General features: G+C 34.6%; 15 protein-coding genes across 18 annotated transcripts in view; 5 read left to right on the top strand and 10 right to left on the bottom strand.

The window, feature by feature from the left end:
• The first annotated feature begins 9,419 nt into the window (after positions 1 to 9,419).
• LOC145621460 (taxadiene 5-alpha hydroxylase-like) lies at positions 9,420 to 11,509 on the top strand. The gene is made up of 3 exons (XM_081676188.1): positions 9,420 to 10,413; positions 10,682 to 10,872; positions 11,213 to 11,509. The coding sequence occupies exons 1-3, from the start codon at positions 9,420 to 9,422 to the stop codon at positions 11,507 to 11,509; spliced, it is 1,482 nt and encodes a 493-aa protein (XP_081532314.1).
• Positions 11,510 to 20,647: 9,138 nt separating this feature from the next.
• LOC145621088 (uncharacterized) lies at positions 20,648 to 23,426 on the top strand. Its single transcript, XM_081675825.1, has 3 exons — positions 20,648 to 20,940; positions 21,852 to 22,389; positions 22,833 to 23,426. Exons 1-3 carry the CDS (start codon positions 20,760 to 20,762, stop codon positions 23,185 to 23,187), a joined length of 1,074 nt encoding a protein of 357 aa, XP_081531951.1. The 5' UTR covers positions 20,648 to 20,759; the 3' UTR covers positions 23,188 to 23,426.
• Positions 23,427 to 26,718: 3,292 nt separating this feature from the next.
• Positions 26,719 to 36,905, bottom strand: LOC145618974 (uncharacterized). Its single transcript, XM_081673579.1, has 18 exons — positions 36,757 to 36,905; positions 36,259 to 36,331; positions 34,328 to 34,371; positions 33,716 to 33,758; positions 33,385 to 33,603; positions 33,112 to 33,234; positions 31,392 to 31,463; positions 30,643 to 30,687; positions 30,484 to 30,563; positions 30,235 to 30,299; positions 30,083 to 30,149; positions 29,874 to 29,987; positions 29,683 to 29,762; positions 28,035 to 28,132; positions 27,897 to 27,953; positions 27,719 to 27,787; positions 27,585 to 27,638; positions 26,719 to 27,340 (listed from the first exon to the last, which is right to left on the bottom strand). The coding sequence occupies exons 1-18, from the start codon at positions 36,852 to 36,854 to the stop codon at positions 27,269 to 27,271; spliced, it is 1,473 nt and encodes a 490-aa protein (XP_081529705.1). The 5' UTR covers positions 36,855 to 36,905; the 3' UTR covers positions 26,719 to 27,268.
• Positions 36,906 to 42,226: 5,321 nt separating this feature from the next.
• On the top strand, positions 42,227 to 48,753 carry LOC145620421 (DEAD-box ATP-dependent RNA helicase 53, mitochondrial-like). Of its 2 annotated transcripts, XR_014108221.1 has the most exons (9): positions 42,227 to 42,713; positions 43,595 to 43,722; positions 43,830 to 44,238; positions 44,351 to 44,449; positions 44,550 to 44,777; positions 45,928 to 46,089; positions 46,782 to 47,277; positions 47,861 to 48,109; positions 48,310 to 48,753. XR_014108221.1 is itself a non-coding variant. In XM_081675095.1 (8 exons), exons 1-7 carry the CDS (start codon positions 42,303 to 42,305, stop codon positions 47,235 to 47,237), a joined length of 1,893 nt encoding a protein of 630 aa, XP_081531221.1. In that variant the 5' UTR covers positions 42,227 to 42,302; the 3' UTR covers positions 47,238 to 47,277; positions 48,310 to 48,753. The 2 variants fall into 2 exon arrangements, 1 of the variants encoding a protein (XP_081531221.1); XM_081675095.1 differs by lacking the exon at positions 47,861 to 48,109.
• Positions 48,754 to 49,897: 1,144 nt separating this feature from the next.
• Positions 49,898 to 53,376, top strand: LOC145621371 (uncharacterized). The gene is made up of 4 exons (XM_081676101.1): positions 49,898 to 50,582; positions 50,806 to 51,075; positions 51,226 to 51,290; positions 52,689 to 53,376. The coding sequence occupies exons 1-4, from the start codon at positions 50,366 to 50,368 to the stop codon at positions 53,265 to 53,267; spliced, it is 1,131 nt and encodes a 376-aa protein (XP_081532227.1). The 5' UTR covers positions 49,898 to 50,365; the 3' UTR covers positions 53,268 to 53,376.
• Positions 53,377 to 57,906: 4,530 nt separating this feature from the next.
• Positions 57,907 to 64,940, bottom strand: LOC145620433 (7-deoxyloganetic acid glucosyltransferase-like). The gene is made up of 2 exons (XM_081675110.1): positions 64,298 to 64,940; positions 57,907 to 59,120 (listed from the first exon to the last, which is right to left on the bottom strand). Exons 1-2 carry the CDS (start codon positions 64,839 to 64,841, stop codon positions 58,171 to 58,173), a joined length of 1,494 nt encoding a protein of 497 aa, XP_081531236.1. The 5' UTR covers positions 64,842 to 64,940; the 3' UTR covers positions 57,907 to 58,170.
• On the bottom strand, positions 61,566 to 62,328 carry LOC145620434 (7-deoxyloganetic acid glucosyltransferase-like). Its single transcript, XM_081675111.1, has one exon. The coding sequence runs from the start codon at positions 62,136 to 62,138 to the stop codon at positions 61,596 to 61,598; it is 543 nt and encodes a 180-aa protein (XP_081531237.1). The 5' UTR covers positions 62,139 to 62,328; the 3' UTR covers positions 61,566 to 61,595.
• Positions 64,941 to 65,726: 786 nt separating the features above from the next.
• Positions 65,727 to 67,118, bottom strand: LOC145621354 (uncharacterized). The gene has a single exon (XM_081676086.1). It carries the CDS (start codon positions 66,986 to 66,988, stop codon positions 65,915 to 65,917), a length of 1,074 nt encoding a protein of 357 aa, XP_081532212.1. The 5' UTR covers positions 66,989 to 67,118; the 3' UTR covers positions 65,727 to 65,914.
• Positions 67,119 to 67,553: 435 nt separating this feature from the next.
• Positions 67,554 to 71,814, bottom strand: LOC145620440 (uncharacterized). Its single transcript, XM_081675116.1, has 7 exons — positions 71,110 to 71,814; positions 70,235 to 70,321; positions 70,057 to 70,101; positions 69,867 to 69,962; positions 69,598 to 69,699; positions 68,006 to 68,160; positions 67,554 to 67,918 (listed from the first exon to the last, which is right to left on the bottom strand). Exons 1-7 carry the CDS (start codon positions 71,710 to 71,712, stop codon positions 67,837 to 67,839), a joined length of 1,170 nt encoding a protein of 389 aa, XP_081531242.1. The 5' UTR covers positions 71,713 to 71,814; the 3' UTR covers positions 67,554 to 67,836.
• A 2,874-nt stretch (positions 71,815 to 74,688) lies between these two features.
• Positions 74,689 to 78,462, bottom strand: LOC145620477 (large ribosomal subunit protein uL23c-like). The gene is made up of 3 exons (XM_081675162.1): positions 78,150 to 78,462; positions 75,266 to 75,593; positions 74,689 to 75,037 (listed from the first exon to the last, which is right to left on the bottom strand). Exons 1-3 carry the CDS (start codon positions 78,358 to 78,360, stop codon positions 74,941 to 74,943), a joined length of 636 nt encoding a protein of 211 aa, XP_081531288.1. The 5' UTR covers positions 78,361 to 78,462; the 3' UTR covers positions 74,689 to 74,940.
• A 6,153-nt stretch (positions 78,463 to 84,615) lies between these two features.
• Positions 84,616 to 92,212, bottom strand: LOC145621246 (uncharacterized). Of its 2 annotated transcripts, none has more exons than XM_081675985.1 (9): positions 91,972 to 92,212; positions 91,091 to 91,518; positions 89,887 to 89,986; positions 87,793 to 87,849; positions 87,212 to 87,335; positions 86,509 to 86,591; positions 86,010 to 86,080; positions 85,827 to 85,923; positions 84,616 to 85,294 (listed from the first exon to the last, which is right to left on the bottom strand). In XM_081675985.1, exons 2-9 carry the CDS (start codon positions 91,420 to 91,422, stop codon positions 85,238 to 85,240), a joined length of 921 nt encoding a protein of 306 aa, XP_081532111.1. In that variant the 5' UTR covers positions 91,423 to 91,518; positions 91,972 to 92,212; the 3' UTR covers positions 84,616 to 85,237. The 2 variants fall into 2 exon arrangements, with proteins under 2 accessions (XP_081532111.1, XP_081532112.1); XM_081675986.1 differs by having other exon boundaries at positions 84,616 to 85,297; positions 91,972 to 92,211.
• Positions 92,213 to 94,140: 1,928 nt separating this feature from the next.
• On the bottom strand, positions 94,141 to 100,285 carry LOC145621229 (uncharacterized). Of its 2 annotated transcripts, none has more exons than XM_081675968.1 (5): positions 99,854 to 100,285; positions 98,181 to 98,303; positions 97,480 to 97,579; positions 95,302 to 95,495; positions 94,141 to 94,939 (listed from the first exon to the last, which is right to left on the bottom strand). In XM_081675968.1, the coding sequence occupies exons 1-5, from the start codon at positions 100,208 to 100,210 to the stop codon at positions 94,589 to 94,591; spliced, it is 1,125 nt and encodes a 374-aa protein (XP_081532094.1). In that variant the 5' UTR covers positions 100,211 to 100,285; the 3' UTR covers positions 94,141 to 94,588. The 2 variants fall into 2 exon arrangements, with proteins under 2 accessions (XP_081532094.1, XP_081532095.1); XM_081675969.1 differs by having other exon boundaries at positions 94,147 to 94,936.
• Positions 100,286 to 101,307: 1,022 nt separating this feature from the next.
• LOC145620389 (protein CIA1-like) lies at positions 101,308 to 110,243 on the bottom strand. Its single transcript, XM_081675063.1, has 11 exons — positions 110,109 to 110,243; positions 109,217 to 109,519; positions 108,969 to 109,115; positions 108,283 to 108,501; positions 108,078 to 108,139; positions 106,215 to 106,280; positions 106,057 to 106,128; positions 105,434 to 105,496; positions 104,219 to 104,288; positions 102,749 to 102,832; positions 101,308 to 101,713 (listed from the first exon to the last, which is right to left on the bottom strand). Exons 2-11 carry the CDS (start codon positions 109,394 to 109,396, stop codon positions 101,642 to 101,644), a joined length of 1,035 nt encoding a protein of 344 aa, XP_081531189.1. The 5' UTR covers positions 109,397 to 109,519; positions 110,109 to 110,243; the 3' UTR covers positions 101,308 to 101,641.
• A 2,108-nt stretch (positions 110,244 to 112,351) lies between these two features.
• On the bottom strand, positions 112,352 to 117,446 carry LOC145619315 (reticulon-like protein B8). Its single transcript, XM_081673985.1, has 6 exons — positions 117,289 to 117,446; positions 115,549 to 115,749; positions 115,244 to 115,424; positions 115,011 to 115,152; positions 113,924 to 113,993; positions 112,352 to 112,832 (listed from the first exon to the last, which is right to left on the bottom strand). The coding sequence occupies exons 2-6, from the start codon at positions 115,742 to 115,744 to the stop codon at positions 112,663 to 112,665; spliced, it is 759 nt and encodes a 252-aa protein (XP_081530111.1). The 5' UTR covers positions 115,745 to 115,749; positions 117,289 to 117,446; the 3' UTR covers positions 112,352 to 112,662.
• A 9,220-nt stretch (positions 117,447 to 126,666) lies between these two features.
• LOC145620699 (UDP-glycosyltransferase TURAN-like) overlaps positions 126,667 to 138,828 on the top strand; it is a 21,694-nt gene continuing 9,532 nt past the window's right edge. Inside the window, exons 1-15 of the mRNA XM_081675407.1 lie at positions 126,667 to 126,862; positions 127,086 to 127,201; positions 127,523 to 127,556; positions 128,348 to 128,403; positions 128,483 to 128,623; positions 130,136 to 130,284; positions 130,378 to 130,467; positions 130,557 to 130,623; positions 130,711 to 130,774; positions 130,846 to 130,960; positions 133,786 to 133,952; positions 134,040 to 134,150; positions 134,270 to 134,331; positions 134,784 to 134,836; positions 134,935 to 135,010. Coding sequence (XP_081531533.1) covers positions 127,109 to 127,201; positions 127,523 to 127,556; positions 128,348 to 128,403; positions 128,483 to 128,623; positions 130,136 to 130,284; positions 130,378 to 130,467; positions 130,557 to 130,623; positions 130,711 to 130,774; positions 130,846 to 130,960; positions 133,786 to 133,952; positions 134,040 to 134,150; positions 134,270 to 134,331; positions 134,784 to 134,836; positions 134,935 to 135,010 — 1,278 coding nt within the window. The 5' untranslated portion in view covers positions 126,667 to 126,862; positions 127,086 to 127,108. The remainder of the gene's footprint in view (positions 126,863 to 127,085; positions 127,202 to 127,522; positions 127,557 to 128,347; positions 128,404 to 128,482; positions 128,624 to 130,135; positions 130,285 to 130,377; positions 130,468 to 130,556; positions 130,624 to 130,710; positions 130,775 to 130,845; positions 130,961 to 133,785; positions 133,953 to 134,039; positions 134,151 to 134,269; positions 134,332 to 134,783; positions 134,837 to 134,934; positions 135,011 to 138,828) is intronic.

The raw sequence follows: 138,828 nt of genomic DNA, 5'->3' as shown, positions 1-138,828 counted from the left end.
CAACTAAACTGCAAGCAAGCTGCATTCTAACAAACAAATATCTTTTATAAGTGTGTTGACATGGCCTTAATTTGAATGTATATAAAAACAGAAGGTTGATTTTCCCTTTTTGATTGGTTTAGATATTATTATTTTGTCTCCACTGCAACATTTCAAATTCTGTGTGGATATTAGTTTCAGAATTATGATTCAAATATTTGAACATTATTGGATAAGAGATGCTACACCTTATCTTAATCTGACAATAACTAATGATATTATTCTTGCTTATTTTGCAGCAATGGATGATCATATTATTTATGACGAGCCTATTATTTCACCAGAGGGTACAGAGGATGAGTGTACACCAGAGGAAGGAGCCAATGTTCGTACACAAGAGGAAGAAGACGGTGATCCTGAACTTACAGTTGAAAACAACAATGTGAGCACTATGGAATCTGGATTTCAAGCTGTAGAAAAGAAACGGAGTCTAGTTTGGCTGGAATTCCTCACGTTTGACAAGACGGAATCTAGTGATGGGAAACAGAGGTCAATTTGCAAACATTGCCAGAAAGCATCCTTCATAACCGACCCCCATTATGGAACCCAAAATATGCAAAGACATCTCAGAAAATGCAGTGCATATGAGAAATATATGAAAAACCAAGGAGGAAACGCTTCAAACAAAGGTAAAATCTTTAACCAAATTGTGTACAGAAATCTGGTAGCTAAAGCAATAATAAAACATGGGTATGCTTTCTCTTGGGTTGAGCATGATGGTAATAGAGAAATTCATGCATATTTAAGTGATGATGTAAAATTCATTTGTAGGAACACTGCTAAAGCTGATTGTTTAAAAATGCATAAAACTTTGAAGGCCCAGTTAAAGGAAACTCTAAGTAAAGTCTCTAGTCGTATCTCATTAACATGTGATATGTGGACCTCTTGTCAAACAGAGGGATATTTGTGTCTGACAGCTCACTATGTGGATGATAATTGGAAATTAATTAGTACAGTGCTTAACTTTAGTCATATTGATTCACCACACACTGGAAAGACCATGTATTCTGCTGTGTTGTCCATGCTTCAAGATTGGGGTATTGATGATAAGATTTTTTGCTTCACATTAGACAATGCCTCTAGTAATGATAGAATGCAAGACTATTTGAAGGAAACTCTACTTGCACGAGATGCTTTATTGTATAATGGTGAGTTTTTTCATGTACGATGTGCTGCACATGTATTAAATCTCATTGTTAAAGATGGACTTAAGGTCATTGAACATATAGTTGAGAAAGTAAGACATTGTGTGAAGAAGGTAAAATATTCTGAAACAAGAAAAAACACTTTTCGATCTTGTGTAAGTCTAGCTAAGATAAAAGAAACAAAATCATTGTGGCTTGATGTTCCTACGAGGTGGAATTCTACATACATGATGCTTGATAGGGCTATCTTATATCGTGAGGCTTTTAGGGAGATGTCTGAAGTTCAAAAATGGTGTCCTACCTCTGAAGAGTGGGATGTTCTTGAGAAGATTCGAGATGTTTTAGAACCCTTTTATGAGATAACTAAGATGTTTTCGGGAAGTGAGTATCCTACCTCAAATCTTTATTTTGGGAATGTTTGGAAGATTCTCATGCTTTTGATAGAGTTGGAGCACGATGATGATGATGTTTTGAGGACAATGGCAATAGAAATGAAGAGCAAGTTTGATAAGTATTGGTTTAACTCAGAACAAGATGATTATGGCATGTTATTTGCGTTTGCTATGATTCTTGATCCTCGTTGCAAATTATCAGTGCTAAAGTTTTGTTATGAAAACATATTTGGAGATGTTGAGGCTACCTTGAGAGTTAGTGATCTCCATCTTAAGTTGGAGAAATTTTATAAGCTATATGCCCAAACTGGAACATCATCAACATTGAACAACAACACTGATATGGCACATGCCTCACATTCCAGAGCCTCCATAAGCAGCACTTCAACTGGAAACCGCAAGCGAAAATTCGACTATTTTGCGGTAATTGTAATTGTTCTTCTGTTTTTTTAATCCTTTTGATTATCCTTCATTCTTAATCTATTGATTAGACTTTTTTTACATATTTGGATTCTGTTTTTCTTGTGTTTACTTTATTTAATCTGTCAATTATAATCCTTTTGATTATCCTTCATTCTTAATCTATTGATTAGACTGTTTTTTACATGTTTGCCTTCTGTTTTTCTTGTGTTTACTTTATTTTTTCTGTCAATTATAATCCTTTTGATTATCTTTCATTCTTAATCTATTGACTAGACTGTTTTTTTTTACATATTTGCCTTCTGTTTTTCTTGTGTTTACTTTATTTTTTCTGTCAATTACTGGTTTTTTTTAAGATTATAAGTTAAGTTTATGTTATAAGTTAAGTAGTTGTTATTAAGATTATAAGTTAAGTTTATGTTATAAGTTAAGTAGTTGTTATTAAGATTATAAGTTAAGTTTATGTTGTTTTGTTTGGTGATGTGTTTTATGGTTTGTCGTTGACTCGTTGTGTTGAATACAGGAATATGACGATAAAGAGGCCTCATCTTCTTTTGGTGAGAGGTCAATATTGGATGTTTACCTTGAGGACCCTAAACTAGATCGGAAAGCGGAGCTTGACATATTAGCTTTTTGGAAAGAAAATGAGCATCGATATAAAGGCCTTTCTCATTTGGCTAGAGATATTTTGGCCGTGCCCTTGACAACCGTCGCTTCCGAATCAACTTTCAGCATTGGGAGTCGAGTATTGAATAAATGGAAAAGTTCATCAATTCCTGAAAATGTGGAGGCTTTAATAACAACTCGTAGTTGGATGTACTCTTTTGAAAGTAAGTATTTTATTATATTTTTTTAAAATATGTATATTCATGTTCCTACATTTTTCAGAGTTGTACATTCTTGTTTCTTTATTTTTGCATTTATAGTGTATTACTGTATTTGCTTATATTATTGTTTTTATATTTATGTAGCAAATGAGGATGATGGATTTTTTGGTTCTTATGTGGATTGGGCGGCGACTCCAAGTGTTAAATGTCAACAATTTCAAGAGTCGAATATTGGAGTATAATTATTTAGAATATTTTGTAATTTCATTTGGTATTGAACATTATGTTATGTACGCATTATTATTGTACTATTTTTTTTCTCTAGACTGGTGAGAATTGTGACTTTTATTTCAAGCTTTAGTAAATTTTTTCTTAATTTTATGGACAAACTCCGTAGAATAGTCGTTAAATTTCAATCTTTTTACGAATTTTTAATAACTTATAAAGAGAATAGGCCGAAGAAATCGAGAAAAGTAATGCTCAAAATATGTAAATTACTTACACTGTTACACATTACAGATTAATAAAAAAAAATTAAGTCAGTTTAATTGCGGTTATTTTCTATTTCGGTTTGCTCAGGTCAAGTCTTTAGCTTAAATAGATTCTGGTCATTTCAGGTATAAGGTAATTTTAGTTAGGGTCACTTTGGGTTTCGAGTCTATTTGGGTCAATTAATTCAAGTTAAAGGTCGGGTCACTTTGGGTATCGGGTCAACTTCGGGTCGGGTCAACTTCGGGTCTCGGGTCACTTCGGGTCTCGGGTCAACTTCGGGTCGGGTTATTTCGGGTCTCGGGTCAACTTCGGGTCGGGTCATTTCGGGTCGGGTCGTTTCGGGTCGGGTCACTTCGGGTTTCGGGTCAAGGTCGGGTCAATTCCACTTCGGGTCGGGTATGGGTCGGGTCGGGTTGATTTCGGGTTTCGGGTCAATTTCGGGTCACTGTTTTCGGGTCGATTTCGGGTCATGGGTCGGGTCATTCGGGTCGGGTCATCGGGTCTGGGTCAGGATTGCCAGGTCTAGGCCCATACCCATACATAGTATTTGTAAGTTTAGGAAAAAAAAAGTGATTGCACAAAATTGAAGAGAAATGAGGTTTTGGAGACTTTGGTTAACAAAATACATAATCCAATGTCAACTAATTTCAATACTACATGATAATGGTCCACCAAATTATATATGATGCGTTCAATATATAGGAACTTATTTCACACCATATGTATATGAATTCTCACAATGCTCTCTCATTATTTTTACAATTTTCTAAGAAAAAAAATCTAGAGAAATTTTATTAATTAAACGTTACTAACATAAAAAAGGTCATAAAAATACAAAACAAAACGAGTGGTTGCCCACGAATCAAGGATTACCATAGACTTGCCAATAATAGAAGGAATTATAAGATTTAAGTTTACATTATTGTGGTTAAGCTAGTTGGCAGACAAGTCAACTATGATCAATTAATCTGTTCTTAAATTCCAAGGAAAGGGAATAGAATTGCTAATGTTTCTAGAAGATTAAAAAAAATTTCAAAAAAATATAACTAAAACCAACTAACTTCAACCATACATATATACATATAATTGACTATGTATTTTGTCATTTTTGTGTGGAAGAGGGAGAAGTGGGATCCCATCTTTAGCATGTGATTACGGATTGAAAATGTGAAGTTATCTCATGCGTTAAGCCACCTTAATTGCCATATGTTAAGGAATACTTAGCTTAGTACAATAATTTAATAACAAAAGGATTTTGATGGAACTATGTTAGTGTAGATGAACTACTACAAGAGGGGGGGTGAATGGTAGTAGGTTCCAATCGCGAAACTTAAGCGGAAATAAACAATTAAAACGTAAAGGAACTTAAAGCACACAGCAAGTTTTACGAGGAAACCATCCAGTGTCCAACTGGAAGTAAAACCTCGGCCCTATTGGGACTTATAAACAAATTCCACTATAATAGGCAACTCTCCTAGTACAACCTATTACACAGACATTTGCTTCGCAAGTTCCACCACGGACACTTGACTATATGATAGGACACCTCCTACCAGACCTAAGACACCTCTCAGGACCCTTTTTCTCCCTTAACCCAGGACACTTCCTAGGTGACCCAAGACACCTCTCAGGTTCCTTTCACTCACTGCGCACTCACAGCTACCACTCGAATTTTACGAGATTTCAAACTCATCACTTGCGTGAATTTAAGAGAATTCACAATCTCACCCCAAAATACAAAACACTCAAAACCCCTTTTCCCATTACAAGATCTCATTGAATATCCCTAAATACATATCTATGAATAAAGAGATAAAACTAATATGTTGGACACTCGAAATCTGTCTGGAACTCCCTGGACGTACTGTAACCAAAACCTGATAGGAACTTTGACCAGGAGAACTGACTTAGCTTCGTGGTGAAGGATAAAACCATTAAGCACGACCACTACACTTCATCAGCCTCAACTTTGAATGAATACATATGAGCATATTTATAGTACACTCGAATTATTCATTTCATCTTGAAAAAGATAGATTTTCTGAAAAGATAAGTTTAAAAGATATTTTCTAAAAACAAGTTTTCTGAAAATATATCTTTTTGTTAAGAATAAAATCTGTCAATAATAATAAGATAAATTTAACATAAAATCAGATTTTATTTCAATCTTATCTTTTAGTTTAAAAATACTTTTTAAACAAAATTTATCTTTTTCCAAAAGGGATTTATTAGAAGATAAATATCTTTATTCAGTAAAACCAAATCCCTAAAAGATATGCACGTATAAGGTAAATATATATATATATATATATATCATTAAAACCGACTTTTAACAACGTGCACACTTAAGTTCCTATTAGGTTCCTGAACTCTGACAGTCTCCGAGTTCCTGACAAGTCAGTTACTCTAATTTCATTGACTGTTTGGAGTTCACCTTGGTTCTATAAAGACTTGTTCCAGACCGACTTTTATGTCCAACATACTTACATGAATCCTAGAGCAATATACTTCTATTTCTCTGTCTTCATGTTGCTTCTCTGAAACTCTTGTTCTGGAATCCTGTAGTCTTGATATATTCTGGATCTTAGGGTTTGCCCCAGCATTACACCGGAACCAGGTCGTTACAACCCGTTTTGAAGTTCCTATTAAGAAACTTCTGGAAGTTCCATTTCTGGAACTCTTCTTCTAACTTTACTTGTATCCTCATGGATCTTCTAAAGTTCCTCTGTTTCAGTTCCTACTTCAGCCCTCAACGCTTACTGAACCTGCAAACATCACAACACTAGAAAATCCTTATTAAATGGAAGTTTGCTCAATTCTTAACATCATCATCAAAACCTCATAAGGGTCAACAAGTTGCCCCTTTTTAATGATGACAAACTGAGCAAACTTCTGAGGATAACAAAGTAACTCAGAAGGTTAGTTTTTTCATTTATAAAAACAATAAAGAAAACTAAACTAAATTAAAAGACTTCTACACATACATGACATATATATGTATAGGATACTTACCTCGTGAAGCTAACATATGTAAACACCTATTTACATAGTTACCTTCATGGTTCCTTAGCCATCATCATGCTTATCAACCGTAACACTTATCATTGTTCTTGTTCCTCTATTGTTTATCCTATATTGCTCAAGTTCCTTATATATATACTTGTCATTGCTCAGGTTCCTTGTATCCTGTTCCAAACATAACTTGCTCTTTCTATGCACAACTTAACATACACGTTAGATAGATAATCATCATTAGTTTATAATCATCAAAACCTAATTTCTCAACAAACTACAACTAATTAAGAGTACGTTATATTCACTTGATTGAATTTTCATTTATATGAATTTGTCTGTATAAAACTTGACTAAATATATCTGAACTTATTTAGCTATAAATTGAACTTGGATAACCCTTATTAATAGCCTTTATCAAAAGTTTGTTTTTTCATGAGTGTTAACTTATTCTGTTAAAACTTATTATTCCAAATATGGAAATGAGGTAGACATAATAGGACTTTAAGAGCAACTTTATGTGGAGAATAATCGTGGGATCCTTGCATGAAGGGTTACTTCGCTCACCAAGTCATATAGTGTGTATACATGGACTCACAAAGTCTCAAGTCACAGCTATGGACCCCCTTACATGACCTTTTGTATATCGCATTACTAGTGTGCTTAGAGGTTAATAATTAGGTGTTAGGGCCTGTTCACATTTACTTAATTTCAGTTCAGTTTAGCTCCAATAAGTTTAGTTCAGTTCAGTTCAGCTCCAATCAGTTCAGTTCAGTTCAGCTCCTAATAATTTCCTTCTCTCATAAAATATTCATTTCACCTCAGTTCAGTTCAGTTCAGTTCAGCTCCAATCAGTTCAGTTCAGTTCAGCTCAGTTCAGTAAATGTGAACAGACCCTTAATTCATATCACCTGGTCAAATTCGATAAAATCGGGTTGGGTCAATTTTAAATCATGCAAAATTATATTCCGTAGTATCTATACAAGTCGAAATCTTTTATCAGTTTAGATTGGGTCAATCAGATCAATTTTTGACACCTCTACATTACAAAGTGATAATATGACAACGTTAATCTAAGAAAAGAATAAAAGAGTCATTCATAGAAGTTGGAAGTAATTAAGGGAGAAGCGTAAGAGATCATCACTCTCAAACACCCACAAGCTCGAGAAGGAATGTGTTATATGGAATTTTCTAATGATTTAACATTTTGTAATTTTTTCCATGGTAAACAAGACAATTACAAAAGATACACTACTACTCCAACGAGTTTTAGGATAGGTTATTCTAATTATAACTGTGGAATATATTCTTAGTGACACAAACTTTATATTAATTGTGTTAATGGACCAACTCAACCAAAAGCTTAAGCTAATGGTTGAGGCCCAGGAATATGTTTTATACTCTATCACGCCCCCTCACACGAGAGCCCGTTGGGCTAGAAGTGTGGATGCAGCATGGACCCTCCTCATACCCTGCGCTTAATATTCCACTTGAAAGTGGGGGGTGGATGAGATTCGAACCCGTGACCTTTGTGTCACGATGGCTCTTGATACCATGTTAATGGACCAACTCAACCAAAAGCTTAAGCTAATGGTTGAGGCCCAGGAATATGTTTTATGGTATCATAACCCACAGGTCCCAAGAATATGTTTTATACTCTATCAAATTGCAATCACTAATAAATATTTGACTCTCTTACATACAAAACCACCTCGTTCAAACCTGGCAAATCTAGCTAGACAGCTAACAACACTTACAATGATCACTCGCAATAAATCGAATATTTAACAAGTGTAAAAAAGTGTTCAAAATGCCTTTTAGTTTAAATTTATAATTGAACTTTAATATGCTATATCTATGAATGATCTTTACATCACTTTCGCTTGATACATAATCATGAATTAGCTTATTGTCTATGACTAGTACTTAAGCAACAAATATGGTTTAATTTTACGATGAAACCTCACTTGACTTGCATTTGGTCGCCTTTAGAGGTGCCAAGTAGTGTTGTATACTTGTATAGTGTTCTATAAAGATGGGGTGACCCTAGTTAATTAAAGCAAAAAACATGTGATAGAGGAGTGGAGTTTACCACATATCCTTCTTGCAAGCAACGAAGCGAAAACATTTGTTTGTTGCTTAGCATGACTCGAAGACATGGTGCATTAACTAGATGTGAATGTATTGTGGTGGAAAGAAGTGTCTTGTGGTGGTGGAGGCCGTTGTCATGTAGAGTTGTTTCCCAGTACTATGATTTGCGACAAAAAAGCAAGCAAGCATGTATGATTAATGGGCTACATATACTCTTATTACCATATTATGTTAGGGCGAAACTTCACTTTACTTGTGCATTGATTGTCTAGATCTTGACAAACGCTAACGACATGTTTGATAAGCCATCATAAATTGCGAGAGTGAATAATAATTTACTTGTGATTTTACAAGGAAATTCCATATTCATTTTTAAGTTATTGAACACCATGTTTTAAAATGACACGACACAAGTGAACCAGGTCACATATGGACTCCATTTTACAATCGACATGACACAACTTTTTCTTGGGTCATTTCAAACACAACTCACTTGAGTGCAAGACCTACTGGCACGACACATTGGCTTAATTGCACAACCCGGCATGTGCCAAACTCCTAATAATCATAATGGACTAGGGAATATGAGCATTATTATCATTTTGAAAATGAAGTAGTAGTAATTAATTATAGATAGTTTAGTACAATTGTGCAAATGCATGTTTTGCAATGTCAAATAACGAACAACCAACTAGAATCAAGAAACTATATAAAAACTAAACACTACGTAATGCCTTACATCCTTAATACCGTTATTTTTCCTCTTTGATTCCTTTTGTTGGATCTTTGGTGAGCAATGTAGTGGCAACTCTAGTTGACTTCTTATCAAAGTGATTGATTTTACAAAGCTATATAAATTCCAGATCTCTGTTATCTAGCTGTATTTTTTATACTATAGTTTATATTACAGTATAATTAGTAACAAACAGCAGAAAACAGAACCTTATTAGATATACTCCTGAAATTCTTACAAACATAACATTGCACCACCTCCTGATTATATGGCTGACTATATCAATTTCGCAGTTATAAGCCTTCTGCATACATTTCTAGCATCATTGATTGGCATTCTTGTTCTGTTTATGCTACGAAAACATCGTAGGAAATCGAGGGCTTACGAAAAACTTATGCCTCCAGGGGAGATGGGGATCCCCTGGATCGGCGAGACTTTAGATTTCTACAGAGCCCTGCAGAAGAACAGCCTTTTCGAGGACTTTATTGCTCCGAGGATCAAAGCACACGGAAAAACCTTCAAGACGAGGTTAATGGGGAGTCCAACTGTCATAGTTAACGGAGCTGAAGCTAACAGATTTTTCCTGTCGAACGAGTTTAAACTCGTTGTCAGTTCTTGGCCTGCATCATCAGTACAGCTCATGGGAAAGAACTCGATCATGGAGAAGTCAGGAGAACAACACCGTGTTGTTCGATCGATTTTGACTAGTTGTCTAAGTAACAAGGGACTAGAAGGTTTAGTCCCTAAAATCTGTAAAGTTGTCAAGGCTCATTTGGTGAAGAATTGGGGTGATAAACCCCAAGAAGAAAGGATTATTTCATTGTACAAAACCGCGAAATTTTTGTCCTTCAGAATAATGTGTGAGTGTCAGTTGGAGATGGAGGCGGAGGAGGAGCTTTTCGAGTGCTTTGAAAAGGTTCTAGAAGGGATTTTCTCACCTCTAGTGAACCTTCCGGGAACGAGTTTTTGGAGGGCGAAACGAGCAAGGGCTGAGATTGAGAAGATATTGGTTAAATTAGTGAGGCAAAAGAGGAAAGTCATAGAAGAAGAACAAACAGCAGGAGCTGCTGCAGCTGAAGAAACACGAACGTTGCTGTCGAGACTAGTGAGTGCGATGATTCGAGGCGAAATCACAGAAGTTGAAGTTGTTGATAACATTGTTCTGCTCATCTTTGCTGCTCATGATACTTCCTCCTTTGCAATTGCTATGACTTTCAAGATGTTGGCTCAACACCAAAGTTGCTATTCCTCATTGCTTCAAGGTATGTCACTATATTAAATTATTGTATAACATAGCGAGTAAATAAGTGCATTGTATACAACATTTTTAATCACCCTGAATCACGTAAAAGTAAATATATTTATATAGCGGTTCAATCAATTTACATCATTGGTTATGTATTTATGTTTTTTTGTGCGCTTTATGATTTTTGTATATTGTATAACAATAAATTGTCGTATTGTCAAGAAGTATCATTACTCATCAAATGATTTAAGTTATTAACATTTTTGTATTCTTCTCAATGGCAGAGCATTCTAATATTAGCACCAATAAAACTAAGGATGGTGAAGATTTGACAATGGAGGATGTTATGAAGATGAATTATACATGGCAAGTAGCCCGTGAAAGTGTACGCCTTTTTCCTCCAATTTTCGGGTCTTTCAGAAGAGCCACTTCGGATATAGAGTTCGATGGATTCACAATTCCTCAAGGATGGAAGGTTTGTTCTTTCTAACCAAACAAAACAATGTATCCATTTACAATCGCGTATTAAGTGTGTATAACTTCATTTGAAATTTTAGGATCTTAAACACAATTTCGACTTGATTGACCCCAAAACAATTCATGTAACTAAAACTTAATTTGAGCCAAATAGGACCGAAAAATCGATCTATACCACATCCAATTTAAATATATCCCAATTAAGTCATCATAGATGTTAATACCAAGTATTGCAACAAAACTCTGACCCAATTTGGCTCGACCCACCTATTTGACATGTTTAATAAGTGTGAATTTGGAAATGTGAAACTAAAACTTCTCCTCTTGATTTAATGTAGGTATTATGGACAGCTTACGGGACGCATTTTAGTGAAGATTATTTTAGAGATCCAATGAAATTTGATCCAAACAGATTCGAAGAGCCCATATCACCTTATATATTTGTTGCATTTGGAGGAGGTCCAAGGGTGTGTGCGGGCTACCAATTGGCTAAGATGAATATTCTCATCTTCGTGCATTTGGCTGTGACAAATTATAATTGGTCTTTGGTTCAACCAAATGAACCTATTGTTATGGATCCGCTCCCACTCCCTTCTCAAGGAATGCCCTTACGAGTTTCTCCTAAAGTACAGTAGAATATATTATTTCTTGTTCAATTTTTTCTCGAGGTGGGTAAATTCGTATATATACCCGGATACATCGAGATATATGTGCACCCTTGAAGGGGGTGGTAAAATGGGCATGTCCATATGATACCAATACCTTGTAAACACAATTATTTGATTAATTAATGTAATTAGATATTTCACAAATCACAAAGACGTGTTTGTTGCATTCATTCAGGCAGAATTCAACGACTTCCAAATTTCCTATATTCCTTTTGTCGTTACCCCAGGAATTTAGGGTATGCATAATATACAATTGAATAAATTTCAATTATGTAGGTTATTAAGTCAACTAATACCCACATTTTTACTCTAATTAAGTTTGTAAATTGAAGCCGCAAGTTACTCATTTTTTCTAGTGATTGCTTGAAAAAAAAAACAATATCTTTAATTAAAAAAAAAATGATTTTTACTCATAATGTTGGAGTGTTTAGACAGTGATTACACATATAGTGTAAAACACACGTTTAGACACTAATCTATTAGTCTTATCACCACTTGGTACTAATAAAAAAGAAATTCAAGTCAATTAACCTAAGTAACTTCTCCTAAGATAGAGGTGGGTCCCTTAAATTGAAAATGAGTACTAGGTTTAGTAGTGGAAATCAAGTGGTGTCATGGTTATGTAAAGCAGCAAAATCATCTTTTTATATGGAGTATACATTTGGGTACACATAAAGGTAAGTGCATCTAAGGATATTTTTTACACAAAAATTATTAAATACGGAATAAGTAAAAATACCCTTAGGTGCACCATACACCCAGATATACATAAAAAATTTCAACGGAGGATCAAAAGGTCCCTAAAATATAAAGACCTTATATGAACTCATATACTTGTATAATCTTATAAAAACAAATAATAATAATAATAATTAAAAAAAAAAAAAAGGAAAAGTATTATGGCTAAGTGAAGAGGATTGAACATTGAAGGCCCATTTAATCAACACCAAATCCAATCAAGTCCAATCAACATATAGTTTGATCTGAATGCTCTGTATTACTTTCTAACTCTCTTTTTCATATACTCGTATCAAATTTTTGTCAGGTTAGATGTCATTAGATTGGTATTAATATCTTAACGATGTGGTTTTCAAATAAGAAATTTTCAGATCAAACTATATGTTGTTAGATTCACATTAATGTGTACTTATCAAATCAAATAACTTACATAACTTTTTTTTTTTTTTTTTTTTTATTACGGTAGGTTTCGTATGAAGTGCGCTTACTTTAACATACGTGAATATACTTGGCAAATGTCGGAAATTGGAATTGACATAATACTATAAGAGACAATAAAGTACGGAGCCACCAACAAGTTTTCAAGGAATTTGTAAACCGTTCATAGATCATTTGACCCATGGAGGTTACATTCCATTCATAATTCACGAGGTTGATAACTCCATATGATCACGAAATACGACTTGAGGGTGCGGGGATGGATGATGGTACAAAATTGAGTCCAGAAGACAATTTACCCATATTGGCATTTTACTAAATTCTTTTACCGACATGTATAATTGCAACCCAAAAGACGTACAAACAAAGGTTCAATTTGCTCCAAACTAATTATGCTAATAAGTCAGTTTAATAGTTATGCACACAAAATTTTTACTAAATCGTGATCACTTAAATTTAGCAAAAAGATTAGATTACTGGAATTCTAAATCCATCGTTTGTCCAAATTATCTTATTAAGCGTCATTTCAAGTACAAACCTTAATCAAAACATGCAATTGGTGATCATAATAACAAATAAACGTGCATAATGATATAGGAAGCAACTTAATAAGCAAAATAAAGCATCTTAAACATGATTCTACACAATTATTAATAAAATCTTAGGCATAATACTAATAAAATTAAGGAAAATTAATACAGCGCCTTGACATTAATAATTAAAACAAACCCTAAATATGATACTAAACATAATAATAGAACAATCAAACTAAATAAGCATAACTATTCTACTTACTTTGATTACGAAATGTTGTTACTACATCATGAATAGAGGGTTAGTAAACTTCAATAACAGTAATAAATCAAAGGAAAATAATTAAACTTCTAAGAAGGGTTGGACACTTGGACGTACATACCTCTCTTAACTAGACTAATTGACTATATAAGTTATGCAAGAACAATTTAAAATACCAACTAATTTAGAAGGTACACTGAGTAAGTAAATCACAACTGCCAGCTATCTTCATGTCTTCAAATAAGAGCTTTATGAGAAAATTTATAATATTTCCCAATTGATTATCAACATCCTTAAAAAAATATTAGGAGTAACAATTTCATAAAAGAATAAAATGACACAAGTTCGTAATATAATGCTAATTAATATCACAATAAGGTCTTAGCTGAATGATTAACATTGATAGTCTGTATACGATATGTCATAGGTCTAAAATCCCTTCAGGGACTCAGGGTCCATTCGTAAATCGTATTGATCTTGTATCTTAAAAAAAAAAAAAAAAAAAAAAAAAAAAAAAAAAAAAAAAAAACGAAGCATGTATAAATTAAAGTTGATGAGATCTAAAGACCATGCTGCAAAACCCAGTCTGTAACATTAAATAGTTTGACAAAAGTCCAAAGAAGAGTCAACATGAAAGCTGTACACATTTTCTCTGAGCCCTAATTTAAAGCACCAAAAATAATAATGCTAAGAGCTACAAGTATACAAGTACTCTTATTTTTCTTTCTTTCTTAACTTACATATATATATATGTATTGAGATATTATCGTATATTAGGAGATTTGATAGAATATTTCCTTATATTTATCTTTTATATTTTAGTTAATTCCTGATATCTTTGTAACTCTATATATTCCCAATGTTTTTCAATGAGAAGGCAAGCAATTCTATTCCAATTATTTTCTATTCTTCTCTATTTTCTCATGGTATCAAGAGCAGGTTAATTTTTTTTTTTTCCCTTCAAAATCACAACCATGGCCGGTGGTGAGACATCACCTTCGTCCCCTTTACCTATAATTGTGGGTAATGCAAATATTCATGAAAATCATCTATATCGTCAATTTGATGATACTTGTTGGATTATAGATACCGGAGCTACTCATCATGTTACCGGCAATAAATCTTGGTTATTTGACACTCGTTATATTGAATGTCCCGTTGGATTGCCGAATGGTGAAAGTGTTTTTGCTACTTTGGAAGGATCGGTCAAATTATCCGATCAAATAACTATCTCTGGAGTCCTTTTTGTGCCACATCTTAATTGCAATTTACTTTCCGTTACACAACTCAGTGATCAATTAAATGTTGTTGTTCAATTTAACTCATATATGTGTGCTATACAGGACCGACTGAAGCAGCTGATTGGAACGGGAATTAGGCGAGATGGACTATATTATTTCTTTGGCAAGTCGAATATGGTGCAACGGGTGTCTGTGGTTGAAGCAATGTCAGATTTGGAGCTTTGGCATAGAAGAATGGGGCATCCTTCGGAGAAAATAGTTAAGTTACTTCCGCACATTAGCAATAAAAGTAGTTTAAATAAAGGTTGTGAAGTATGTTTTCGTGCTAAGCATCCTAGAGACAAATTTCCCTTGAGTGAAAATAAAACATCTAGAATTTTTGAGAAAGTGCATTGTGATTTATGGGGTCCATATCGACATGTTTCTTCATGTGGGGCTCGTTATTTTTTAACTATTGTTGATGATTATTCAAGAGCTGTGTGGATTTATTTGTTGATTGATAAAACAGAAGTTTTTCAGATGTTTATGGCGTTTGTTGCTATGGTTGAAAGGCAATTTAATCAGACAATTAAAATTGTTCAGAGTGATAATGGAACCGAATTTAATTGCTTGATTGATTTTTTTATTGCTACTGGAATTATTTTCCAAACTTCTTGTGTGGGAACCCCTCAACAAAATGGGAGAGTTGAACGAAAACATAAACACATTCTTAATGTTGGGAGAGCCTTGAGATTTCAAGCAAAATTGCCTATTTATTTTTGGGGTGAATGTGTTTTGGCCGCCGCTCACTTAATAAACCGAACTCCAACCCCTATTCTTCAAAACAAAACCCCATTCGAAATTCTCTTTAATAAAACCCCTTCCTTTGATGCTATTCGTACCTTTGGATGCTTGTGTTTTGCTCATAATCAAAAGACTAAGGGGGATAAGTTTGCTAGTCGGAGTCGAAAGTGTGTATTTTTGGGGTATCCGTTTGGGAAGAAGGGATGGAGGTTATATGATCTTGAAACTAAAGAGTTCTTTGTGTCTCGTGATGTCAAATTTGTGGAAGAAATTTTTCCCTTTGGTTGTCCGGATGACATTAATATTGATGTGAGTATGCATGATATGTCGGTTGATGTTCATAGCGATTTTTCGGAAATTTTTGAGGATGTCGAAGCCTATGAATACAATGAGGCAGCCCACTCCGCAACCCCCTTGCGGCAAAATGTTGCTGGCCACAGGGGGGCCGCGGAGTCCACTGCCCAGCACAATGAACAGCAGCAGCAAGCTACTGTCGTGGCTACCCAACAGCAGCAGCAAGCCACTGCCGAGGCTGCTCAACAGCAGCAGCAAGCTGCTACTGCCGAGGCTGCAACACAGCAGCAAGCTGCCACTGCCGAGGCTGCAGCACAGCAGCAAGCTGCCACTGCCGAGGTTGCCCAGCAGCAGCACCATGCTGCGTCACAGCAGCAGCAGCTTGCTGGGGCACCGCAGCACACTCCAGCCACACAGCAGCCAGCCACTAGCACTATACCCGTAGCCCAACAGCCTGATATGGGTCGCGGTTTTCGAGAAAAATACCGGTCTGTTAAGCTTCGTGATTTTGTCACTCACTCGGTCTTTGCCAATAGTCCATCTCCGTCTTCCAATCAGTCTTCAGGTACTCCTTATCCTTTAGCACACTATATACATTGTGACAAATTTTCTGTGAATTATCGGAAGTTTATTTCAGCCGTTGTTCAAACTAAAGATCCGACAACTTTCAAAGAAGCTATGCAATATGAAGGATGGCGTAAGTCAATGAATGAAGAAATTCGAGCTTTAGAGAACAATGGTACTTGGACTTTGGAGCCTCTTCCCCCGGGTAAAAAGGCTCTAGGAAGTCAATGGGTCTATAAAACCAAGTTTCTTGCTAATGGTGAAGTTGAGCGTCTAAAATCTCGTTTGGTGGTATATGGGAACCATCAGAAAGAAGGTGTAGATTATGATGAGACATTTGCTCCGGTTGCTAAGATGACCACGGTTCGTACTGTTCTTGCTATTGCGGCCGCCAAGAATTGGGAAATTCACCAAATGGACGTTCATAATGCGTTTCTTCATGGTGACTTGGATGAAGAAGTTTACATGAAATTACCACCCGGTTTTCAGAGTTCGGATCCTTCTTTGGTTTGCAGATTGAAAAAGTCTCTTTATGGTTTGAAGCAAGCACCTCGATGTTGGTTTGCTAAACTCACCAAAGCCTTAAAACAGTATGGTTTCAAACAATCTTACTCTGATTATTCTTTATTCACTCATACTACTCGTGATACTCAGATTACAGTTTTAGTGTATGTTGATGATTTGATTATTTCTGGGAACGATTCCGCTGCATTGACTGTTTTTAAGGCCTACTTATGTGACTGTTTCAAGATGAAGGATCTAGGTCCTTTGAAATATTTTTTGGGGATTGAAGTGGCTCGTAGCTCTGCAGGTTTATTCTTGTGTCAGCGAAAATATACTCTGGATATTATTTCTGAGACGGGCTTGTTAGGAGCAAAGCCTAGTGGTTTTCCCATGGAGCAAAATCACAAATTGGGATTGGCCACCGGCGAATTTCTTTCTGATCCAGAGTCCTATAGACGGCTTGTTGGTCGATTGATTTATCTTACTGTCACACGCCCTGACTTGGCGTATTCAGTTCATATTTTGACTCAGTTTATGCAGCAACCTCGTAGTGAACACTGGGATGCTGCAATGAGGGTAGTTCGATACTTGAAAGGGACTCCTGGACAGGGTATTTTATTAAGCTCTGATTGTGATTTAACTCTGCAGGGTTGGTGTGATTCAGATTGGGCTGCTTGTCCTCTTACTCGACGTTCTTTATCTGGTTGGCTAGTTTTTCTTGGAAAATCTCCTATTTCATGGAAAACTAAGAAGCAACCAACAGTTTCTTTCTCTTCTTCGGAGGCCGAGTATAGGTCCATGTCTTCGTGTTCTAAAGAGCTAAAATGGGTGAAGGCTTTGTTATTGAGTCTTGGTGTGCAACATCCAAAGGCAATTAAGTTATTTTGTGATAATGAGGCAGCTCTGCACATTGCAAAGAATCCGGTTTTTCATGAACGTACAAAGCACATTGAGATCGATTGTCACTTTGTTCGTGATGCTATTACTGAGGGATGGCTATCTACTTCTCATGTTTCGACATCTTCACAGCTTGCTGACATTTTTACAAAGGCACTTGGGAAAGCACAATTTGATTATCTTCTCTCCAAGTTGGGCATTTTTTATCCCCATGCTCCAACTTGAGGGGGGGTATTGAGATATTATCGTATATTAGGAGATTTGATAGAATATTTCCTTATATTTATCTTTTATATTTTAGTTAATTCCTGATATCTTTGTAACTCTATATATTCCCAATGTTTTTCAATGAGAAGGCAAGCAATTCTATTCCAATTATTTTCTATTCTTCTCTATTTTCTCAATATGCAACCTGCAAGTATAGTAATCTTGGAAATAAATACTTGTATCAAAATAGGTAATAAGCTAGCTTAGGGTAGTCAATTTTTTGGACATTTTGTGAGAAACTACGTAATAAAGCCTAAATTTTGTGAGAAACTACCTAATAAAAAAAATGTTGTAAGAAACTACCTAATAAAGATAAAATGTTGTAATATACTACCTTTGACCGAAATTCCACCGTTGACTTAATTTTAGGATGTTGATCCACCTTAGAACACCCCCAAAACCACCGTTAGGGTTGGTTTTCAAGGTGGTAACGTTATTTTCGAGGTGGTTGGAGGATATTTTGAGTTGGTGAAGGTAGATAGTGCTTCGGGATGGTGGTTTTTAGGGTTAGAGGTGATGGTTTTGGGGTTGGAAGGTGCTTTAGATGTGGTGGAGACGATTTCAAACAAGTTGTCTTAGTTTTGGGAACGAAAGCGGTGGTTTTGGAGTGTTTTGAGGTCGATCAACGGTGAAAATTCGGTATAGATAGTATTTTACAACATTTTACCTTTTTTTAGGTAGTTTTTGCCATCATTTTACCTTCATTAGGTAGTTTATTACAACATTTTTTTTAATAGGTAGTTTCTCGCAAAATATTGGTTTTATTAGGTAGTTTTTTACAAAAAGCCCCAATTTTTTTTAATAGTAAAGCTAGGGTATTCAAATCTCCAATCTATTCGAATTTCTTTTATAATTATAAAGGACTCCATTCGTTTTTACAAGTCGATACTCCCTCCATCTCTAGATTAGTGTTGCAAATGTTTTTCTCAGTCAAATTCGACAATTTTTTTTTTTAATTACACATTTACACAACGTTTATTTATTAATAGAGGAAAGAAAAAATAGTGATGTGTTCTCTTGGTGAACTTATATTTTCTTCAAAAAAAAAAAATAAATAAATAAATAGAAGTTGTTTACATTTATCATATTAACTTTTTATAAAGTTTTCCAGCAGTATGCACTATTGCACTTTACGATGTTTGATGTAAAATTTATGTGTTGTAAACTTTGCAAAAGCTTTTTTTGGCAATTAATTTAGGGCTGCGGGAGTTCTAGCACCACACAGCTGCACCATGCACCGCATATGCATGACCCCTTTCTTTCTATACTTTACTGTTTAAGATACACAAAAATTGATTACAATAAATTTTAAAAATAGTACTCCCTCCGTCCCAAAAAGAACGACCCATTTGGGTTGATTACGCGGGTATTAAGGAAGTTAAGTAAAAAGAAGTAAAAGTATATTGGAAAGATAAATTTACATGGGGTTTGTAAAAAAAATAGAGAGAGAAAATAATAAAATAACATGGAAAATCAAATTTTTATATGGGGAAGCTAATTTTGCACAAATATTGTAACAAATTGGTGGGTATTTTAATGCAAATGGGTCATTCTTTTTGGGACAAAGTTTTGGCCAAATGGGTCGTTCTTTTTGGGACGGAGGGAGTAAATAAATAAGTGAAACACGTTGATATGGGTGTTAATTTTGGAACTTTTGTGAAATATATAAGTAGTGTTTTAAATAAATGAACTCGTGAGAATATCGGATTCCCTTTATAAAACATTTTTAGACAGGATTATCATCATAATTTTAATAATGCTCCCATCCAAAAATTATATATTTGCTCAAGTCAAAAAATAATAAATCCAATCCAACATATAGATGAATTGAAGGTAGATACTAGCTCATGCAAGAAATATAAAGTTACTAGGTTAGGTTCCGTGTCATGCACGGTTATTTTAATTACTCTACATTTACTTTATATAAGTTAATTTATGGCATACAAAATAAAAAGTTAATATCTTTGTAGAATAAATTATATTTCACATAAGAAAGGTAAGTATTATTTGTTGTTTATTTAGTTGACAAAAAGAAACTTTTTTTAAAATAACTTACTTAATAAATTTTTTTCATTAATAAAAAAAAAAAACAAAATACTAAGGACATACCAGGAGATGACACGTGTCATTGCTGGTGTGTCTTTTAGTATATAGTTATTGATTGATTGATTGATGATGATTGATGATTTATAACTTTGCATATCATAATCACACAATTAAAATAGAACATGTACAAATAAGTATGATGTGACAATTAAATTGGTACAGAGTGCGGAAGTGATCATACACGTTAAACCCTTGAGAGTTGAGATTATCGAATACCCATACCTATCACATAGACGAGGTTATCATCATAATTTCAATAATTCAATAATAATATATCTAAGATATATACATAAATTGAAGGTAGATAAAGATTGTATAAAATGCATGCAAAGATGAAAGAGAAATCAATAAATGAGAAATATAAATGCAACCTGCAACACATCAACTAACCATACATAATACTCACTCTTCTACCTGCTTGTATTTATTCACCTTAACCCTAGCTAGCTCAATGCACACCCCCTCCTTTTTTTTCTTTAAAATCTTCCACTTTTTCTCATTTCTTTCATTCAATTCACATCTTCTATACTTCTCAAAAATCTCCTCTCTTTTTTTAAAACTTTTTTTAGGGATAGAAAAAAAAAATTAAAATGATGGGGAGGAACAAAGAAAAAAGTATGATTTTGTGGGTGGTTTTGCTAATGGTTTCCACTAATAACCTAGTAATTCCTGTTTATTCAAGTATTATTAATAATAATGATAATAATTTTGGAAATGAAAAGAATTACTACACTCCTAATGACCCACATGTGCCAACAACCCCTTCTTCAGGTATCTCATTTTCTATATCATTCTTTTTAATTTAATTCTATATCTATCTAATGAATTATTATCTAGTGAATTATTTTAGTTCATGTATGTGGTATGTCTTTGCTATACTAGGTTTTATATGTGTATGTTTGATAGAGATGGGTGGTTTTAATTCAAGTGTTTTTAAGGTACTTGCATGTTTTGCTTTATTATAATTAAAATATATAATGGTATTACTTAGAGGTTGATATGACATACTAAGTAGTTGTTTACCAATTATAAGTTCTTATTTTGATTTTTTTTTTTTTTAAAAAAAAAATAATATTAAGACGGTCTGAAATAAGTATGTAGTTAATAAATCACTCAGTACTAGCTTAAATTACACTTGATGAATTCCGCTAGAGTATATGATTTCAAACACTTTTCTAAATGACTAGTCCAAACATTGGACCTCAGCTGAAAACGAAATTAACCAAAATAAAATAAATTAAAAGGGTTTGACTTTCATTTTTCATTTGTCCAAAAAAGTTAAGACTTGATTATTGTGCTACGTTTGGTTGGATTCCTAACAACATTTATTAAACTATCCATAATTTTAAAAAGGTTAGTTGCAAACTTCTTTCTAGAATCTCCCTTTGAAATGAAGCAATATATGTTGGTTGGCTTTTTGTAATAAAGTCATTTCTATACATAAATCTAGCTTAAAAATTAAGATACATGCATGCTTTGGTAATTAGTATTTTGATTCAATGCATGATTCATATGATTAACACTCTTTCTATGTTTGATCTAAAAGTTACGAAGTATTTTTATTTGGATGGTAAAAAGTCAAAACAGAAAGAAATTTTAGAAACAAAAACGAGCAACAATTATATTTGTACGTTTAAATGTGCAATTGATGGTATAACATTATTATTATTGTACATATGTAGGTGTTCATAGCAACCCTAGCCACCATGGATCATCCCACAATCACAAATCCCATGGATCACCCTCTTCCGGTAGTCAAAGCAACTGCCGTACACCACCATCACACGGTGGCAGCGGCAGTGGCGGAAGCGGTGGTTACTACCCATCACCAACACCAACAACACCACCAAGCAAAGGAGGAAGTGGAGGATCATACCATCCACCTAAACACACACCCTCTAACCCTCCTAGCGGAGGCGGGTGCGCATGTCCGTCACCACCGCCTACAAGCGGTGGTAGCGGAGGATACTACCCGCCAACTCCAACGACTCCGAGGACACCAACACCCATTATAGTCACACCGCCTTCGCCTTTGGTGCCTACTACACCTCCTAGAAGTGGTGGTAGTGGAAGTGGAGGGTATTATCCTCCAACAACTCCTAGCTCTCCTTTGGTGCCTTCGCCTCCGATAACGCCAATCGCTCCGACGCCACCTTATCTTCCTGATCCTAACACTCCTCCTATGCCTTTTGATCCTACCACACCACCCTTCCCATGCACGTAAGTCCCCCTTAACTTGACCTTATTAATTTGAACATTTTTGTATCAACTATCCCTTTTTAATTTTATTGCATTTTAATGAGGAAAGTTGTGATTTATTAATTAATGCCCTATATATTATACGGATCTTGTTAATATACAATTTAAATTCATTGACACGTACGTTATCAGTAAATCTTACCACGTAGATCTATTAGTTACCTATAGAAATGTTTGTACATAAAATTATATAGTGGACCATAAATAGTGATAGTCCTGCATTAATTAGTACAATATAATGGAGACACATAGTCATGCACGTGCCCACACTTAATAAGTGAGTTATATACAAAAGAAATTTATGTTTGTTGCAAACTTTTTTAATATGTAACATATTTCGTAATTACTTAAATATCTATGTAACATTACTTGTTGTTAATTAAAAAAGTGACGATGTTATGCAGTTATTGGGGAAGTCACCCAGGGTTGGTATTTGGGGTACTAGGATGGTGGGCAACAGTAGGTGGAGTATTTGGTGTGACAACATTACCAGGACTAAGCTCAGCAACAAGTCTTCAAGAAATGCTAAACAACCCTAGAAATGATGGGTATGGTTCCCTTTACAGGGAGGGCACTGCCTCCTTCCTCAACTCAATGGCGTCGAAAAATTTCGCCCTCTCCACCAAGCAAGTCAAGGACTCCTTCCTTGCTTCCCTTGCCTCCGATAAGGTTGCCGCCGCTCAAGCCAAGCTCTTCAAGCTTGCCAATGAGAAGAAGCTCAAGCCTACTACTACTACTACTACTAGTTCCAAACCTTGATTAAATTGTTGTTGCATGCAATGTATGTTCTATAATTAATCATATGATCGATGACATACTTTATTATTAATTACTCGCTAGTTATATATTATATCCATATCATCATTATGTTAAATTGTCATAGTTTTAATGAGTGATATGTAAGCATGTGTTGTTTTGTAATGTTGAGATTAATCAAAAGACTTGGTGTAACGTTGATTAGCACTATGAATGAATCTATGATGAGTTTGATGCTTCAATTTTGTTTTTTGGCTTATTATTTTGTTCTCTAGCTATTTCTACAATATTAATGTTTATTAATTTATTGTTTAGTTTCAACTATCAACAAACTTACAAAATTCCATTGCCATACTTTTGATTTAATAAATTTTTATAAAGTTTGAGGTTATACTTATGTTATATAATAGTGATTTAATATATTGAATCACATACTTAGTACATTTTATATTCTATATGTGACTATCATTTTCGAACGTTTAGAGAGTAAAGTGCAAATCATTTTCGAACGTTTAGAGAGTAAAGTGCAAATCATTCTATGTGTATATAGAATATAGATTAGTAATTAAGCTAAGACCGAACATGGTCAAATTAATAAGGATTGAATGTTGTCCTAGACTCCTAATGAGATGAAGATATTTTTACTCCCTCTATATTCATTTAGATATTGTCTTTTGTAAAATGAACATTGCGAGCTAAGATTAATTGTATACATTAAATTTTAGCCTTCAAATTAATTGCTCCGCTCTAAAAAACTTGTCATTTTTTCTTCAAACCATGTCCAATGTCCTTCAAGATTACTTAAGAAATTATAATGTAGCATTGAATTACCATAACCTAAGGTGATACTTGCATTGGTTAAAAAGGAGACAAAACAATAATCTCTTTTTAGTTATGCCATGTAATATAAACGATACAAATTGTTGCATATGACTGATATGGGGCTCGATTCAAAATTATACTTTAGCGTGGGATCATATTGATTATTAGATTTATTTTAGATCAGTTTAGTTTGGGTCATGTTGTATGTTCAAACCATTTATCAATCCGATTAGATAATCATGATATAATAATTAATCAAGTCAATATTATAATAAAGTTTAGTTCAGTTTTGCCTCGATCAATTTTAGTGAGTCAAATTTAGGTCTTGATCTATAATTTCAAACACATTCCACAAAGTCACTTAACCTTAATCGAGTAGTGCAAAGACAAAAATATGTACTAACTCCAAAAAAGACAAACAATTAAACAAAAGGGTGACATTGTGACAAGCTAGCAAGATCATGCAAATTTTACGAAAGAAACCAAGCAAAATCATGGTTAAAAGCATTAAATTCCCATAAATGAGTTAGGAACCATCTCTATTTATTACAAATGACATGTTTGAATTTCTGAGCATCAACGATCAACATTTATATGCACCAACTTCCCACCAAAATTAAATTCAATTTACATAATAAATGTGCTTCGAATATACAGCAGAGAAGACCTGCACATTCAACCACAACACATGCAGAGTGTGTAAATTAATGTAAATGCAATAATACTATACTTAATAATCCTTGCTTATTTGTAATTTGTGATGCCTTTGTGGTTGATTAGGATAAGAAATATATGGAGTACTGCGTATATATACTTCATTCGTTTCCAAAAGTTTAATTAACTTTTCGTCTTGGAGTATTTTAAAAAGTTAAAACTTAATTTTACTCGTACTTTGGTTATTGACAAATAACTTTTACTACCTACACCTCTTACCTCACTATTTCTTACTATGGACTTTGTGTTCTTGTTCCTCGCCATTTCTCAAAATTAAGAGATCAAATAAGGGTTGATAATAACTAATAAGTCTTTTTTTTTTTTTTTTTTGATTAACTAATAAGTCTTAATAAGATGAGTTCAGTTTAAAATAAATAAATAAATAAGCCCTAAATTTGTTTAAATAGATCAAATAAGTTCATATAAGTGAAAACATTGTGAATAGAATGCACTAAATCCACATGTAACATAAACCCACATTTTACATACATCCACTAATCCAACTACCTTTTACATTTTCTCTTATTCTATCAACTTTATGTTCCTAGCTACACATACTCACATTTTCCAAAATTTTCTAAAAGCATGAGTATACTTTTTAGTGAGTCAAATTTTTAGTAACAAAGGTAGCTAGTATGAATACAAATGCAAGAATAATAATTATATGACTTAATACTTCTTATTTAGTTAAGGAAATTGTTATACATAGCCCTTAGGGTTACATATAACTATATAAGAATTAAATACGCACTAGAAAATTATGTAAAGTTAGGAAATCATGAGAAAATAAACACTAATTACACTAATTTACGAGTGTTTATGTCATGAATCCCTAATTTTGTACAGTACCATTTTCAAGAGTGTATTAAATATTTATATATAACCCTTACGGTAACATATATCATTACCCATTAATTAATTAAGACATATTAAAGTCAGCAAAGAACGCCACATGACATTTTTTTTTTAAGAAAAAATATCCGATTCAGATTTCGAATAGTATAGACACAATAATTTTACATGCCTCAAATTCGAAAATAGATCCGACCCGATCCGATTTAACCTCATCGAATCTAACCCGAACACTCGAATCGACACCTTTAGTGCTTACTAGGAAAGAACCCAATCAACCCAAACCTTGGATTCCATATATGTCACAATTAATTACTCCAATTAATAATGTCGTACTACCACAGTTGTATACATTCATTAGATCTCTTACTCGACATTGCATTGCCAGATGAACATTGCTATCCCAAAACAATGAACAAAATAATCAATGACAATCATGAATTTAATAAGCATGCATTTATAATAACAAGTACACTCATATTATGCATCTATAATCTAAATCAATAAATATATTTATACAATAAAGTTTTGAAACAATTTTGATCAATAACCACTCCTTAGTTTGTTTTGGAATATGATATTCCTTCCAAATGTGTATATATTCATCCAACAACCACATTTTAATGCCAACAATGGGGTCACAGGGTTTAAGTGTAAACAATTTGTTTTCACTACACTAATTTATATATTCAACTGACACTATAGTTATTGAATGATTAAAAGTTTAAAACTGAATTTAAGTTTATTGTGTGAAATAAGTTATGCTTATAAAAACTGAATTTTATACATACTAGTGATTGTTCAAAATTAATTTTTACAATATTAGCTACAGAGTACAAATTTGTAAGTTGAAGTGAAGAGGGCTTACGTCTAAATTTTAATTTACTAATTTATAATTTATTTAATCATCAATCGTTAGGCTATTCACTCAGAAATTTACTGTGAACTAACGTTATTTAATTGATGATTTAATGTTAAAAAAAGCTCGAAATTCATATTTGATTAATTTTACATACAAAGTATCAATACAAGTAAAGGTATTGGAGGACATTCAAATATCAGACATTTAATACTCGAATTACTTTATAATATATGGAGTAGATCTGTAGATATAGAGAGGCAACTGCACAAGACAACTCCATAGAAAAAAAAAAAAAAAAAAAAAAAAAAAAAAAAAAAAAAAAAAAAAAAAAAAAGGTATATTTACAATCATTTTTTCCTCTTCTCTAGTACTCTTTCCATTATCATTAAGTTTAAACTTGCAGAATTTCACAAAAATTGTTTTTTTAAAAACAAAAAAAACAATAATTTAAAAAACAAATGATGATTGATGAACTAATAATAAGTGAACAACATTATAGTACAAAATAGTTAAAACTCTCATACAAAGCAAAAATTACTAGATATGCCATTGACACTCAGGAAGAAATGGAGCCTAAAACAGGGCCCATGAGATTAAAGCCTCGGGCCATTGGCCCTGGGCCACTGATCAACAATGTGAATCACTCGATCCACAAACAATAACTTCACAGCAATAAATAATAGATAAGTGAATTTAACATTTCAGCAAATTTTTCCATCTTTTAGAATGTGATGATGGAAATGATTTGCTGGGGACTAGGAGCCTGTTAGGCAATCGCGTTCTTTTTAAGCCCAGAAAAGCAGAACGCCGTTCTGGAACAATGTTGATCATTCATCAGTTGTCGCCGTCTGTAGACTTGTTTGCAGATTTCTTTCTCATGGTCCAGAATGCTGCAAAATACCGGTTCTGCCCAAAGTATAAGATTAGTTTAGTCTCCATACATTTGTACCCCTACACAGTCCACGGTTATGAAATGCAACAAATGTACCCCTTAAGGAGGAGTCGAAAAAAACGATATTTTTTTTTTACAAAAATGGGTATATTTAGTTTTGGATAAAGGAATTATTGACAATTTGATATTGCGCCAGCAGTTTCCTAACTGCTAGACAAATAACCGGACTTTATATATATCACACTGTAAATGTTTTACCTGCATCATAGACCGAGCATTTGTTGTATATGTCGTTGAGATAGTACTTTCCCTCTGTACATTTAAACACAGTCATTATGTTGCTAGATATTGATTGATGCATAACAGATAAGGAGAGCTTTTTTTAAGCTAACCTCTAATGTAAATCCATAATGGAAAGCCACCTTCTTCACGTCTTCTAAACTTAATTCAATGGACATCTCCTGGAGAAGGGAAAGATTGGGGAGATGGTGATTTATTTACGCATAAGATCATATTATATGCATGGGAGACAGGTACATATCAAAACAAGAATAGAATGTCAAAACTTACGTTTTGCCCATATGTATCCGCAAAATGATAAAGCAGCGGCCCAAGATTAATCCACACCTATTTCAGTATCAACTCAATCAAATGTGTTGGATAAGAAATATGAAATAAAAAGACAAAGGAAATTAGCTGAAGCCTCACCCCTCCATCTTTGAGGATTTTCCATATTATTTCAATGTACTCTACGATGTTATGAGCTGTGTCAATGAAAAAGCACGTAACTACAGCATCCCAGATTCCTGCAAAAAAAAAAAAAAAAAAAAGCAATCAACAGTCATGTATATGATATGGAATAGTTGATATTACCAAAGTGTTAAATGTCACATGGCTTAGTTTCTCAATCCTCAATTCAACTTTTTGTTTTTGGTGAAACAACCCCAATTCAGCTTGAGCTTATAAACAAGAGAAGGAATGTGAAATATTGTCCCCATAATATATGGAAATAAACAGATAAAAAGTTGAACGAAATTTCAGAAACTTTATTTACTCCTATTTATGTGGTTATATTTAAAGGTAGACAAGCAGGAACCGCTAGCCTGAGCCCTAAATTGTAATGCCAAGAAAAAACAGACGTACAGGCCATGCTCAAAGAATCCACAATCCCATTCCAACACAAAGTCCAATCATACCCACTACATTAGCACATACTATGCTTACTTGGACTCTTCAGTTACCTAAAATAACTAATTAAAACCCTAACACTCCGCGTGGGAATGGAAACGAAAAACTTTATTTGAGACCAAAAAGAAACGTCATTTTAGACCCAAAAACTTGGATTTGTCTTGGAAACTTTACAAAATATCTGGGTCAACACTTAGCCATGTACCATGTTTAACAAATATACTCTTCCATCCGTCCCTAAAAGACTTCCCCATTTCCCTCCTATTACTTAAGAGTTGTATTGAATTAGTAAGTAGTTCTGTCATTTAGCGGGGGTATGGAATAAAGTAGAGAAATTGTAGCAGCCATGGTAACTAAACAGAAAATGGGGCAATCTTTTAGGGACGTGAAAAGTAACAAAATATCAGTGTGCAGGGGGGAAACTGTTCAACTGAGCTACCCTTTCATTCCAACTATGTTCTGTATTTAAGACACAGTTGCAAGTAAGTTACATTAGATACGATCTTCAAAGACTATGGAAGTGGTGGCGACCAAAGAATGAATGGTGAGATTCAGGAAATTATTGCCTCTTACCAAAGTAGCTGATTGTGTCTAATTTGTCTAGTAAAGAGAAAATGAAGCTTTGTAGATGCAAAGAGTGCCTACTGTGGGGTTTGTTGCCGAGTATTTCAAGTATACAATATAAGGAGCTGGGAGTATTATTCCAAAGAAAACTTCAAGAAATGAAAAATATGATTAGACATTTCATAATCTGATAGTATGTATTTGGCATGATGAATAATGATAACTAGTGCTAGCGTAAGGGTCAATCAATTTTGTGGGAAGTATGGCAATCTTCCAGGGATTGAAGACCTGTTGTAACTTTGTATTTGGATTGGCATTCCCCTACGTTTAGGTTTGGGCTTGGCCTGAGCAAACATCCTGAGTCTAGCTCGTAGAACATCCAGCCTTTGGTTAAGGCGTTTTCCAGTAAAGAGGGTTATTCTTCAGAGTCTAGCTCATAGAACACCCAGCCTTTGGTATTGCTTATCACTTGATACATAGCGCGCAGTTCCAGTTTTCCAGTTTTGTATTTGGTGTGTAATGGCCCGGCATCCTTAGTCTTTTTGTAGTTCTTGATTCATAGACGAAAATATAATAGCAAAGCCTGGAAAAAATATTTAATAACTTTCTAAATACTGTGTAGAGTTGTTGACCACCAAAGAAAGGATCTTACTATCTGAGACAAATTTTACATTTACAACCAGCCTAATAGTGAATGTGATAGTCAACATGCATATAGAATCTTCATACCACAAGGTGCAGGATAGGGACATATGAGTATATATAGGACTTGTCATCAATATATCTAAACATTACCTAGAAGGAAGAATGTCTGGAATAGAAACAGGACGAAGTTGGTCCTCGTCTGAAATCGAATTGCAATTGCTATGGATCCAAGGGTATATAGTCCATTCACCAACAGATTGAGAGCTGAAATGAAGGCCACACATGATATATGTGTAATTAAATGTCAACCTGTGCCAAAGAAGCTGGAACAAAAAATTGAAAGTAAAATAAAAACTTACTGGTTGAGAATAAAGCTGGAGCATATCATCATGTAGTATGAAAATTCATTACCCTGGCATACAAAGCCTGTTACACATTCATCCAATCATGTCAGTGACAACTTTAAATATTACAAAATTGAGGAACTATAGAACATCTACAGAGTACAGACCAAGACGTGAAATGTCCAATGCCAATCTCCCAAGTCCAGCACCAGGAACTAGGCAGCAAGGAGGACTGTAAGGAGGCCAGTAATTAGGAAAAAGGTTAATGCCAAATACAACAAACAAATACATATGAACGTAAAGGATATGCAAAAATCTAGCAATTCTACATATAAGATAGTCCATATGAAAAACTAAATGTATAAAAAGTTGCAACTCATCAGCAAAAAATAGCTAATGCTGTAAGGAAAACTTACCTTTCCTTACTGCGATTGGGAAACCATCTCTCAAGCTCCTCAAGAATGGGCAGATAGCATTGATCACGCTCCACTTGCCCCTGTTGCACATGACAGGTTAGGGTACAGAGTGAAGCACCACAAAAAAGACAATGAAAGAATCAACAAAGGAGAACATACCTCTGCTCCCCAATCTCTGACTATATTTCTTATGACGCAGCGAACCTTTGAGAGAAAAATAAAAGTGAGATGATATTCATAAGAAATACAAGTAGCTTAATAAACTTAAAAGTAATCTCTAGGTACTTATAAAGTTATAATAGAAAATAGTAGGGCAGGAAGACTGTAATATAATAATGATATAACCCGCATTAAATAAAAAAGTAAAAGTACAAAAAATGGGGAAAGATATTAACATCAAAACAATATCCAGTAGCAACAGAATTCCGCTAGAGAGATTCAATTCAGAGGAAGCCCAGCAAAAAGGAAGGCAATCTTATTTGCAGCCTCCAACCAAACCAGTAGGCCAGGCCCGGGAAAAAGTTAAGTTTTGACCATGTGGTTGAACTACAGTCTATAAACTTCATTTTTCCAATCCCTCAAGCACAACACAAGTATTACGCATATTTTCTTTAATAGGAGCTATTTCCATTCTACAGGCTATAACTCATTTGATAACCAAAAAAGAAAACGGTAGTTTAGGTTGCAATATGATTGCTTATTGCTTTGACGCCAACTAAATGTAGATGGGAGGAAAGGCCTTATAGAATGGTCCCCAGCAGTTTAATCACTACTTTTGCTTCATAAATCCTAAGCCATATCAGAATACAGTATACTATTGTCTAAAGACACACGCAAACATTTAGCTTCAACTAACAAGGTTCACAACCATCTGGCATCAATATAATCAACCTTACTAATTAAAATACCTTGTCAACATCAACTAGTGGCACATTCAATTGCAACGATGAATTCAACCAATCACAAGAAGATGACGATGCCTGCAGAAAATTATAAAAATTGTCACCAGCATATAAGCAACAAAGAAATGCAAAAGGCAGAATAGTAAACCTGCAAGAAAGCAGCTTTGAAACAATATCTAGCTTATCAACAAATGCAGTAGAAAAAGTTGGCCTTGCAACTGTTGTAAGGCACCTTTTTAAAGTAAACAGAAAAAAGTTCAATATCGAAACTGAGAGAGAGATAATGAGCATATTTCTAATACATATTTGCCATGCTTTCAAGGGGGAGTAGTGACCATCTCCTTCCTGCATACCCTTCTCTTAGCATGCTGAACAACCCCTTTAAATAGACCCCATTTCTCGACACAGCTTGAGCAACTTGGTTGCAGTTAGAGGACATTCATTCAGTCCATTCCACCAAAATTCCAGAGGTTTTTGGTAGGAAGACGGCAAGACGCAGATAGGGAAAAAGGTTTCATGGAGATGTTTTCCTTTTGTCATCCCACGATATATTCCACAAAAGCTGAAGCTTCAGTTCTTGAAATTAAAATTCTCAGGCATTTCAGTTATTTCTGGGGTTTTTGTATGCTACATTGGTCTGTATAAATTCACTTTGGATCTTAGCTGACAATACGTTTCAAAAACTGTATACGACACACTCAGCAATGCTGGAATATATTATTATAGTAGTATAAGTTAATCTGACTTAATGCTTAATCATCTAAGAGCATCTTTGTTCTTGTGTTGCTTTCATTCTATAAGGTTCTCCTTTTCTCTCCAGAGAAAAAAAAAAAAAAAAAAAAAAAAAAAAAAAAAAAGAGAGACAAAAATGGACTCACTGAAAAAAAAGACAAAAATGGACTCACTGACAGTTGCCTGTTCTTTCCTATCCTATCCAAGACTAAATAATGAAATTGAGAAAAGAAAATGTTAAGCCTTGAACATATAGAGAGAGCGCAGGCAGTCTGCCAGAAGACGGAATAAAACACACGAAAGTGCAGCTACGGTCGCCTCTGCGGATACAGCATCATACCAGCCCACTATGTTTCAACACTTATATACTAGGGATTTTTTTGTTTTTTATTTTGTTCAAACCTGCGTCATCACCTTCGAAAATAAATTTGGGACTTTTTAATTTGATTTTATTTGGTTCCTGACACCTGTCAGAATTCAGAAACAATGGGATTGAAGAATGAAGGTCCAATGAGTTGTTGAGCCGCAGAACTAGCCACAATGCAAGATAAGTAAAAAGTGAAAATTAATGCCAAGAGATATTGCCAGGAAAAAAAAAAAGTCAAGGAAACCATGGAAAATTTTTGTATGTTGTGGATTTGGTTTCAGTATGAAAGAGAAATCGCAACTTAAAAGCTACAAAACACACCTAGCTCTCTGGTTTTAACCCTCATAAATGATGGCGCTTTACAAGTTGTGATGATAGTAACTACAAAGAGTTTATATCACCCACCATATATATAAACAATTTGCATATAATTGAAAAGAATAAACACGACACATAAAATGAAAGGGAAAACAGGAATGCAATGGAGAGGCTTGCTACCTTTTGTCACAAGGAAGACTTGACAGAGATTTCAAAGAGGTCACAAGAGTAAAAAGATAAACAACTTGAATAAATGTTCAAAATATTAAAAAATATATATTATGTAGACAGTAATTGGGTAAAACTTACATTGCCATTTGATTCAACCGGTCTAAGTTGTCCTTCGCCATCCTGACCACCAATGGCATTGCTAGCACCAAAAGCGGTTTCCCCAAGCTCCGGTTTACATTTCAGGGCTGGCAATCGCTCTCCCTGTTTGTTATCTACATGAAGTCATATTTCTAATAGTAACTCAAGGGCAACATGCTTTATTGAATACACATGAATGGAGAGAAAATCAAAATCAAGCCACATCTCCCATGGAACTTATCACTAACAGAGTAAGAGGGGCATTGAAATGACCTCGGTATCTGTGGTTCCTCTAGCTGATCTTGGCATGTGATCATTTTCTGTATTACAAACTACTGGGTCTTTTGCTGATCTCGCCATTCCAGTCGAGCTGTGATGACTGTCCAAGGAACTCCCATCATGACGATGATGGTGCTCATCTGCGCAACATTCAAGATGCTGATCTTCACATATATCTACATCCATGCTCATATCTAGTGGAGGCTCAAAGGCCTGCAATTAAGAAGTTACAGTAGATCAGCAATATATCAACAACTTCAAAAGAGAATAGAAAGTGCTGAGACAAAATGAAGCAAAGAGGGAAAGGGGTGAATATGCAAATTACCTGAAGCATGTTTAAAATAAAATACGTATTCACTGATATACACCTGCAACAAGGCAAATAGATTTATAACTGATGCACACAAGTGACGAAGTCTGAGAATATCACAAGAGCCACAAAAATGAAAAAATGACCAGAGACACAACGTGGCATGGCAAGCTCCTGTAATCAATCAATCAATCAATTAAAGCCTTAATCCCATAAGTGGGGTCGGCAAGCTCCTATAAAAGTGTCTAAATAACAATGCTGAAAAACTTGAAATCTTCAAACGTTCTCAGTCATCTCACTATAAACCCAAGGCATTTAATGCTCCCACTGTGAACATCATATGCAAGAACCATAGTTTCCCCAAATCCCCAGGCCACAAAATCAGCCTATAAGTTAACTTCATACAGCTAAAAGAAAGCTGGTTGATACATGGTGGCAAAATCTTTCTTCTTTTCCAGCCAAAGAGAGATGGGGTGAACAAAAGTAAATTCCAAGCATATATTTTACTAATGCTTCTGAAATTTAAGAAACCAAAAAATCATGACTACCAGAATCCTCAAAAGCTAGAGCAGCAACTCCTATTTTGTCCAAATGCATTTGGATGCTGGAAGAGGATGATGTCATTACCTTCTCAAACTCTGGAATTTCGATGGCAAGTGCGAAAGAAGAGACTGAAAAAAAGTATTAAATATTGGCAAAGTTAGAACCAGATAAATTTCAATATTTCTAGGATCATAAAATTACTCTTTTCATATTGTACTCCCTCCAATCCAAATTTTCGATTGAATTTGTGCATTAACAAACGTGACAAAAGAAATGTGTCAACTAATATGGAACAGGGGAAGTATTAGAACCTTTTTTTACAGAAAACGATTGTTTTATACATTTTGAAAGTGACTGAAAAAAGTAGTAAGAATTAACTATCATCACTTACTACTCACATTGCACCAAAAAAAATTCACTTATTACTCACAAAAGATGTCAAAAGAACACAGCTAAGTTGATCTAACACTTTCTGTAGGAAGGGATAGAGGATTGTCACATATCAAAAGTCCTAATCATAATAATACCCAGTCATATATAGAGTTGACTTCACAATAATCACTAGAATGTTCACATATCAAAAGTCTATAAACAGAATAACCTCTTGACAGATGTTTACACATATGTTTGCAAATGATTTTAAAATCCAGTTATGCTAGTTCATACAAGATTCACACTTTTTCCTGAAGGGAGGGAATGAGTGGTACATTGTACACTTACTATACTATACAACAAACTGGTAGGCCAAAATACATGTAAAAAAAATAAATTGAAAATTTTGCAGCCACTGTATTTTAGGAAATTAGGTGTCTTTTTTTCATTTAATCTAAGAAAGAGTGTAGAAGAGTTTGTTTTCAATCAATTATAAATCGCAGGAGAAACTATCTTGCTCCTGAATGTACTAGCCTTTTTACATATTCTGAATTAACTATGTTTCACCTTGATGTGCCAGGTAAATTAGTGTGAATTTGGACTCAGATACCCTATAAAATTTTCATCTTTAGCAAGAGACACATTTTAGACTTTCTCCTTGCTTATTTATGAGTTCTTTTAGCCTCAAACAAAGTGATTTTTGGACTCCGTGTCCAAGAAATCTCTGTAAACTTCAGATTAGCCAAACAGCACTTGATGCTAGCATGACAAATTACTCTCATTTGGCTTTGTCTATTAAGTACCCCTAGTACTACCTCACATAAGAATTCCTATGTGACAAAAAAGTTGTGTAGTCAAATGAGAAATGACAGACTATGTCCCAGTACTCCTGTTAGACAAAGAATGGAGGGATTATCTAGTGCAATGACATATTTTCCAGGGGGTGAGCTAGCCCTGACCCCTCGTACAAATCCATGAAGTTTTAGTAGCAAGGCAGTAGGCCCAAGCCAATAAAATCTATGTGACTCAGTACTGATTACGTCTCATGTACAATAATGTACATAGTATATTACATCCTAACTCTGCTATTTGCTGATCCAACCGCGTGGCCCACTACCTAACTACTTGCCAAATTTTGTCAAGAAATTGAGAAGTGCCCTAACCCTGCACGAGGCATTCCAGAGTAATTTATTCAGGTTAATATTTCTAGTTATACACTTGTACAATGAGTAACTCCCTTGGTTCATAAAGGTTTGCCCAGATTACAGTTTTCAAGGTCAAAGGGAAAACTTTGGTCTAGTTTTGTTGCTATTTTTGACTCAAAACCATGTAAGTTTTCAAAATTGTAAAGGTGTGCCACCTTGGAGATCTTTGCCATTATTTCCATTGGCTAACTATCAAAATTCAGATTAAAAAAGATAGTTGTCAACGAAGATGCACCAACCATGGACATAAGCCACTAGACAATCCAATTGATGAAAAATCTAATCTAAGGCCTACATTCTACAAGGGTTCTTTTGGGGATGTTTACGGGGAAAAAAACTGAAGGTGTACACGGAGTTCAGAATTTGAAACCAAGAAATCTTACACAAATAACCTCAATATGAAAATCAGCACTTCAAAATCTCAGATGAGTAGAATACCTTATGTGCAGGTGGAAGCTTTCTAAAAGAACTTTCACATCGCTTAATGTCATCCTCAGCTGCATCTGGATAGCTGTGTAAATGTCAGCAGCACGCTAAGTTAATTCAGAAGCTGTTTTCAGCTAAAACTAGGAGAAAAGAAGCACAACGAAGCCAACAAACAAGAGCCAAAGGAAGCCATAGACAAAGTTACCACTATCTAGCAAACAAACACCCACGCCACACCACACGTAAGTGACATAACCCTAGTACAATGATATCAAGATCAGTAATTAAGTACAAATTTGAGGATAAGACTTATAACTTTTCACCCTTTAATCAATTAACCAATTCAGTCATCAGCTTCTTCACCAAAACCATTGTACATCCTAAAAACCCCAAAATTTAAAGATACCAATGAATCAAATACTTCCCACTTATGACCTCATATTCAACATCCTCCTGCCTAAAAACCCCAAAATTGAATAAATGCTAATTCCAAAAAAGAAAAAAGAATACTTGAGATAAGCGCTGATAATTCGACGGAGAGATTTGACTTCAAGAGCTTCTTCCAATTTTCGACGCCGAAGTTGTAGTTGTTCTTCATTCAATTCCATATTTTCGACGTTTTTTTTTTTGTGAAAATTGGATTGGATTTGATTTTGAAATTGGAAGAAAGGTTTTTGGTTGAGGTTTGTGCGGTGTTTTGCTGACTTGGCAATTTCTATAATTTTTTTTTTTTTTTATTTTTTTTTTTCTTAAACTCAAAACAAAAATAGGAAAAAGCCGACATATGGTAAACAGTGAATAGTGAACTCCACCTTCTTCTAACCGTTTATGTTCCCGGTCACCTATCTCTAGGTTGTGGAAATGTGGAGTGTGGAAGTATATGGAGATAATGCTAAAGTAAATAATGCTAAATTACAAACTATTTTCCTACATTATACGAGTCGGTTTAAAACTATTTCACACAATACCGTACACGTAAGATCGGTACCAAGCACGATTCGGTATTTGACATTATAAACCACTCCAATGTTGGCGGATCTATATATAGATTCGTTAGTGGCATTAGAGTATCTATGGATGAAAACGCTAATACCACTTTTATATTAGCTTTGACTTCTACCTATGTTATTGGTGGGCTCTAAGTTGAACCTACCTCTTTGTATTAGCTTTCACTTCTGCCAAATTTTATAGAAACGCTAATGGTATTAAAGGTTCTATAGAAAAAATAATAATTTCAATAAAAATCAGTAACTTTAAAGTAAAAATATTAAAAATCAATACAATAATTTCAGCACAGTTTAGCAAAAATAAGGTGAAATGAATGAAAAAAAAAACCATGAGGAGAAGGAGATTCGATCACCCAACCTCTAATAAGAAGGGTGGTTATTTTACTAATTAAGCCAATTATCAACCATGTTATATATAAATATGAAAATAAATGTATATAATTATAAATCACAAGGTCTAATTGGAGAAAAAAAAAAAAAAAAAAAAAAAAAAAAAAAAAAAAAAACACATCATGAATATCAAATGCATATAATCACAATTTAATTAAAGTAGCAATCTGGTGCAACGCCCAGGCTACACACTAATTATGTTATTAATAAATAGTTTCATGGGTCAACGAACCACATTGGTATAATAAGTTAGCATTATGGTGATACATTGGTATTAAAATTAACACCCGTGACTATTTGGTAAAGAAGCTAACATGGTATATTGTTATATATAAAAATTAATAAATTGCGACAGTTAACCTTTTTTCATGAATTTTACATTTTATATCAAAGTACAAGAATTGTGAGTGGGTGGATGGTGTTATTTTATTATTAATGCAAAATAAGTCAATGAAAAATATGAATGGAAAAGCAATAAAGAAAATAAACAAAGAACACAAGGATTAACGTGGTTTATAATGGAGAAAGAACAAAAGACTAATATAATACAAGAAATCCTTAATCTTAATGGCTCAAAATGTGTGATGTAATTGGTTAAATAAAAGGTCCTTTTTAAAACACAACAAAACCATAATAAAGCCCCAGAGTACACCCAAAGTATAGCTCAAATAGTTGTCATAGAAAAAATATCATTCTAATTAACTCTTAAACCGGACTAAAAGTGCCCCACTCAACAAGGCACACACATATGCCCCTTTTGGCACGGATGTGCCAAGTCAAGCACTTCATCTGTGACGTTCTTGTTTAGCCAGTTCTTTGTAAAACAGCTATAATTTTCTCGTTTCTTATCGGAATTGGACATATAATCTATCGTGGGAAATCTTTTGAAACAAGTTATCACCTCCGACTTGAATTACCTCAAGATCACTTTCAATTTGAGAGATATCTACATTCGAAGTTAGTCCTACTAGATTGAATTATTTCAATTCACAAAAACATTCACAAATAATAAGTACATGAAAAAATATTAGAGTACATATACATGGGTTGCGCATAGAAATTTGGAGGAAATGTGAGTGTACTTTAGGTATTTGAGTGAATAAAAACAAAAAAACAAAAAAAACAAAAAAACAAAAAAAACGAGGATAATTTGGTCTTTTCATGTGTCCAACATGAAAAATATAAATTAGGAACAACATTTGGTATTTTGGGAAGCCTAAAAAAGAAATAGGGATGATCATTAGCAATGGAGGAAGTACAAAACATGACACTTTGGAAAAACCGACAGTTAATATTATCATTATTATTTTCAAAATAATCAAACACATGTTATTTTCAACTTGCTGAAACTTTCACTATAATATTGAGAATATAGAAAGTTCAAGATCGAATGTTATTAACCACAATTACACATGTGATGCACAACACTAACACATTACTCATGTTGTAGACATAACAAAATATTATTTCACATGAAGCTCAACAAGTAGTAAAAGAACTTAAACACGTATGTTGTATTTTTACTACATAATACTAATCAAACTCTTGTGCCACCTCATAGGCAATATTGAACTAATCAAACCTCATTACTTATCCTAGCTCTATCATGGAAACTTGCTACTCTCTTAAATTAATTCATTACTTAAATGACATAATATTCTTCTTCCGCGCTTGATGTAAAACTTAACACGAAAGAAAGATGATTCGATGCAAACAATGATCTAGTAAGACATACATTGTTCCCATAAAGACAAGAAAATCATAAACCTTTACTCGTAAATTAGACTTGAAGACTTCTTTAAGAAAAGGTTGTGAGACTCTGATTTAATAAGCAGTTAGACATTAACTACCTTATTGTAATTTGTAAATGGTTTCTTCCAAAATAAATGATCACGATAACTTACAAGTTAAGGCAATACTCTATAAACATATGGACACCGAAAATGTAAAATCAAATATAAGTATATAACCATCATCAACATAATTAGTCAATTCATGCTTTACATGAAATAAAAAATAAATCTAAAATTGAGCTTCTTATTCCTCTTTACAATCAAAAGAGTTACATAAGACGAGAATAATATAAAGCAATATAATCACAGACATAAGTAAAGGATAACGGTTAGAGTAGGGCATGGAATTAATCTAATACTCACGTGCAAATTAAAGTCCTGGAACATGAAGTCATTTGCTGAAAAGGAAAAACCAAAGAATACATAAGCCAAGGCTTTGAGTCCAATACTAATTCATTTTACATGTACTGTCTCTTACATTGGACAACAAAGGTCTCCTACTAAGTATTGAAATTAGAGACATTGTAAAACTCTCCAAAGTTCTTTATTTTTGTCTAGATATTTTTATTTTAATAAATTAAATATTAGCATATTTTTTTTTTTTCATATTAAGGCTTAGGTACTAAAATTAATCTTCACAACTCTAGTGTTTTTGCCAAGTTTTGAAACTTTCGTTGATGATTTTTATTGTTGTTATCTATACTAGGGTTGCGCCATAGCTAGCAATACTCAAGAGCTCTTTTGGTTCGGCCTTACTTTTCAACTTTAGTTATTAGTAGCATTAACGAGGGAAATTATATAAAAAAAATTAGGGGTATAAATGTCCACACACTATTCTTAAGAGTTTTAAAAAAGAGCTAAACAATATTAATGGGGGTAATTAACTAAATAAACATTTTAGGGGTATAAATGTCTGTACACTATTCTTAAGAGTTTAAAAAAAGAGTTAATCAACATTAATGGAGTCAATTAAGTAAATAAATATTTTAGAAGGTATAATTATCCAAGTACTGTTTACTTGAGTTATCTCATATTTTTTTAAAAGGTAGGGATAAGACATAATTTTTTTTTTTTTTAAAAAAAAAAACAAAGGAAAGAAATAATGCCACGTTGAAAGATAGAAGAAAGGGGCAGAAACATAAAATATGAGAGTTATAAAAGAATGCTTTGATTGTCTTAGAAACAATGACTATGGGCACCACCCGAGCCCTTGTTAAATGGACTAAATTAAATACTAAAGACCCTAAGCCTTGAGCTGAATCGAGCCAAGTCAAGCCATGAGCCGAACTGAGCCATGTTGAGCCGAGCTGTTAGAACTCTCAAGCCTTAAGGAGTATCATTATTGCGAGCTCGAGCATAGCCAAGCCTTAAGAAGTCTCGAGCTTGAGCCAAGCCTAATTTTTCGGTCTCTACTCGGCTCATTAAAATCCTAGTTACCACCTCAAAAATTTATACTTTGAAGGGGGACCCCCAACAAACCAAGTTAGGGGAAGTCAGTTGCTCTATGAGATTTCAACAGTTCTCCAAAAAGGATTTGTCCGAATCCTTGAATTGGAGCCACAAGAAGAAATTAATCAAGACTGGTATACATGAAATCCCAAGAGGTTGTTACTTATCAAAGTTATTGAGATTTTCACTATTTAGTTTGACAATCTAAGGGCGTGTTAGGCACTAGCTTTTGAGTAGATTTTAGGTAACTTTAAGTGATTTGACTTGGTCAAACTATTACTCAACAAAATATATGAGTGTTTGGCAAAATAGTGATTATGGTAGCTTTTAGTGGTTAAGGTAGATTTTTTGAAAAGTTAGAATTATGAGCTTTTTGGAGTAAGAGGTAACTTTTGAAGTAGCTGCTGAAATTTTAATATATAGTTTTAAAATAAAATATTGATTTTTGTATAAAATAGCTAGTCAACCGCTACTTTACCGAACACTCATGCTTAAATCATCTATCTTCACAGCTAACAACTTGTTGACAACTAATAGCTACCTATACAACAAACTGCTACTTTCACAACTAACGGCTACTTTCATAGCTATATTTTGCCGAACACGTTCTAAGTTTGAATATCATTTAAGTACACTCCAACCTTTATCAAAGTCCCAATGGGTTCTCTCCGTGATGAGTCACATGTTGTACATATCAATCAAATCTATACTTAGTCTATACTTAGCAAACCAAAAAAACATGTGTCATCATTTTATTACACTTCCCTATCTTCTTCTTCAACTCAACGTGCCACATGTCGTTTTACATTTTTTATTTTTGATCATACAATTTTTCTTAACTCTTTCATTAAACACTTCATCTTCATCTTCCCTCTTTAATTCACCTTTTTAATTACTCTCTTTGATTTTAGTCTCTCCATCTTCTTTCTATTAAGTCTCATTTTAAATTAAAGTCTCAAAATTTTTATTTCTTTAATTATGTTTTTATCTACATATTACACTCATAATTATTTATTGGTATTTTCTCACTCATCTCTCAATTCAATTTTCTATGAACAAGTTGTGCATTGCACGGGGCCAGAAGTCTAGTTACCAAAAAATATCTGCCGGTATAACACTTAAAAAAACACGGAAGGAATAATCTATTTACACCCGTTGTCTTTGAATAAAAAAATAAAAAATAAAAAAATAAAAGTGGTTAGATATTTCTTTACCAAATAAAAAAAAAAAAAAAAAGAAAAAAATTGATGGAGAAAAAAAAGGCATCAACCAAAAATATCTAACGTGCGGCTGCTCTTTAAACCCTCAGGGTTTAACTCCAACCCCTCTTTCTCATTTCTCCCAAAGTCCCCCATTTTCCCTAAAACCCTAATTCCTCCATTTAGGGTTTCTCTACTTTCTCTCTCTTCGACCAAAAATGGCGACTTCTATGCTTCTCAGAAGGCAATTCTCGCCTTCTTCTGCATCATCTCGCCGTGCTATTGCCGCATTCTCCACCCTCTTCAACTCGACCCACCCACTGACGGCATCTCCAGCTTCAACGGTCAACAATGGTGGTTCTCTGGGCAGTATCATCGATTCAACCCCTGTTTCTAACCCTAGCTTTGAAGGTTCTAGGAGTGTGTACTCGCGATCCGGTCGTCTGGAGTTTCGAGCGCCTTTTGCGTCGCAGGCGGCGGGTTTCGCAGTTGCTGATTACTCGGATGATGATAAGGTGCGAGCCGGTGGTTCGGGTGATGAGGGTTTAGAGATTTCTAAGCTTGGAATTCATCCTGAGGTCATTTCTTGTTTGGCTAAGAGAGGAATCACTAAGCTCTTTCCAATTCAGGTAATTTTTTTAATGCAATCTTTATGATTTTATGTTTATTATGTGAGTTATTTTGAACAGTATGATCCAAATGTTTGCCTGGTTTATTGGTATTTCAAATGTTGGAATTGATGTTTCTGGTTTATGTTGTGGATTGATCAAGGGATTTTATTGGGTGTATCTTATTGATCAGGGTTAGTTAGATTTAAAAGGATGCCGTACCCCTAATGTATTATCCATTATTAGTGTCCAATCCGGCATACACACGCGATTAGCGGAGACGATTTTTGTTATAAAGCTCCAGGCTTTATCATTATTTGCGGTTCAATGTATACAGGTGTTTTATGAGAAGAATCTGTATAGGGTATTGGATTTTTAACCCGCAATGTTTATGGAATACCGATTCAACATTTGTAGTTGGGGACTTAGGGTGCCTTGAATTTCTACTTTTTACTAAGCTAGGATAGCTGTTTTGTTACTTGAATATTCGACAAATAAGCTGAACTATTGCCAATTTGTTTGTCCTAAATTATCACGGTATAAACAAAATGTGAAATGAAAGACTTTCTATGAGGTTACCTTATTTCCGGTTAATTTGTATATTTATCAGGCGGTGAATTCACGGGAGAGATTTTGTTCGTTCTTAAATTATTATCTATCAATGTAATTCAGTTATTGCCAAATTGTTCTTTGCATGAGAAACAATGTTGTTTTATAAATTTGTTTCTCTTAAGGACTAAGGGTGCTAATGGATGTTACCAAGTTAATTATCCATAAACTGCTGCCATGTTAATTATTTATAAACTGTTACCGTGTTAGTTAATTATAAACTTCGTATTTGAAGTCAAAGTAGGTTTAAAGCAAGCGGAGGCTGATTTTTTAATTTTATTTTATTGGTGCAGAAAGCTGTTCTTGAACCTGCAATGCAAGGTCGTGACATGATTGGCCGTGCCAGAACAGGGACAGGGAAGACCCTTGCATTTGGGATTCCAATCTTGGATAAGATTACACGCTATAATGCAAAAAATGGGTATGCTTACTTGTTTAGTGATATATTTATTGATTTATTTATTGTTTCCGTACAGATTAGTCCACTCCCATTGCTGCCAGATCTGATTATATGTTTTGCTTTTGCAGGGCTGGGAGAGAACCTTTGGCCTTGGTTTTGGCCCCCACTAGAGAACTTGCACGGCAGGTGGAGAAGGAGTTCCATGAGTCTTCAAGGCTAGAAACTCTATGTGTATATGGAGGTACACCAATTGGTCGTCAAATGAGTGATCTTAGCCGTGGTGTTGATGTAGTTGCCGGTACACCTGGCCGGATTATTGATTTGTTGAAGAGAGGAGCATTAGATCTTTCTCGCGTTCAGTTTGTTGTACTGGATGAAGCTGATCAAATGCTTAATGTTGGATTTGAGGAAGATGTGGAGGTTATATTAGAGAAGCTGCCACAAAATCGTCAAACTTTGATGTTCTCTGCAACCATGCCAAATTGGATCCTGAAGTTGACTAGGAAGTATTTGAAAAATCCATTGACGGTTGATCTTGTAAGACTGAAAACACTCAGGGTTCAGTGCTGTCTGTTGTTTGGTTAGATGTCAGTAAACCTCCTTTTCTTAATCAATTTTGAGCCTTTTTTCTGTTGCTTTTCTTTTGTAGGTTGGTGATTCAGATCAGAAGCTGGCAGATGGAATTTCTTTGCATTCAGTAGTAGTGGAACATCGCACGAAAGCAGGTGTCATTGGACCTCTTGTAACGGTAAACTTGTGATACTTTTCTCCTCTGTTCATGGTCACATAGTTTTTCTTTGCACAGATTCTCCTGTCAATATATTTTCTGAGCTCTGCATTGCTTGCAGGAACATGCAAATGGAGGGAAATGCATTGTTTTCACTCAAACAAAACGTGATGCTGACAATTTATCTAATGCACTGGGAAGAAAAAATTACAAAGCTGAACCTTTACACGGGGATATTTCTCAAAACATGAGGGAAAGAACGCTTAAACGGTTTAGAGATGGGGACATCAACATTTTGGTTGCCACTGATGTGGCTGCTCGTGGTCTTGACATACCAAATGTTGACCTGGTAATTACAATTTTAATCCCTTCAATTCAAAATTTTGGTACTGCTGTTATTGTAGCTTTGAGTTTGTTTACCGTGCATAGTTCATAAAATTGTAGTTCTGTATTTGGAGTTTTTTTTCCTGGTTTCAAAATTTGGTATTGTGCACCCTTTCCCCCCCCCCCCCCCCCCCAAAAAAAAAAAAAAAAAAAAAAGGTAGATTTGTAGTTCATAATTTTTTTATTCACTGTCTGCCTTCTCTGTTTATCACGTTTGTTGTTTTTATATACAGTAAATTTTTTTTAATATGTTTTTCTAAAAGATTTGTAGTTACAAATTTACAGTTGTTTTATATCATAGTCTAACAATCTGAAACTTGCATGTTGGCTGTAATATGTGTGATATGTACTTGGCCTAATCATAATCAGATCTAACCATTTGACTGGTTCTTCCTAAAAGTTATAATAAACAGAAACAATTTCTCAGCATGCTTTTCATAATATAAACTCTTGTTTTGATGTATTTATCGAATAACAGTACCGAGGCTATTATTAAAACGAATCTTTGCCTTTAGCTTATGCAATGCCTTTATTGGAAATCTGATTTTTTTGGTTAAAAAAGGGAGAAGCCTGAAGAGTGATGAAGAACTTGTCTCAAAATGTTTAGGGAATTAAGTAGATTAATTGTTGGTTAGGCTTTGTTGTGTCAACCTTTCATATGTGATTAGCTGTGCCTAATTTTTGTTTTATGGGAAATTAGTAAGTGGTGCTGTGAGAGGAAAATAGCACAAATACACTGAGGGAACAAGTGAGGAGTATATCTTTATATGTAATCTTTTTCCCCCTTGTCATCCACTGAACTTGCGATCTCTGTGTGCGACTGTGTGCTACCTCTTTTCTATTTAAAGTATTGTGCCAATTTTGCTGTTGAGACCAATCATGTTAATCCAAAAGTATATGAATCTGTTCAGTGTTATGAAGTAAATATTGATGGTTAGCTTGATTATGTTTTCGATGTTGCTTGCAAGTTCAGCTCTTAAAAAAGCTTACGTTCTTGCCTGTCAATTAACTCAGTTTCATTGAATGTTGGAAGTGTTTGTATTATATTCCATTTATTTGGTTGACATATACCCTGAACATTTTCTTAATTTCTCATATGTTTTTTTTCTTCACAGATTATACATTATGAACTCCCTAACAATTCCGAGAGTTTCGTTCACCGGTCCGGTCGTACAGGTCGTGCTGGCAAAAAAGGAATTGCTATTCTCATGTATACAATGGATCAAACAAGGGCTGTTAAGGGTATTGAGCGTGATGTTGGATGCAAATTCAAAGAGGTTAATTTCTTACTAGTGTTATTTGCTACGTCTTCAAGTATATCTGCTTAGTGTATATATGTAAATGGCTTATTGAATTCCCTGCTATTTGATTACTAGTAATTAATATTTTTGTGGTGGTTGTATAGTCATTCAATATACTACGTATGTAAATTTTGCAGTAATTGCACATATAAGTCTGTGTACAATTCCATCCTATCCTTGCTAGTGTGGGATCTTTTTAGAGGAGTCGGTGTAATGTTGGCATCATTATGGTTGGTTGTTGACTTGTTGTTGGCTTGGGGTTCATGTCTGTTTATTTCCTCTGGCCTCTGTTCTTTTGGTGGTGTGCCTGATGTGCTCATGAGTTGATAACTTGATTAATCTAGTTTTTTTTTTTCCTCTATCTTGGGTGGTTTTGTGTTAATAATGGGCTGTAAAACAGGCTAAGAACAATTACATAGCTACGGCCTCAGGAGTTTACGTCTGATAAATTTGCAAGGATATTGCTTCCATTCAAATTAGATAAGCTCTAAAAATAATTTGTACAGATGCAAATTGTATGCAGTCAAGATGATATTCCTTGTAGGCATGCTAGTTGATTGAGTGATCTTTCTGTTATAAAGGTGTCTGCTATTGTTTATAATTTTAGTTTTTGCCCGCAATATACTGTTGGATCTAGGCTAAATTACTGACTTGTTTTTCTTCATCAGCTTTCTACAGTTGCAACTGATGGTGCAGAGATGGATATGAACATGGGTGGTGGAGGTCGTTATGGATCCGGAGATCGATTTGGGAACTCTGGCTTCAACCGTTCAGGAGGATATGGAAGCAGTTCTCGTTCTGGTGGTTATGGAGGAGATTCCTATTCTGGACGTTCTGGTGGTTATGGACGTTCTGGCGGATCCAGGGAATCTGGATCAGGTGGTTTTGGTTCTTATGGAAGTTCTAGGTCAGGTGGTGGTGGATATGGTGGTTCAGGCAGCTCTGATAGTTTTGGTAGGTCTGGTTTTAGTAAACCCAGTGGTGGTGGATTCGGTGACATGGGGAGAAGAGATAAATCCGGGGGTTTTGGCAGTTTCGGTTCAGGACGTTCTAACCAGAGCAGTGGAGGGTTTGGTAACGCTAATTCTAGTCGATTTGGCAGCTTTGGGGATGATAAATTTTAGATGGCAGCCTGTTTTGGCTGGGCGAACAATTTTTGAGCAGGTTGGTGTTTACCGCTATGCATAATGTTAGTATTTTTGCTGCTTGTTTTATTTTTTATCTTTTAAGAGCTGGGTATACATCTATCACTATGTGAAAAATTGCATTTCCCCTTAAATTTCCTCTCATCCTGAGTAAGAGGGAAAGAGGAAATCAAGTCTCTCATAATCTATAACTATTACTAAAACAAGCATTGTTCACATCATTGATGCATTTCCATTTTTGACTTGTCTTTTTCCCCCTATTTTGTCCTTGGTTCCAAGACTTGCAACTTTATTACATTAAAAAAAATGAAATTGATACAACACTTTTCACAAATAAAGAGCAGTGACTACCTCTTTCTTTAATAAAAAAATAAGTAAACTAATTACATTGTGCAATGCTTGGGACTAACCTTATTCATAACAGAGGGAGGGAAAAAGGTTGACTTGTACCCTGTTAGATTTCGTACTTGTTACACAGCTGTTCATATTTTCAACATGTTATTGCATATTCACCATTATCCTTATTTCTAATCTGTTTTCCTACTGCTACATCCTGTGGCATCTGCGAGTCCAAGTCTAATAATAATTTGTACCTCTGCCAGGGATCCCAAACCTCTATGGTTGCTGGAGTGGATTTGGGTTTACCTGGATTAGACTTGGGGCTCATTTTTCTACGGGCGTGCAGGTGGGTGAGCAAATCTGCTGCCTACCTGAAGCCATTAGGATGGCTCTCATCTCCAGTTTTAGCCTTTCAAATCCCTGTTTGTGGTTCAACTGGGTCACATTCCATACATGTGCCCAGTTGTTCTTCATGCTACTTTATGTTTTTAAAAGGTCAATGCATCATTCAGGTAATGCCGGGTGATGTTTTTGCTCATTTCCATGGTAGAAGCCAATAAATATGCTTGGAATATTTTGATAAATTTTGTTGATTTTAGTCGAGAGCTTTAGTTGCTGTTGTGGTTCACTGGTTTGGGGTTGTGTTGAATCATGCATATTTTCATAAGATCAATTAGACCAACTCCAGTTTCTGAGTTTCATTGATTTGCAGCTGCAGGCAAGGATATAATTGCTATATGGAAGGAACATGAGTAGCAATTTCTGGAACAATTATGGAGTGTGCATCAATTACAATTAATTCAGATCGTTGTTTCTTCTGAAACCGAAGTCATGGTGATAATCATAGAAGTGTTGGTGAAAAATATAGTTCTTTTTTTTTTTTAATGAACGTAATACCTTGTTTGTAGTATATAACCAGTTAGAGTAGGCACTACCTAATTATTTATGCTTATTGCTTAAGACTATTCTGGAATCTGGGCTCTGTCCTTATATATACGAAGTAGTAAATAAGGTATTTTGAAGAGCTTGTATGCCATTCAATTATGCGTTTATTTGTTTTTTGTTTTGAAGTTTTGGTGATGTACAGTACGATGTTCTCCAAGGTACCATATAAACTATCTTACCCAGCTATCCACAAATAAAGAGTTGAACTCTAGATCTTTTGTGGACTTTTTGTTTGTTTGAAATTGTTTCACTCGTAATACCGTTTCTTAAGAGGTTCGTCGTATAATTTTTATGCTTCATTGATTATGTTAAGCTAAACTTTTATGTGAAGTTTTAATTCTGTAAGGGTTCCGAAGAGTTGATCCGTATTACATATTTTGGTTGAGCCTATTAGTGATTTTGTTGTTATTTGTTGCCTTGTTGAGTTGCTAATTTGCACATAACACTTGATTAATGGGACTACAGAACTAAGATACGAAGTATATTTGAGTGGAGAATTTAAATGTTAACTAAGATAAGACTTCTAATCATAGAGATTAGTTTTGATGATAATGGTAGATATCATATGATTGTTATATTGTGAAATTTTTTCTCTAGTCATATAAAAACCTCCAATGAGCCTTTTATAGCACTTGAACAAGTAATGGCACAAGTAATTGAAGTCCAATTTAAGGTGTGCTTAGAAATACTTCGAGCTACTTAAATTCGATCCTTACAAATCTAGTAAGTTTATTTACATAATGTAAAGCAAATAAATTCAAATAATTACAATTTAGATATATACACACTTTTATTTGCCTAATAACATGTTGTAAGCTCATTTTATATAAGGTAAGGCGAATCTTTGATATCATTAAATGGGTGGAGCATTGTCAATTCAATGCATGTCTCATTTTATAATTTGTTTTCATTTTTAGTTATGACTTTTTTTCTAATAAAATGATGGAGCACGTGTCACCCATGTCTTTTATCAGACTCGTCTATGATACAAGATTTTTCCGTTACATTAGATTATTACAACCTTAATAAATTATTTACAAAAAGAAATTTGTGAAATATTTTTGGAGGAGAGAGAAAGCTAGGAGAGAAATAGACAAGAAGAAGGGGGCAGTTGGGATTTAGAATAAGTGTGAAAGTTACTAAACATGAGACCAACAATCAAATTAAATGCCTTTTTATGTAAGCCTAGTAACACTTTTTGTATATATTTGTATTTATTTTTATCATATTATATGAATCACTCACTTATTTATATTTGCATTTTTATGAAATGATGAGGCTTATCATAACCCTTCCCTCCTCCTCGTCACGTCCTTTTTATTTCCCTTCTCCCAATAACTTCAGAATTCCACGCCTTCATTTTTATTTTTATTTTTTTAATTATTTATTTATTTTTATTTTTATTTTTTTTTTGCCACTCTTAATTTGTCCTTTAATTTTTTTTTTTTAATTTTTGTCTTTTTCTTGGCTTTTTATTGCAGTCAACTTGGATTATTGTCTCTATATTCTTTAACCATTTTATTAAATTTTTTACCCTTTTATTCAAAACTCCCAAAACATACCCTTCCTCTTAATTCTAACCTTCTCTTTCTACTATTCATGTGATCCATCTCTTTCACTTACTCTTGCACAATTTTCCATTTTTATTCTAAATATTACTATTTTCATAAATATTTGCACCTTATTTATTACTTATTCTCTCTTTATAAGAGTATAAACAACTACTACTACTTATTAGGTTTTTTAGTTACAATACATTGTTGCATTGCATCATTTGCATTATATTTTCTACACAAAGTAATAAGTAAGCTAGAAGAAGAATTATGATGGGTTTTAATGAAGTTGCTAACCAAGATCTTAGCTTGGGAGATCCTTTCAAAGGCGGTCGTAAGCTTCGACCCCTCGTTCCTAGACCTTTTCTCTCATCTCCTACTCCTAATCACAATGTTAATACCACTTGTTTAACTGGTTTTCATAATAACCCTTCTAATCATCACCTTCTCTCCTTAAACACCACCACCCGCCACCAACACCACTATGGTAAGCATTTCATACTTTTTTTCGTACATAATATTTAGTAACGTTGATACTGTAAGTTAACTAGTAACGTTACAAGTTTGTAGTAGTTAGCAGTTATATAAACTATGTACATAATATTTATTTAGTCACGTTGATACTGTAATTTTTGACTAGTAACGTTACAACTTACAAGTTTGTAGTTGTTACTATTAAAATTTTAACATAATTTGTTTCACGTGATCAGAAGAAGGTAAGGAGGCTGTGGGAACACACCAAGTCATGGTGAGTTCAAGGTGGAACCCAACGCCGGAGCAGCTGAGGGCGTTGGAGGAGTTGTATAGGCGTGGAACTCGAACGCCTTCGGCCGAGCAAATTCAACACATCACTGCTCAACTTCGCCGTTATGGTAAGATAGAGGGCAAGAATGTTTTCTACTGGTTTCAAAATCATAAGGCCCGGGAACGCCAAAAACGACGTCGTCAACTTCAACTTCCTCTTCAACCACCTTCATATGGTATAGTATAGTAACCTAGCTAATGAATCTAATAACAAGTTTGTTCATTTTTATGTTCTATAACTTCTAAGTTATTTATTTATTTAATTTATGTATTTATGTTTTTCTAATTATATTTTGTTGATTTTATTTTTTTTTATTTTTTAAAAGGAAACAAGATAGGTTTTGAAGGTGAGCAAAAGAGTTGCAAATGGGCACAATCATCTACTAACAAGGTGTGAATCCCAATTTTCTTCTTTTCTTTTTTCTTTAACTACTTTTTTTATTTTATTTTTTTGAAAATATTTCCTTATTCAATGAGTAATCCCCTTTTCGAATCTTCCCCCCAAAAAGATGAATATACTCTTGAAAAATCTTTGCTATAGTCAAACTTTTAACTCACTTAATTAAAAACATATGGATTTCAGTAATCAACTAATTATTGGATTATCGAGTAAACTAATCAGTTAAAATAAGAACGTACAAAGTTTTTAATCTTTTATACTACTCCATAGAAAACATTTTACAATAAGTGATGATTAAGTATCTTAATTGTACGTTTATGTGTTGTTTAATGTTTAAATTCTTCAAATTTTGTAATTGATGTGATGGTAACATTATAGGACAATCTACCCATTATGATAATGTCATAATGTGCATGGTACATAAATATAGTCATGTCCAAGAATAGATGATAATCCATTATTTGATGATTAGATAATCATTATGATTCATATAATTAAAAACTTGTACGACCTTACATTGTATGATTAAGAAATAATGAAAAAACATAAAATTAAAAAAAAAATTAAAAAAAAAAAATTGGGGAATGAATGATAGAGAAAAAGCAAAATTTGTTGGGAAATGAAAAGAATCAAAAAGCTGCCTTCCTTCTTTCTGTCGGGGGACCTTTGCATGCCTTTTCCTTTTCTTCTTTCAATTCCTTCTGATTGTGTTTTTGTGTTTTCTGTTTTCAACTCCCTTCATTTCTTTTTTTTCAATTTCAATTTCAATTTTCACCCACACATTAAAATTATTAAAATTGAAACCCTACCTTTTTCATGATTTTTCACCTACTTAATTGACTCAATTACCCTCACTTTTTAAGCATGTGAAGGGAAAAAGGCTATAATAGGGTTAAATTCAGTGTTTTTTTTTGTTTGTAAGTTTGTAATTTTGTCAACAACTATAACTTGTAAAATATGTTCACAGTATTTATTGACTTGTTTTGGTGTGTGCTTTCACATCTTATAACACTTCATACAGATGGAGTATATCTTATCTTGCTAACTACCTCTTGTATATAACGGGTGTATCATATCTATATATATGCATTTAGTTATAACTCGCACACGTACATTATATGTATAATAATTTTATTGACAAAAGTTATCACTTGCACATGTACAATAAGTACCGTTATATTATTTAATGACTTGTTTGGTATATGTACGTGTTTTCCCGACGCACTCCAATTTTTGCTTTAGTGTTATCTTCGGCATTTATCTCATTTACAACATTATGGAGTACAAATTAAACTTGTTAAATTAAATTATATGGCTCATTTAAAATTTATAGAATTATATAATTGTATACGATCATTACTGAATAATTATATTTTGCATGGTGAACAGGAAGAATCTGATCCACCAATACAAATATCAGAAGAAGCAGCAAAACCTGATACCACGACAAATCCTATTTCTGATGGATGGATCCAATTCCATGAATTCCAACATAATCATAATACCAATAATAACACTAATAATTTCAATATTATTTCAAGTGAAAAAAATTTATTATTTGCAGGAGAAAGGAATTCCACGTGGCAAACTACTACTACTCCTACTCATAATAATATTATGACGGTCCAACCCTCATCTTGTTCTTGTTGTTTCCCTTCTTCTGTTCCGTTTTCTATCTCATCTAAACATAATTTTCCCTCCTTCATTACTTCTAAAGATATTAACTTGGGTGAAAGAAGGCCGTCGTCTCCTACATTACAACTATTTCCTGTTGTAAGGGACGAGGACCATGACAACAACGACGATGGTGATGGTGATGAGGATGAGAATGTTGAGAATAACTCGTGTCTTACGACGATTAATAACAATGAACATGAGAAAGGTGGTGGTAGTAGTAGTAGCATTCATGATATGCCTAAGTTGTTGGTGTGTAACAACAATCCTTTTCCTTATTATCAGTTTCTTTAAATGAGACTGTTTTTATTTAGAGTAAATGTATTTAAGTTTCTATTTTTAGTAGTTTACTTATTATTAAACTGTGGGAAAGTCACGTGATTGACTTCATTTTGGAGTGACAATTTTCAGATGTCTTTTTGTAGTAACTGATGTTTCATATCATAAATATTATGACTCATTTATAACTACTTTTAGTATTATTTTTTATTTTTTATAATAATTTTTATAAGTAGTTTTTAAAGTATGATAGTGTAATGTTGATTGTTTGATTGATGTTAAGATATCACAGAAAGACACAATCTTATAATGTAGGTATAGGGAAATGGAGAATTTCCTTATAGTGCACTTGGACAATGTCACATTTTTATACATTTACTGAATTTTAAGATCATATTTTATAATGCAATATTGAGTGGTATACTACCTCTATTTTTTTTTTAGCTGACACGTTTTGATTTTAGCACTATTCACACACCCACCTTTTAGCGTGTTTTGTGATTTATACGTAATGAATAACATATTCATGTGAGGTCTTGTTAAATTCGTCATGGTATATATATTTTCAGAATATTTAATTTTTGCTTATCAATGATTAAAGATTTTAACGTTTGAATTTGTGCATTGACAAACGTAACTAAAGAAACGTGTCAACTAAAAAGAAACAGAGTTGAAATGAACAAGATACGGATGGAGTATACAATTTTAGGGTATTATAAGCTTAAGTATATAATGAAAATTATCTTAAGCCTTGATGTGATTTATCACAAGAATACAATAACTATACATTAAATTACTTCAACTTACTGACTATTTAACACATATAAGATCCGAGGGTTACCTTCTAAAATGAATCTTCTTCAAACTCTAGGTTACAAGAAGAATTATACTTCGTATTCAAGATTATCCTACAAATCCTACTCCTTAATCATTGCTCTATATCCTTATTATTTTGAATTCATTTGATGGTTTTAACATCCCCAATTTTACTTTTATCATAGAATACTATCATAAAATACATAACAAACCCGACTAAAATCAAACCATGCTAGGGGGGTGTGGGAATTGAATAGAACAATGTGTACCTAAGTCAATGAGCCTAGTTGACCCTTTTTGTGGATAAGAAGATGTCCCTTACATGTAAATTAGCAAAGGTAAAATTACATGAGATCTCACTTGCTAGTTGCTAGGGAGGAAAATCAAACCCCTTCACAATTAAGGTTGGTAAGAATAATGCATCGGCCTCCATTTCGACTACACTGGACTTATTAATCTTAGGGCATGTTCTCCTTAGATTATTTTCAGTTCAGTTCAGCTCCAATAAGTTCAGTTCATTTCTAATCTTAGTAATTTCCTTCTCTCATAAAATATTCAGTTTAGTTTAGTTCAGTTCAATTCAGCTCCAATAAATTCAGTTCAGTTTAGTCAATCAGAACAGGCCCTTAGTTGATTCTCGCCTAACGAACCCTAAATTACACGTGGACAATATTATGGAGTACTCTTTCATATTGTCATAAAATGGTCACATATGTAGTACAAACTATGGATGAAATGAGAATTGAAATCAAGAAAAGACAAGGGAAGGGAGAAATGGAGAGAAGGTGAAAGAGATGTGTCTGGTCGCCTAAGTTGACGAGTCATATTTAATTTGGTTTACATTCTGAGGACCCTAAAAAGAGAATGTAAGAAAAGAGAGAGAGAAGATCCATGAATAGTGTGGCCTGCGTTATTTTTAATTTTCCAAGACAAAAATAATAAACAAGGCTAATTAAGAGTGTATGTGTATGACTTGTTATGCATTTGATGTTGACGTATGATTACAAAAGGAAACTCTAGAGTTTGAGATTTTTGTTATTTGCAATTGCATGCATGTCTCAACTTTCATGCCCGCCTAAAAGTGTTACATAAATCATCAAAATCATTATCCAAAGCTTCTACATTCTACTTTTACTTGCTTGTTTCTTCTTTATAGGTTTTCATCATTGTATTTGCATGTCAATGTGGAAGACTTTTTTATTTTTTGGTAAAATTTATACAATACACATTATCATTATTCGGACATTGTTGTTTCACACTATTAGGCATAGACTATGTCGACGTGTCTATGGTAGCGTACATGCTTAATAAATGGATAGGGATTAATTATATGTCATCGACTCCAATTGCTTATATGTTTTTTTTTTTTTTTTTTTTTTTTAATTTAATTTGAAATGGCTAGTGGGTCATTTGTTAATCTTATACTGAATTTGTAGACTAACATTTATATGTTCGGCTCACATACCTTTGAGTTTTGACATGGGTGGAACATAGGGGACCGATCAAAGTCTTGGTACCACCCCTAATTAATGTTTGATTTAAAAAAAAAAAAAAATAAGGTAGCAACATTAAATATATTATTAATTTTCAAAATAGGTTACGTTTTGAATCAAAGTGCTTCTCATGTCATGTTGAGACAAAAGTGAGCTTAATCCATCTTTAGGAGCCCAGATTCCACTTAGGGTCTGTTATCTTCAGATTATTTTCACTTCAATTCAGTTCTTAATTTCCTTCTCTCATAAAAAGTTCAGTTTAGTTCAGTTCATTTTAGTTTAGTTCAGCTCAATTCAGTCAATCAAAATATGCCCTTAGCCATGCTGATTTAACCTAGGGCCAACCGTATTACAGTAATTACTTTGAAATTCATGATCAATCAAGGGATAAAACTCACCATGTTTTTAATAGGTAAGAAAAAGAAAATAGTTGTAAATCTTTCTCACGAGAGAGTTCTTGACTTCTTGTGCATTTGAAAGTCCCAGTATGCTAATAAATAAATCATTCAATCTAGATATATCTTGAATTTGTGGATTAAACGATTAAACGAGGTTACTAGATATATCTTGGCCTCTTGGCGCGACATGAACTTTAAATGGGTGTGTAAGAAAATCAAATCAATAGGCATACCATCAACCATGATCAGTGGCGGATCCAGGATTTGGATAATGGGGGTACGAAATTAAGTTCAATAAAAAAAATTTTACAAAATACAAAGTAATATGTGGAGCACAATAATTTTTTCTTAACCAAATTATGAGTTAATAAATTATTTAACTATTGCATTAGTATTTGTGTGTATTATGCACCTTCTTCCGACAACAAGGCTTATAATTGAGTAACGAAATATCTTTTTAAAAAGAGATTGTCTAAGAAAATTGTTATGGTAACAATAGATCTCTTTGATCAAAAGTACAAGGTTGAAAAATAAACAATATCACCTAAGAGACCTGTTATTGTAATAACAGGTCTCTTTGTTTTTAAGACAACAATGGAATATATATCATCTAAGAGACCGCCTTAGACCAGTTTTAAAATAGGCGGTCTCTTAGAATTTAATACTTGTACAACAAAAAAGGCGCTGATTAGGCTGTTGTGGTAGGTCACAGTATCTAAGAGACCCCCTATTAGATACAGGCGGTCTCTTTTTGTATCAGTTTTTTTTTTTTTTTTTTTTTTTTTTTTTTTTTTTTTTTTTCAGCGGAATGGGGTACAGTTGTAACTCTATGTACCCCCCTAGATCCGCCACTGACCATGATGCATGCAATTGTTTTTTGGATTTGTGGATAATAACTTGCGGATGGCTTAAACCACGAAATAATCACCCTGTATAGATATACTATCTCCGTTTTATATTATTTGCTACGATTTAACATAAAGTAGAGAGAAAAAATATCTAATTATTGCGAATAATATGAAACGAAAGTAGTAACTTATCCTTTAACTTTACCTTTTACTCCGTAATTACATTGTAACATACGAGTATAACACTTTTTGTTTCACTAAGAATGGCATTTGACACATAAAGACATAATGATGACTGTAGTGAGAGCTAAAAAATAATTTGAATGGAAAAAAAAAATTCGCAAAACCGGAATAAATAAATGTGTATGGTTGTACACAAAAAAAGAGATGAGAAATAGATCAAATACAAATACATAAGAAATTTGTTAAAAAAAAAAAAATGTATAAAGACGAGCCAACAAATGGGCCTATTAAATGGGCCAATTGAAACTTATTGCATATTGTGTTAGGAGTTATGATAGAATTTGTATGTTGTGTTGTTTACAAAACTAGAGTTGTGTACTTGTATGAGTTATACTACTACTTCGTATGTCTTAGACTCTTAGTACATGTATTTTATAAGTAGTTTTCTACATAAACCCATGATGTATAATCAAATCAATATCCCTAGCTCGATAATATATAATCTCTTAGTACTCGTAACATTTATCATGGTATCAAGAGCTGGTTAAGATCTTGAATTTCCTTAAGCAGTTTCTTTCTCTTGTCGGTGGGTTTAAATTATATATCCATATAGGGATATTCACTGGTAATTGGATGGTGTAGTAGACATGAAATCATGAAATAATCACCATTTTGTACAGATATAGTTTGCCCCCATCTAATTTTGCCAACTTATGTTACATTGTAACATTTATATGATTTTTTTATTAATTAAAAATAGCATCTGACACACAATAATGACTGTAATTCGTTTGAGCTAAAAAATAATCTCAAAGGGTACAATATGCAATCTTAGAAAAATTGAAATAATTATGATAAATTTATCAAAAAGATGAGACGTAAATAAAAAAAAAATTTATTTAATTTATCAGCATACATTGCATGGTAACTTTGCCCCAGCCACCCTATTCCAACAAAAATATTGCCTTTATTATAACATCCATCCTAAATTATGAAGTTACAAGTAATATAAACTTGTGTATAATCATCTTGTAGACAAAAGTGAAAGTACATCATACATTAAAAGAAAGATTGAATGCATAAAAGCTAATTATGAAATAATGAGCAAATATTTAAGCAACTTCTACATTGATGAAGTTGCTTAATTAGTGTCCTATTATTAGTCTTGGAGATCATTGTTTTATATAGAAAATCTCATGAACACAATGTCATCAATTAAACGATTCAAACTATTATAGGAAGATCCATCTTTAGCCACAGCTTGGGCAGCTAACTTAGCCATTTCATCAGCCCTTTTCGAAAACTCGTGCCTACGAGTCTCCATAAGTTCTTTGATCAACTTCTCAACCAAAACTCTATCACAATTATCCTTATTCATGTCTAGTCCAATCTTCCAAACCTCGGTTACAACCCTACTATTTACTTGTTGATCGACGTTGAATGGCCAACAAATCATTGGCACACCCTCAACAATACTCTCTAAAGTCGAGTTCCATCCACAATGTGTCAAAAATCCACCAATTGCACCATGTGCTAAGACCTCTTCTTGTGGTGCCCAACTTACAATACACCCTCTATTCTTTGTACCCTCTACTAAATCTTCAGGAATAGTCCCTAAGTCGTGGCTCGTGTCTTCGTCCTTGTTGATTATTGAGCCAGGCCTTCTAACCCATAGAAATCTAGTCTTGCTATTAACCAAACCATGCCAAATCTCCATGAGTTGGTCCTTTGTCATGGATGCAAGGCTTCCAATGCTCACGAAAAGGACCGATTTAGGGGGTTGAGCATCAAGCCATGCTAAACAGCTTCTATCTTCTTGCCATAAACTATTCGAAATAGATGTGGTTGTTTGTTGTTGGATCCTAGACTTAAGGTTCAAGTGAAGAGGTCCATTGTTGTATAGATTAGGACATAATGCTCGAATGTGAGCAAAATAGTCGCCTTCAAGTTCATCAAAGGTGTTGAGTATATGCCCTTGAGCTTTTGGAAAATTCTCTGCTTCCTTGAGTACTAGTTGGATCACAGGATTGCTCGGATCATAAGCATGGCAGAAGCTAGGAAGATCGCGGCGCCTTAGGTAAGTTTCCATTCCTGGTACACTTGTTATTACTTCATCTAAGTCATCTTCTCCTACATACAAGTAAGTGAATCGAAAATGTGTAAGAAATGATTAATTTGACAAATAATTCATCTAAGGAAGAAAATAGTTTCATAAACCTAGTTTGTTATGTTGACTTTGAGTACATAACTTGTTTTACTTCGGAGAAGAGAATTCATGTGTTGTAACAACTATTTCACTTAGGATAAAGATGTTCTAATCGACTTATTTTATCTGAATTAACTGCATTTAGTTTAAAACAACCAAATTTATCTGAGCATACTTTACACCCTTTGTTTTTAATTATTCGTAACATGTTGGCTTTTAAATTTTAACATTGTTAGGTTTTAATTTTTTTAAAAAATTTATTAAAACTATGCGTTAACAAACATAAAAGTCAAAGTATTGCAATTAATCTGAAGGAAAGGAGTAAAAGTTAAAGTGAACAAACCTTGGAAAGGAAGGTCAACAACCTTAAGCAAGTTAGGAATACAAAAGTAAGTCCAAAGGCAACAAGGACTACTAGTATCAAAATAAACAAGGGGCACTCTCAACTCTTTAGCAACATCCACCATGCACCCATACAACCCTTCTGCTATAATACATGTCACCGGTTTCTTCATCTCATCTTCGGCCGATCCGAAAGCCAACACCTCCCTAAGCCGGCTACCCTCAGCTTGGGCTTGAGCCTCTAGGGACATAGTCAGCAAGGGAACTTTACGAGGGTTCTCATCCTGTCCGAACCCATCATGGACCGTCTCAAAACGAAAGCGAGGCCCATAGTGTACTACGAGGTTAGCAGCCGCGTTAGAGTTGAGTAGTAGGCGGCGGTGGATGAATTCGGTGGTGAGGAAGGTGACGGAGACGGTGGCGGGGGTTAGGGAGAGGATGAGATGGGCTAGTTTGAGCATACAGTTGACTGGACCTTGAATTGGTAAAGGGAAGATCACTACATGTGGTGATATTGTTGAGATATTATTACTAGTAGTAGTTATTTTTGTTAGATGATCTTCCATTTTAAGAAATTTATTAGTTGGTGTGTTGAATTTGAGTTTGATCTATAACTCTTTATATTGCCTAGCTACGTACCTAATTTAAGCAATAATGTGTTAGTTTGGTGAACTTTTAAAAAATAGTCGAGTGTAAAGCTGTGATTAATTAGAAAAAATCATAATTATTGTGTAATCTTGATTCTTGACTAAACATTATTGTTTATTGGAATACATTATCATGTTACTCCATGCATGACATAATGATGTGAAATGAAATGAAAACTATAATTTTTGTCGCTCTTCATACCTAAGCTAATGTAATTATTGTTGGACTCTATTAATTAATTTGTATGTTCTTCCTCAATCAAATCTATATGATCACTCTAATAACTACAAAAAAATTCGTTACACTATCAATTTACTCTTAACAGCGTACACAAGACGAGCTGTTGAGATACACAAAGTCTTATATGTGGCTGGTCACACCTTGTGACCAGCCACTATAGGGGTTACTTTGCTAGTGTAATGGGGGTTACTTGGTTAGTTTTAAAGGAGTTACTTCATTAGTGTTACAAGGGTTACTTGGTCAGTGTTATTGGGGTTATTTGGTTGGTATTATAGGGGTTACTAAATCAATGTTATAGGGGTTACTTTAAATGGTCACACGGTGTGGCCGGTCGCACACAAGACGAGCTGATTGCTATATCTAAATAAATAATCTTATCTTACAAGTGAACTTGAAAAAAAATATACTACTCATAAACTTTGGAAGTTTACTTTGAGATCATATTCTATGCCAACTATTGAGAATTGAGATATTAACAAAACACTGTGAAAAGTTACATAGTCGTCAAACCTAAATTAAATCGATCTTTTGCCATTGGTAACTAGGAATGTACTTCGTAGGAATTTGGAGTAAATTCCTTCAATGCATAAAGGACAAAAGACACCTCTTGACTCTTGAGACTTGAGACATTTAAAGTTTTAAGATGTGTTGTGTCCAACCAAAGAACACCAAAATTATATAGAGGTGGTGCGCATTGAATTGAAGGAGGATTGGAAGCTAATTAAATATTATGTGTTTTTAGGTAAATTTTTATAAACCCTGTGATCTAATCTAATCAAATCAACTAAAAACTGAAGTTGATGGTAAAAAATGCAAGGTATTAGTATAAACTAATGAAAGGTATAACAGAGAAAAATCACGAAAAATCACTTTTATGTACAAATCTAGTTTACCTATGATTTTATCGGGAAATGATTTTGGCACACCCCTGGTATTTAAAAATGGAGAGAGTAACACGCAATGATGACTCGATAAAAATCGGGAAATTCCCTGTTTCTCATGGTGAGAAACAAAATTTGTTTCTCATGGGGGCATTTTCGTGAATAAATCAACAATTGCACCAATATAATATGAATACGATTCACAATTCCGAAAAAATAAATGAAATACGCATGGTAATGCACCAAAGAGATAATACTATATTACTATGAGAAATAGATCAAATATTTCTAACCTTGGAAAGGAAGTTGAACAGCTTGAAACATGTTAGGAATACAAAAGAAAGTCCAAAGGCAACAAGGACTAATGGTCTCAAAATAAACAAGAGCCACTCTCAACTCCTTTGCAACATCCACCATGCACCCATAAAACGCTTCTGCTATTATACATGTAACCGGTTTCTTTAGTTCATCTTCGGCCGAGCCGAAAGCCAGCACCTCCCTGACCCGGCTACCCTCAGCCTGAGCCTGATCCTCTAGAGCAATGGTCAAGTCAGCAAGCCCACGGGGGTTCTCATCAGGTCCAAGTCCATCAGGGACTGTCTCGAATCGAAAGCGAGGCCCGTAGTGGTTTAGGCGGGAAGCAGCCGAAGAGTGGAGTACTAGGCGGCGGTGGGTGTAGTCGGTGGTGAGGAAGGTTACGGAGACGGTGGCGGGGGTTAGGGAGAGGATGAGATGGGCTAGTTTGAGCATACAATTTATTGGACCTTGGATTGGTAATGGGAAGATCACTACATGTGGTTGATGAGTATGTTTTGTTAGATGATCTTCCATTTCTAAGAAATGTAGTTGATGTTTACTTTGACTTTAGGTTGTCTCTAAATCTCTCAATCGAAGAAGTAATGAATGCATCTTTAGGTATTGTTCGCGAGATATAAAAAATTACTTTATACAATTAATAAGAAATAGAGGCAGTATATAGTTTTAGTCATTGATAATTTTAATAACGGTTGTTGACTTGTTATTGTTAACTTGTGTTTAGATGATAACATCATAGCCTACAAAGAAATATTGGTACTATAAATTGTAATTCTAAATTTTGCGTTTATTGGTATTTATAAAATTTTGGTGTTAGAATAATACGAAGTACTATTTGAGCATAATTTGATACCAGCGAATATTATTATAGTCATTCTTATTAGATACAGCTAAGGATGAGAAAGAGGGGATTAGATTATTTTATTTCTAGGCACACGAGTTAATGTTACTTTCTTGATAGTTCAGTGAGTTATTGGATCCATGTGCAGATAAACGAACTAAATGCTAAGAAATGTATGAATTTAACAAATTATGATAAGAAATCGCATTCATTGACTACATTTTTTTAAACACAAACTTTTAAAAAATCGGGTGTACAATAATTATTGTACATCTATTATAAAGATAGCCTAAAGTGATCAAAAGTTATCCTTGAAATGAATAAAAGTTACCCCAATATGCATAAAAGTAACCCAATACAAAGAAAATATATATACGCTTTAGGTAAAGTTTTGGGTGAGACGGACTCACGTGAGTCCACTATCATGTTTTTGGTGTTGCGGGCCTCGCGATCGGGTTTAGTTAGCCCGCACCTTTTTATTGGACTTTTGTTATTGAGCCCGGTCTCACGTGAGTCCAGTCTCACACAAAACCTTTTGTACGCTTTATTAGTGAAGAATCACATTTTAAATGACTTTAAATCAATTGTTAGTGATTGAATGTAATTAAATTACCTTTATAAAACTTTTCTTGTTGTCTATTTATATAAAAATTGTATTATGTTTAAAGTTACCCAAAATAAGGCAAAAAGTTACCCTAAAATTAGCTAAAAGTTACCCTTATACTGCTCGATGTACACTAATATTAGTATAAACCGGGTGTATACAAAAGTTTTTGTTTTTTAAAAGTGATAGGATCATCATACTAAATTAATGACAAGTTGATATAATTATTGAAGATACTCCTTAGTATTATTCAATTATTCGGCAAGTAACAAAATATTGAAAATCGGAAAGTTATTGTCTGTAGTGTAGATTGATATCTACACACTTTAGCTTTCTTCCATCGCCCAACTAAATATACTTATGGATGCGGTCCATCACACAATACACTTGATGATTTATTTATTACTATTTTTTTTTTTTTTTTTTTTTTATTATTTTTTATTTTATTTTATTTTTGTTGCAAATAATACACTTGATGATGAGCTAATTGTTCCTCTCTTTCAAAATTCGCATTCAATGTATCATTTTGACCTTTTACATGGTTTATACTAGTATGTGTAAAAAATAAATGTTATATTTTCAATGTATCAATTATATGTATAGTAAGAATTTTAGCATATAAATATATGTAATATAATAATACGATCTTCTTTTTCTAAGCTAGAATTTTTTGAGTTAAGGAAAATTTGCAAATTGCAGCCATTTAAAAAAAAATTGCAAATTACAGCCCAAAAGCTGTTATAAATTGTTAATTGCGGCCCAAATCAGTTTTTTCAGCGGTTTGCGTGTTGAAAAATGTTCGACTAAGGTTTTAGCGGCCATTTTATTTCTAAAGGAACCAAATTGAGCTCGAAATTGACAAAAAATTAACGTAAGTGCCTCGTTCTTACAAGAAAAATGTTGTTCAATACATTTCTGTTACGCAAAATGAGACACTTACGTTATATTTTTGCCAATTCCGAGCTCAATCCGGTCTCTTTAGGACTAAAATGGCCCCTTAAACCTTAAACAAACATTTTTCAACATTTTAACTAATGAAAAATTTGATTTAGGTTGCAATTTACAATTTATAATAACTTTTGGGCTGCAATTTACATTTTTTTTTTAAATAGCTGCAATTTGCAAAATATTAACTTCAAATGGCTGCAATTTGCAAATTTTCCTATAATCAAATAAAGACGGTAAATGAAGAAAATGAAATACTTTAGAGTAAAAGGTGGAAAAACTAACCTTGGAAAGGGAGGTCACTGGTTCGAACCATGTTAGGAACACAAAGATAAGTCCATAGACCACAAGGACTAATAGTTTCAAAATAAACAAGAGGCACCCTCAACTCTTTGGCTACATCCACCATGCACCCATAAAACCCATCCGCTATAACACACGTAACTGGTGTCTTCAACTCCGGTTCGGCCGAGCCGTAACACAACACCACCCTCAGCTTGCTCCCTTCCTCTTGTGCCTGCCTCTCTAACGCAATGGTCGATTCAACAAGCTTGAGTGCTCCTCGGGCATCCTCATCATGTTCCACCACCCCATCCGAAACCGTCTCGAACCGGAAGTTAGAGTAGGTGTGGACTAGACGGGCAGCCGCGCTTGAGTGGCGAACAAGGCGGTTGTGGATGGAGGTGGTGGTGAGGAAGGTGACCGAGACGGCGGCACGGCTTAAGGAGAGGATGAGGTCGGCTAGCTTAAGCATACAATTAACCGGGCCTTGGATTGGTAAGGGAAAGATCACTACATGGCAAGTCTTTTTTGTTAGAAAATCTTCCATTGTATGGTATTGATGTGTTTGTTTAGGCTATTATATGAATATCTTTAGATTATAATAACAATGTTTGCCTAATTAATTAGCTAAATATTTGATTAATGGAATGAGTTGAACATAATCTTCATAGGATTCGAGTCTTTTAATAGTATTTTAATTTTGATGGTTTAGGTTCATAGAAAAAGTGTTGCTAATCCGCATCTTTTGACTAATTACAATATTATAGGCATATCAAATAAGTTATGTGACATGTTAATACAAAGATTAATGTTTGGATGATGATAATTGGTTACCTATTAATATAGGAGAAATTGTTCTTATCTAACTAAAAAGTAATTTTGGAATATCCCCACCACAAATTAAAATAAATATTTCCACAATAAAATAAAAAAATAAAAAGAAAAAGAAAAAGAAAAATGGAAATCTTAAGGTCCCCCCAACTAACTAGAAAGGCAACAGCATTCCTTGAGACCAATTGCCAGTGTTTAAAGTTTAAACTGCTACTCCGTAACTCTGTTAGACTGTTACATATTACTCGGTAGTTAAAAATTTGAGGTATTATTTATGAGACAAAAAATTGAGTTGGACAACTTTTTAAAATTAGCCTATTAAACTTCAATTGATTATTTAAATGTATTTTTCAAACACCAGAAGTTGTAAATTTTGTGGTCAAACTAAAATTATATTAACCGTCAATTATTATGAAACAGAGGTAATAGAATTCATTTCTTGCACGTAACAAGTTCAATTCTTTCGTATGGATAGTTAGTTATTTTAGGAATACAAGAGCAATATTTTTATTTTTTGGTGTCATACTTCTACCCCTCTTCTCCTTTTAAGTAACTTAACTAGACGATTTATACATTACATTTACATAGTATGGGCATTAGATTGTACGTATAAAAGCGAGTATACAAATCATGAAAGAAGCTTCTGTATTATACTACGTATAAGATAGATGCAGTGTATACAACTGCATCTTTTATTCTTTTGATTTTGCTACAAAGTTATTCACTGAAAAGAAGTCAAAGTTTTTTCTGAATAATTAAACAACTATGAACACCCATTTCAAGTGATAATTAATCATCAAGTCGAACTTCTTCATGATCAATTGTTATAGACATCGGCTTGTTGTTTATAACAATGTGATCAGTATCATCAGTCTTTGGGAGAACCCAACTCGAAGTGTCAAATTCGTCTCCCTTCAAACAAAGATAATCATATACTTCCTTTAGCTCTTCTTCCATATGTTCGAGTTTTGTCTTGCAAGTGTTATACTGATGCTTCAACTCCTGCACATCGTTTTCAGACGATTTCAACAACATCTTGGTGGCTTGCAGCTCGTTGTTGGTTGCAGAGAGTTGCTCTTGTACCTTTTGTAACTCTTCTTCTGCATCTCTACTGTCGTTTTCATTGGTAAAAACTTGATCCTCAAGCTCTATTACCTTTCGAGTTGAGGATTCTAGTTCACTTCTAGTTGAGTCTAACTCGGTTTTCATAACATAAATTTCATCCTGTATCCTACGTATATCATTTACCATGTCCTCGTTTTCCTTCTTACAAGAGTAAATCTGAATCTCGAGTTGTTCTACCTTTTCATTCGAGGATTTCAGTTCATTCTTCGTAGACTGTAACTCTGACTCAAATTCTGTAATCTGAACCTGAACATTTTGATACTTTGTTTCCACAGCTTCATTTTCCTTCTTACAACTGCTAATTTCTTCCTCGAGCTCTGCTACCTTCTTCTTCGAAATCTCTAATTGATTTGTTGCAGACTGCAACTCTGAAGTCGTTGAAGAAAGCTGATCCTGTACTTTCCGCAATTCCACTTCTATGTTGTGGCTTTGATTGTTATAAGCGGAAAGTTGATCTTGAAGCTCGTTGAATTCTTTCTTAGACACTTCTAACTCAGCCTTGTTAGATTTTAATTCAGACTCAGTGAAAGAGAGTTGATCACATACCTTATGCAATTTCATCTCCATGTCTTTCTGAACTTTCTCACATGTCGAAAGCTGTTCTCTGAGTTCCTCTGCTTCCCTCTTCGAGGCATCCAAACTGGCGTTTGTGAAAGATGTCTCGATCTTAATACAAGAAATCTGTCTCTCAAGCTCGGTTATCCTTTCCTCGATTGCAGTAGATTGTTCAGCCCCCATGTTAAACTGTTGGAAAGTATTTTGGTGATAGAGATATGAAATAGATGTGCAGGAAGAACGAAGCGAAATGAATTTATTTATACATTGATGAACTCTTAATTAACAAACATAAATCATAGTACCAATTAGAGAAAACAGTTTACCCCCATAATAATCTATACCTCGCTTGTGCGTGCATAAATTCATTTATGTTTCTCATATAGAATATTCTTGACAAAAGCAAAGAATAAGTTTGAAGCTTCTGACAGAAAAAATAGTAGCAGGAAATGAAGAGAATAACTTGCGCTTCAGGTAGGATACTAGAATAACACACATAATCCATCCGTAATTAGTTGACACATAATTCCAACCTCTAATAATCGCCATCTTAATCATATTACATGATATTACATAATACAATTCCAAACAATAGTTGTGAGTCTTGCAACACTTGTAACATTACAACATAATTTAAGTAACAATGCGTTAGAAAATTAAATCACGAATCGTTACTATTTTTAGGAAAGGACAACTTTTTCCATAAATCATAAAATTATAAATAGAAGGCTGATTACAGGTACATTGATCAGAGGGAATGGTTTTCAATATACTAGAAATTGGGTAACCAATTATCCCGGTATATGATGTTACCTGATACTCTGGGTAAAAAAGAATAGATACAGGACACGAGACGCCTTATTTCACCTCAATAAGCCAAGTAATCCAATCAAGTACAGATCAGTATAATACAGGTTGCTAAATTGCAAAATTTTCTCGGAAAATTGGGGGCATCAAGCCGGCTGTTAGTAACCAAATATGCCCCAGCACAAAAAAAAAAAAAAATACAAAATCAGGAATTAGAAACAAATCTATAACAGCATCTCGGCAATCTGGACAGCATTAAGTGCTGCTCCCTTGCGTATTTGGTCACCACATACAAAAATGTCCAACCTGCAAACATCGCCACTCTTAGTATCTTTACTAAATTTAAAATGATGAATAGAAGGCTAAGGGTAGGTTAATAAGAGAGGCCCATACCCATTATCTCCATCAAGAGAGACATCACGCCTTATCCTACCAACAGCAACATCATCCTTGTTGGAAACTTCCAAGGGAGTGGGAAAGTGATTTGATGCACGATCATCTATTACCACCACACCAGGAGCAGACTCTAAAATATCTCTTGCTGTATCCTAAAAATTATTCAATGTAGGAACAGATCATTCAGAGGTCAGAAAACAGATTCATAAAATAAAATAAAAAAAGATAAACAAAGATCGTTGTAGATGTCCAAAACAAGAATAGTATACACTTTTTATTTCATAATAAAAATTCTTAATTTGTCAACAGTTGTATTTAATCATTTATCATTTACAAAATGCAGGGAGGTAGTCGAAACTCTAGCCTCAAAGATGTTCATCTGAATTTAACATTTCACGTCACAGTACGATGCGTACATAATATAAACCACAATTAAATAAGCACCATTCAAGTTTTAGAGGGAGACCAGGGAGGCAGGGACACCAGTGCTGCTATGCACAAGCTATTAGCACATCATCTTTGTAAGAGAAAAACAAGGCATAACCATTAACCTAGGGCATTTTTTTTGCAAGGGAACGATGAGCATGCCCTGAAAAATTTTAGTTTCATAATCCAAGAAATAAAAACACAATGGTTAACTAGCAGTAAACCTTGCGGGACATGAAAGCTTAAATGCAAATGGAAACATGGTGCTATTATTATGCTGAGTGCTCTTACATTGGTGTTCTTTTAATGGTAGATGTAAATCTTGCTTCTACATGATATGGTCAATTACTCACTTGGCATACCTTCCCTCTCCGTAAACAAATCCAAGGCCAAATCGGCTGACAGTGCAAACTCAACTACTTTGAGGATCGCATCATCCAAAAGGTTTCCACTGTAAGACATCTGGTGTGAAACTAACTGACTGTGAGAATAACTGATATCTATAGTCATTGATTGAAATTCTGAAGATAACCCTCCTCGAGATCCTTTTAGCAACTTGGCAGGTTATCTAAAGTTCTAAACCCCCCACCCAAAACATATTCCCTCAAAACAATTCCCTCAGAGGCCCATGTCAGTATGTAAGATATTTTTTTTCTTACACAGGTATTAGTTTTAACATAACTTCTCTATCAATATATAAAATATATCAACCATACATTTGTGATAACTTATTCATCATTTAGCATTAATCAATCTTAGGATCATGAACAAAGGGGTGAATAAAATAGTCTAACACAAATTCAAAAAACCTGAGCACAAACTGGATAGTGCGATCCATTTGGTGATGATATCCATGCATCACCAAGCAGGACCAAACAATCTTTCTGTAGCCAGAGGCCCAGAGTGCTCAGAATCCTATTTGTATGGGAACAGTAATTTATCAAGTCAGGGGCTATTAAAGAATCAATTTTCCCTGGCGGTAATTTCACTGCAAAGTTGTTACATCAACAAAACAGCTCTGAACATGCACATTTGAAATTATAACAAGATTTTTTCATAAATCTCATGGAGACTAGCAAGTAGCAAAAATATGTCATTGAAAATCTAAACAGAAAAGAGTGGGTCAGTGACGATCAGATCCTATAAAAAAATGAAGTTTGTACCTCATCAAGGGGGGTCTCAAATTGAAGGTTTACACTCTCGGCATGTGCACGCATAACAGGGACCCTAATACATGTAGCAGTAACCCTGACAGTAATATCATCCTACAGAAGAAAAAGAGCAAGGTTATAAAAATGTTTCACGGAGAAAAAAAAAAAAAAAAACTCAAAAACATCCGAATACAATGAAGAGCAATAAATCAAAACCACAACAACAAAAACCGACACCAAGGTAAGATAGTTAATCAATAGATAGCCCTTCATATCCTTACCCAAATTTTCCTGGTTTCCTTTACTAATTTCATCTCCTCTTCATTGTATCCATTTGAAAGAATTGGTGCATTGTGGGAGAACAAATTAAAAGCATACTGCATAGAAGAATATAACAAGAAGCATAACAAATGGTGAAAAGAGGAGGGAATAAAATGCATAATCAAGAAAGCCACACAGACAAATTTATACCTGCTGACTAAAGATGTTGCAAGTTGGAGGCTTGCCTTCCAAAACCTTCACAATGAACAATGTAATATTGGATAAATACATGGGTCAAAAGCCAAATTGCTTTCAATTCTAATGGATATATCATATAATACAGATACAGACAAAAATAATAAACATTGAGATATGAATTACGATAAACCTCACGAGTTTGCAGCTCAAGCTCTTCCATCGCAGCAGCACCAGCACCACTAGCAGCCTGGTATGTACTAACAACCATGCGAGTAACCTGCAAAATACACAACATAGATTGATTAATAAGATTAAATGGAAGTAAAGCAGAGAGGTAATAAAGCGATTCAGATGTGCATTATTAGAAACTTGAGTTGGAAACTAGTTATATAGGTATCTTAAAAATCAAGGTTCAAAGGCTCAATTAAGTAAAGCTGCTACCTGTCATACTAAGTTACTAGCCGCTACATTATTACTGCTAAATACTAACCCTTTTGTTAGATTTCCCCAAGTATCAAATTTAACCCAAACCTAAATTGCCAAATGGTTTTATTGCAATTAGCATACCACTTGGCACTTGCTTAGGCCCCTACATATTAGGAACCCTTTTCCCAAATCAACATTGCAAAACAAAGTTATATTACAATTAGCATAGCATTGCTAAGATCATGACACTTATCAATCCAGTAACATCCAAACAATCGAATATAATTGCAACCCTTTATGACAATGAACAGCTCTGCTCAACATTATAATAACCAATACAATAACATCAAAACAGAACACAAACAACAGTGTATCAATATATATACTAATTCCAAATTGTTCAAGCAGCATTATATCCAAATCCAACTTCAAAACAAAATTTAATCTTTCCTTTTCTTTTTCCCCCAATTGCTTTCTTAAACTTTGCCCATTTATAATTAATAATCAATCAATCAATCCAAAACAAACCCAATTCAACATTTACTTAGAAATGCAAACCCATTTAAGATCATCAACTATAAAACACAGAATTACAAGAAATCAATCAGATTAAAAAGAGAGTGACAGAGGATCATAAACCTTGGCACGGCGATGAAGAGGAGTAGCAGCCATCAAACAAATAATAGTAGAACAATTAGGATTAGCAATCAAAGCACCCTTTCCAGAACCAAGCTTAATATGAGCCATAGCTTGAGGATTAACTTCAGGAATGACAAGAGGAACATCGTCAACCATCCGAAAAGCGGAGCTATTATCAACAACAATGGTACCCTTTTCAACAGCCAAAGGTCCAAACTGTTTACTAATGGAACCACCAGCACTAAACAGGGCAATGTCAACCCCATCAAAGCTATCTTCATCGAGTTCCTCGACGATGTAAGTTCGGCCTTCGAAGGTCATCTCCTTGCCGGCGGAGCGTTTGCTGGCGAGGAGTTTGAGGGAGCGGTAAGGGAAGTCGCGGTCGGAGAGAACGGAGAGGAATTCTTGGCCGACGGCGCCGGTGACGCCGACGACGGCGAGGGAGGGGCCGTCGTCGCGGAGGGACATGCGGATGGGGGAGGAGGAAGGGGTGGTGGTGCGGGGGAGAGGGAGGAGAGTGCGGCGGAGAGAGGTGGTTGAGGTGGTGCCGGAGAGGAAGGGGGAGGGGAGTTTGCCGGCGGTGAGGTTCATGGCGGCGGACATTGTGAGAATGGCGGCGGAAGGTGGTGCGAGAGAGAAGGTGAAAGTGGAGTGGAGGAAGTGTTTAGGGCTTTTGAAAGGGAAAATGATGTGAAATTAAATGGGATTTTAAAATAGGAAAATATGGGTTATTTGTTTGTTTTGTCTTAATTTGGGAAAGGACATTGGACAATTGCTCAAAGCGGATTTGGAATTGTCTTTCATTCCAAGGTTTTGGAGGACGGGAGTTAGTTTGATTGTTGACTTAGGCCTTGTTTGACAATTGACCGTTTGTTGTTGGTTGGTAATTGGTTTGATTAGCTGATTTGACTGATTGTTTGTATTGGCTTTTTTGTTCGTTGTTTGACTTTTTATAAGTCTAAAAACATATTTGGTAAAATTGGTTGTTGGATGTTGTTAGTAACTTAGGTAGCCAAAAGTCAAAAGCTACTCCAAGTAGCTTTTTCATTTTGGCTTAAAGCCAAAAAGCCATTTACCAAACACAAATTTAGATGTTTCACCAAATAAAAAAGCCAAAAGCCAATAAAAAAGCCAATCAAAAGCCATTTACCAAACAATAGAAAAAATGAAAACAAATGTGGTTTTTTAGTATGGTGATGGGACAAGTTGAATAACTTGAATTATTACCATTGGAGTTGCAAGCAAGTTGCCAGACTCGAGTTTTAGTTTATTCATAAAATGTACTCGTATATGCCTATATGGTTGTAAACTTGTAAAGTTTGGCTTAGCTCGAACTTGTACGTGCTTGTGTGATTCTTGCTCAATATTGGCTTGTTAAAGCCTTGCTTGATGGCAATCGTTGGCTATTTGGCTTACCTATATTGCTAGCAAGCTAATTTGATAGGTTATGTTTGATGTTTTACTCATCATTATTTATGTACAAACATATTTTAATAAAGTTGATTATTGGATGTATTAGCAACTTAGGTATCCAAATGCCTAAAGTCAAAAGCTACTCCAAGCAGCTTTTTCATTTAGACTTTGACTTATAAAATTCATCTTTTCAACTAGCTTAAAAAGCCATTTACCAAAAAAAAAACAAAATGGATATTTGACCAGATGAAAAAGCAAAAAAACAAGTCCAAGGATATAACTTGTTCTTGGTTTATGAACTTAGGCCTGTTCTCTTCATATTATGTTCTCTTCAGTTCAGTTCCAATAAGTTAAGTTAAGTTAATTTAGTTCTTAATTTCCTCTTCTCATAAAATATTCAGTTCAGTTCAGCTCACATAAGTTCAATTCATATCAGTTCAGTCAATCAGAACAGGCCCTTAGTCATTTGCATTTATTTAATTTAAAATCTGCGCACCAAGCTTACATCGACCTTGATTAAATAAATGACCTTTGATGCCCACGAATTTATGAAAGCCAAATGGGCATGGAAGTGGAAAAAAAAAATACCTACAGGAAGGCATAAAAATAAAACAAATGGACATTGGCCAATTGCTCATGGTTTTGGAGGATGGGAGTTAGTTTGAATGTTGACTTAGGCCTTGTTTGGCAATTGACTGCTTGCTGTTGGCTGTCAGCTGGTTTGACTGGCTATTTGTATTGGTTTTTTTTTTTTTTTTTTTTTTTTTGAGAGAATTTGTATTGGCTTTATTGTTCGCTGTTTGAGTTTTTATTAGTCTAAAAACATATTTGGTAAGATTGGTTGTTGGATGTTATTAGTAACTTAGGTAGCCAAAAGTCAAAAGCTACTCCAAGTAACTTTTTCATTTTGGCTTAAAAGCCAGCTTTTCAGCTGGCTGAAAAAGCCATTTACCAAATACAAATTTTGGATGTTTGACCAAACGAAAAAGCCAAAAGCCAATCAAAATGAAAAGCCATATATCAAACAATAAAAAAAATGAAAACAAATGTGGTTTTTTAGTATGGTGATGGGACAAGTTGAATTATTATTATTGGAGTTTTAGTTGCCAGACTCGAGTTTTAGTTTGTTGAGTAAATTTTGATAAAATGTACTCGTATATGCCTCTATCGGCTATATGGTTGTAAACTTGTAAAGTTTGGCTTAGCTCGAACTTGTACGTGCTTGTGTGATTCTTGCTCAATATTGGCTTATTAAAGCCTTGCTTGATGGCAATCATTGGCTACTTGGCTTAGCTATATAGCAAGCTAATTGATTGGTTATGTTTGATGTCTTACTCGTTATTATTTATGTAAAAACATGTTTGGTAAAGTTGATTATTGGATGTATTAGCAACTTTGGTATTCAACTGTTTAAAGTTAAAAGCTACTTCAAGCAGCTTTTTCATTTTGACTTATAAAAGTCATCTTTTCAACTAGCTTAAAAAGCCATTTACCCAAAAAAAAAACAATATGAATATTTAACCAGATGAAAAAGCAAAAAACAAGTCAAAGGATATAACTTGTTCTTGGTTTATGAACTTAGGGTCTATTCTCTTCAGATTATGTTCAATTCAGTTCAGTTCCAATAAGTTAAGTTAATTTAGTTCTTAATTTCCTCCTCTCATAAAATATTCAGTTCAGTTCAGCTCAAATAAGTCCAGTTCATATCAGTTTAGTCAATCAGAACATGCCCTTAATCATCTGCATTTATTTAATTTTAAACCTGCAAACCAAGCTTACATCGACCTTGATTAAATAAATGACCTTTGATGCGTGCGAATTTGTGAAAGCCAAATGGGCATGGAAGTTGGAAAAAAAAAAAAATACCTACTGGAAGGCATAAAAATAAAATAAATTAAAAAACCAAAAAAAAAAAAAAAAAAAAAAAAAAAAAGAAAGAAAGAAAGAAAAGCTAGAAGGTGAATTCATTTGCAAAGAAGTACACTAGTACATCCAGTCCAAAAAAAAATTGATAGGAAGCATTGTTTGCTTCTACCCTGACCAATCTGATATGAACTCTTTCTACTCAGCTCTCATCCCCCGACTAAGACAGTAATTTACCTGCCTCGACCTTAATAATACAACAGTGTATGCAAAATACAAAAATACATAACAGAATACACCAGCTGGGGTGCTCAAGAAGAAAACAAAGAAATGACTAAAACTCGAGAAATATTAGTTACACACTTGATACACAATGGCCAAAAAAACATTCAACTTACAACAGCTGGAGACTTGAAAGGCAACCAGTGGAATACTTGATGATTGCAAATAGCTAGTGATTCTATTTCTAAACAAGGCTCCAAGCCTCCAACACAGCTGCCCTCGTCAAGAAAGGAGAAAGACGGCCACAACTATACATCTAATAAAACTTTAAAGTTAGCTACTGCTTGGGAAGATTCCTATCTTCTTCGCGAGATCAGAAGCATTGTACTCTTTACTTAGCATGACATATGCTTTCTTTGTTCCATCAGCTCTGCAAAACAACATAAAAATGTATAAATTAAGAATAAGCTGAAAACTCTACATCTTAGGGAATCCAATTGAAAGAAAATGAGTGATGATGCATTTGTTCAATATTATGGCATCAAAATGCGATCTGCAAGTAATAATACCCTATGAAAACTATGTATAGAATGCCTAGTTAGTCAAGGGATGATTCAGACAACAGGATAATGGGTGGTAAAAGATCTTAAAAGTTAACCTTATCAAAGTGTTTATTTTGCGAACTTTCACGCCAAAAAAGTTGCAGAAAGCATCTCTAATCATCTTTTTGTCAGCACGAACATCAACAGTGAACATCAGTGAGTTCTCATCAGCAATGTTCTTTATGGCAGCCTCAGTAATGATAGGGACTTGAAGAATCTGATACACATCAAGTACTCTCCGAGGATACTTCACTTTTTTATTCTTCTTTGAGGTTTTGGGTTGAGAAGCAGCTGCTTCCTCTGTGCTCGGTGCAACTGCTTCGGTGGCCTGGGCAACGATCAGATTCCTGCCAAAGCCAGGCTTCTTCATCAGAGAAACTGCATCTGGAAGTAATATTATGTTAGATTAGCGAAGTAAGGTGCGTTGCCCAAAAAAGTAAAAATTGAACATTTTGAAATACCCCAAAAACTGAGAGTAAGTTGAACTTTTCGAAACACCCCAAAACAGAAAGTCGAACTTTGATGTCACTCAATTTCCTAATTAAAACAATGATAACGCACTAGAAATTCCTTGAATGTAATTTAAAGGACAACTCAATTCAATTCCTAATAGTACCATCTAGCTCAGCATCATCTTTACAAGCATCAAAATCATAGAATATGAGGGGTATTAGGCATTCTCACTGATCACTAAAGCAATCTGACGGCAGATTAGAATGCATACCAGAGCCTGAGCACCATGGGATTGCCTGCTTCTAAGCACTAGAAGAAAGACCAACACATAGCTCAGACACACCCTAGTATGTTAGAAGCACTATAAGGTAGTATTTCCACAGAAGATCAACCTGATGTATACTCTGTAGACACTGAGCATGCCGAGAAGATTAGGTATGAGAGCTACAGAAGACCTTTAGTATTCAAATTGAATGCAGGAATATTTTTATTAACCTCAAGAAATGACATGGGATCTCAAACAAGAAATAATGAAGAAATTAAACATAGCACAATCATTTGAGAGAGTATTGTGCACACCTTTACTCTCACACACACACTCACTCAAAGCTATGAGGAGAAAAACAGAAGAAATTTACTCTTATGTGGCATGCTTTGACTACTTAGAAGCAAAAGGGTGCAGCTTAACCATAAGCTGATACACTTACTGAATCCTCCCTACTATTATAATTCTTAAGAACCGTAAACTTAAAGCTGCTAAGAGATTGAAAGAGTGCGGCACTGTTTTTACAAACTAATCATGACGGTGTAGAGCAGAATATAAGTTATCATGATTACAAATTAATCTTTTTTCACTAGACATGTCTTTGACCTAAGCATATGATTCAGGCTAGTTTGAGTAATACCAATGCTTTTTTGATGTCATGCCAAGAATATCTAGGATCTCTAAGAGGAAGATGCCAATGTTTTCAATACTACTAAGCCTCAGTAATAACATAATGCCAAAAGGGGAAAAACATCTATTGACAGAAAAAAACTTGTCCTAAATTCCTCCAAACCCATAATACCACCAATTGCTGAGGATAAGTCAGCAGAGAGCCTGAGATTCAACGTCACAGAATAATTAAAAATAAGCTATAGAATCATCATGGTACTATGGTAGACAAGTAAAACAACAGATTTGTCAATCACATTGCTTGTGAATGTAAACCACGAGCTAATAAGCCACTTACATTATATCAACGAAGTTGATCATCAGCCTATCACAGCTAGCTGAAAATTTCACTAGCAAAAGACACATTCAGTTTCTATAGAATTCTTTCCAGTTTCCATGACTCATGTGACCAAAATACAAACATCAAAAGAGCTAAGTTTTCACTCTCACCCTTTACCTAGTTTCTAACCCAGTTCCCACAAAGTAAACCGAGAATAAAATGTATCTTGCACTCTAATCAAGCGATACTCCAAAATGGTAAATGTCTTCACCAAAAGCTTCAAAGTAGCTATGGCCATTAAAAGGTCAATAATAAAGAAAACCAAGTCAAAAAGAGTATATTATACAATCACAATATTGACGTGCCATTTTCAATTCACATTAAAATAGTACCCCACCCAAAAGGATCTCTACAGTTGAAACTAAGACCCAAAAGCTTCAAAACCTATAATATAACTATAGCATCTACAGGCACGGCTTGTTACTTTTGAAATGACAACTTAAGGGGTTCAACAACTAGGCTGCATTCTCATGTATGCAAATCCTTCCTATAGTATCTTAGGTAATGCATCCTTTACACAACCAAAAATTCCTTCAAACGTTTAGTCAACCACTTATACTAACTGTCCATAGTGGCTCTACCATGCGGAACTATATTCCATTACATTCGGAAACACAATAAGTCATACTCAGGTAATTGTTTAGGCAAGCTCATAATCTTCCAAGTTTCATTGCAATAATTCATCACAGTTGCCACTAATTTACTCTCTTCTGCCAAAAAGACTGTCTGGGTGATCAAATACGTGAAAGAAATTCACCCTTCAGTTATATATTCCCACAAACAACTGATTTTTACAATAGAAGGTACGCTTAAGAATATGTGCTTTTCCTCAACCAACTGTTTTCAAATTGAACATCAATACCTTCAGACAAACATAGAAAAACCCAAACACAATTCTTCTTCACCTTAACACCATATACGCTTTTAAATTTACGGATACCAACTAGCTTAATTGATTATAGTCTCGGGTATCAAATCCATCTACTGCCTACAACATTGCTTACTAACTTTTTCTAACAAAAAAATGATTGTAACTCAACAATTCAACAGAAATTATATTCCAATTTGGAGCATAAATATCACCAATAATCATAAAATTCATGAAATTATTCCACCCACAACTATTCAACATGAAATTAAAAATAGCAATACCAATCAATGAAATTATTAACCATTCAAAATTAAACAAAGTCAAAGTTAACAAGGCACATACCAAGAACATTGAAACCCTTCTGGGTACAAGAAGCAGCAATGGTAAGGTGAGTTGGGTGAAGAAATGCTGGTTTTTTGGAGGAAAAGCAGGAAAATTGTGGGGTTTTTTTGGGAATTTGAAATGAGAAAGAAGTAGCAGAGACATTAGAGGAACGGTTAGAGAGTGTGAATGTTGAAGAGAGAGAATGAAGGTTTGGTGGTGTGGTAGCCATGACTGATAGCTTCAAACTCAAGAAGACGATGAGAGAGGGAGAAGAGGGTGGTAATCGGATAAGCCTCAGTTGCGCCTCTATGCAATTTTGAAACACCTTCCTATCTAAAGGAAGTCTATAAGGTGATTTAGCGGCCAATTGACCTGGTAAATAAAAAAGACTCATGATAATTTGGTAAAAAAAAAAAAAAATCTCCGGTAATTAATTGTTAAAAAAAATAACTCTGATGACAATTTGGTAAATAAAATTATCTCGGGCGACATTTAACACAAAAATACAAAAATTTCCTACAAATTACTTGCAAATACTTAATTTAGTTCGATTTTCGTAGTTTTTTACCAACCCTTTTTATGGAAATAACAATTTCAAAAAAAAAAAACATGTTAAGTATCAATTTTCACTTAAGTTTCATACCCCCTATTAACGAAATGTTTATAAAAAGGGGTAGAAAATAAATTTGGTATCGGGATTTAGCAAAATAAAAAGAGATGACATAAAAATTCAAAAAAATTTAAAAGGAAAAATAAATTTAAAAACACAAAAACAAATTAAATTATGATTTTTAAAGAGTTTGTCGGGAAAAAAAAAATTTGGTCTAAATGTCACTGGAGTTTATTGTTTTTACCAATTTATCGCATATGGTTAGGTTTTTTTTACCAAATTATCGTCAGGGGTCTTTTTTATTTACCAATCTGGTCCATTGGCCAAAATTTGTGACAATTTTTTTAAAAATAAAAAAATTCTGGAAAATTACTTTTTCACTTAAGTTTCATACCCCTTTAAACGAATTTTTTTTTAAAAGGGGTAGGAAATAAAGTTGGTGCCGGGATATAGCAAAATAAAAAGGGGATATTGTTGGAAATTCTTGATGAAAAAACAAGAAAAGAGTGGTATTAATGTGAGGTACATGTCCCACATTAAAAGAACCTAGACACTTGGTTGAAAGAACGTAGACACCTTTGTGTTTGTAACGTATCCAGTCACTTGGCTAAATGAACCTAGACACTTTTGTGTTTGTAATGTATCTAGTCATTTGGCTGAATGAACCTAGACACATTCGTATGATTACCATGAGTTGTTTTCCCCTATAAATACCCTTGCTCTTATCAGACATAAATACAACAACCATCACTTTCTCTCTTCTCAAAAATTGTAAAACACGAGTTTAATCATTTCTGTTTTCTGGGCAAGTATTCTGAGTTCCAGTCGGGTTTGTGAGTGCACACAAATTCCGGCGCCGTGCTTATCCTGGAGGGCGACCGCTAGATGTCTACTGCACCGGGGTAGCGCGGAATCGTCTTTTAGGTCAGTGGTTTACCACGACGCGGCAATTGTCTATTGGTCTACACAACATTAAGATAAGTATCTTCGCTTAATTTGCTTATCTACTAACAATCTAAAAGACGATTTATTGCTTCCAAATATTTGATATATCGTACTTGTTTTTTTTTATACAAAGATTTGTGAATGTTGCATATTATTTAAGTAGTATTTTGTTTGGGGGAAGCAATTTTATGTTGTGTATGTTGTTAGACCAATGAAGGGGTATCACTTACAGTAAGAAGGGCTAGAATGTATATGTGTTATGGAAAGGTTGAAATATTGCCGTTCTCGAGTATTTGTATTCTCCACTGTTCTAGTATTCCTAGTAATCGAAATCTAGTTTGGTTTATTGCTGGGACTTTTCTTGGGTAGTACCAATCATATGTTCTAATCTAATTATTCATGAATTTTTATGAAGTATTGTGATATATTATTGTTTTCATATGATTGGTTATGTGTCTTATAGGCTTTAGCTTATTTGTACATGGTTTTGCCTAATTTTAATTGTGGGTAATTTTGTGTTTTCAATAATTTATTGCATCTGTGCAATTCTTTAATTCTCAGATGTATGAGTTGGTTTTTCAATATTTGTATTGTCAAAAGAGAAATATTGTTATCATTAACTTGCTGTTTTATAGGCCAAATTTATTGAGTTTAATAATATTTTAGATTCTTTGTTTTTGTATTGGGTTTAATGTTCTCATATTTTGTATCTCTTAACTAATTAGATTGATTTTGTTTACATATGGTTATCGTGTATATCCTAAACTTTGATTTGCATATTGGTTTAGTCCAATTACGAAGAAAAATCTTCTTTGTAGTTAAAGTCGATATTTTCTAATACCTTTGCAATTTTTCTTGAGCTTTTAGAGCTTGTTATTCGCGGATTTCCGGGAGCAGTCCCAAAGTTGACCCCCGATCAAAGGTCATCCTTGGTCGGTGGGCTGAAATTTTGGGAGTATGTTTGGGACACATGAGGCTTATTTTTCAACGGTTGGATTCTCATTAGCTGCTCAAATTAGTGAGTTATGATGACATCTTGAGACTCATATTTACAACGAGGACGGTTGGGCATTTCATAGAGGTGTCACACATGTTACTTGATTTAATTCAAGGGAGGTTCATTCTAAACCAAGTCTCATGTTATTATGTTTATCATTTGGTTTAATTCCTAGTAATCATCTTAACAAATATATGCTTTTGTAAGTGTGGACAAAGAATGTTGAATTTGTCAATTAATTATTGGTTGAATGATTAATAGAAAGTAAAAGTTATAATGTTGATATTTTTTGAGTATGACATTATATTGCATATAATAAGTTTCCTTTAATTTGTCGGTTCTACATTTTGTGGATTAACTTGTTATTTAGTAGGATGCTTTAAGCAATGTTTTTTCAACATGTTTTTGAGGTGCATGTATGTACTCCGAGTACTACTTTTTGTCATGATTCATGTATGGTGTTGAGTATGGAGTTGAGATAGACTATGTCAATTGATTGAACCTATGATATGAAATACTCGTGTTGAGAAGCTTTGTTTATAACTCATTTGATTCATTACCGTTTTTTTTCGGTATTCCATTAACATGTGTAAAACTTATAATTCTTAAACTAGTTGAGTTTTGTAAAGGGAAATTAATTATGTGATAATTGTTATGTAAGGATATTATATGACTTTCTCTTTGGAGAATTTTCAAGTGAAGTATATTTTGGGAATTAGACTACAATTTTTATGATAATACATGTTACCGCCTATGACCCTTTATTGTGTTATAGTTCTTTATGAATAAAGCATGAGTAAATTGTAAATGTCTTGAATTTCATATATGGTGGCATGAGAATTAATATATGGAAGTGTTATTGAATTATTATTATTTTTTTTAATTAATTCAATGTTTCAAATAAAGATTTCTACTCTTGTCCACTTTATATGGTATTAGTTTATTACACCATGACACACTTATGAATTTTCTTCCCAACCATGCATTTGACTATGCTTTATTTTGAGATTTGGACCTTATGTTTTCATGTGGGGGTTATAAGTTTATGAACTTGTAAAATTTCTATAAAGGAATTTATGCTATTAATATAAAGACCCCATATGAATTTTTGAGGGAGTTTTATGTCTTGATATTTCATTCATTGAGAACGTGGGTTTTAGGCGTATTGCTAAGGGCTTTGAATCGGACTTTGTTGTCCAATGTGGGGGAAATAATAAAGTATTAGTGTTGGACTCAAAGTCTTGGCTCTATTTTCTCTCGAGTCTTTCTTAATTCTTGATTCTTTATTGAATAAAGTCTCTGCCTCTTTGGGCATATTTGTTCTATGCATGAAAGACATTAATGTTAGAATTTTCTATTGTTTAATGCGAAGCCTGAAAGTGATTAATTGAGCAATGATAATTTTTGATCGAGTTTTCCTGTTTTAGTATCTCTATGTCTTTAGAGTTCCAATTTTAAACTAGTGAAATGTCATGAGTGATTGTTTCCGTGGAAGAATTCGTTGACTATGAGTTAGGTTATGTCTAACTATGTGTAGAATTCTACAATCTTTTTCTTGGGATTGTAATGCTTGATATTTCTTCTATGGATTTTGTTGCGATTTTCACTGAGTTTTGTTGGAAGTCTTTACAGCTAAACTTGTGATGGATGAGTCGTTGCTACAATATAAGTTTTTGAATTTTCTTGATTATATGTGAGCATTTGTGTCTATTTGGTAATGCTATGTTTCTTGGGAGATATGCTTAGTCTGACATTGCTTATTATGTAAGTAGATTAAGCAAGTATACTCTTAACTTGAGCAATGATGATTAGATTTTTTTTGATGAGGAGTTTGCACTATTGCAAGTTTCCATGAGTTTTTAGAGTTCGACAATAAGTTCAAACATAAGTGGTTATGTCTGCACCACTACGGGGTGGAGCTATGTTTTGGAAATTGTGCAAAGCAACCTTGTTTATGTTTGTTTTGGAATAATCTAAATTTATTGCTCTTGAATTGACAGGTTATGAGACAAGATGGTCAAAAGTATATGGCTCTTATGAGCAAATGGTTTTGCAAATATCCCATTGAAGGGGAATTCCTTGTAATTTGCAAGTCGTGATTACTTTTGATTAAACCATGCCTATAATGGTTGATGTCAAAGATGATTTGGCGAATGGGGTGATATCACTAGACTACATAAAGTCTAAAAGAAATGTTACGGATCCGTTAACTAAAGGCCTTGTACAAAACTAGTATTGGTAACATCTGAGGGGATGGGACTAAAAGCCCAAAGTATGAATTATAAGTAATCAACTCCTACTCATTATGAGTTCAAAGGGGAACGTTATGAAATAATTCGGAAGCACAAAATTTAATTTTTGTCCATCCCTAGATGTTTGATGTGTGCTTGCTACAAATGGAAAGAGGTTGAGCATATGGCTCTTAATGAACCCATATCCATATTTTTGGTGGTGTGATGTAGCTCACACTTGATGGGATTCACCTACTTAGGTGTGGAAGTGTGGCCGCTTCCTATGAGTATTGGGTGGGCTAATACTCTAGAGCACCTATGAGCATCCAGGCTGGACGTATGGCCAGTATAATGCGTCACCTTTATTCTCGGGATTTCAGAATATTACACATGTTCAATTGTGTGGCTCAAAGTGACGGGTCCCTAACTCCCTATTAAGTTCAAGACGAAGGTCACTTGGTAGGTGAGGGATCATAGCTTGATGTCCACTATGTGTTAATTCAAGTCGCGAGACATTGACACTTATGCAATTGTTTTGTTTTGCCCAGAATTCATTTTTCTTCTTTTCTTTTTCCTCATCTTCGAATCTGTGGGGGATTGTTGGAAATTCTTGATGAAAAAACAAGAAAATAGTGGTATTAATGTGAGGTACATGTCCCACATTAAAAGAACCTAGACACTTGGTTGAAAGAACGTAGACACCTTTGTGTTTGTAACGTATCCAGTCACTTGGCTAAATGAACCTAGACACCTTTGTGTTTGTAATGTATCTAGTCATTTGGCTTAATGAACCTAGACACATTCGTATGATTACCATGAGTTGTTTTCCCCTATAAATACCCTTGCTCTTATCAGTCATAAATACAACAACCATCACTTTCTCTCTTCTCAAAAATTGTAAAACACGAGTTTAATCATTTCTGTTTTCTGGGCAAGTATTCTGAGTTCCAGTCGGGTTTGTGAGTGCACACAAATTCCGACGCCGTGCTTATCCTGGAGGGCGACCGCTAGATGTCTACTGCACCGGGGTAGCGCGGAATCGTCTTTTAGGTCAGTGGTTTACCACGACGCGGCAATTGTCTATTGGTCTACACAACATTAAGATAAGTATCTTCGCTTAATTTGCTTATCTACTAACAGATATCATATTATTTTAAAATTTTAAATGAGAAAATTAAATTTAAAAATACAAATCAAATTAAATTAGGATTTTTAAAGAGTTTATCGAAAAAAATTAGTTTTTTTTGGGCTAAATGTCGCCAGAGTTTATTGTTTTTACCACGTTGTCACATATGGACAATGTAGCCAATCAGTTTATAATCCCAAAACTAGTGTGTAGCCCAAGCATTACACCGGTTGCTACTTTAATTAAACCTTTTTTTTTTTTTTTTTTGAAACCACTTTAATTAAACCTTGTGATTATCAATTATATACATTTATTTTCATGTTATAACATAGTTTATGATTGGCTTAGATGGTTAAGTAACTATCTTTCTTATAAAAGCCCCCTCGTTAGTCGTACTTTATACGAAGTAATTCTTTCGAAATTAATTAACTGACAAGGGGAGTTTAAAATAAAATAAAAAAAAAAAAACAAGCAAATCTAGTCCTATAGTACAATTGTTCAAATAAATTAAGCAAAACTAATTGTTCTAATATCAACACTTCAACAGCAAATTGATAATTTTTTGGCCAATTCAGTGAGAAAATTAGATTACATGTAGATAAAAAAATAAAAATCAGATCAGTACAAGTTCTACAACAATACAAGTTATACAACAATGCCTTGTCTTTGGCAGCAGCACAAAGATGGAGAAATTAGTTCTACTCATCCACCATAATACACAATAAAATTAAAATAAAGCTTCTTAGGACGAAATGCTCAAACGAAAGCTACAGAATCATCCTTGTTCGAGTTCTAGCAACTACCATCACACTGGCCTATTGGGGGTAAGAACAGGGTTATAACTTATAAGTGTAAATGGCAACCCTAGCATGTTATTTTCTTTACTTAATACTTCAGTGACATCAACCTATACACAGTTTAGCTCAAGATCAAGAGACAATAGATGGCCAGATGCTCTGAGACACATGTTCTTCTTAAGTAGTCGGCAACCTCTGCATTTTCATGATGTGACGTGATGCCCAGATTCCCATTTTCTTCTGATGTCAACCGGCAGGTTCAAAATTGTGTTCTCTACACACAGACCCAATATATGCAACTGAATCGTACACAACATAAAGGAGGTCCTAAATAAATTTACAGCAAAAGCTTCTGTACTTGTAGTTCAGATCTTCACCCAATACTCCTGCGAATCCTCTATCAACATCTTGACTCCAGCTTGGGTTGCAATCCTCTATGCATTCCAAACATCATTGTCTACTGGAACGTCAATAAAAAATAATTGTTAGTTTGCATTAACATTATGTTTGCCACAGAATACAAACATAGGCATGATAGGTCATCTTTATTTCAAATTTTTGCCTTACAGGTTGAAATATGAAAGGAAAGAAGATTGCATGAGATCAGCATTAGATGACAGCATTCTTCACTACTACTGTAAGACAACGGAGAGGTAAGCGAATGAATCCATTTAGCAGATAAAAGTCGAAAATATTTACAGGTTGTTTCCCCTTCATACATAATGCAGGGGATAATCAGCAAATGAGAAGTTGAGAACGATGATTGTGGTGAAAAGGTGGAGGGGTAAAGGGGTGGAGAAAGAAATGAAGTGAGACAGGAGTCATGGGACAATGGAAGAGGAGAAAGAATGAATGTGATGGAGACTACTTTTCATATTTCAATCAATTTCTACAGAAACAATCTTCATAGCTAACTCCAAGCAATCCTTGGGACTATCTAAACGTACAAAACGACTGAAATAAGAATAAGACAAGACATAAGAAGCTACCGAATTATCACGTGGCAAGATACTATTTGCAAGATTCTGATCAATAGATATTGGAAGCTCTTGCATCTGGCCAAGTTTTCCTGAAAGCTCTTTCATGCTGCAGTAGATCAAAGTTTGCAATTACAAAACCAGAAGAAAACATGGCAATTTTACTTTAGTGATTAAGAAATAAGGAATTCATACTCATTCAGGATGGCAGTGATATTGTTAATGTTGTCTCTTGTACGACAAAAGAGATCAATGTTATCCTGCAACTGAACACAAATATTTGTTTAAAAAAAAAGATTACCAACCAAATCAAAAGAGGACAATATTGAGGACCTATATCAACTATTAAAAGAACCCAAAAGCAGTGTTCAGTTCACATGGAGGCTGACCAACGTACAATACCAGTGTACCACATTAATTATAAAAGTTATTCAGATTCAAATGGCAACACTCAAGACAACAAAAACACCTCAGGTATCTCATGAACATTATACAATATTACAAAGTGGCAAGTACAGGTAACAGTGTCTTTGAGGACTTTGACAACTAAAAGAGGAATTTTAATAAAATTTGATATCAATGCAGTTTGGCTAAATACACAAAATGCAAGACTTGAGAGAAATACGAAGTTGACAATCTTGCGCTATATAAAATAAAAACTTCCACATTTCCATTCCAGTCAGAAGAAGCTAACCTTCAGCAATGATATATTACTGTTAATATGATTTAAGGCTTGAATATTCTGCTCCAATAGATTCTTAGCTTTGCCGGTCAACACTGTTATCAATTAAAATCCAAAAAAAGATTAATAGGAGCAAAATGCGAATTGCATATAGTAAACAAGTGTGTACTTGGCCAACTGCCAAGACCTTTATCAAATTACAACTTAGACCGAATATAGGATATACATTGTCTAGATGAGTGTTTCAATTAATTTTGAGATTTATTTTTACAGCTTCAAACTGGCTTCTGGAAATGATCTACATGGAGATCTCATTTTACCTTTCGTTTTAGACTCCATTTCATAACAGAAAACTTAGAATTTTGCTACGTTTTGAGCAGAAAAAGTCCTTTAGATATGTAAATTGTTTTGCACAAAAGGCCACACATGAGAATACGATACATATTCGCATCAACATTTCAGAAAATTCCTTCAGACATGGACAAAATTTTCAAAGGTCCAAGATGACAGCCACTAAACTTGGAAAGAAATGTCAAAAGCTATGATGATAAAGTTGATGGAAAATTGTCATTTGTACATACATCAATGCAAACAGACATAGACAAACTTTCTCTAACATAATAAACATAGACAGACTTTCTTTCAAACAATATGCTTCGTAAAAAATAAGTGTTACACATCAGATGTCCAAATTTATAACTGTTGAAAGACAGACCTTGACATTTTACACGCTGATTATGATCCATCTGATTCGGCTGTAGAGAATATGGAGTCATGTTCATGTTAGATATTGAAGGTGATGGTAAATTAGTCTTTGAAGATGATTCCACAAATTTATCCTGGGAAAGTACAAAGAATATCATTAGATAACAAATCATTAACACAAAATTTCAAACTAGCAACAGAATTACCTAGGTAGGCATACAAGTTCACCAAGCATGATTTATACAGTACTAGCATACTGTCTCCTAAGAGGCAGATAAAATGCATGAAAGAAAATTCTACTCTGTAGTGCATTACTTGATAAGCAAGTCATTCTTACATTTCATTGGTTTTTAAAAGCTTCGGAAAAATAATCACCAACAGCATAGAGAAGTGAACCAAAAAAAAAAAAGAATGGAGGAAGTAACAAACACATTCACATTAAAGCATGAAGTGCACTTAATAAGTTTATTTATTGGAAAACCCATACAGACCTTAACCCACATGTCCACAACACTTATCAGCCTACTTCAAACAAGAGAATAGACCATGAAGAAAATGCATACAGCTTCATACAAACATCGTCAACCATACCTTTCTGTAATTTCCCTTCCTTCCCAAGTGCGATTCTTCTTGTTTTCTCCGCTTTCTCTGTGAAAACGCAAAGAATTTATTTGTCAGAACCAAATGCATATCTAGTTAAATAGTTTATATAAATAAGATAATTTACTAAATCCTACTATGAATAATTGTTTAGCAATCCATCAGCTGAAAGCACAATAAAATAACGATCTTCATAATGACAACTTGACAAGTAGATGTATTCCCCACAGGGATACAATTAGGGTTCTGGTTTCCCTTTAATTTTGAGGAATCCTAGTTAGTGACCTATGTTTTTGCTTCTTATATATGGTAGCCAGGTTTATGGAGAGGAGGGGATAAGAAAGAAAGAAGAATCTAGAGATTAGGGACACTAAGTGAGATATCCCATGCACAATGAAGGAGAATGAATTAAGGGGGTGCCAGTTGAAATTGGTTACACAGTATGGGCCTATGGCGACAGGGGCTCAAACAAATTCCATTTAAAAGTACAAAGAGCTTTAGGTGATATGAATCATTTTTTGACACTAGATCAAGGCAATGGCTGGAATCTTAAAGCTGGATTTACTTTTAAACTAATCTGTCCACCAACTTAGATATAGAGGTTTCCATCGATCTTTGGTATCGTACAAACAACTATAAATCTATGGGCACTCTTGTGAGTAGCTACCCTTTTTTTGGTTAAACTGCCTTCTGGAACAGTTTTGCACAAATCACTACCTCTGCTGTATTTTAGAGCACATTTGCATCAAACAAAGAGGCACGCCTTCAGTACTAAAGTGTCCCAATAAGATAATTGTTAGAAGAAATGAAAATGTATTTCTCACAAAAGTTCACATAAATAAGCACAGAGTTGAGGACCTGTGGAAAGAAGCATGAGCTGCTCCACTTTACCAGAGAAGCTGAAAGACCCCAATGGCATTTTAGCAAAAATGTTCTACGTCAGACCAAATTATATTATTTATGGAGAGCTCAGGAAAATAAAAATACCCAAAACTTTCCACCTGATTTAACATCATTTAAACATAATGCCTACCCACTGATGTGTGAAATAGGAAAGATGGTTGGAAATAGTGTTATACTTGATAATGACATCAAATTGGAGACATATCTAACGAGACACTTGCCTTTTGCAAACTAAATCAAAGGTGATACTGAAATCTCATTCTTCGAATATATGGTGTGGAATTTATCCTCGCATCACACATAATAAACATCCATATCCACCCAGAACAGTGGATTACCTTAATTGTGGTACCCTTCAATTACTCCCCAATATCTTCTCATTTGGGGCAAGGGATATCTCTGATATGATCTTCTGCATTTCACCACGGCCCTATGAAGTCTTGCATCAATAATTACAACAAATAAGGCCAGAAACGAAATTTTGTTATAAAACTATGGCACTAGAAGCCTTAATCAGCTAGGCTCTGTGAAGGAGCAAAAAAGTGGAGCCATTGACTTCTGTCCCTTATGTGCAGGTAAGGGAAAGTTTCCATTACAATATCATTTTACTTTTTAGATAAGTTTTTTCAGCACTTCAGCAGACTTCTAAAGGGGATATTCCTGATATGTAACAGCAGTAATTTAAGTAGAGAAATGTGTTATGAAATACTAGAGGAAAGAGCTGGTGGTAGCTATTGTAAAACAACCTATCATAATGAAGAAGGGATCATGGCAGTATCACAAGAGAGAAGAAGAGCAGGTTGTTCTACTTGGTTGTCGAAGTGAGAAAACTTCAGTCCTTGCATCTTTACTTTACAAGTCACAAAGATCTTCACTTGAAGATTTTTTGCTATGTATGAAACTAAGTCTATCCAAAGGTTGTCCTTTGCCCTATTCTTCCCCTATTATCCATTGATTCCATTCTAAAATAAACCATAAGTAAATGGAAAGAAAAAACACAATATTGACTACCAGTCCTCAGCTCAGATATTTAAGTGACAACCTATATCATATTCCCATTAAAGTTGATATTAGACAACCATCTATTGCTAAAAGAAGATAAAGCTCGTAGATTTCATTATTATGTAAACTTACAAGGATGGGAGAGAAGATAGTAGATTAAGCAAAAATTGAACAGCTTACCGTCATCCACCGACATCTGAGAGCAACATCACGTACAGTTTTGTCTCGCAAAAGAGCGGCAATTTTGATGTACTTCAAGATACTAGGCTCATCCTTATACCTGGCAATCACATATTAAAAGTAGGGCAGTAGGGTTAATATTAAATTTTTGGCAACTTAGAAAAAATGGGAAGTATTAGGGCATAGAATAGCAATAATAGGCTCATAGCATAAATGACTATATTGAGGGGATAACTTTGGAGATCACATTGCGGGGCCATATATAAGTAATGGAACGTACAGTTCAAAGGGGAATCAGGAAAGATAATAAAAAGGGATATCAACTAATGTAGTTATGTGGTTACTGGTTAGTTAAGAAATGAAAGCTTATTCCCTCTCAAGATGTTTGGTTCCTCGCCAAAAATGAAAATTACTACGTAAGTCATCTGCGGAATCTTCTACCCTTATAGTTATCATGGCCAATGTGAACGCTTCAATCCCCTCACAACCCCACTCCCACCTCATCTCACCTTCCCACAACGCTGGCATCCCTAGTTCTTCACTTTATACCTGAGAGTCTGAGACACATTTCCTCTAGCACCCAAAAAAAGATTCTCATGTAGATTGTAATGCCTAGGGGAGGGCAAGGGAATAAGAAAAACCTCCAATGATGAGTACACGGCTACATGCAGCATAATCAGCAAAAGGCATTACAACATCTCAACCAGATATATAGACTTAATTTAGTAATGAGAGTTCTGTTTCCGTTACTTAAGGACCCCCAGAAGAAATGGTCCCTATTCCCTAATATTCAAGTTTCCATAACAAACTCATTCTGAAAAGGAATAGACAAAGCAACACAATAAGGCTAACCTAAAGAACATTTGAGAAGTAATAAACATGAATAGATTTGTTAAAGACAATCAAGAAGTTGACAAACTTCGCCGATGATGTTAGGTATGCATGTCTTCACTAGCAATCTTCTACTTATATACTTCACAGCAAATGATCACTGTAGCAGGGCAACAGAAACTATTCTTTTCAACTAGCTAGAAGACATTATAGTTGACACTTCACTTCACACATTTCTAAAAATTTGGGAACATTAACATAGCACATATGTTTAAGTTGAGTCATAATCCACAAAAATACTTCGTATATATGTGAAAGTGTAGGTTTAAGGCCGTTTAACTACCAAACATAACCTAAAGAATAGAGTACTAACCTGACAAGGCCATCTTCCAATTTGTACTGCTCTTCCTCTGTCCACTCAACAGCGAGGCCAGCATCGTGCTTTAGCCCAGGCACCGAATCCAAAAGAAGAGTACCGGATGAACTGCCAACAGGAGTTGTGGTGGGACTGCTACTACTAATGATGCTAGAATTGTCACAAAACATTAGATATCCATTACTACTATTCATCCCATAATAGTTACCAATCGGGATAATCTCCGACGTGCTATTTACTGCCCCCGACTGAAACGATATAGCATGTCGATGCAAACTAGCAGCTAGGGCGTCTTCCTGATGAAAGCTTGTATTAGACTCTGCTGCCATCTTTACTGGCTCCAATCACAAAATTCACAAAGAACTACGCCCGCAAAAGAATCGTACTTTCAAATGTCACATACTCACATTGCGTGAACTCTACACCTAGAAATCAGAATCAAATCATAAAAAGCACTTTTAAGTCTATAACAACACATAAATAATTAAAGAAGCTCAAAGAGGAAAAAAACACATAAAATTCAGCTCAAAACTTCAAATAACCTCATCTAGAATCACTAAAGGAGCAAACTTTAACTAAACAAAAAATTAATTATAGCACAAAAATTAATTACCTTAACCTAATTAGTAATTAGATACCAAAAACAGCTAAAAATAAATCAAACTGAAAAATTACCAGAAACCCACAAAAATTAGGAAAGAAGAAGAGTTAATAATCAAAGCCCAGTAAAAATTAACAAATTCCCAGAAACCCCAGAAGCAGCTCAAAGTTGAAATCAAAGGGAAGCAAGAAAATCAAACAGAAAATTCAAAAAAAAAAATCCCAAAAGCAATAATTGAAAACCCTAATAAAGAATCAAAAGTAGAGAGAGAAGATACCTCTAAAATATTGAAAAATAGTAAAGGGTTTATGAGATTTCTTCTTTATCTTCCTGGAAAAATTTAAAAAAACCCACAAAACAAAACAAAAAACCCAAGAAGCACCAGCAACGCTACTACTTTAAAGTGTGTTGCTTTATTGTGAATTGAAGAGAGAGATTGAAGAAAGAAGGGGTATCTGCCAATGGGAAGGCGAAGAAGGGGGGGCAAAAAGGTGGGTGGGGGAAGAGAGAGAAAGAGAGAGTGAATGTATGCGTTGGTGTGTGAGAAAATTATGAATTTATTTTTCCAGGTTTTGTTGTAGTGTGTGTTGTTGCAGATCTTGGAATTCAGCAACAGTGAGAATCCCAATAAGGCAGCATTTGATGCCAATTATTGTGGAGCCTCACATCCCTTCGCCTTTTTCTCTCTCCTCCCTCCTTTACCTACGATACGATTGAACCAGCATCTTTCACAAGTATACGATACTATTGAACCCGGCATCTATTACGAGTGTACTAATTCAAGTCATAGTTTGGTCTCTTTGAAAAGAGAAATGCAATTTTCGTCCTCGAAAAAAATGAGCGATTTCTTTAAATAGTGCTAAAATATGTCAAAAAATTTAAAGTATGGAGTAGCATCCATGTTAGCAATCAATGGCAAACTAAATTAACGATTAGCATATCAAACTGCGCGCTAATTTAGCTGATGGTTAACTATTTAACTACCAACATGTGTCTTAAGTCTCACCTTTCACGCCATTTACATGAAAAAATCACTGATTAGGTTAGCTGTTTTGCCTTTCACTAAATTGTCAAATCAATTAGCGCTTTTATGATAAACCTAAAATTCTAAAGAAAATTATGTTAGTGTAGACAATATGTAGTGACATCTTTGTAAATGTAGTGTAGTTGAACCCTTTAAGCATTACTCAATATACAAATCGCTCTAAAAAAATAAGTCCTTATTAATTTAATTCATGACTTTGAGATCATAAGTGATATCTCTTATCACTAGACTAAGTATTACCCGATAATTAGGTATCTTACTCGTAAAATATTGAAATTGTGTTGGTGTGCTTTCTTTTATATTTTGTTTTGTGTTATGTTGTGTGCTTTTTTATTTTGCATTGTGTTTTTTACATGCTTTTTTTATAATATGTCCTTTCCACCCTTCTTTCCCAACCATTTTGCAACTTGCAAGGAAAAGAAGAAACAATGCTCAAAAAGAAATGAAAAGGAACAAAGAAAGTGCGCCAAAGAGGTGTGCATAAGCATAACTACTATTATATACACATGCACTCTACAATTTTTTATTTAGTTGTACATAGTAGAAATCCATTACTTTGTTCATATAAGTTCATAATTATATTTAACCTTTAGGCTATAAAATAAGGATTTATTGTACTTGATTGTATTAATTTTTGTTTTCTTTAGTTAGATGAAGCTGGAAATAAATATCTCTTGGGTTTAGTAAGACTCAATCTTATGTTTCCGCATGAAAGCTATAAGGATCTGTTCACTTCAGCTTAATTTTAGTTCCAATCAGTTCAGTTGAGCTCTTAACTTCCTTCTCCATAAAATATCCATTTCAGCTCAGTTCAATTCAATTCAGCTCACCACCAATCAGTTCAGTAAATGTGAACAGGCCCTAAGTTTAACTGACTATCCTAATCTCTTTTTTTTTGGGTGCAATGACTATTCTAATCTCTTCCTTCTTGTAGTTATTACATTGGTATTTAAAAGTGAAAAATAAAAATGCACTAATAAATTTATGCATAATGTGTGTTATGGTGCACCGAATAAAAAAGAGTTTATTTTTTATGGTCAAAGAATAAATAGCGGGTTAATATCTAAATGGAAGCGAACAATTTACTATACAAGTTAATATCTCATATTGCGTTAAAGCTCTTATATGACTATCACAAGATTTGTACCGTGATTGATAAACTTTGGTGGGAATGAAGATAATGACATATGAGTAGTTCATGCAGCTTCAAACCTAACTTTCAAAAGTTTAGCTAGAATATAAATTCTAAAAACAACAATTTGTACATTTAATATGTGTCACAAGCACATTGATTCAATGACAAAAACACTAGGATTATAATTAATTCTACAACTTGTTTGAACTCGATCAATAATTCTCACTCACTCCCCATCCTAAACTTGAGTGCAGTAATGATCAATTTCGCACTATTGTATCAATCATATCAAAACAATGTACTCTGGAAAAATAAAGTCCTATCTCTGATAACTCCATAATTTCCACAAGCACAAGTCTTTGCAGAAGAAAAAGAAAGAAGATCAGAGCATCACTTTATAAAACAAGAATTGACATATCTAAGAATGCTTCACATAATAGTATATAACATTCAACCCATTTTCGTCGGTTTTTATTGCTGTCACTTGTAGGCTTATAGCCCAATGTCAATCAGACATCCTTCCAGCTGCATAACCTTTGAACGGATAAAGCTATATGTTATAAATTCTATCAGCAAGCAAACAGAAGTGCAGCACAGAAGCACAACAGCAAATTTACAAGAAGCATATCAGAGAATTTACAGCCAATATAAGTCCTATTTTTTGCAGATGAAGTGAAAGAAAAGCCAAGAGCATGTCTACTACACCAAAAAAGGTCAAGAAGCTGCCAACAGCCGACTGCGAGCACGAGCTCTCTCAAGTGCCTGTTGTCTCTTGGCTTCCATTAGTGATTTTTGATCTTCTGTAATCTGAGTAGGGTTGGAGCTGCCAGCTCCTACACCAGATGATTGGTCTGAATTCTTCATTGATTTGTCACCCAGTGTAGCAGCTCTTTCAAGAGCCTTCAGTCTCTTGGCTTCCATCAGTGATTTTTGTTCTTCAGTGATCACTATAGGATTGGAATTTCCACCATCACCTAATGATTGATCTCTTTGTTCGATTGAACTGTCACTTGGTGGTAGATCAGCACTTGTGGTGTTAGATTTCCTAGATATGGATGTTTCCTGCTGCAAAACAAGCATCAGTAAGAAAAAATCTTAGGTACCCCAGCCAAAATAGATAAACAAAAAAAGTTGACACAGGTCTACTATTTATGATCAATTTATCAATTTATTGGCTTCAATCTATCCCTCGATTAATTTCCTTGAGCTCGACAATTATTCCATTCTACTGCTTGCATTTGATCTAGTTTTGACAAGTTCATTATGCCAACTAGTTCATTATAGAACTTGGTGGCAGATCAACTTGGGACGGCTATTTGGCATAATAACTTGTCAAAACTAGTAAACTAGTTCATTATGCTTTTCAGAAAACAAACAAAATAAACTCAACCAAGAATCTGAGACCCTGGTAGAGGTTTGGAACTTACTTCAACAGTCTTGTCATATATTTCATTGAGCATGTCTACATGCATGTCATCATCATCATTCCCATTGAAAGGCATGTCATGCATCTCATCAGCATTAGTCCCATTATAAGTCAAGTCATGCATCTCATCAGCATCATTTCCATTTAAAGGTAAGTCCTCTTGGTCATGAGTAGGCTTGTCCACATTTAAAACATCTGAAAGAATTGGATGGAAACAATCATGTGAACAACTGAAATCCATATAGAAAACTTTAAGTGCAGATGTACATAAATGTCACTGATTGAGTATGAGTTAAACATTCGACTTCAAATGTTATGTATAGCTGCCTTGAGTTGATTTCTCTTGGAACCTAAAAAACTGTAACTCAAGTCCTACTTCAGCAGTGAGGGGGTTTCCTTTTGACTTCAGCTAAGACAGATATACATCTCAGAGAACATAATAAATATGTGATCAAAGTTCATCTTTATGGCAAAAGGGTCCTCAGCCCATTGTTAAGGAAAAAAATTCCTACATATTCCCTAACATCACACATCAAAAGGTTTCTTGTGAAAAAAACCAAATAACAGATACTTCCTCCGTTTTCTTTTAGATGCAACACACACTTTTTCACGGTATTTAAGAAATGTGGGGTTCACATGATATAATACACTTTTAAATGGGATGAGTGGTTGTTAGGAGTGTAATTTAGTGGGTCATGTGCTTTAAATAAGGGAAATAGTATAGTTTTTCCCTAAAATAACTTTCCTTTTATAGTGTGTTGCAAGTATTGTGACATTTCCTTTTTAGGGAAGTGTTGCAAGTAAAAGAAAACGGAGGAAGTATATGATGTTACAGCTAAATGCTTTTGAAAATAGCCAAACCTGAACAGACTAGCTAACAAGGGTAGCCTCAACCCCTTCAGCTATGTTTGGATTAGAGAACTTGAATGGAGGGGAGGGAGAGTGACGTATTAATTTTCTTATGAAAAGAGTTTAGAATCAAATTTTTTTTTCCAAAGAAGGAAAGACTTGGAGGGAAACCCAAGCCTACTTCTCACTTCCCCCCTCTCCTCCCTTTCCCATCCCCTCCCACCATTGCTATGAACTCCAGAGTTCCAGACACACCTAATCTCATCATGTCAATCAATCATACTTGTATTAGAAGGAAAAAAGTTCAAAATGTTTATGTTGTGATTTCAAGAAAGCCAAGTAGAATAGGGCCCTAGCATGATGACCTTTCATATCACAATTGAAAAGGCCAATAAGTTTAATCAGGCAGTCAATTTCTTTACCATCTTTGGATGGGCAGGACATGAACCTGCCAGTTAACAAAACTATTGCTCAGTGCTCACAATAATATCCCTTCCCATCACTTTTATTAAAATTTTAGGGGTTGGAAGTACATCAGAAAGAAAACTAAGGCCATGATTTTAGAGAAAGGCTTCCGATTACTTTCATGCTTCAATCCCTTAAGCAATCCCAAATTTTCAATTATTTAACAACCATGTTAGGCCAAATTTTGAAAATGCAGCCCAGGCTTGGCCCATGGCCAAGGTAGCTTTGTGTAGGGCCAGGTCTTCCTGCTTACTAACCTGAGTCGCTGCTCACTCTAACCATGTTAAGATTCATCCTTTATTCAGAATTTCATCTAAGTCATATTGGTCATCATTGTCTGTGGGTAAAAAAGATAATAATAAGCAAAGGCTCAAGAGCTCTCAAATTCTAAGCCAAGTTGATGGGACAAACAGAGATTGAAAAGCATAAAGACGAACCTAAGATGGACCGAAAAATAATGTTAAACCTTAGATCATCATAATTAAAGTGGATCTGATTAACATTGGGTTTCCGTCTCTCAAAAGATCAGGGCAGAAACCAGACTATAGAATTAAATCATGTCATTTATCCATTCAAGACCATTGCAAAACCAACTTAATATGACTGATAGCAACATATAAAGAAAATACAAAATAATAAAGTGTTCTTTTCTGGCACATGATAACCTCATCGAACCTCTTATTTGTTTTCTTCAACATGTCCACATTTTCTACCAATAAATAATAATTATAATTCTCCTTGTAAGCATTAATGAATAAGATTAACAGTAGCTCAATCTTCAAAACAGTGTCAAGTTAACACATAAGACAAGTATATCAATTATCAAGTATATTACTCTGTATATATGCATAGCAAAGTAGAATACCTTCTTTATCATACGAGATATCATTTTTCGTAATTGTCTCGTTCAGCTTCGTGGGATCCCCTCCATTAGCAACTCTTTCTTTTAACTCGGCAATGCATGTCTAGGAACATTATATCGAGAGATCAGTATCAAAAAGTAGACAAAGAAAAGGAGAAGTCACTCTAGTACCCTGAGATTTTCCCATTTACACAATGATAACATAATTTAAATCACAAAGTAGATTAGAATGATGACAGACAAGAGGCAAAAAATTATAGTGAGTGCCAGGGTGTTATCACTTATTCATGCTCCCTATATGAATTCAGGGGAAAAAAAATGACTCAGCTTTTGCTTATTTGAAAACAATGGTCCGAACTCCTAATCCCCTTTAAAATATTACAAAGAGAAAAATCACAGAATCATATTGAAATTCAAATAGTCAAGTCACATTCACCAAATCACCACTCTAGATCAGGCAGCTTGGTGATAAGGAACACCAACAAAACTAATTATATTTTTAAGCAGCACTGCTATTGTTGACTAAAAGTACAAATCTGGGAATTTGAATTGAGGAAACTTAAGATCATATTTTAAAAAGTAGTAATAATAATAATAATATTAAGAAAAAACACTTGCCAAAAGAAGAGTCAAACTACATAGAGAGATAACAGCAAGCATTTAAGAATTCTAGGAGAATTAATCATACGAAAAGAAAAATCTACCTTCACACGTTTTGAAGATCCAGCTTCCTCTACCTTGTGTATGAACTGATCAAATGGAAAGTATGGAAGCAATTGCGCATGCCATTCAGCATACATACGAAGTAGATTCCTTAAATCATTAACCTGTAGTAGATAAAATTAACAATGATCACAAATTCACAATACATCAAACGGATAATAATCATGTTCATCCATTATTTTGTACTACATATGTAAATAAAGATTGTAAAGTTTATTTGAGCATTAACAAAAAAAAAAAAAAAAAAAAAAAGAAGGCTCATTTGAGCAGTTTTATACTTCAATTGAATCAAATGACTTCTATAAAGTTCTGACTGTACATTATATTCAACTTTTGAATATAAGTTAAAAGCTTCTTACTCGGGTGCTTATGGCTTGGACACAGGTACATATCAAACTTGGCAATTTTGGGGGGGAAAAAAAAAAAAAAAAAAAAAAACCATGCATTTTACTTAAAATTAAGGGTCTATGTACCCATGGAATGTCAAGGATCCAACATGGGTACTCAATGTGAAATGAAAATTTTGAGTAAAATAAATTATAAAAGAGCTTAATGTTAACAACACATGGAACAACTAGATGAGATAATGACATATATTATTTCTTATAACCAATGTTCCTTCAACACAAGTATAGGTACAAGTATCTGGTATGGATACCTATCCAGGTGTCATTTCCAGACACAAGGACTCTAAAATGACTTGTGTGGGACACAACTTTCATGCAATACATACTTGTGAAAGTTGTGATTCTAAAAGACAATTACATGCCTTTTATAATTACAAATCACATGAAACAGACAAGCAGCAAGACTGCATGGGCACAGCACATATACATAACTTAAATTCAACTATTAACATATCATCAAAACACATGAGTGCTAGACCCAATAGTTATAATAAGCTCAACCACAACTCAGTGTCACTTGAACTATTAATTGAGTGCAAAAAGGAAAAATATGGACAACCCAATACTTGACTATAGCTGGAGGACCTAAGTGGGACTAAGGAAAGCAATGAACTTTGATCAATTTTGACTTGGTGAAAAAAAGATGCATCAGCAATTCAGCATAGATCAGCATCAACACTAACTCAAATGACTCTATCGAGAATATTGCAATCATAAATGCATATCCTTACCCCTACAGCAAAAACCATATTTTCACACTGATACATAACTTAAGAGAAAGAGGCACATCTATATTAGATCCAATTGTTTTCAAAGAAGCGTCATAAGGTTTGCTTCTTTGTGGGATACATTAAGATATCTTAGTACTAAAACCTTCTTTCCACTCTACCATTGACATGTTTCAAATGTCAATTACTGAAACTCTGATCACTTTTTTTAGCCTGCGAAAGCCGTGCACACAGCCATATATGAATAAGTGGAATCACACCAATCCAATAGTAGATTTTACAGCATGTTCAGTACCCACATCCCAATCCACAACGCGGCTCGAACCTTGATCTTACACCATAACAACTAACAAGCACCATTCTAACATAATTTACGATCTCCACCCTTCACTTAAAGGGCGTTTTCAATTTGCTAAAAAAGCGCAACTAATTCTCAAATGAACAAATACACCATTTTCCCAAATTCGTCCTCAATTCAATCAAACAATTAACAGAAAACAAAAAGAATCAAATCTTTACCTCATGACCACGGCCTCTGTACTTAAAATTACGAGGAAAATAGCGGAGAATGTACCCAAGACCTTGCTCAGAAAGCAGCAACTCCGGGGTAAGCTTAGGCCGAGTTCGAGGCGCTTTCTTGGGCTTCGAAGCAGAAGCAGTAGGCTTCAATTGGAAGCTACTGCTGTTGCCATTTCCACCATTGCCGAACTTTGAGAAATTGTTGGATGATTTTGGGTAAGAAGAAGTTGAATTGACATTAGGGTTAGGGTTAGAATTAGGGTTAGGGTTAGAAGGACAGTCGCGAGACCAGTGGCCAGGTCGGCCGCACTTGTAGCATCCCGTCGGAGCTGCGCCACCGTTTCCGGCGTCGCTCATGATCGTAGATTGATGTTGAAATTGCAGAGGATCAGATTTCTGAGATTGGGGATTTGAGTGAAGAAGAGGAACAACTTATTCTTCTGCTATCTATCATTCTATATGAAGGTTCCTCGTTTTGGCGGGTAAAATGGGAGGGAAAAATTTTATTTTCGTTTCGAGTCAAATACGTAGTATTGACTTGAAGCTACGAGTACGGAATAAGGGTCTGTTCTCATTGACTGAACTCAGCTGAACTGAACTGAGGTGAACTGAAATGAATATTTTATAAGAGAAGGAAATTAGGAGCTGAACAGAACTGAATTTCAATGTATGAGAACAGGCCCTAAGGCTTTGTTCTTTTCGCTTGAAATAATGTGTTTTTGCATTTCGAATTTTGTGAAGTCTGGTTTGGCTTGATTTGGTCCGAATTTTTCTATATGGTCTGATTTCACCGAATTATCAGATTTGATTGAATTTTAAACTTACTTGATTTAGATAAAAGTATAAGGAACAAGAAAAAAAAATATCAGATGAGCTCTTGTGCGACGTCTCAACGTGTATTTTTTAAATATTGTGTTTTTATAAATTTGAAATTAAAGACAGCAATAAGCAAACAAAATAAGAAGATATGATCTGGTCTGATATAAAATCTCCTAGTATGATTTAGTTTGATCTTAACAAGAATAAGAATAAGTCCATTTGCAATCAAACATGAGTATTATTTTGCCTAATAGATTATCTAATTTTATTTCTTGAATGATCTATTTTGTACCAATAGACATATGCAATAGTAATATTGCTCTAATTATAACTAGATCTAATTTTATACTAGTACTTTTTTTGTCCAATAAGGTATGCTTAAATAAAGCATCTTTTTTTTTCCTATAACTTGAATTTAACCATGTATTTGAGGATTTTTCTATTTTTTTTTTGAGATATATGCATAACAGCATAACATTTCAATCAACATTAATTTCAAATGATTTTTTATTTATTTATAAAGTATATTGGTTCACTATTGGTAGAATTACCTTACATTAATTGCAAGGACTCTCACTAGTTGGTTTATTAGAAATGATATAAAGTATTCAACATACAGTACAAATATTCATAAGTCAGATAATGATAAACTCATAAATCCCCAACCAAATAACATTACTAAATCGCTAGGAAACATTTCTTAGCACTTCACTAATTCTCAAACATAGAACCTGATAAGATTTACATATCTTCACCTAAATCCTAATGGTTCTGTTACACACCAACAATTTTTGGTATAGACAGTATATATATCTATTTTAACTTTGGAATTGAGTTTACATAGGAATACATGTAGCTTAGCTACGACTCCAACTTGCAAGGACAGAAAAGACGGCCACATCAATTCGACAGATAGAGCACAGAATGAGGAAACAAGGCAAAACAGGCTCTTGATCTGGAGAAGCAGAATCATGGTGTAGATGCACACTCCCATATCTTAATTGTTCCTTCATCGCTTGCTGAGGCAAGCAACGGTTTTTCCTGCATGACAATAGTGCATCAATCCATGTCAAGAAGACAAGAATATCAATAGTTGGGCATGTAAATTATACTTTATTGCCCGCCCATCAGATGGGGGTCTCATAACTCCAAAGAAAATTATTAACAAAGAGCATGCAATAGCAGCAGCCAATCAACTATGATGATGTCGCACCATCTGAAACCTACACTCTTATCCCCCCCCCCCCCCCCCTCTTTTCATGACCGATCATGGAAATCCCACAAACTATAGAAATTAAGCATACAGGATCACAAAGATGGTAATAGGGATGGCAAGGCTACGCTCTTACATCCACAAGAATCAACCTTAAGCCAGCCATGAAAATTGAGAAGTGGACAAAATTACACACTTTAGCAAGCCATGAAAAGTGGCTGGGGCATTACAGCCATACTAACCCAAACAATAACAAAGTGCAACGAACCCAGAAGCTCAGCCACGTGGCATAATTACATATGTGAGGAAGGGCAAGAAAGGACACAGAGACCTGTTAAGCGAAGCGGAGGTAGTGGAGCAGCAACAATTTCAGTGAGCAGCAACAACAGCAAATGACTGCAGTAGGGGGGTAGGCGTATCCTTGGCAGCTTTCGTCAGATTGTAATTTTGGCTGTTTATGTATTTATAAAAAAGGGAAAGGTAGGGCTGAGTAGCTTGTTGGATGCATTGGTATTGTGAGACTAGTGACCTAAAGTCACCCTTTTGAGTGTAGTGGCCTTAAGTCACCACCATTGTAAGAAAGTTATGATCTTTGAATGAATGAAATAGTCTCCTTGCTTCCCTCAGCTTGATTTCTTTATAATTTAACTCAATCTTTTAGCTTGATTCTGTAGTTTGTTAAACAAAGTACACAGCATATACCTAACATCTGTTCCCACCTCAACAGTCAAACCACCCAACACCCCCCCCCCCCCCCCCAAACACCGCTCCTCCATAAAAATAGGGAAACCCAACCCCACCTAATCAGTTTGCCAAATTTGCACTAACATGTTAGCATTTAATAGTAAAACAAAGTTTTTTACCGTAGGACTCCATTGCACAGAATTCACATCCATTTCATGAGCCTTTTCTTTCTTTGACAGTAGTTTGTACATGGGGCCATCTACCTGAGAAGTACAAGAACAGAGCAAATCACCACCTTAACTTAAAGCGTAAACCACACAATTGAAAAGATAGCTTGCAGTGTGTATGCAAAATACATTTCATTTTCACGTTCAATTGAGAAAATGCCCAACAGAACAAGTGACAATTCACCATCTCAAACTCAAAGAAAAAGTTCACAAATCAAATTCACAGTTCAATCCAGCTTCTGCCAGAAGTAGCAAAGGATAATGAAATCCTCCGGAAACAAATTAATTTAAAAAAAAAGGCAACACAAACCACCTAATTAAAGCACAAATACCCTCATTATCTTTGTATTCGGTAAATTTTCATTTAAAGCAACTTAAGTACTTTAAAAATTAAGAAGGACGAAAGTAAGTTTTCCATCCATCGAAATATATCACTATCTGAGTATGAGGTCAATACGACTTATGTTCTCATGCTACTTCTCACTTCCATTTTCATGCCACTCTAATTGATGTCACCTCACACGATTGGTTACTGTTTTGTTTCCTTGTTACCTTTTTTACGCCTTCTCATTTCTCGTCCTCTTCCTCCTAATTAACCTTTGGAAAACAATGTGATTCGCTTCATAGGAAATTGATTAAAAAAAACTGCAAACAAAATTTCTTAAATTCTAACTCATTTGCAATATTAGTTCAATTTGAGATCTTAAACATTTTTGTTTTCCTCAAAGTAACAGTAAAATCCATGCAGAATAAATGTAAAATGTAAACACCTTGGCAATTGATAAAAGAAATCTGACCAATTTTTACTGTCTACACCAGCCACTTATTGTCATCAAACTACTTGTCATTGACATTATTGGCTTGTGAATCAATTAAAGCTACCCTCATAAGTGTAGTTGCAAGAGAGCAGTTGTTACAATGTTTGGATTCATCAATTAAAATGCCTGTCTAACATATCAATTTTAATTACTCATAACCCAGCCGGTCAATGTAAAAAAAAATATACAGGCAGACAGCAAGCTACTTGAAATGACAGTCTTCTTGCTTTCTCGTGTGTATCTAAAGAAAATGCGTTAGAAGCACATTGCTGGAACTAAATCTACCCAAACAACAGTCCAAGAGAAAGCCTCCAGCATCAAAGCGCACCTCTGTATCGACTGAATCACTCTAAGGGTCTAGTCGGTGGAACCGGCGAAATCGCCATTTCACGATTTTGAAGATACAAGAAAGAAGTCTGGAACCTCTGAGGCCCCCGAACTTTGTTTTAATGAATTAACTTCTAACACCGATGAAAGGTGGTATGAGAGACATTAAATCAAGTTCATGTTGTAGCCTCACTTGTATTGATAACTTGCTTCTATACCCATAGAGTCATAAATTAGTCACTAAAGTGTAAAGAGAAAGCAGGAGATAATAGCATACCTGCCCATCATTATCCTCAATAAACAAGCGTATAGCATTATCTGCAGCCCCAGTGGCAATTACACCATTCCTACAAAGCCATAAGTCCTTGATTAAAATTAAATAATAATGATGAAACAAAGGAGGAATAAGCAACAAAAATCTTACGCAAACATCAAGAGTTAGAGATGAATATAGAATACATATACTAGGCATGAATAAGCATCTTCCTAAGCACGGTGATTGAGCTTAATAGAGCCTCGTTGCATTTCTGTACAATAAACTCGGATCAATATGTTTGCATTCTTGTATTCTTAGTTACTCGTCATTGTGTATAGCATCAGTCTATCAATGATACAAGCACTTTTGAAAAATGCTGGTTGTTAAGTAATAAACAAGAATCTTTATTCTATGTTTTAATACAAAGCATTCAGAAAAATAAACAAATAAAACCGGACCAGCCAAACAAGTCATCAAATCAATCCTGTAAAAAATGTACTGCACACTTGCAGAGTTAGTGTCTAGTGTATTAAATCAACATCATAATATAATGTTTAGTTCTAATATGCTTTGTAGAGTTTCTACCAGAAGAACACATGCACATGTACAGTAATCCTTCGAAAAAAGCTATAAAAGAACAAACAGTATACTATGATGTTGCATTATATATTTATATTAGTCACAAACATTATTAGAATGTTGTTTTTGAAAATTCCATTAAGTGTATGCAACTGATCTATGCAAAAGAAAAAAGGATTACACATCCTTAAACTTTGAAGATCTACGAGACTGCATTAAGAATTTGCTTCAGGGTCACTTGCAAATATCAATACTATAAACCTTCTTTGTCCATTACATAAAACCCAGCAAACAGAAAGAAGTGTTCAATTTTAACGGTTTGGATAGCAAAGTGGAAGAGAAAGGGAAGGGAGGGATGAAGAAAGAAGCGGGAGGAATGGAAGGGGAGGGAGAAGGTAAGGCTATATTTTCCCTCCAAATCTTTCCAACATTGGGAGGATTTGGTTTATTAAAGAGGGAGGGAAAATAAATCCTTCCATTTCTCTTCCCTTCCCTCCTATCAAAAGGTATCCAAAGAAGGGAGGATAATCCCTTCTTTTCTCTTCTCTTCCTTTCCCTCCAATTCTCTCAATCCAAACAATGTGTAAATCACATAAACCCATAAAAGAATTAGCAAGACCACATAATAACAAAGATTCTAGCAAAATAGAATACAACCTTGACCAATGAACTGAAAAAATCGTGCGATCGTGATAGCCTGAGATAGTGCAAAGGTGTTTCCTGCAATAATATAACAAATTAACACAGAATGTCAAGATCTATACACCAAAAAAATGCTGCTGAACAAGGGTGACAATAGCAATAACTAATAAGTGAATACACTATTCACACACTGCCCTTCAACCATTCATTGTACTTTTGCACAAGGAAAAATAAACATGTGGGCCCTTTTAGATTTTTCTTGATGTATACTCTCAACAAATCAAATTTTAACAATTTAGTAAATTAGAAGTAAAAGTTGTGGGTTGAGATATGTTGCGGTAATAAAAGGACAAAAGATGCAAAATCTAACATTATATGTAGCCTCCCCTTGTTAGAATTTAAATCAGCTAACTTAATGGTAAATTAGAGCAAATCGAACATGATGACGTCATCTAAACCATACAACAGTTTGTAAATACCAGAAGCTCGATAGTAAATGAGCTAAAACCATTCTAACTAACTAGATACAGGCCTTCCTGAGTTCAGCATGGTATTGACCCTTGATAGAAACATACACACAAGCATCCATCTTTGTATCTCAAAGAAAGATGAACAAACATCAATTACAAATTTCTTACCAAGGTGCAAAGCCATCACCAGATTCTGCATGCAGGCTGTCAGTTCCCCACACTTTGATAGTAAGATCATCACTGGAGAAGGGGTTTAAACAACACATTAGCTACAGTTATATTAATGCTTGAGAAAAGATTGGTCAAGAGATAGGGTCACAGCGTACCTACAGGTTACCATTTTGTCACCACTAGCATTGAAAGACAAAGCCCATACTGTCGAAGTATGCCCACTGAAAATGCACAATAGAAGTTTAAATTATCTGAGAAGAATAGATTAGCTTAGGATGAAGGGGCACTTTAATGCAAATTAATTGTTTTTCTTATCTTGAAGAGGAAGACAGCTAGTAAGTTACAAGGTTTGAAAAAGAAGGGAAGTGAAAAGGCTATATTTAAAAGAGAGGGAAGGAACAGAAGGGAAGACAAAAAGTTGCGTAGAGTTGTTTTTCTTTATTTTGTTTAGCTTTAAACTGAAGTGTCCAGCCACTACAAGGACTGGGATCGTTAACACCACTGTTGATGATTAATTAGCATTAACATTACAATCATCTATCAAATTTCACCAAAATCTCATCCTCTTCCTCATTCCTATAATTTTGATTTTCCGTTCTATACAAAACATGTTTCCTTGAGGATACCTGTAATACCAACAGAAAGATAAATACATGCAAACATTAACGAGGCTTCCTATACAGATTCCAGATAAACAAAGGAATCATGAGAAGGCGGAAGGACAAGGGGAAATGACTAAAGTTTCATATCAAGCAGAAGTCGACCATCACAAATTTAGAACATAAAAAATTTGCTAAGCGACCAAATAAGAAAACACACCATGTCAATAAGTGCACAAGAAAAGTAGTATTAGCTGGTATATAATGATTAATAAGAAAACACAATTTTTCTCATAATTTAAGAATTTGATATGGTAACCACATATGCTCTTATCTATGATACAAATTCACTGATTTGCCATATACGAGTACTAGCCTAGCCAAATCAGACAGAAATTAAATACCACTAGGGATCTGCTATAGAAAGAGCTGAGCAGTCACTATAACATTGACAACATAAAAGCCTTAACAGTATCAAGGTGCAAGAGCTGACAGCATATGCCAAGACAAAAGCAGACACAGCTCAGAGGACAAGGTATAGGCATTGAACACATACTGAAAAGTCAGCACATTGCCACACGAGCTTTGGACAATTCAGTATAGATCAGAGCAAAATAGAAGGATGGAAAATGCACAACGTAACTCACAAACCTACTTAACCTGATTAAATTCATCTAATTCCTCATAAACACCCCTGAAACTGTTGTATCACAATTCTCAGGAAGAAACAACCTTAAATAACCCTAGGAGCTCTCAAGATTCAATTTTCCTGAGTTATAGCATATCAATTTTGCATATAAATCCTAACTAAAGCAAGCCCAACAATCCCTGGTCAACTCAGAGAATCCACTGGAATAATATGCATAATACAGGAGCAGACTGCATTTAAAACACAGAAACCAGAGAATCAACTTTAAGGCATTACACCACAATATCTTCATCTTGTTTTCCCTTCCTGAGCCCAGAAAGAAAACTTGCAGCAGATCCAAAACAGTACCCGGTATTCCCCATATACAGCAAATTGCCCCCCCTCCAGATATTAAATGCCAACTCACAAAGAAGAAAGACATGTGAATAAGACACGTTATTGGAATCACAAACATAGCCATTTTTGGTCTTTTCCTTCAAAGTATATCACTAGCGTTGAATTTGATCACCCAAAGCAAAAGGTTCACATAAAAGCTCTCACGTGAAATGTAAATGGCAGGAGTATGCTTTCCAAGAATTTGTGAATAATTAATTCAATGCTTAATGACATGAAATGATGGCAAAAATTATGCTCATGCTTAATTCAACATGTAATTGAACATACTACATTATGTCGCTGAAGTACGCTTTCCAAAAATTTGTGAATAATTTGTTGAGGAACACAAACTTTAACACAGAAGATAACACTAAAAATGACGCAAAGTCATATACCTGCTGGCCTCATTTAGTGTTTGAACACAATGCCAATCATCATCCCCATCTTCAGCCCATATCTGTCATAATGAAAGTAGACTATTATCATATGAATCAAATCCTAAGATTAATGCCTAAACTAAAATCATTACTTTGTGTAAGATATAAAACCATTGTTGATATGCATAAAAAGGCTTGCACATAACAAAGAAAGAGTTTGTACCTTGATACTATTATCATAGCTACAAGAAAACAAGACATCCACAGTAGGGTGCCACTGGACCATTTTGACATCCTGCGTATGACCTTGCAAAACTGACACACACTCAAATTCATTTCCAGGCTTAACCTCCCATATCCAAACAGATTTGTCTCGCCCACATGTAGCAATTAAAGACCCGGCTGCATTCCAAGATACACTTTTCACTTCATTTTCATGACCCTGAACAAATTACAAGCCAGCATAACTCTATTAAATACAGTCAGAACTGAAAGTAGGTATTAATAAAATAAAAAAATTTATATATAAATGAAAGAAAAAAATGGAATATAAAATTATGCAATTGAGCATTCAATTAAGTATAAATTTAACCATTTCAATAATTTACGCTCTGGAATTCAGGAACAGAAGTTTCTAGTCGATCATAAACCAATAACCACAAGTCCAAAAAAATAAGTCAAACATAATACAGTGTAAAAGTAAAATCAATGAATGCTCTAGAGAGTTAGCATTTCCTTATTCATATCCAAACATCATCAACAATTACAATCCCACCTACATGTCATAGCTTATACAATCCAAAGTAGCAATCTCACCATCACAGCTCTGTTTTATTCAAGTTACTTTTCCAACTTATCGTATCTGATTATTAAAAATTACTCCGTAATTATCTAAAAAGCAATGAATACCTCCAAAGTTGAGATGCATTCAAAATCACCCCCAACATTTTCCCAAATGGCAGTAGTAGCATCAAAACTCGCAGTAGCCAACATATTCCCTGAAGGTGACCAAGCACATGATCTGATAGTTCTCGTGTGTGTTTCCTCCAATACCGCCTGCATCATAACACAGCCCACATTGTTAACGATTAAGGGTCGACTAACATGATTTGCCATAAGGAAACATCTGCAGATAATGGAACAATAAATCTATTTACCTTGCAGTGGAAGGAAGCAGAGGATGGAGATTGTTCCCAGATACGAACAGTCTTATCACCGCTACAGGAGGCGAGAAGATTGGTGTTTGTGGGGTTCCATGCAAGGCCCCACACTCGATCTGTATGACCTTCAAGGGTTTGGACATGTCTCAGCTCACCCATTTCGTCAATGGAATTCATCTTCTATATTAACTTGTGATTGCTTGCTTAACTGTAAAAGGTTTTAATTTTCCAGTTTTGATTGATGATGATGGCGATGTAATTCCTATAGAAAATGTTCTCCTTTATAATACAACCTTGGATCTGTTATCACATAAATGCACATTAAAATTAATGTAGGATAGCTTAGTTTTATTCAAGTTTCATACTTGTAAAATTACTCCTATTTTAACATATATAACGTGCAACACCCAAACAAAATAACAAACTGTATATCATCCAACATTTTAACCCATAACAAGTTTACATTTTACAAACTATGGTAATAATCCGCATTTTTTCATAAACCCCATTAACAAGCTATGCCAATAATCTGCATTTAATATGTCATAAAATCTCTATAAACCCTAAATCACTAATTTAAAAACGTAAACCCCAGCAAGTAAAATCATCTTTGAACATCAAATTCAGAAAGTTTAATATCAAACCCCAGCAAGTAAAATCAAATTAAAAATCAATTGTTAATGGGTTTAAAAGTTTAATATCAAATTCAAAAAAATTAATAAACATCATGAGCTTCAACCTCCAAAATCAGCATTACTTGTAGAAAAAAGCAGATAAATAATTAAAAAAAAAAAATCAAATATTATTCATATGATAAGCTTATACTACGAGCATAATATAACAAGAAAAAAATAATAATTTTTGTAAAGATGGAAGAGTTAGAGCTTACTTTGAAATTGTGAATTGGGGATTTGAGAAAAGTGAGATTATGAGAGACTCTGAAATTGGCCCGTCTCCGATCGCCGGAGTACTGATCGTTTGCGTGGATGTCGTCAGTGGTTTGCTCAGGTTGGAAAAAAAAAAAAAAAAAAGTGTTAAGGTTGGGCTATGAGGTAAATTGAATTGGGCTTCTAATTCGTATGAGTAGAACCATGACTAATAATTATTCTCCTTTCCAGGGATGGCAATCCAACTAGATCCAACCTTACTCCGTTCTGAATCAGACCCGAACCCGACTGTGGATGATATACTCCAAATATACTCCAAATCGGAAAAAAGTAATCCGACTATGAGTCGGAAGAGGGTCAAAGTCGGATCTTACAAAAAATCTGAGAAAAAAATTCAACTCCGACAGATTATCCGACTTCGAGTCTGATATATCGTGAATTGGGTGTCGGTCGTGGTGGTAGTGAGTGTGGGTTGTAAGACCCAACCGAAATAATTCAGAGTTGGGTCAAATTGGAGTTGGAGGTTGGATATTGAAGTGGGATCAAAGTCGAAGTCGGATTCGCGGTTAGATTTTGCCCCTGACTTCCTGTAGGGTCAGAGTCGGAATTAGCATAATCCACTTCGAGTCCGACCCGTTGTCATCCCTACTCCTTCCTCCTCCTTTAAAAAAAAAGAACAAATTTATTATATTTCATTTGTTTTTTTTTTACAACATAATTTCAAAATATTTACTTGATATAAATATATAACTATCGTTAAAACAATTGCATAATGAACAATAATATATAATTATAAGAAGAGAAGAAGAAAGCTTAGGAAAACAAAAGGCAAAAAAAAATTACATAGTTAATGTGTATCCCCAAAAAAAAAAATTACACAGTTAATGATTGAAAATATAATTAAGGAAAGGAAAATGATAAACATAGCCATTAGAGCTATGTAAAAAAAAAATTGTTGAAGATAAATTAACATTAGTTATAGTGATCTACGAGTGAATTTGTCATAAATTCCCAACTTAATTTCATTTTAGGAAGTATATTTATTGCTTGTATATACCCCTAAGGGCTACATATATCATCCTCTATTAACAGCTTAACAAAAATTAATTTTCATGATAAAAAAAAATAAAATAAAAAAAAATCGTTTTTTTAAGGGCATAATAATATTTACAATTATTTAGGGATAGAAATTACATTGTATTAATAGAGAATCGAATATTCAAAGAGTTTCAATGGAGAAATTAGCAGGTGCAAATGTGCAATAGAGAAATCGAGCTCACAAACAGCGCATTAATTGAGGAAGACGAAAATTCTTAACCTTTGACGTTAATCATACCCCCCATTTTTCCATTTTTTTAGGGTTTTTTTTTAAAAAATTTGGTGGTGAAGCTGTTAAAATAAGGTAGTGACGATGGTGGGTGACGAGGAGGAAGCTTCAATTCAATGGATCCATTTCTATGGTGGAAGAAGTTTGAATGGGGGGCAAAAGCCACACACAGAGTTAAAAAAAACTTTAGTAATGAGTTAGTGTGCTTCCTTGTTCCTTACATTTTAGTAGAATTATTAGATAAACATGGATGTTCATCAAATTAATCAATTGGGTCACCTCGCAAATTGATAGAGTAATTTTGTACATTGAAAAAAAAGTTGTTTTCTCTCTTATAAAGATGTGAGGACAAGTAACAATTACGAAGATGTTACATGTAATTTGGGTATGTCAAATTTATTTTATAAGTGCAAGAAAATGTGAATACCAAAGTGTGAGACATTACAAAAGTACAGTGCTAAATAAAAACAACAGTAAGAACCAAGGGAAGTAGCAGTGCAACATTATGATATGGTATAATGACTATATAAAGGATAAATGAATAACCGAGTATATTGTACATATGATGTACTACTTGGGATAAAGACTACTAAGTACGAAGTACTTGTATATGTTACTTTATATGAAATATTCACTTATACATACCTTTAGGGTGGAACTGACGAACTGTCTTGTACGTTTAAAGCTAATAGAGGTAAAAACTGGCAAATTTAATCAAAACTATAATTCATAGTGAACAAATTTCTATTCAACATACTCTTATTATCATTGCACTTAAAAAAAAGGCAAAATTGGCCTCAACAGCATAAGATTTTAATAAGGTGCATGTAGCAATATGAACTTTGACTAGTAGTTGCATTAATTGTAGTTGCATTTATAAATTGGCGTCAACAAACTTCTTCTTTGATGCACAAAATATCATAAAATGAAACCCGAATGTAGTTGCATCAACTATAGTTGCATTTATAAATCTATTTGCATCAAATAAATTTACATCAGCAATAACATTACAGATTTGCATACAATAGAATGTAGTACCTGACTCCTTAGTCCTGAAAGAGATAGGCCAAACCGCCAAACCTTTTAGGAAGAGACTAATGTTTATCTAGCATGAATTTCCATGTACATAAATGAAAGCAGAAGATCCTGCTAACAACATATTACACTAGAAGATCTGACAAAGGAACAATTGACAAACAGCTTACGATGTACACCTGTATTCCTCTTTCTTACTCATGTTTCTTTCCCCAGTGTCTTCTAGAAGGAAGCCTACTGAGAACACGAGCATCAACCTTCTTGTAATGGTGAGTCATTTGATTGATGAGATTTTCCACAAAGCCATCAATTTGATCATCATATTTTTCATACAAAACTGGTAGTGTGTGTGCAGCAACGAAACCTGATGCCAAGGAAGATAAAGCCAGGACTATTCAATGAGTAACGATAATAGAAGCAAAACAATATTACCGCAGCTTTTGTCGTATAAGGCAATACAAATTCTACATAATAACTAGAAACGTTTCTAACAACTAATTAGAGTAAGAGCAAATGAGGATCCGTGGAACATTAAGATTTAAACATAAGAACAATATGACAGGAACTAACAGATAATATACATAATGTACAGAAAAAAAGAGGCTATATTATAAGTTCAACCATAGATATGAGGTATACGTACAACCAAAACATTTTTTTCAAGTGATCGAAGACATTTCAATGAAGTTAATGAGGGTTGTAGAAGAGAAAGATAGAGGAGGGTAAGGCAGAAGAGGCAAATTGAGTTTGAAAGATAGAGGAGGGTAAGGCAGAAGAGGCAAATTGAAATGAGATACAGGATATTTCACGCATGTCATCAACATCTAGTTGCACAAAAACCAGTGGAGTTGTATAGGCAGATTTCGAATTCAGGCATCAAATATCTAGTGAACATGCTTTTTATTTGGTAATATAAGTCATGTGGAATTTTGACAAAAATGAAAATTAATTAAATGATCCCTCGTGTTAAAGCAGAAAAATCACTGAGTATCACAATAGAGAAGATAAATGAGCAGATGACACAAACATGCTGATGTGGACTTTTTAAAATTATCCAAGACAGATGAGCGGAATGCAAATAAGGATATTAAGTCAGATTAGGTTACACTGGAATAGAATTAGATTCAGAAATAGACGGAGATAGAATTGCACCACTTACTGTGAGAAGACTGAGAACAAGAAAGAAAATATTTAGAAAGATATTGACTGGTACTGTGGGCAAGTGCAAATATTAATAGTGTTAATAAAAAAGTTCCTAATGTCCATAATAGAGCAATCATGTCAATATATAACCACAAATGTTCAGAGGCATCCAAAAAGCAAGGACTAATGGACATCTAATGTAGTCTGTTTTATGACCCGATTGACAAACAATCTAAACATTGCAATAAACTGAAGGCACTAAGGCAGTGATAACTAATACTAAGTACTACAAGAAGAGTCAACAACTCTTACCAATATAGATAACAGTTAGGAAATTGCACCAGCTCCCTATCATAGCAGCAGCCACCAATCCTGATACAACCTAAAGATGACCAAAGTCAAATATTCCATTTCTTTAACTAAAATTTTTCTGGTTGAGTAAGAAATAGATTCGAAAATAGGTAAAAGAAAAGGAAATTTAAGCATGTACAATGGGATAAGTAAGATATCCATCAATCCTCAATGAGTCAAAAAGAATGTAAATGCATATACAGAGGAAAAAAAAACCAAGAGATTGTACACTAATGTAAACTAGATTTCAGCACAGCACTCAGTTAATGTACACATTTAAATGAGACCAAGAAAGAAATTTTTTAACCAAATAACGGTTGTGTCCTAATGGGAGTCCTCCTAAAATTTGAAATCCTACTTTAGGATCTTCCGTAGAATTAAGATAGTAACATTCCCTATAGGAATTGTATCGTAGTAGGCTACTCATGCTGTATTCCCAGCTTAAAAGAGACCCTCATGTGAGGAACTGAGGACTGAGGATTAGTAAGAGTTCTCATTGATCACGAGTGGGGCTGTGGGAATTGAGAGTTCTGAAATGAGTGTTATTTTAGTGGTGATTATTTGTTGAAGATAAAATATATGAGTAGAATAAGAAAAATCTTCACCAAAATATAAACCTTTTGTTTGTATTACCATCGTTAATACTCTTGCCTTGTTGTCTAACAAGCAATAAGGCCATGAAGTAGGAATGACAAAATTAAATAGACCATAAAAACAAAACGCCAATGACAATAAATTCTATAGAAATAACAGACTAACAGAACTGAATCCTCACATGAGTCACATCACTACTAAAGAAAGGGACACATAAAACAGGCAAAGCAAGATTCAACATAAAATCTACAATTCAAATGAGCCTCAAAAAATTTCACATTCTTTTGGAATTACTTTCTACATCCACATATACAAACAGGCAGACCTTTCAGAGGTCTGCTCAAACCAGAAGTGTGAGCAAATTTGGGACAAAAGCTGAGGCAGTGGAGAAGTAAATTCACAACAGACATCAGGTGATTAGATAAAGGAAAAAAAAATCAGATATATTACACACCAGAGCAAATTGCTTTAGATTCCCACTGCAAGCAATATTTTGAAGATACATTAACACCCGGTTCACTTCTTTACCCACTACCCTGCCAATATCAGCAAACCACTCATCTGGCACTTGAATTCGTGGGACTTCAGACGGTGATCTGTAATAAAGAGTTACAGATTGCTTCAGACTTACTGGAAAACTCAACTAAAAATATTAACAAAGAAAAATAAAACTTGAGTCACAATAACCTGTTCAAGAAACCAGAGGCATTTGACCAAAGAAACTGAGCAAGCATGCCCAAAGCCACAGCAAAGCAAGCAAGGGACAGAAAATTGTAATTTAGCCATTCGAACATCACCCAAGTAGCAGTAGCACCAGCTAAAACACTGCCAGAGATTTTCTTGTTCCTCCATAGCAAGACATCAGCAGCTGCTCGTACAAACAACATAGAAAGTTAGACATATTTGATCATTCCTGACGTTGAAGGGATATAACTAACAACAGCTCAAGTAAGGAGACGAAAAAACAGGAAAAGAGACAAGAAGAGGCTTACATTTTCCGCCTCCCAAAACTTTATGCACAGGCTCCTGACGACCAAAAAGACGATTAAACTTAGACGCTACAGGATTGGATACTTCCTCCTCAAGAAAGGAGCCAGAGTTGTGGCCAGAGTTGTGTTTTTGAACACTATCAGAAAATGTATCCATTATATTGTTGAGAAGATTCTCAGGTGTAATGTTCTCAGGCATTTTCCCTGTAAATCAATACAACCAAAAATCTATTCAGTCATTCAGACCAATGTCCCATGGGGCTGCTTGCTCAGATTGTTTCCTTGAATTTCATTATAAAAAAAAAGTTCAGGAATAAAATGTGATTTCAAATTATTTCAGACAACTAATACAAACAAATCTAGTAAATCCTAAATCTGTATAAAGTCCAAATTTCCACTCAACTATTAAGAATACAAAGATACAATTTACTAAACCAAATGGTCTTGTAATGGTCTCCAAAGTCCCATAAAACAATTGCCCGACTAAGATTAGTCTTTCTTTTTTTTGGCCATGCTAATGTGTATTCAAAGTGTAGGTCACATACTGCGGAGACAAAGTGAGAATATTTTAGCAGCTTAAAAGCCAATGACAAGCCAATACATCCCCAGCTTAAATGACCAAAGCTCAAACTGAATCATCGACACCTAACCAATAGTCTCACTACTCCGCCAATTGTTTTTCAAAAACTAAGCATCAAAATACAAATGAATAGAATGAAATGTACTCCAAAGTAGGCAACTAAATAACCATTTTGCATTGTAAACCATTATTGATGCAGTCATCTAGTGCACTACAACAAGCTAGGCACAGTGAAACTGTGAAAGTGTGCCTATAATAAACTCGAGAGGATTAGCCTTCACACAATCACACCTAAAAGACACAAAATTTCCAACAATTCCTGAATTTAGTGAAAGCAACCACCTCCCCAACAAAAAAGGTCAGAACGGCAGTTTGGATAAATCTCTCAATCAATGACATCAGTTTTAAAGTGCTAAATGCTAGATATCATATCATCACATCAAATACTCCTAGAAAAGATTCATATATCAAAACTCGTAATGATGACTACTTTTACATTTTTTAAAAAAACAGTAGCCACTTTTTATCTTACAAGAACTGGCTATCTATCTACTGTATAAGAAAGCAAAAGAAAAAGGCACCCTATAAAGGCACATGTAAAAGAAGTCACTCAAAATCTCAAACCCAAATACAAAGGTTTTGAAAAATTGAAAAGTATGTGGGAAATAAAATTATAAAAATAATAATCTTTATTTTTTCTTTTGTGATCTGTTGTATTTTAATTAGAAAACTTGTTCTCAATAACTGCACATACTACGGAGTATCAAAGACAATGATAATGATTTTTTGCAAAATCCTTCAAATCCACTATTAAATTTGGGACAAACGAAGCAGTAAAAACCTCAAACCCCCTACATCAAATCACAAGAAATTCAACAACAAATACCCATTTCACAAGGAGGGTAAAACCCAGAATTGACCAAGCTGAACTTAAGAATTAAAAAAAGCATTAATTTTTATTATTTTTATTAAGAACCCCATTTCATAAACATTAAAAAAAAAAAAAAAATACAGTCAATACAATTGAACATAGAAGCATACAAGTTCTCAGGGTAGTACTTCTAGTGCATAGAATATAAACAAAATCTGAAACAAACCCAGTAAAGCAAATGAAGAAATCAATAAAAATACAGAAAATTAAAGAGAGAAAATGAAGAACAAACCAATGAAATTAAGAAGAAGGGTAGATGGGGAAGTGTTGGAGGTTAGTTGGTTTTGATGAAAGTGCGGTTAAAGTTTGAGTTTGGGAAATTTCTGAAAATTGTGGTTTGTATAATTGAATGATGACAGTGTTGTCAATATAAAACTAAGGAGATTGTTGGTTTTATGGAAAAGTATCTCACGTTTTTTAATCTCACGTTTTTAATCTCATGTTTTGGCGTCTTGATTTGGACCAATTATTCTGATTATGCTGCTATCCATAATAACCACGTGTGTGCCTCTTCTCCTCCTTGGAAATTTTTTTATTTTTTTTTTGTGCCTCGGCAGTTGGTCGTCAATCATATCTGTTTCGACTTTGGCTTTGATCTCTTCACTTTAAAAAAAAAAAAAACATTCGTTAATTAAATTGAGTCAAATTAATGGAGTATCACTATAGTTAAAAAAAATAATTTTAGTTCAACAAAATATATTCTCTTCACCTTAAAATATAATATTAAGTAAAAATAATTTCAATTCAGTAATAATAAGTTCAGTTCAGTAAAATTAAAGTCAGTTCAGTAAAAATAAGTTCAGTTCAGTAAAATTCAGTTTTCTTAAAGAAGAATTATAATAGAAAATCAGTAAAAATAATTTTAGTTCAGTAAAATTAATTTCAGTTCTGTAAAATTAATTTAAGTTCAGCAAATGTAAAATTGTTTTAGTAAAAAATAATTTCAGTTCAGCAAAAATAAGGTGAAGCGAACGAGGCCTTAATGTCATTTCAACAAAATTAATTTTAGTTCATTATAAATAATTTTAATTCAATAATCAAAGTACAAAAATTCTGAAAAAAATAATAATAAAACCAAATTTTGAAAAATATAGAGTAATACATTAGAATTATATGGAGTATTTTTTAAAAATATTTTTTGAATGGAATAGGGTAGGGTGATTTCATTAAATAATAATAGTCATTCGGTACTTACAATCATCCCTTAAGAGATCTAAATTCTCAATACAAGAATTAAACATCCCTAAGCTAGTGGCATTGCTTCCGAACTACTCCTGGATAATTTTAGATGTCTTTGCATCGTTCTTGATGAAGCTCCATTAGTGTATAGTCGCAAAAGTAACAAAACTTGATTGATCATCAAATTTGCAAAACGAATCTTCTAAATCTGCACCCCTATACCAACAAACCTGCAATTCCACAAATTTACAAAATGAATCTTCCAAATTAGTATCCGACAAAAAACAAACAAATAAACAATACTAAACCTAACATGGAGGGACGGACTAAACACTATATGGATGGACTGATGATGTGTCTATTTTATATTGTATTTTACCCCCGTCCCTTGGTCATAATTAGTAGTGTTTTTGGCTCTTTAGAGCCACTTTTATTACTAATTGGTGTTTTCTAGTGTTTTCGTAGATTTGGTTGACTTTTGCAGGGATTTATGCTTTTGGAGTATTTTCCCGAGATATTTAGGAGCAATCACGAGCACTGGAGAAGCACGACCAGATTTTATAGCCCAGGGCCGGTTGGAGCCATCGAACCGGTGATTAAGGGCTCGGTAGAGGTGATACCGGGGCGTTTGGACCGAGTATTCAAGACCCAAAGAGGAAACCTAGATTGGCCCGAAGAATTGGAGCCCAATCGAAGTCCAAATATTGGCCCAAATGATCCGCCCGGCCAAAAAGGCTGGCGCCCGGAGGCGCGCCCGGCCGGGCGGGAGGAGCGCCCGGTGACGCGCCCAGCCGGGCGCGAGATAGCTATTAAAGATAAAAAGGCGCGCCCGATCGGGCGGTGCCTCGCCCGATCGGGCGCGTGTTTATTTAGGAAACAATTAGAGTCGTATTAATTTGTTTTAGTTTAGGATTTTTGTACGGACTATAAATACTCCTCCGTAATACGTTTTTAGATCGTCTCTTCTTTTGGGGAGATCTTCTTCTTCTTCTCTTAATCTTTTCTCCTAGACTTTCTCTCTCTACTTAGTTTTCTCTCTCTTAATCTCTCTCTAAACTTTTGTTCTTATTTCTTTGATTAATTCCAGATTTACTTTGGTGACGATTTCTCTTCCCTTAATCTTAGTTATTTATTTTATTCCTTTGATCATGATTTATTTTATTGTTTTGCTTAGTCTATATTTAATAATGTGTGAGTAGTTTAATTTCTAGGGTTCATGGGGATCTAATAAATGATATGAAGGGGTAAATTATTGTTGTTGATTATTAATGCTAGATTAATTTCCTATTGATTGATTTAATGCTCTGTGACTAGATTAGGCCTATCTTTTATGCATGAGTTTGACAATATTGATTCAAGAATCGAGAGATGAGAATTAATGTTTAGGTCTAGTTTCAATAGGCAAGTTAATTTATAAATGGTTAAGTCAAGATTCGAGAGATGAGATTTAATACCGATAAATTAATCATGTGGTTGTAATAAGTAGCGAGAGCCCTTTACAATCTGGTTAATTGATGCATTGATGATTGACTATTATTGATTGTTGGTTTTGCATGATAATTTCTTATTGGATTGTTTTAATGTTTTACAATTGCGGCTTGTAAAAGTATAGCAATATTAAATTGATGAATCGAGCAGATGTTAATTTGATATTAAAAGCTATTTTCAATAAGAACTTAGATCTAGTAAATTGCGAGAGCCTGTTAGGTCTATGTTGGTTAATAAATTGCGAGAGCCTGTTAATCATGTTATTTGTGCAATGTCAATGATTGATTACCCTATTTTGCCCCAGAATATTATTTATTGGTGAACCTATACCCTAGATCCTTTTATATATTATTTTCTCCCTTTTCCTACTCTTTTTAGTTTAGTTTCATATTCAACTTTTAATATTGGTTACTTAAATAATTTAGATTATAATATTTAATTAGGAGTAAAAAGACTTGTTTCCCTGTGGAGATCGACCCTACTTCCCTATCTACTTTAGTTAGTGAATTAGGTAATTATTTTTGATTAAGGGATACGACTTTACCCTGTCAAAATTTGGCGCCGTTGCCGGGGAAACGGTTTTATTTTTATTTCTAGTTATTATTAGAGTCTAGATTATTTTTAATTTATTATTATTATTATTTTTTAATTTTTAATTTTTTTTTATGAGTTGAAAATATCCATGCTTATGTCACTACAAGAATTATATAATTTTTATGCAGCACCTAACTATTGTAGTTGTCAACGTCTTTGTCATGAAAATCCTGAATGCCCTTATAGTGAGTTTTTTGTGCGTGCTCCGGATGATTTTAGAGTCTTTCCATATACATATGATCATATTCGGAAACGATTAGTTGCTAATGAAAGTTATTGGAAAGCTCTTGATGAAAAAGTCTATGGACACTATAATAATATGAATGTTATTGAGGATGAAGAACCATCGGTTATAGAATTTGTGGTTGAAAAATCATTGGTTGACGAATCGGTGATTGAAAAATCATTAGCTGTAGAAACAGTGGTTGATAATTCCTTTGTTGATGATGAGGTTATTTGTGAGGGTAAAATTTTAAAGTCATTATTGGATGATAAAGACAATGACTACCTCCATGTTCGTTCTATTAATTCTAAATTTTTAGCGGAGGAAGTAGAAGGTTGTGGTATATTTTCATCTCCCTCTTTTGATTTTTCTTTCTACCTTGAGTTCTCTTTATGTACTCCTAACTTTTTCTTTGTAGGGATAAATGTGCTTGCTATTAAGCCCTATATAGTGCTTAATGAAATGTTTGCAGGAGCGTTTGATAAGTTACTCAAGGCATTGAATTCTTCCGATTGAGAGAAGGAGTATGGTCGAGCGGGACCTTGATAAACTAGCGCTTTGCGGGAGGCAACCCGTATTTTGTTGATTTTTATTTAGTTTTATTTATTTGTTTGTGTGTTTTCTTTTTGTTTTGTTTTAGAGAGGTAGAGGAGAGTATATCTTATATTTGTGGGAGTGTGATTTTGTGCACAGATACTAGAAAAGTTGAGAAAAGATCGAAGGGCTAAAGGAATCCCAGGGCAATTAGCAGCAGCAAGCTGCCCCGTCAAATCAGTAGCACGGGCCCGATCGGGCAGAGCTCGCCCGATCGGGCGCGCGTACGCGTCAGCAAACTACGTCAACTTCGACAGGCCATAACTTTTGCGTTTCTTATCCGATTTTTGCGTGTGACCTGTCGTTGGAAAGCTCTCCAAGTCTAGTTTCCAATGCAATTAGAATCACTGTATTATCATTTATACATCAAAAGTTATGATCAGAATAGTGCACCTGACTCAAATTTGAACTTTTTCCCACTAACACTTTGTTTCTTTCTTGCCCAATTTTGTTCCAAAGAGATGCATTGCAATCCTCGAGGCTTTGGTGACATTGATGTGGTGATGATGAAGAGTAGTCACCTTGACTACTAGCTTCCCTTTAAGACAATGAGGACATTGTCTGATTTAGCTTGGGGGGAGGTTCTCGTGTTCGTATGGTACATCTTTCACTCTCTCTTTTCTCTTTTTATTTTTATTTTTATTTTTCTTAGTATAGATTTTATTACTTTCTTAGGTTAGTTTTGTTCCAATGAATTATAAATCATGCTTCCCTGTGCCCCTTACTTGAGAAAAATTTGTTTTGATTGTTGGTATTTGATGATGAGCATTGTGGATTAGTTGATCATGATTTGATGTTTGATTGCCTTGAAACCTTTACATGCGTCAATTTTGTCCAACTACTTGTGAATATAGTGCTTGACTAGTTGATTTGGTTAGGAAATGTGTGATAGTTCCATTTTTCCTGGTATGTCAATGAATTTGAGTATTGGTTTGCAACTACTAGTAATGTTTATATGATTCATTATTATGCACATTGTGGAGGACGAAGGCATTTGTTCTTTTAGGTAGCCTCCAGATATTGTAGATACATTTGTTCCCTTCTTGCTATCCATGTTGTTGCCTTGACTTTTTATTGTTTATTAGCCACATTACAAGCCTATTTTGCCCCATTGGTTACTAGTCCCAAGCTTGGCTTGGGGGAGCTATTAGTGAGTGAGGTGAGGGAGTTTGTAGTGTGCTATTTATTTGCACAATTTGGGTGGAATTTTGAGAAGTAGTTTTGTTGATTGTTCATGTTTATTTTTGATGAATTCGAGAGTCATATTTTCTTGAAAAAAATAAAGCATGATATTATGAAAAAAAAAGAGAGAAGTTCAAAGAGAAAAAAAAATGTGAAAAAATAAGCGAACTTCAAAAGAAAAAAAAAATGTTCAAATGTTCTAGTTGGAGGTTTGTAAAGAATAATTTTGAGCCTCAATGGAAAAATTTCAAGTTTGGAAAATAAGTTTGTTTATTCACTCTATTACTCCATTATTATATCTTATGAGTGAAATTGTAAGAGTTGGGTTTATTTATTATGATTGGAGTATATTTGGTTGATGTTAGAGTTGGTTATGTGGGAGATGTTGATCATTATTTATTTTTGATCATGGGTTTTATTAGGATATTGCTCCCTTAAGCATAGCTTTTCTCTCACGTATTTCCAAATTTATCCTACCCTTTACCCTAGCCTTACATTACAAGCTTTAAAGACCTTCCGACCTTTGTGCATAGAATTGTATGAATGTGAAAGTGTTGCTTATCAATGCAAGTTATGATTTGGCATATTTCGAGTCGACTAGTAGGATTGAGCGTTCATTGTTTTTATACACACGAGAGTGTGAGTTGGGAGGGCATTGTTCACATTAGAGGGGTGGTTGGAGAGCGATCGAGTACATCTTTTACTCGCCACATAAATGAGAGTTGAGTGTGTGAGCACTAGTCTTGAATTCTATATGCTCTTGTGGTTTGCTATGTTTGACAATTGTTAGGGAAGAAAGGTAATTGGATGGATTTGATTGGTTGACTTTGAAGCATGTTTATTTGATTTACCCTGGATCGTTTGTGCTTGATTTTTACTTTTTGGGGTGAAGCATATTTATTGATTCATTGATGAGATCTTTGCTTAGGGACAAGCAAAGGTTTGGCTTGGGGGAGTTTGATGTGTCTATTTTATATTGTATTTTACCCCCGTCCCTTGGTCATAATTAGTAGTGTTTTTGGCTCTTTAGAGCCACTTTTATTACTAATTGGTGTTTTCTAGTGTTTTCGTAGATTTGGTTGACTTTTGCAGGGATTTATGCTTTTGGAGTATTTTCCCGAGATATTTAGGAGCAATCACGAGCACTGGAGAAGCACGACCAGATTTTATAGCCCAGGGCCGGTTGGAGCCATCGAACCGGTGATTAAGGGCTCGGTAGAGGTGATACCGGGGCGTTTGGACCGAGTATTCAAGACCCAAAGAGGAAACCTAGATTGGCCCGAAGAATTGGAGCCCAATCGAAGTCCAAATATTGGCCCAAATGATCCGCCCGGCCAAAAAGGCTGGCGCCCGGAGGCGCGCCCGGCCGGGCGGGAGGAGCGCCCGGTGACGCGCCCAGCCGGGCGCGAGATAGCTATTAAAGATAAAAAGGCGCGCCCGATCGGGCGGTGCCTCGCCCGATCGGGCGCGTGTTTATTTAGGAAACAATTAGAGTCGTATTAATTTGTTTTAGTTTAGGATTTTTGTACGGACTATAAATACTCCTCCGTAATACGTTTTTAGATCGTCTCTTCTTTTGGGGAGATCTTCTTCTTCTTCTCTTAATCTTTTCTCCTAGACTTTCTCTCTCTACTTAGTTTTCTCTCTCTTAATCTCTCTCTAAACTTTTGTTCTTATTTCTTTGATTAATTCCAGATTTACTTTGGTGACGATTTCTCTTCCCTTAATCTTAGTTATTTATTTTATTCCTTTGATCATGATTTATTTTATTGTTTTGCTTAGTCTATATTTAATAATGTGTGAGTAGTTTAATTTCTAGGGTTCATGGGGATCTAATAAATGATATGAAGGGGTAAATTATTGTTGTTGATTATTAATGCTAGATTAATTTCCTATTGATTGATTTAATGCTCTGTGACTAGATTAGGCCTATCTTTTATGCATGAGTTTGACAATATTGATTCAAGAATCGAGAGATGAGAATTAATGTTTAGGTCTAGTTTCAATAGGCAAGTTAATTTATAAATGGTTAAGTCAAGATTCGAGAGATGAGATTTAATACCGATAAATTAATCATGTGGTTGTAATAAGTAGCGAGAGCCCTTTACAATCTGGTTAATTGATGCATTGATGATTGACTATTATTGATTGTTGGTTTTGCATGATAATTTCTTATTGGATTGTTTTAATGTTTTACAATTGCGGCTTGTAAAAGTATAGCAATATTAAATTGATGAATCGAGCAGATGTTAATTTGATATTAAAAGCTATTTTCAATAAGAACTTAGATCTAGTAAATTGCGAGAGCCTGTTAGGTCTATGTTGGTTAATAAATTGCGAGAGCCTGTTAATCATGTTATTTGTGCAATGTCAATGATTGATTACCCTATTTTGCCCCAGAATATTATTTATTGGTGAACCTATACCCTAGATCCTTTTATATATTATTTTCTCCCTTTTCCTACTCTTTTTAGTTTAGTTTCATATTCAACTTTTAATATTGGTTACTTAAATAATTTAGATTATAATATTTAATTAGGAGTAAAAAGACTTGTTTCCCTGTGGAGATCGACCCTACTTCCCTATCTACTTTAGTTAGTGAATTAGGTAATTATTTTTGATTAAGGGATACGACTTTACCTTGTCAACTGACTATAATTATCACCATACTGTTGGTGATGATCTTTATTTGCTAAAACCATTAAATTAATTAGAAGAATATGGGGCTTATCATCGATAAAAATCAATGCCAGCCCATAAGTTTTACAATGATGGCTAGGTTTGAAGAGAGAGAGCATAGAAAATTTTAGGGTTTTTTCACAAGTTGTTGGACTAACTTTGGAGCAGTACAAAATATAGTTAGTGGAAAGTTTGGATTTCTAGTTAATCAGAACATATAAAATAAAAATAAATGTTGCAATTAATCAAGGGAGGTTACGATTTCAATCGGAGAAAAAGTGTCCATTTTAGTATTGCAAGTGCAACAGTTTGATTGACACAAAATTGTAGGAGTTTGAGTTAAATTTGTTAAAATTAATTAATAACACGAATTATCAAAGTGGCTGATTAAATTATCGAGAAAAGAAAATGAGATAATACTTTATTTTAAATTAAGGGTCAAGGTAAAAATAAAATGCACCGATATATAATTTCCATTATTTAAATGCTGCTTTAGTAAAAGGTCAAAATGTAAAATGCCTTATTCAAGGACCTAATTGTTAGCTAACTTAGATTTCATTTGTACCAAGTATATACTTGGTGTACTTCCTTTGTTTTATTTCATTTCATGTGTTTCACTAAAATGGGTCAAATACATTTATTATACATGTTTTAACACACCCTCTCGTCTATTAATAATTGGCTGTGTACTAGTAATAAAAAAATTATACTGTATAATGTAAGGCTCCGTTTACTTCACCTTATTTTTGCTGAACTGAAATTATTTTTGCTGGACTTAACTTATTTTTTCTGAATTAAAACGTAGTTTTACTGAACTTAAATTATTTTTGATGAACTGAAATTAATTTTACTGAACTGAAATTATTTTTGCTGAACTGAATTTATATATATTTTTTTCACTGATTTTCTATTATATTTCTTCTTTATAATTACTGAATTTTATTGAATTGACTTTTTTTTACCGAACTGAAATTATTTTTATTGAACTGAATTGAAATTATTTTTACAGAACTGAAATTTTTTTTTTTTAATATTATTCTTTTTAAGGTGAAGTGAACAGGTAGGACCTAACACTTATTGTTTTTTTTTCTTTTTATATCTTATGCCAAGTTATTAACATATAATTTTGACTACAAGTCTTTTAAATAATACGATAATTTTTTTAAAAAATAAAATAAAATGATAATTAAAATCTTAATAAAAAATCCGTATTATAAAATTATAACTAAGGCCCCGTTCTTTACCTTAAAAAAATAATATTAAGTAAACATAATTTCAATTCAATAAAAATAAGTTCAATTCAGCAAAAATAATTTCAGTTCGGTAAAAATAATTTAAGTTCAGTAAAAATCAGTAACTTCAAAGAAGAAATATAACATGGAATGAGTAAAAATAATTTTAGTTCAGCAAAAATAATTTCAATTCAATTAATTTCAGCTCAATAAAAACAATTTACGTTGAGCAAAAGTAATTTCAGTTTAGTAAAAATAATTTCACAGCAAAAATAAGGTGAAAAGAACAGGCCTAATTCCAACAAATTTTCTATTAGACCTAAAACAAATTAAACAAGGGATTAAATAGGGCGGGCTGATGAAGATGGTGAGTATTGACCTAAAATAATACTTTATCTAATTTTGTAATTAGAGTTAACACAACAAATTAAACAAGGGATCCCATTCAACAATTACTCGTAGTTTACAAATTACAACAGAGTACTCCATTGTTGCTCAAGTGTTTCCATCCTTCAAAGCTACGCTGCGAGTCTGCGACATTGCAATCCCCTCTCTCTCCTCCATTGAATTGTACTCTGAATTCTCCATTGGATCAGCTCCTGAGCTTTCTCTCTTCCATTTAAGCAGCTTCTGAGGTAACATGTCTTTTTTAATTTTAATCATCGATCAACATTAAACAATCTAGTGTTAATTGTCAATTCAATTCAATTCAATTTAGGGTTTTTCTAAACTCGATTAATTATTGATTTATATATTGTATTCCAAGCTTATGAAGGAGATTATCTTGTGGAAGAGTTCATTCTTCCGATTGGTATGAATGTATGATGCTTAATTTTTAAATTTATTTTAATTTGGTAGGAAAATAGGTTGAGGACAAGAAGATGGGTAAACGAGGTAGAGCAGCAGTTGTTGTACTGGGGGATATCGGCCGGAGTCCAAGAATGCAATATCATGCCCTCTCACTTGCTACCCAGGTAATCTCTTGAACGGGCTATATGCGATACATACTTGGTGTGTTGCAATCTACGCGAGTACTCGTAGAATTTTTTGATGGTGGAATCTCATCACTTGATTGCTGTTTTGTTTATTTTAATGTAGTCTCGATTTATTTACAGTATGAAGGATAGCTGTTTATGATCCAGATATTAAACAAAATCCTTAAAATTTGCCTGGGAGATAATGTTATTTTCTAGTTCTTCTTTATCAATTGGCTGAATCCTTACTTTTTTTTTTTTTTTTTCGTTCGATTTTGATTAAGATTTTATTTGCATGACTCAATTTTTTTTTTTTCTTAGGCATCTCTCGAGGTAGACATTATTGCATATGGAGGTATGTATGGCATTATGTTGCTTACTATGTGATTGTTTTTTTGGTGTGGTTATTGTTTGTTTGTGTCAGTTTGCATCTGATTTTTTGATAATATTTAAACTTTCTCGAAAACATAGAGTTCCAAACACGAAGTTTTGTCTGGAAAACCTTAGTCAGGTTGCTAATGGATTTGACCCACCGAACTCAAAATTGCTTGATCTAAAGCAAACTTGACTGACCTGTTTGACACATTTTGCTGCTTATGTTGGGAATTTTTCACCCAATTTTGAAGCTAGTAAGTTGGTATTCCTTTCTTATGTTTTTCAAAGACTAGGAATCCAGGATAGGTCTCAGAAGGTCCAATATATGGAAATGGGGTTCATTCGTGCAAGTATATAATTTAGGATAGGGAGCTACCATTTCATGGTGCATGGCCCTTGGGACTTTGTGGCATCATATTTTTATTGTTAATATTTTTTTGCTTTGCATTTTATTGTTAATCAGAATGCTATGTCTTTTCCGCTTTTATATGCTTAGGAGAAAGCTTGTTATCTGCCCTAGGAGAAGAAGAAGGAGGGCTCACCCTTCTTTATTCTTCTATTGGCAATATCAATGTGTAAAAAAGGGTAAACGTGGGATAGCAAATCTCTGCCGTTGGTTTTCTGATTCTCACAAGTTGTCTTAAGAAATTTTTTTAGTTTACCATAAAGTTTCTATTTGCCGTCAACTTTCTTCATCAAGAAGCTTCTTATTTTGTACAACACAATTGAGGATGTTATCGTACCTATCTAGCGACCTGTTTTTTTTTGTAGGTTCTGATCCACATGCTGCTCTTCTGAATCACCCTTCCATTTGTATACATCAAATGGTAACTGCTTTGGTTTATGCTTATCGCTGTATCATCCAATATCATTCCCCTTTTCCTTAATTTTTTCTTGATTTTGTAGGCACAATGGCCTAAATTTACACAAAAATTACCATGGGTACTTCGCTATTTTGTCCTTTTGCTCAAGCCATTATTTCAGCTCCTTGTACTCCTTTGGCATTTGTGCATTAAAGTACCAGCTCCAGATGTTTTCTTAGTTCAGGTGAGCAAGTACACGAAGTTATTTGTTCAAAATTGTTGGTTGAAGCAAATGAAATTACATTTTTTAGCTTATCACAGATCAAATTAGATAAATTTTGTGCTCTGTGGATCAATGTGGAGGGTTCGTTACTTACGGGTCTCTTTTTGACAGTTTGTGGGTTTAAAATATTCTTGTAACTTAACTCAAGGAACTTTGTTGAGTTGTGGTCATCAAGTTAATCCTTTTCGCGGATGATATTTGAAAAAAATCTTATAAGTATTTTGTTGGAGTTTCCATTTCAGGAGACACTTACAAGAGGTGGAGTTGGGGTAGGTGTTGGGTCTAGTTCTTAAATGATTTTGATAGAGGTTGTTTGGGTGGTTGTTGAGGTTTATTTTTTCCTCGTGGTACTCTCTTCATGCACTTTATAAAACCTCGCCTCTACTGTGTATAGAATTTGGATAAGGTTATCTTTTATTGCTGGGGGTGTGCTTTTGAGCATCTAGAGGGCGACTTTTCAGCAGCAAAGTGCTTTAATATTGAACATTCAATGATAATTTTATGTTTTTGGAATGTAGTCCTTATAGCGATATGCCTTGGATGCATCTTAGTCTCTTTAGACCCATATTGATTTTTTGTGGTATAGTCAGCTGAATAAAGGTGTTTTATTATATATTTTCCTACACTTAAAGCCTTGTAGTCACATAAATTATTATTTAAGAAACTAGTTTTGGAAAGATATGTACATGTCCGAGTGTCATACCCAAGACCGAGTGTCGAGGATCCGACACGGGTAAATGAGGTGAAATGGAGAGTCCGAGTAACATAGCTTAAGATTAAACTGTCTCTCCCTTTTTTATTTATAATTTCAAAATGATTTTGTGATAAATTATATGATTATATTTCCATACAGAAATTGCGTCCATGTCCTATATTTTGGAACTGTCATTTTCATGTCATTATTTTACCAGAATTAGCAATGTCTATTTGCATGCCACCTAGCCTTCAAGTGCTCTTAAAGAATAGGCAGGAAAACCCACCCTCTCTGAACCCCTCCACAAGTTTTTTTCAAAAATTAGTCTCCAGATTACGATGCAAGATTAAGTCATTTCTTGTTTTACCACTAACAAACACCAAACTTAGATACACGAGGAGACGATTATTTATTTATTGTCTGCACCTTCAATAATTTCAAGCATCAAAATTATATACATTTTATCAATACAGTGAATGACTCATTTGTAGTCTTTTAGTTTTGTATATCAATTTTTTTTTGTGAGAATAATACGGAGTAAGTTATTTGAAGAAAACTACTTTGGGATTCAAGTTTGATGCTCGTTCCCATTAATAGAAAAGAATAGTGAATTATTTAAACATGTATGATAGATATATAAATTGATAAGTAAATCTAGAAACCTAAATCCATACGAAATGAGGCCTACATGGCCACATTAGGATAGTGTGATTGTTACTTTGTCAGTACCTCTCATATCTGAAAATTCTTCATATATGTATTTTTTTGGTTTTGCAAAGAATCCGCCATCTGTACCAACCTTGGTGGCTGTGAAATGGGCAAGCTGGATCAGGCATTCAGCATTCATAGTGGATTGGCACAATTTTGGATACACTTTGCTTGGGCTATCTCTTGGTAGAGGAAGTCGCTTTGTTGCAGTATATCGTTGGTATCTTTCTGATTGGTTAGCTTTTCTTATGTATGCTCTTGCTATCATTGTATGCCATATGCTTATGATTTATTGGTTTTGTTTTGTATAAAGGTTTGAGAAGCATTATGGACAGCTGGCAGATGGCTCCCTTTGTGTAACAAAGGCCATGCAACATGAATTGGCTCAGAACTGGGGAATCAGGTGAGAGTTTTAGTTTTAATTTTGCAGCCTTCTTGCTGAAATGCTGGTATCCCCTCAGTGATGCTATATATAGCTTATATTGCATGTAGAGCCACTGTGCTGTATGATCAGCCTCCGGATTTTTTCCATCCTGCTTCAATAGAGGAGAAGCACAGGGTGAGCTACCTTGCCTGTTCAGTTCAGCTTTATGCTTTTGCTTCTACTTTTGAAGTTGAATTTTTTTTTTTTGTGAATCATCTACAGCTGTTTCTCAAATTGGATAAAGAGTTCAGACAATCCGAGGGAAATCGAGATTGTATCAACCATGGTAAGATGCAGACGATGTTTTTGAATAATTAAGGTGACATAAACAGCCTATTAAGCTTTCTACTTCTTCAGGAAGCAGACATATGAGGACAGATGAACCCTTTGATACTCTGTTTACTAACGTTTCTGGAGTTGGTGTCACTGAAAAGTCAACCCGGCCAGCACTTGTTGTTAGTAGTACGAGCTGGTGAGATCTGAATCTGCAAATTTGTAGTTGGTTGATGTGCTATATGCTTATACTACAACTAGACTTTATATTTCCCCCATGTTTACTGTTTGAAGTTAAATTATTATTTTTCTATATTCTGATGCCTTAGCCTGCTTAATTAAATAAAACTAGCCTTCTGCCCGTGCAATGCACGGGCTGTTCATAGAAAATTGCATTGAGAGATGATTGAGGAAATATCAATAAATCATTATGGGTGTAATGTGTAACCGAAAACATGATTAAAAAAAATTAAATTTTTAGGACTTTAATTCAAAATAAGGCTTGAAAAAAAAGTGGAGGGACTAAAATTAAAGAGAGAGAGAAAAAAAGGTTGAATTAAAGAGGGGAGATGAAGATGAAGTATTTAATGAAAGAGTTAAGAAAGATAGTGTAATAAGAAATAAAAAAAAGTAAGAAGACATGTGGCAGGTAAAGAAGATAGGGAAGTGTAATAGGATGGAGACATGTGTCTTTCCCAGTTTGAGTTTTTAAGTTCTAAGTATAGATAACCAACAATGGCAATAAGCTGCTGCTTTGTTTATCTGTTCATTTGTCCTTGGAGTGAGGAAGGGCATCCTATAGTGTTCCTCGTCATATCATATAGAAGTTAATAGTTTGATATGTGAGTGAATTATCAGGAAGTTTTTGTACAGCTTTGAATCTGATAGTCGTCTTAATGTAAATCATAATGTATGATCTCCAGAGAGTTTTTTGTATTTGAGCTGCTTTACGAACTCTTAAGTTGATTGCATGTATAATTTTGGAATTGTTAAACTCAAGTTCTATTATACTTATCCTTAATAACCAATGGCCTGTTTTTATACGAGTTTAAATATCTCTTGGGAATGTCAGAGCTTTTGATTCACGGAGTTCTGTTTTAGTAAACATTATGACCGGGTTTGGTGTGATTTCATTAGAGCTTTTGATGAGTTTTATGGAGGAACTGGGGATGATGTTGCAGCTGTGAGTTTTAGTAACATGGCTTTTGCTCCATCCATCCCCACTTCACTGGAATGGAGGAAATTTTTCGGGTAATCCTTTTGTTTTATGAGATTTTTTTTTGAAGCATTTTATGAGATTATCTAGATAACTGTAATTTGAGTATAAAAAAATTAGGTATTAGTTTAGTATAGTGAAGGATTTGGGAGACGTGTGACAGAGAAACCTAAACTTCATATATGGAAGAGCAAATGAGAGAGATTGGCTCTAAAAATTATCAATTTTTGGATCAAAACACTCCCTATTGTTACAACTTACATATTGTGATTTGAAGGTTTTTCAGAGAAAATGAGAACATTGGATACCATAATAATAAGAAATAAAAAAAAGTAAGAAGACATGTGGCAGGTAAAGAAGATAGGGAAGTGTAATAGGATGGAGACATGTGTCTTTCCCAGTTTGAGTTTTTAAGTTCTAAGTATAGATAACCAACAATGGCAATAAGCTGCTGCTTTGTTTATCTGTTCATTTGTCCTTGGAGTGAGGAAGGGCATCCTATAGTGTTCCTCGTCATATCATATAGAAGTTAATAGTTTGATATGTGAGTGAATTATCAGGAAGTTTTTGTACAGCTTTGAATCTGATAGTCGTCTTAATGTAAATCATAATGTATGATCTCCAGAGAGTTTTTTGTATTTGAGCTGCTTTACGAACTCTTAAGTTGATTGCATGTATAATTTTGGAATTGTTAAACTCAAGTTCTATTATACTTATCCTTAATAACCAATGGCCTGTTTTTATACGAGTTTAAATATCTCTTGGGAATGTCAGAGCTTTTGATTCACGGAGTTCTGTTTTAGTAAACATTATGACCGGGTTTGGTGTGATTTCATTAGAGCTTTTGATGAGTTTTATGGAGGAACTGGGGATGATGTTGCAGCTGTGAGTTTTAGTAACATGGCTTTTGCTCCATCCATCCCCACTTCACTGGAATGGAGGAAATTTTTCGGGTAATCCTTTTGTTTTATGAGATTTTTTTTTGAAGCATTTTATGAGATTATCTAGATAACTGTAATTTGAGTATAAAAAAATTAGGTATTAGTTTAGTATAGTGAAGGATTTGGGAGACGTGTGACAGAGAAACCTAAACTTCATATATGGAAGAGCAAATGAGAGAGATTGGCTCTAAAAATTATCAATTTTTGGATCAAAACACTCCCTATTGTTACAACTTACATATTGTGATTTGAAGGTTTTTCAGAGAAAATGAGAACATTGGATACCATAATAATACCATGGGAACCCCCCCCCCCCCCCCCCCCCCCCCCCCCCCCACAACCCACCTAAATATGTAATAGGAAAAGAAAATTAAGGAAGATCTATATGGATTTGTAAGGGTTTTAACTCTAAATAAAGACACGGGGTCACTGGTGTTTTGCAATCCTGACACAGGCTCTTAAATTCACATTTGGTTTCTGTAATTACCTGATTGTAATTGTAGATAGTTTTACAATTCAGTACTTAGTAATTTTTTTATTTCCTGGTAATTGGGTTCTGTACATGGTCTAGGAATGCATAAACAAACAACAATGTGCCATATTGATATTAGAAGTGATTGGAGAGGATTTTATTCTATTTACAAGACAGCTAGGAAAGATGCTAACAGCTGATTAAATTGCTTAACACTATTCCCTTTGGCCTATGTTTCATCTCATGAGAGTAATCGTGGGTAATCCTGGGGATGCAAAACCAGAGTGTGAAATGTAATGTGGTTCAGATGGAAAAAGAAAGAAACCCCCTTAGTTTGAGAATGATCAGCTTATGATATTTTGTATTACTGCTGATTTGTCAATACATACTGCTAGGACACCAGATGAAGATTTTGGTATCCTTCTGGAGGCAGCAGTTATGTATGACAGACGTGTTGCAGCAATCTTGAATGAGGACGATTCAATTAAAGAAGAGGTCCTTTGGGATGAAATGAACGATGGGAAACAAAATATATACCCTAGATTGCTATTTGTGATAACAGGTGCTTGTTGTCTAGACTTATGTATGTTTTTATATTGCTTAAGAAATAAGCTTTGGGAATGGAAATTTGACACCCTTCATATTGCAGGAAAAGGCCCTGAAAAAGAAAAATATGAACAAAAAATAAAGAACTTACACCTTAAGCGTGTTGCTTTCCGCACAATGTGGTTGTCAGCCGAAGATTATCCCCTACTTCTTGGTACTATTATTTATATTGGCTGCTTGCGTCCTTTTCTCTGTTGATTGTATTCTCCTGCTGCATAATCTTTTTATTTAGCGAAAGGTGTAGTTGGTGATTACAGTGTTGGTTGTCTATAGGGTCAGCTGACCTGGGGGTTTGTTTGCATACTTCCTCGTCTGGATTGGATCTTCCAATGAAGGTATTAGATTCTAATCTTAACCATAGGGGTGAACCAAAAGTTTTACTGATTTGTATTTTTTTTTTAATCTTTTTTTTAACCTTATTTTTCGCTGGTTAGATATATGAAAGAAGCTGCTAGGAATCAGTACCCAAAACAGTAAGTAAGCAATCTAATTAGATAGAAAAGGGTCGCTAAGGGTGATAATTTGTATTATTAAACTGATTCAACAATATAGTGCCTTCTTTCGAGAGGAAGGTTCTCTCCATTAACAAACTTCTCAACAATATGATTATTCCTCCTAATGAGGCCTATTTATAGAAAAACTCTCATAACCAACTCTAACTTATTCCCCAAGATACTACTGATAGGCTAGGACTAACATACCCTTCCCCTAATATGGATTCTTTGCAGAAGCTGCCAATGTGCTTGGAATTATTGATATCTAATGTGTTTAACAATTCTGTTGCCAGGTTGTGGACATGTTTGGTTGTGGTTTGCCAGTTTGTGCTGCTTCATACTCATGGTAAACTCTTTAAGCTTTTTTTTTTCTTGCAATGCTGTTTCAATGTTTCAGCAATTTCTCCATTTCATTAATATTTACTGGTTTGTTGAATCGTATAGCATTGAGGAGCTCGTCAAAGTTGAAAGGAATGGTCTTCTTTTCTCATCTTCTTCTGAACTTGCAGATCAGCTCTTGGTAAGTCCTCTTGAGTCTTAAATTATGTTTTGTGCCTTCTACACTTTTTTATTTTTGGTTTATTGACTGGGTTATGGACAATGCCACAGAATTTAGCAATAGTGTTGTATGCAATTGTACAATAACTAAGATCAAATCCCTTTTACCCTCTCAGTTCTTTTCCTGATAAGCAACCCCCCCCCCCCCCCCCCCCCCCCCCCCCCAACAAAAAAAAAACCTTTTTCTTTTTACTAAAACTTTTATAAGCATAGCCTTACAGTGCGGAACAATTACGAGGAGCAAATTTTAGGTTTAAACAAACACTAGCATTGTATATGATGAATGATGTGTCTATAAAGTGATTGCACCTCAAGATCGTATTGATGGATATAATTATGCTATCTTGTATAGAGGTCTGAATACACTAAGACAATATATTATCTGAAACTAGGCACATACTTCTTTAATTGGGAAATGTGGAACACATCATGCATTTTCTTGAATGCCATTGGCAAAGCTAACTTATAAGCCACTTTTCTCACACATAAAATTTCATATGACCCCACATACTTAGCTTTCAGCTTTCCTTTCTTGCCGAATCGCATCACGCTTTTTGTTGGAGAAACCTTTAGAAAGACCTTGTCCCCAACACTAAACTCATCATCCCTTCTCTTCAAGTCGGCATAACTCTTTTGCCTATCTTGTGCTGCCTTGATTCGTGACTGAATTGGTCTCATCTTGCTCACCATATCCTCAATAAATTCTGTTCCCAAAGTAACACGTTCACTGTAATCATTCCAGCATACTGGGCTTCTACACTTCCTTCCATACAATGCTTCAAAAGGTGCCATCTTGATACTTGTATGGTAACTGTTGTTGTAAGAGAATTCTATCAAAGGTAGGTGATCCTCCCAATTCCCTTGAAAATCTAAAGCACAAGCTCGTAGCATATCTTTCATGGTTTGGTTTGTTCTCTCAGTCTAACTATCGGTTGCCGAATGAAAGGCAGTGCTCATATTTAAGGTTGTTCAAGGTTTTCTTGCACATTTTGCCAAAACTTTGATAAAAACCTCGAATCTCTATCCGACATTATGTCATTGGGGACTCCATGCAAATGAACTACATTCTTCACATAAATACTTGCTAGCTGCTTCTTTTTCCAAGTCTCCTTGATAGGAATGAACATCGCTGACTTAGTCTGTCCACAATCACCCAAATCGTGTCATTCCCACTACGAGTCTTTGGTAACCCTGTCACAAAGTCCATAGATATAGAATCCCATTTCCATCTTGGTGCACCTTTCCCATGGGTCTCTTGTGAATTGTGATCTATCTTCACCTTCTGGCACGTCAGACACTTTGATACAAACTCAGCAACTTTTCTCTTCATATTCGGCCACCAATACAACTCCTTTAAGTCCTTATACAGCTTATCTCCCCAAGGGTGTGAACTGAATATGGTGTGTTATGGCACTCCTCCATGATTTTCCTTTTTATATCCTCACACTTCTGTGGTATACACCATCTCTCCTTGTATCTCAAACTCCTATCCTCATGAATTCAGTCTCCGCACCACTAGTCACACGATCCCTAATATTCTGAAACGACTCATCTTTCAATGCCTTCTCTTTAATCTCCTCAAATATGGATGGTTGGATGGTCAAGGCACTCAGTAATCCCTCTAACTCTCCTTGTTAATTACTTCAAGGTTCAATCTCCTCATATCTTCACACAACTCATTGGCCACAATCAAAGCATTGACATTATGACTCGACTTTCTACTAAGGGCATCTGCAACAACATTCACCTTTGGTACTGGATGTGGACATGGTAGTCTGTGAGGAAATCTAGCCATCTACGTTGCCGCATATACAAGTGATCTTGGGTGAAGATATACTTTAGACTCTTATGGTCCGTGAAGATCTTATAAGAGACACCATAAAGGTAGTGCCTCCAAATTTTCAAAGCGAATACAATAGCTGCCAGCTCCAAGCCGTGCGTAGGGTAGTTGACCTCATGTGACTTTGATGCATACGCGATCACCCTTCCATTTTGTTGCAAGACACATCCCAAATCATGCTTCGAGGCATCACTATACACCTCAAATTCGTCTATCCCATCAGGTAATTGTTATGGACTGACTTGGTACTTTCTGATTTAAGGACTAATTAAGATATAAAAGCTTGATAATTTAGATTGATAATGGTAGAATTTGGGTACAAAAGGATAGATTAATAGCTTAAGGCTATCACTCTCTTGATAACTTTAGGTTATCACTCTCCTAGTAACTTGAGGTTACTACTCTCACATTTTTTCTCACAATTCACATGATGTCTTAGTTCATATACTATCCCCTATTTATACTAAGGCAACGGAGTCAAGGACTACTACCCTAAAAGCATTAGACTTCCCAAAATACCCTTCCTAATGTTGGTCTATTACATTACCGGCCCCCTAAACTTCCACCTTGTCCTCAAGGTGGATAATAATGAGCACTCGATTCTCGGCAAAAGTAATGATCTCTCAAAGTTGATGAAGGAAGAGAATGACTTTTGAGAGTGAAAAGAGCGGGCTGCATGTAAACTGGAGTGGTGAGTTGGGCCGTGAGAATAGGAGAAAGAAAACTAGGCCTTGAGTCATTAAGCCCATTTGTTTGTCTTTCTTTAACACAGTAAAAGAATGTGCGGTGGCCATCTGTTTTGTTTTGTTGGAAGCATGTGACTCTTGACTGAATGCCTTTGCAATATCTCCAAGGTGTATTACTATTATACCCTTACTAACATTTTTCAAATTTGGCTTCCTCCACAAGCCAAAGGAAATTCCAGTCAACCTTATGCTAAAAGTACTTCTGCCAAAAGCTGCTCCATTTGCATGCTTCAAGAACCCATGTAACCACTCCTCTTGATTCCTTCCACTTGCTCCACTTCCGGCCAAACCCCCACCTTTGTCTCCGACGACCCAACAGCCCAAAGCTGCAGCCCTTCGTTCACGCATCCCACAACCCGGACCACCACCTGACCCACTTGCTGCAGACCCGCCTTTCATGAAGCCAGCTCCGTCCTTTTTCAGGCCACCTCTAGCGGTGGTCTTACCACCACTCTCAATTATTCCGGCTAAAATTCCTGGACCACCGCCGGATCCACATCCTCCAGCACCACCCTTCTCGAAATTCCCCCCACCACCGTAGTTGGCAGCGAAACTATTCTGCCTCGTCCCACCAAAATCACCTGCAAAAATGGTCACCCTTCCATCCAAACCCCTAGTATCAGCAGATCTACCTTGGCCTCCACCCTTAATTCCCGCCCCATAATCACCAAGCCTTCCATTAGATTTAAATTTTCTGGCGACACCTACAACTCCACAACCTAACTCGCCGTCAAGGTTTATGGACCCGTCTTGTTTTCCGACCGTCATGGCTTCTCGGCCGATAAGATGAGTGGGGTCGTCCTCGGCGTCTTCCTCACTCCTCTTCTCAGCTTCTAGTGCGACGGAGCAACTCTCTTCCACCGGCTTCTGGCTGCGTGAATCTCCTCAGCCCTCTTTCTTTCCTCCGCCATAGCTTTGATGAACACGGCCTTCACCACCCTTACGGACTCCTCTTCACGCTCAATCTTCTTTCTTTCCGCCACCACCGCGGCCTTCACCACCACCCTAAGGGACTCCTCTTCACGCTTCTTCTGTTCCTCTTCCATGGCTGCCGACACCACGCGAGTAAGGTTGTCATCTTGCGGTTGCAATTTTCCTTGGAGGGTTGCCACCTGAGTTTTTGAGGGTGGCGAGTATCTCTTCTATGGCTGACAACCGTTGCGATATGTTAGCTTCCATGACTGTCTGCTCTCT

This window comes from Chenopodium album, chromosome 27, assembly GCF_948465745.1.
Source record: "Chenopodium album chromosome 27, dcCheAlbu1.1, whole genome shotgun sequence".
In the NCBI taxonomy this organism is placed as follows: domain Eukaryota; kingdom Viridiplantae; phylum Streptophyta; class Magnoliopsida; order Caryophyllales; family Amaranthaceae; genus Chenopodium; species Chenopodium album.
The sequence above is the reverse complement of the archived record's forward strand: the minus strand, read 5'-3'. Positions and strand labels throughout refer to the sequence as shown.

Bases quoted from the DNA above. Each gene is read 5' to 3' on its own strand.
- LOC145621460 (XM_081676188.1), top strand. From the start codon at position 9,420: ATGGCTGACTATATCAATTTCGCAGTTATAAGCCTTCTGCATACATTT. The intron at 10,414-10,681 runs GTATGTCACTAT...TCTCAATGGCAG, and splicing joins CTATTCCTCATTGCTTCAAG to AGCATTCTAATATTAGCACC. The intron at 10,873-11,212 runs GTTTGTTCTTTC...GATTTAATGTAG, and splicing joins CAATTCCTCAAGGATGGAAG to GTATTATGGACAGCTTACGG.
- LOC145621088 (XM_081675825.1), top strand. From the start codon at position 20,760: ATGATGGGGAGGAACAAAGAAAAAAGTATGATTTTGTGGGTGGTTTTG. The intron at 20,941-21,851 runs GTATCTCATTTT...GTACATATGTAG, and splicing joins GCCAACAACCCCTTCTTCAG to GTGTTCATAGCAACCCTAGC. The intron at 22,390-22,832 runs GTAAGTCCCCCT...GATGTTATGCAG, and splicing joins ACACCACCCTTCCCATGCAC to TTATTGGGGAAGTCACCCAG.
- LOC145618974 (XM_081673579.1), bottom strand. From the start codon at position 36,854: ATGGAATTGAATGAAGAACAACTACAACTTCGGCGTCGAAAATTGGAA. The intron at 30,300-30,483 runs GTAAGTTTTCCT...GCCTCCTTACAG, and splicing joins CCCAATCGCAGTAAGGAAAG to TCCTCCTTGCTGCCTAGTTC. The intron at 27,788-27,896 runs GTAAGTTTTGAC...TCCCTTCTCCAG, and splicing joins CGGATACATATGGGCAAAAC to GAGATGTCCATTGAATTAAG.
- LOC145620421 (XM_081675095.1), top strand. From the start codon at position 42,303: ATGGCGACTTCTATGCTTCTCAGAAGGCAATTCTCGCCTTCTTCTGCA. The intron at 44,450-44,549 runs GTAAACTTGTGA...CATTGCTTGCAG, and splicing joins TCATTGGACCTCTTGTAACG to GAACATGCAAATGGAGGGAA. The intron at 44,778-45,927 runs GTAATTACAATT...TTTTCTTCACAG, and splicing joins ACATACCAAATGTTGACCTG to ATTATACATTATGAACTCCC.
- LOC145621371 (XM_081676101.1), top strand. From the start codon at position 50,366: ATGATGGGTTTTAATGAAGTTGCTAACCAAGATCTTAGCTTGGGAGAT. The intron at 50,583-50,805 runs GTAAGCATTTCA...TCACGTGATCAG, and splicing joins CCGCCACCAACACCACTATG to AAGAAGGTAAGGAGGCTGTG. The intron at 51,291-52,688 runs GTGTGAATCCCA...CATGGTGAACAG, and splicing joins CACAATCATCTACTAACAAG to GAAGAATCTGATCCACCAAT.
- LOC145620434 (XM_081675111.1), bottom strand. From the start codon at position 62,138: ATGGAAGATCATCTAACAAAACATACTCATCAACCACATGTAGTGATC.
- LOC145620433 (XM_081675110.1), bottom strand. From the start codon at position 64,841: ATGGAAGATTTTCTAACAAAAAAGACTTGCCATGTAGTGATCTTTCCC. The intron at 59,121-64,297 runs GTTAGTTTTTCC...ACTTGTATGTAG, and splicing joins CAGTGACCTCCCTTTCCAAG to GAGAAGATGACTTAGATGAA.
- LOC145621354 (XM_081676086.1), bottom strand. From the start codon at position 66,988: ATGGGGGCTGAACAATCTACTGCAATCGAGGAAAGGATAACCGAGCTT.
- LOC145620440 (XM_081675116.1), bottom strand. From the start codon at position 71,712: ATGTCCGCCGCCATGAACCTCACCGCCGGCAAACTCCCCTCCCCCTTC. The intron at 70,322-71,109 runs GTTTATGATCCT...TGTATTTTGCAG, and splicing joins CTCTTCATCGCCGTGCCAAG to GTTACTCGCATGGTTGTTAG. The intron at 68,161-69,597 runs GTACAAACTTCA...AATAATTTTTAG, and splicing joins TTGAGACCCCCCTTGATGAG to GATACAGCAAGAGATATTTT.
- LOC145620477 (XM_081675162.1), bottom strand. From the start codon at position 78,360: ATGGCTACCACACCACCAAACCTTCATTCTCTCTCTTCAACATTCACA. The intron at 75,594-78,149 runs GTATGTGCCTTG...TATTACTTCCAG, and splicing joins GAAGGGTTTCAATGTTCTTG to ATGCAGTTTCTCTGATGAAG. The intron at 75,038-75,265 runs GTTAACTTTTAA...GTTGTTTTGCAG, and splicing joins AAAATAAACACTTTGATAAG to AGCTGATGGAACAAAGAAAG.
- LOC145621246 (XM_081675985.1), bottom strand. From the start codon at position 91,422: ATGGCAGCAGAGTCTAATACAAGCTTTCATCAGGAAGACGCCCTAGCT. The intron at 87,850-89,886 runs GTAAGCTGTTCA...GCGTTTTCACAG, and splicing joins TCAGATGTCGGTGGATGACG to AGAAAGCGGAGAAAACAAGA. The intron at 87,336-87,792 runs GTATGGTTGACG...GTACTTTCCCAG, and splicing joins GGAAGGGAAATTACAGAAAG to GATAAATTTGTGGAATCATC.
- LOC145621229 (XM_081675968.1), bottom strand. From the start codon at position 100,210: ATGAGCGACGCCGGAAACGGTGGCGCAGCTCCGACGGGATGCTACAAG. The intron at 97,580-98,180 runs GTAGATTTTTCT...TAATGTTCCTAG, and splicing joins GATCTTCAAAACGTGTGAAG to ACATGCATTGCCGAGTTAAA. The intron at 94,940-95,301 runs GTAAGTTCCAAA...CTTGTTTTGCAG, and splicing joins TATATGACAAGACTGTTGAA to CAGGAAACATCCATATCTAG.
- LOC145620389 (XM_081675063.1), bottom strand. From the start codon at position 109,396: ATGAATTCCATTGACGAAATGGGTGAGCTGAGACATGTCCAAACCCTT. The intron at 109,116-109,216 runs GTAAATAGATTT...GTTATGATGCAG, and splicing joins CTGCTTCCTTCCACTGCAAG to GCGGTATTGGAGGAAACACA. The intron at 102,833-104,218 runs GTATGCTATTAT...TGTACTTCTCAG, and splicing joins TTGAGGATAATGATGGGCAG to GTAGATGGCCCCATGTACAA.
- LOC145619315 (XM_081673985.1), bottom strand. From the start codon at position 115,744: ATGCCTGAGAACATTACACCTGAGAATCTTCTCAACAATATAATGGAT. The intron at 115,153-115,243 runs GTTATTGTGACT...TCTTTATTACAG, and splicing joins GCCTCTGGTTTCTTGAACAG to ATCACCGTCTGAAGTCCCAC. The intron at 112,833-113,923 runs GTAAGAGTTGTT...CCTTGGCATCAG, and splicing joins CCTAACTGTTATCTATATTG to GTTTCGTTGCTGCACACACA.